Source organism: Oncorhynchus mykiss, chromosome 20 (assembly GCF_013265735.2).
Source record: "Oncorhynchus mykiss isolate Arlee chromosome 20, USDA_OmykA_1.1, whole genome shotgun sequence".
Classification (NCBI taxonomy): domain Eukaryota; kingdom Metazoa; phylum Chordata; class Actinopteri; order Salmoniformes; family Salmonidae; genus Oncorhynchus; species Oncorhynchus mykiss.
In genome coordinates this window covers 40,471,136-40,615,314 of record NC_048584.1, presented here as the reverse complement: position 1 = coordinate 40,615,314, position 144,179 = coordinate 40,471,136, and the positions used below count along the sequence as shown (strand labels likewise).

At 44.3% G+C, this 144,179-nt stretch overlaps 5 protein-coding genes across 10 annotated transcripts; 2 read left to right on the top strand and 3 right to left on the bottom strand.

Moving 5' to 3' along the window:
- Nucleotides 1-27,732: 27,732 nt before the first annotated feature.
- On the bottom strand, nucleotides 27,733-89,322 carry LOC110499549. Of its 5 annotated transcripts, none has more exons than XM_036956356.1 (24): nucleotides 88,810-89,322; nucleotides 88,522-88,619; nucleotides 86,687-86,759; nucleotides 86,354-86,473; nucleotides 85,953-86,069; nucleotides 84,032-84,129; nucleotides 82,175-82,290; nucleotides 78,990-79,132; nucleotides 78,287-78,437; nucleotides 77,662-77,802; nucleotides 77,222-77,397; nucleotides 60,553-60,672; nucleotides 53,483-53,534; nucleotides 50,591-50,673; nucleotides 47,661-47,743; nucleotides 43,263-43,356; nucleotides 34,415-35,011; nucleotides 33,074-34,375; nucleotides 32,682-32,969; nucleotides 32,444-32,517; nucleotides 29,564-29,788; nucleotides 29,331-29,460; nucleotides 29,050-29,215; nucleotides 27,733-28,880 (listed from the first exon to the last, which is right to left on the bottom strand). In XM_036956356.1, the coding sequence occupies exons 1-24, from the start codon at nucleotides 88,861-88,863 to the stop codon at nucleotides 28,588-28,590; spliced, it is 4,794 nt and encodes a 1,597-aa protein (XP_036812251.1). In that variant the 5' UTR covers nucleotides 88,864-89,322; the 3' UTR covers nucleotides 27,733-28,587. The 5 variants fall into 5 exon arrangements, with proteins under 5 accessions (XP_036812251.1, XP_036812250.1, XP_036812252.1 ...); XM_036956355.1 differs by having other exon boundaries at nucleotides 33,074-33,563; nucleotides 33,597-35,011; nucleotides 88,810-89,321; XM_036956357.1 differs by having other exon boundaries at nucleotides 33,074-35,011; nucleotides 88,810-88,849; nucleotides 89,171-89,313.
- Nucleotides 89,323-90,877: 1,555 nt separating this feature from the next.
- Nucleotides 90,878-92,542, top strand: LOC118942072 (epoxide hydrolase 1-like). Its single transcript, XM_036956352.1, has 3 exons — nucleotides 90,878-91,160; nucleotides 91,441-91,554; nucleotides 92,459-92,542. Exons 1-3 carry the CDS (start codon nucleotides 91,036-91,038, stop codon nucleotides 92,508-92,510), a joined length of 291 nt encoding a protein of 96 aa, XP_036812247.1. The 5' UTR covers nucleotides 90,878-91,035; the 3' UTR covers nucleotides 92,511-92,542.
- Nucleotides 92,543-112,915: 20,373 nt separating this feature from the next.
- Nucleotides 112,916-116,358, bottom strand: LOC118942071 (cystatin-like). Its single transcript, XM_036956351.1, has 3 exons — nucleotides 115,895-116,358; nucleotides 113,335-113,439; nucleotides 112,916-113,222 (listed from the first exon to the last, which is right to left on the bottom strand). Exons 1-3 carry the CDS (start codon nucleotides 116,099-116,101, stop codon nucleotides 113,097-113,099), a joined length of 438 nt encoding a protein of 145 aa, XP_036812246.1. The 5' UTR covers nucleotides 116,102-116,358; the 3' UTR covers nucleotides 112,916-113,096.
- Nucleotides 116,359-117,433: 1,075 nt separating this feature from the next.
- Nucleotides 117,434-142,591, top strand: LOC110499548 (epoxide hydrolase 1-like). 2 transcript variants are annotated; one of them, XM_036956350.1, is made up of 9 exons: nucleotides 117,434-117,549; nucleotides 129,045-129,264; nucleotides 132,228-132,408; nucleotides 132,625-132,834; nucleotides 136,961-137,090; nucleotides 138,130-138,353; nucleotides 140,681-140,789; nucleotides 141,188-141,313; nucleotides 142,068-142,591. In XM_036956350.1, the coding sequence occupies exons 1-9, from the start codon at nucleotides 117,527-117,529 to the stop codon at nucleotides 142,267-142,269; spliced, it is 1,425 nt and encodes a 474-aa protein (XP_036812245.1). In that variant the 5' UTR covers nucleotides 117,434-117,526; the 3' UTR covers nucleotides 142,270-142,591. The 2 variants fall into 2 exon arrangements, with proteins under 2 accessions (XP_036812245.1, XP_036812244.1); XM_036956349.1 differs by lacking the exon at nucleotides 117,434-117,549 and adding an exon at nucleotides 127,854-127,986.
- Nucleotides 124,530-127,359, bottom strand: LOC110499485 (cystatin). Its single transcript, XM_021576617.2, has 3 exons — nucleotides 126,905-127,359; nucleotides 125,295-125,399; nucleotides 124,530-124,845 (listed from the first exon to the last, which is right to left on the bottom strand). Exons 1-3 carry the CDS (start codon nucleotides 127,106-127,108, stop codon nucleotides 124,765-124,767), a joined length of 390 nt encoding a protein of 129 aa, XP_021432292.2. The 5' UTR covers nucleotides 127,109-127,359; the 3' UTR covers nucleotides 124,530-124,764.
- Nucleotides 142,592-144,179: the final 1,588 nt, after the last annotated feature.

Here is a 144,179-nt window from a genome sequence, read left to right as displayed (position 1 = left end):
TCCCCCTTTTTCCCTCTCCCTTCCCTCTGCCATAAAAGCACCAGCTCCATCCCACATGGCACCCTATTCCCTACAGTGCCTATATAGTGCACTTCTTATGACCAGGGCCCATAGGGCATGGGGTTCCATTAGGATGCAGCCACAAATAAGAAGACTAATATCATAACAGATAAATATCTGTCTCCACAGAGCATAAATTCTGTTACATGTCGTTCATGAGCCTTTGTTGTTATTGATCAGTTTTTTCTTTACAACCAGATGTCTGCAGGGCAGGCACACCACAATCACGTTGGTGAGAGAAAAGAGGGAAAGAGAGAAAGAGGAGGAGGAGGAGGAAGGGGTAAAGGGATAGGATGACGGATGTTGCCATGGATTACTGCTGCCCCCTACTGTTAGGTCTGGACCATTCCAATATCTACAACACACACACACACACCTAACATAAACCACAGGCAGAACTGAAGATTTCTGTGCGATAAAAACCCAGCTACCACATAACATTCTGAGAACCACATTTTTCTTAGAGCTTGGTGAGAGCGTGGTTGTCATATGGATATTTTGCATCAACCTTCCAACAACTGTTGGGGATTGGTGCAGGACAGTTGGGGATTGGTGCAGGACAGTTGGGGAATGGTGCAGGACAGTTGGGGAATGGTGCAGGACAGTTGGGGAATGGTGCAGGACAGTTGGGGAATGGTGCAGGACAGTTGGTGAATGGTGCAGGACAGTTGGGGAATGGTGCAGGACAGTTGGGGAATGGTGCAGGACAGTTGGGGATTGGTGCAGGACAGTTGGGGAATGGTGCAGGACAGTTGGGGAATGGTGCAGGGCAGTGGGGATTGGTGCAGGACAGTGGGGATTGGTGCAGGACAGTGGGGATTGGTGCAGGATGGTTGGGAATGGTGCAGGACGGTTGGGAATGGTGCAGGACGGTTGCTCGGCTTTGGAATATTCTTGGCACATTTAAGGAACTTATCCTAAAAATTGGTTGAATTAAATTTCAATTTTAGTAATGATCTAGGAATATTCTTAAACTGTTTTAACGTTTGCGAATGTCCTCAAATTGTTCAGTGTTAAAGAACATGCGTGAAGAACGTTCTTCTGTGGGAATTTCAGTACTTCAGCGTAACGTTTCCTACAGGTGTCTTCACAGTTCTATTTACAGTTTAGAAAACGTTAACAAAAAACTTTCCATAAAAACCATAAGAAAACTTTAGTACCGTTCAGAGAATGTTCTAAGATTGCTATTTAAAAACACATACATTCCGTTCTCTATATCAACAAAACTCTGTCTATCCTCTGTGTTGTTAAATTTGTTCAGGAGTGTTGGCACGCTAATTGGCCAAACCTGATCTTAATTAGTGTCTATTTCCTTTGAAATGGGGTCGGTTCAAATATACTAAAATGAACAACTTTGTATGAGTTAAAAAAAAAAACATGGCATCCTAACCATTCTGGTGGCGCAATTGCATGGACAGAGAACAGAAGATCATAGTTTGAAATCTCACGGACGCATTGCCACAATAATGTGAAGGGGTTTACGTGACTAATCCCTAAGCAAATTAATTTCCATGTGTCCTATATGTGCTTCGAGTTCAAAATGTTAACCCAAACCAGGCTACCAGTATTATTCATTATAAACGTATTAAAACGTTGTCAGAACATTATTTGATTACCTTCAAATAACCTATATAGTTTGTGTTCTCAGAACGTTAATAAAACCTCCCAGGAAAACTTTCAGGGAACCACAGTAAGATGTTCTCAGAACCTCCCTGGAACAATAGTACAACATTCTCAGAACCATAGTAAAACATTCTCAGAACCTCTCTGGAACCATAGTAAAACATTCTCAGAACCTCCCTGGAACCATAGTAAAACATTCTCAGAACCTCCCTGGAACCATAGTAAAACATTCTCAGAACCTCTCTGGGACCATAGTAAAACATTCTCAGAACCTCCCTGGAACCAGAGTAAAACATTCTCAGAACCTCCCTGGAACCATAGTAAAACATTCTCAGAACCATAGTAAAACATTCTCAGAACCTCTCTGGAACCATAGTAAAACATTCTCAGAACCTCTCTGGAACCATAGTAAAACATTCTCAGAACCTCCCTGGAACCATAGTAAAACATTCTCAGAACCTCCCTGGAAACATAGTAAAACATTCTCAGAACGATAGTAAAACATTCTCAGAACCTCCCTGGAACCATAGTAAAACATTCTCAGAACCATAGTAAAACATTCTCAGAACCTCCCTGGAACCAGAGTAAAACATTCTCAGAACCATAGTAAAACATTCCCAGAACCTCTCTGGAACCATAGTAAAACATTCTCAGAACCTCCCTGGAACCATAGTAAAACATTCTCAGAACCTCCCTGGAACCATAGTAAAACATTCTCAGAACCATAGTAAAACATTCTCAGAACCTCCCTGGAACCATAGTAAAACATTCTCAGAACCATAGTAAAACATTCTCAGAACCTCTCTGGAACCATAGTAAAACGTTCTCAGAACCTCTCTGGAACCATAGTAAAACATTCTCAGAACCTCTCTGGAACCATAGTAAAACATTCTCAGAACCTCCCTGGAACCATAGTAAAACATTCTCAGAACCTCTCTGGAACCATAGTAAAACATTCTCAGAACCTCCCTGGAACCATAGTAAAACATTCTCAGAACCATAGTAAAACATTCTCAGAACCTCACTGGAACCATAGTAAAACATTCTCAGAACCTCCCTGGAACCATAGTAAAACATTCTCAGAACCTCTCTGGGACCATAGTAAAACATTCTCAGAACCTCCCTGGAACCAGAGTAAAACATTCTCAGAACCTCCCTGGAACCATAGTAAAACATTCTCAGAACCATAGTAAAACATTCTCAGAACCTCTCTGGAACCATAGTAAAACATTCTCAGAACCTCCCTGGAACCATAGTAAAACATTCTCAGAACCTCCCTGGAACCATAGTAAAACATTCTCAGAACCATAGTAAAACATTCTCAGAACCTCCCTGGAACCATAGTAAAACATTCTCAGAACCATAGTAAAACATTCTCAGAACCTCTCTGGAACCATAGTAAAACATTCTCAGAACCTCTCTGGAACCATAGTAAAACATTCTCAGAACCTCCCTGGAACCAGAGTAAAACATTCTCAGAACCATAGTAAAACATTCTCAGAACCTCTCTGGAACCATAGTAAAACATTCTCAGAACCTCCTTGGAACCATAGTAAAACATTCTCAGAACCATAGTAAAACATTCTCAGAACCTCCCTGGAACCATAGTAAAACATTCTCAGAACCTCCCTGGAACCATAGTAAAACATTCTCAGAACCTCTCTGGGACCATAGTAAAACATTCTCAGAACCTCCCTGGAACCAGAGTAAAACATTCTCAGAACCTCCCTGGAACCATAGTAAAACATTCTCAGAACCATAGTAAAACATTCTCAGAACCTCTCTGGAACCATAGTAAAACGTTCTCAGAACCTCCCTGGAACCATAGTAAAACATTCTCAGAACCTCCCTGGAACCATAGTAAAACATTCTCAGAACCTCCCTGGAACCATAGTAAAACATTCTCAGAACCTCCCTGGAACCATAGTAAAACATTCTCAGAACCATAGTAAAACATTCTCAGAACCTCCCTGGAACCATAGTAAAACATTCTCAGAACCATAGTAAAACATTCTCAGAACCTCTCTGGAACCATAGTAAAACATTCTCAGAACCTCTCTGGAACCATAGTAAAACATTCTCAGAACCTCCCTGGAACCAGAGTAAAACATTCTCAGAACCATAGTAAAACATTCTCAGAACCTCTCTGGAACCATAGTAAAACATTCTCAGAACCTCCCTGGAACCATAGTAAAACATTCTCAGAACCATAGTAAAACATTCTCAGAACCTCCCTGGAACCATAGTAAAACATTCTCAGAACCTCCCTGGAACCATAGTAAAACATTCTCAGAACCTCTCTGGGACCATAGTAAAACATTCTCAGAACCTCCCTGGAACCAGAGTAAAACATTCTCAGAACCTCCCTGGAACCATAGTAAAACATTCTCAGAACCATAGTAAAACATTCTCAGAACCTCTCTGGAACCATAGTAAAACATTCTCAGAACCTCTCTGGAACCATAGTAAAACATTCTCAGAACCTCCCTGGAACCAGAGTAAAACATTCTCAGAACCATAGTAAAACATTCCCAGAACCTCTCTGGAACCATAGTAAAACATTCTCAGAACCATAGTAAAACATTCTCAGAACCTCTCTGGAACCATAGTAAAACATTCTCAGAACCTCTCTGGAACCATAGTAAAACATTCTCAGAACCTCTCTGGAACCATAGTAAAACATTCTCAGAACCTCTCTGGAACCATAGTAAAACATTCTCAGAACCTCCCTGGAACCATAGTAAAACATTCTCAGAACCATAGTAAAACATTCTCAGAACCTCTCTGGAACCATAGTAAAACATTCTCAGAACCTCCCTGGAACCATAGTAAAACATTCTCAGAACCATAGTAAAACATTCTCAGAACCTCCCTGGAACCATAGTAAAACATTCTCAGAACCTCCCTGGAACCATAGTAAAACATTCTCAGAACCTCTCTGGAACCATAGTAAAACATTCTCAGAACCTCCCTGGAAACATAGTAAAACATTCTCAGAACCTCCCTGGAACCATAGTAAAACATTCTCAGAACCATAGTAAAACATTCTCAGAACCTCCCTGGAACCATAGTAAAACATTCTCAGAACCATAGTAAAACATTCTCAGAACCTCCCTGGAACCATAGTAAAACATTCTCAGAACCATAGTAAAACATTCTCAGAACCTCTCTGTAACCATAGTAAAACATTCTCAGAACCTCTCTGGAACCAGAGTAAAACATTCTCAGAACCATAGTAAAACATTCCCAGAACCTCTCTGGAACCATAGTAAAACATTCTCAGAACCTCCCTGGAACCATAGTAAAACATTCTCAGAACCTCCCTGGAACCATAGTAAAACATTCTCAGAACCATAGTAAAACATTCTCAGAACCTCCCTGGAACCATAGTAAAACATTCTTAGAACCATAGTAAAACATTCTCAGAACCTCCCTGGAACCAGAGTAAAACATTCTCAGAACCATAGTAAAACATTCTCAGAACCATAGTAAAACATTCTCAGAACCTCTCTGGAACCATAGTAAAACATTCTCAGAACCTCTCTGGAACCATAGTAAAACATTCCCAGAACTCTCTGGAACCATAGTAAAACATTCTCAGAACCTCCCTGGAACCATAGTAAAACATTCTCAGAACCTTCCTGGAACCATAGTAAAACATTCTCAGAACCATAGTAAAACATTCTCAGAACCATAGTAAAACATTCTCAGAACCTCTCTGGAACCATAGTAAAACATTCTCAGAACCTCTCTGGAACCATAGTAAAACATTCTCAGAACCTCTCTGGAACCATAGTAAAACATTCTCAGAACCTCCCTGGAACCATAGTAAAACATTCTCAGAACCATAGTAAAACATTCTCAGAACCTCTCTGGAACCATAGTAAAACATTCTCAGAACCTCCCTGGAACCATAGTAAAACATTCTCAGAACCATACTAAAACATTCTCAGTACCTCCCTGGAACCATAGTAAAACATTCTCAAAACCTCCCTGGAACCATAGTAAAACATTCTCAGAACCTCCCTGGAACCATAGTAAAACATTCTCAGAACCTCTCTGGGACCATAGTAAAACATTCTCAGAACCTCCCTGGAACCATAGTAAAACATTCTCAGAACCTCCCTGGAACCATAGTAAAACATTCTCAGAACCATAGTAAAACATTCTCAGAACCTCTCTGGAACCATAGTAAAACATTCTCAGAACCTCTCTGGAACCATAGTAAAACATTCTCAGAGCCTCCCTGGAACCATAGTAAAACATTCTCAGAACCTCCCTGGAACCATAGTAAAACATTCTCAGAACTATAGTAAAACATTCTCAGAACCTCCCTGGAACCATAGTAAAACATTCTCAGAACCATAGTAAAACATTCTCAGAACCTCCCTGGAACCATAGTAAAACATTCTCAGAACCTCTCTGGGACCATAGTAAAACATTCTCAGAACCTCCCTGGAACCAGAGTAAAACATTCTCAGAACCTCCCTGGAACCATAGTAAAACATTCTCAGAACCATAGTAAAACATTCTCAGAACCTCTCTGGAACCATAGTAAAACGTTCTCAGAACCTACCTGGAACCATAGTAAAACATTCTCAGAACCTCCCTGGAACCATAGTAAAACATTCTCAGAACCTCCCTGGAACCATAGTAAAACATTCTCAGAACCTCCCTGGAACCATAGTAAAACATTCTCAGAACCATAGTAAAACATTCTCAGAACCTCCCTGGAACCATAGTAAAACATTCTCAGAACCATAGTAAAACATTCTCAGAACCTCTCTGGAACCATAGTAAAACATTCTCAGAACCTCTCTGGAACCATAGTAAAACATTCTCAGAACCTCCCTGGAACCAGAGTAAAACATTCTCAGAACCATAGTAAAACATTCTCAGAACCTCTCTGGAACCATAGTAAAACATTCTCAGAACCTCCCTGGAACCATAGTAAAACATTCTCAGAACCATAGTAAAACATTCTCAGAACCTCCCTGGAACCATAGTAAAACATTCTCAGAACCTCCCTGGAACCATAGTAAAACATTCTCAGAACCTCTCTGGGACCATAGTAAAACATTCTCAGAACCTCCCTGGAACCAGAGTAAAACATTCTCAGAACCTCCCTGGAACCATAGTAAAACATTCTCAGAACCATAGTAAAACATTCTCAGAACCTCTCTGGAACCATAGTAAAACATTCTCAGAACCTCTCTGGAACCATAGTAAAACATTCTCAGAACCTCCCTGGAACCAGAGTAAAACATTCTCAGAACCATAGTAAAACATTCCCAGAACCTCTCTGGAACCATAGTAAAACATTCTCAGAACCATAGTAAAACATTCTCAGAACCTCTCTGGAACCATAGTAAAACATTCTCAGAACCTCTCTGGAACCATAGTAAAACATTCTCAGAACCTCTCTGGAACCATAGTAAAACATTCTCAGAACCTCTCTGGAACCATAGTAAAACATTCTCAGAACCTCCCTGGAACCATAGTAAAACATTCTCAGAACCATAGTAAAACATTCTCAGAACCTCTCTGGAACCATAGTAAAACATTCTCAGAACCTCCCTGGAACCATAGTAAAACATTCTCAGAACCATAGTAAAACATTCTCAGAACCTCCCTGGAACCATAGTAAAACATTCTCAGAACCTCCCTGGAACCATAGTAAAACATTCTCAGAACCTCTCTGGAACCATAGTAAAACATTCTCAGAACCTCCCTGGAACCATAGTAAAACATTCTCAGAACCTCCCTGGAACCATAGTAAAACATTCTCAGAACCATAGTAAAACATTCTCAGAACCTCCCTGGAACCATAGTAAAACATTCTCAGAACCATAGTAAAACATTCTCAGAACCTCCCTGGAACCATAGTAAAACATTCTCAGAACCATAGTAAAACATTCTCAGAACCTCTCTGTAACCATAGTAAAACATTCTCAGAACCTCTCTGGAACCAGAGTAAAACATTCTCAGAACCATAGTAAAACATTCCCAGAACCTCTCTGGAACCATAGTAAAACATTCTCAGAACCTCCCTGGAACCATAGTAAAACATTCTCAGAACCTCCCTGGAACCATAGTAAAACATTCTCAGAACCATAGTAAAACATTCTCAGAACCTCCCTGGAACCATAGTAAAACATTCTTAGAACCATAGTAAAACATTCTCAGAACCTCCCTGGAACCAGAGTAAAACATTCTCAGAACCATAGTAAAACATTCTCAGAACCATAGTAAAACATTCTCAGAACCTCTCTGGAACCATAGTAAAACATTCTCAGAACCTCTCTGGAACCATAGTAAAACATTCCCAGAACTCTCTGGAACCATAGTAAAACATTCTCAGAACCTCCCTGGAACCATAGTAAAACATTCTCAGAACCTTCCTGGAACCATAGTAAAACATTCTCAGAACCATAGTAAAACATTCTCAGAACCATAGTAAAACATTCTCAGAACCTCTCTGGAACCATAGTAAAACATTCTCAGAACCTCTCTGGAACCATAGTAAAACATTCTCAGAACCTCTCTGGAACCATAGTAAAACATTCTCAGAACCTCCCTGGAACCATAGTAAAACATTCTCAGAACCATAGTAAAACATTCTCAGAACCTCTCTGGAACCATAGTAAAACATTCTCAGAACCTCCCTGGAACCATAGTAAAACATTCTCAGAACCATACTAAAACATTCTCAGTACCTCCCTGGAACCATAGTAAAACATTCTCAGAACCTCCCTGGAACCATAGTAAAACATTCTCAGAACCTCCCTGGAACCATAGTAAAACATTCTCAGAACCTCTCTGGGACCATAGTAAAACATTCTCAGAACCTCCCTGGAACCATAGTAAAACATTCTCAGAACCTCCCTGGAACCATAGTAAAACATTCTCAGAACCATAGTAAAACATTCTCAGAACCTCTCTGGAACCATAGTAAAACATTCTCAGAACCTCTCTGGAACCATAGTAAAACATTCTCAGAGCCTCCCTGGAACCATAGTAAAACATTCTCAGAACCTCCCTGGAACCATAGTAAAACATTCTCAGAACTATAGTAAAACATTCTCAGAACCTCCCTGGAACCATAGTAAAACATTCTCAGAACCATAGTAAAACATTCTCAGAACCTCCCTGGAACCATAGTAAAACATTCTCAGAACCATAGTAAAACATTCTCAGAACCTCTCTGGAACCATAGTAAAACATTCTCAGAACCTCTCTGGAACCATAGTAAAACATTCTCAGAACCTCCCTGGAACCATAGTAAAACATTCTCAGAACCTCCCTGGAACCATAGTAAAACATTCTCAGAACCTCCCTGGAACCATAGTAAAACATTCTCAGAACCATAGTAAAACATTCTCAGAACCTCTCTGGAACCATAGTAAAACATTCTCAGAACCTCTCTGGGACCATAGTAAAACATTCTCAGAACCTCCCTGGAACCAGAGTAAAACATTCTCAGAACCATAGTAAAACATTCTCAGAACCTCTCTGGAACCATAGTAAAACATTCTCAGAACCTCCCTGGAACCATAGTAAAACATTCTCAGAACCTCTCTGGGACCATAGTAAAACATTCTCAGAACCTCCCTGGAACCAGAGTAAAACATTCTCAGAACCATAGTAAAACATTCTCAGAACCTCTCTGGGACCATAGTAAAACATTCTCAGAACCTCCCTGGAACAATAGTACAACATTCTCAGAACCATAGTAAAACATTCTCAGAACCTCTCTGGAACCATAGTAAAACATTCTCAGAACCTCCCTGGAACCATAGTAAAACATTCTCAGAACCTCCCTGGAACCATAGTAAAACATTCTCAGAACCTCTCTGGGACCATAGTAAAACATTCTCAGAACCTCCCTGGAACCAGAGTAAAACATTCTCAGAACCTCCCTGGAACCATAGTAAAACATTCTCAGAACCATAGTAAAACATTCTCAGAACCTCTCTGGAACCATAGTAAAACATTCTCAGAACCTCTCTGGAACCATAGTAAAACATTCTCAAAACCTCCCTGGAACCATAGTAAAACATTCTCAGAACCTCCCTGGAAACATAGTAAAACATTCTCAGAACGATAGTAAAACATTCTCAGAACCTCCCTGGAACCATAGTAAAACATTCTCAGAACCATAGTAAAACATTCTCAGAACCTCCCTGGAACCAGAGTAAAACATTCTCAGAACCATAGTAAAACATTCCCAGAACCTCTCTGGAACCATAGTAAAACATTCTCAGAACCTCCCTGGAACCATAGTAAAACATTCTCAGAACCTCCCTGGAACCATAGTAAAACATTCTCAGAACCATAGTAAAACATTCTCAGAACCTCCCTGGAACCATAGTAAAACATTCTCAGAACCATAGTAAAACATTCTCAGAACCTCTCTGGAACCATAGTAAAACGTTCTCAGAACCTCTCTGGAACCATAGTAAAACATTCTCAGAACCTCTCTGGAACCATAGTAAAACATTCTCAGAACCTCCCTGGAACCATAGTAAAACATTCTCAGAACCTCTCTGGAACCATAGTAAAACATTCTCAGAACCTCCCTGGAACCATAGTAAAACATTCTCAGAACCATAGTAAAACATTCTCAGAACCTCACTGGAACCATAGTAAAACATTCTCAGAACCTCCCTGGAACCATAGTAAAACATTCTCAGAACCTCTCTGGGACCATAGTAAAACATTCTCAGAACCTCCCTGGAACCAGAGTAAAACATTCTCAGAACCTCCCTGGAACCATAGTAAAACATTCTCAGAACCATAGTAAAACATTCTCAGAACCTCTCTGGAACCATAGTAAAACATTCTCAGAACCTCCCTGGAACCATAGTAAAACATTCTCAGAACCTCCCTGGAACCATAGTAAAACATTCTCAGAACCATAGTAAAACATTCTCAGAACCTCCCTGGAACCATAGTAAAACATTCTCAGAACCATAGTAAAACATTCTCAGAACCTCTCTGGAACCATAGTAAAACATTCTCAGAACCTCTCTGGAACCATAGTAAAACATTCTCAGAACCTCCCTGGAACCAGAGTAAAACATTCTCAGAACCATAGTAAAACATTCTCAGAACCTCTCTGGAACCATAGTAAAACATTCTCAGAACCTCCTTGGAACCATAGTAAAACATTCTCAGAACCATAGTAAAACATTCTCAGAACCTCCCTGGAACCATAGTAAAACATTCTCAGAACCTCCCTGGAACCATAGTAAAACATTCTCAGAACCTCTCTGGGACCATAGTAAAACATTCTCAGAACCTCCCTGGAACCAGAGTAAAACATTCTCAGAACCTCCCTGGAACCATAGTAAAACATTCTCAGAACCATAGTAAAACATTCTCAGAACCTCTCTGGAACCATAGTAAAACGTTCTCAGAACCTCCCTGGAACCATAGTAAAACATTCTCAGAACCTCCCTGGAACCATAGTAAAACATTCTCAGAACCTCCCTGGAACCATAGTAAAACATTCTCAGAACCTCCCTGGAACCATAGTAAAACATTCTCAGAACCATAGTAAAACATTCTCAGAACCTCCCTGGAACCATAGTAAAACATTCTCAGAACCATAGTAAAACATTCTCAGAAGCTCTCTGGAACCATAGTAAAACATTCTCAGAACCTCTCTGGAACCATAGTAAAACATTCTCAGAACCTCCCTGGAACCAGAGTAAAACATTCTCAGAACCATAGTAAAACATTCTCAGAACCTCTCTGGAACCATAGTAAAACATTCTCAGAACCTCCCTGGAACCATAGTAAAACATTCTCAGAACCATAGTAAAACATTCTCAGAACCTCCCTGGAACCATAGTAAAACATTCTCAGAACCTCCCTGGAACCATAGTAAAACATTCTCAGAACCTCTCTGGGACCATAGTAAAACATTCTCAGAACCTCCCTGGAACCAGAGTAAAACATTCTCAGAACCTCCCTGGAACCATAGTAAAACATTCTCAGAACCATAGTAAAACATTCTCAGAACCTCTCTGGAACCATAGTAAAACATTCTCAGAACCTCTCTGGAACCATAGTAAAACATTCTCAGAACCTCCCTGGAACCAGAGTAAAACATTCTCAGAACCATAGTAAAACATTCCCAGAACCTCTCTGGAACCATAGTAAAACATTCTCAGAACCATAGTAAAACATTCTCAGAACCTCTCTGGAACCATAGTAAAACATTCTCAGAACCTCTCTGGAACCATAGTAAAACATTCTCAGAACCTCTCTGGAACCATAGTAAAACATTCTCAGAACCTCTCTGGAACCATAGTAAAACATTCTCAGAACCTCCCTGGAACCATAGTAAAACATTCTCAGAACCATAGTAAAACATTCTCAGAACCTCTCTGGAACCATAGTAAAACATTCTCAGAACCTCCCTGGAACCATAGTAAAACATTCTCAGAACCATAGTAAAACATTCTCAGAACCTCCCTGGAACCATAGTAAAACATTCTCAGAACCTCCCTGGAACCATAGTAAAACATTCTCAGAACCTCTCTGGAACCATAGTAAAACATTCTCAGAACCTCCCTGGAACCATAGTAAAACATTCTCAGAACCTCCCTGGAACCATAGTAAAACATTCTCAGAACCATAGTAAAACATTCTCAGAACCTCCCTGGAACCATAGTAAAACATTCTCAGAACCATAGTAAAACATTCTCAGAACCTCCCTGGAACCATAGTAAAACATTCTCAGAACCATAGTAAAACATTCTCAGAACCTCTCTGTAACCATAGTAAAACATTCTCAGAACCTCTCTGGAACCAGAGTAAAACATTCTCAGAACCATAGTAAAACATTCCCAGAACCTCTCTGGAACCATAGTAAAACATTCTCAGAACCTCCCTGGAACCATAGTAAAACATTCTCAGAACCTCCCTGGAACCATAGTAAAACATTCTCAGAACCATAGTAAAACATTCTCAGAACCTCCCTGGAACCATAGTAAAACATTCTTAGAACCATAGTAAAACATTCTCAGAACCTCCCTGGAACCAGAGTAAAACATTCTCAGAACCATAGTAAAACATTCTCAGAACCATAGTAAAACATTCTCAGAACCTCTCTGGAACCATAGTAAAACATTCTCAGAACCTCTCTGGAACCATAGTAAAACATTCCCAGAACTCTCTGGAACCATAGTAAAACATTCTCAGAACCTCCCTGGAACCATAGTAAAACATTCTCAGAACCTTCCTGGAACCATAGTAAAACATTCTCAGAACCATAGTAAAACATTCTCAGAACCATAGTAAAACATTCTCAGAACCTCTCTGGAACCATAGTAAAACATTCTCAGAACCTCTCTGGAACCATAGTAAAACATTCTCAGAACCTCTCTGGAACCATAGTAAAACATTCTCAGAACCTCCCTGGAACCATAGTAAAACATTCTCAGAACCATAGTAAAACATTCTCAGAACCTCTCTGGAACCATAGTAAAACATTCTCAGAACCTCCCTGGAACCATAGTAAAACATTCTCAGAACCATACTAAAACATTCTCAGTACCTCCCTGGAACCATAGTAAAACATTCTCAGAACCTCCCTGGAACCATAGTAAAACATTCTCAGAACCTCCCTGGAACCATAGTAAAACATTCTCAGAACCTCTCTGGGACCATAGTAAAACATTCTCAGAACCTCCCTGGAACCATAGTAAAACATTCTCAGAACCTCCCTGGAACCATAGTAAAACATTCTCAGAACCATAGTAAAACATTCTCAGAACCTCTCTGGAACCATAGTAAAACATTCTCAGAACCTCTCTGGAACCATAGTAAAACATTCTCAGAGCCTCCCTGGAACCATAGTAAAACATTCTCAGAACCTCCCTGGAACCATAGTAAAACATTCTCAGAACTATAGTAAAACATTCTCAGAACCTCCCTGGAACCATAGTAAAACATTCTCAGAACCATAGTAAAACATTCTCAGAACCTCCCTGGAACCATAGTAAAACATTCTCAGAACCATAGTAAAACATTCTCAGAACCTCTCTGGAACCATAGTAAAACATTCTCAGAACCTCTCTGGAACCATAGTAAAACATTCTCAGAACCTCCCTGGAACCATAGTAAAACATTCTCAGAACCTCCCTGGAACCATAGTAAAACATTCTCAGAACCTCCCTGGAACCATAGTAAAACATTCTCAGAACCATAGTAAAACATTCTCAGAACCTCTCTGGAACCATAGTAAAACATTCTCAGAACCTCTCTGGGACCATAGTAAAACATTCTCAGAACCTCCCTGGAACCAGAGTAAAACATTCTCAGAACCATAGTAAAACATTCTCAGAACCTCTCTGGAACCATAGTAAAACATTCTCAGAACCTCCCTGGAACCATAGTAAAACATTCTCAGAACCTCTCTGGGACCATAGTAAAACATTCTCAGAACCTCCCTGGAACCAGAGTAAAACATTCTCAGAACCATAGTAAAACATTCTCAGAACCTCTCTGGGACCATAGTAAAACATTCTCAGAACCTCCCTGGAACCAGAGTAAAACATTCTCAGAACCATAGTAAAACATTCTCAGAACCTCTCTGGAACCATAGTAAAACATTCTCAGAACCTCCCAGCAACCTAAAAATGTACGTTCCAAGAACAGGCGAAATGTTCACTTCGGCTCTCATATTTTACCAGTCAGGAAAAGTATGGCTTAGTTGCCAAAAAACGGACGTTCCCACAACTTCCAAGAAACCGAATGTGCTAGCTGGGGAGTGAGCGTCTCCTAATGAAGCACAACCTTGTGTGTGGAGGCCTACACTAACTAGTGAAAGGGAAGGAGAATACAGAGAGGAGACTAACTAACATCATTACTGGATGTGCTACTTCTGTGTGGATTCTCCATATGTATTCAGGCCAGGCCTATACTCCCATCTGTCTGTTAGCCAGTGCATGTTCCCTGGGGCTGGTTGTGTCGGGATAACCAGAGGGACTGTAACAGTCTGTCCCCAGGGGAGCTGAGAAATAGCCGGTAAACCAGCACCGAGAGACAAAAATCATATCACCCATGAATTTACATAAAGTCTTCAAATGGCAGCCTCGTCCCTTTGTAGTGCACTACCTTTGACAGGGGTCCATAGTGAGCTATATAGGGAATAGGGTGCCATTTTCTACTTGGGGACCAGCGCTGTGGAGGATTAGAGTTGGGTTCTGCCAGATCATTTAGCAGTTAAACACACTCCCAGGAGAGGCTCTTCATGTTGGACAAATTGCCCCAGCGCCTTGTCGGCGGGTAGATATCGGTGGGGCGGAGGGTAAGTACCAGGGGAGCTCTTTCTGAGGAGAGGAGCTGTTAACAGGCCCGCAGAGAGAGAGAGAGAGAGAGAGACAGAGAGAGCGAGAGAGACAGCGAGAGAGACAGCGAGAGAGAGAGCGAGAGAGAGAGAGAGCGAGAGAGACAGCGAGAGAGAGAGCGACAGCGAGAGAGAGAGCAACAGCGAGAGAGAGAGCAACAGCGAGAGAGAGAGCAACAGCGAGAGAGAGAGACAGCGAGAGAGCGAGACAGCGAGAGAGAGGCAGAGGGATAGACACTGCTTCCTGTCTGCTCCCTCCACTCAGAGAAGAGGGACTAAAGGCCTAATCAAACATCCAAAATGGCACCCAGAGCGCTATCAGTACCATTGACATGGAAATAGAGCAGAGCTGGAGCTAGGCCCTAGACAATGGGGATAATGACAGAGGTAAATGGAGCTAGGCCCTAGACACTGGGGATAATGACAGAGGTAAATGGAGCTAGGCCCTAGGCACTGGGGATAATGACAGAGGTAAATGGGGCTAGGCCCTAGACACTGGGGATAATGACATGGGTAAATGGAGCTAGGCCCTAGACACTGGGGATAATGACAGAGGTAAATGGAGCTAGGCCCTAGACACTGGGGATAATGACTGAGGTAAATGGGGCTAGGCCCTAGACACTGGGGATAATGACAAGGGTAAATGGGGCTAGGCCCTAGACACTGGGGATAATGACAGAGGTAAATGGGGCTAGACCCTAGACACTGGGGATAATGACAGAGGTAAATGGGGCTAGACCCTAGACACTGGGGATAATGACAGAGGTAAATGGGGCTAGACCCTAGACACTGGGGATAATGACAGAGGTAAATGGGGCTAGACCCTAGACACTGGGGATAATGACAGAGGTAAATGGGGCTAGACCCTAGACACTGGGGATAATGACAGAGGTAAATGGAGCTAGACCCTAGACACTGGGGATAATGACAGAGGTAAATGGGGCTAGACCCTAGACACTGGGGATAATGACAGAGGTAAATGGGGCTAGACCCTAGACACTGGGGATAATGACACAGAGACACACACACGCACACACGCACACACAGAGAGACACACACAGAGAGACATACACACACATTACATGGATGGCAAGAAGATACCATATACCATATGACAGGCTCAGACACAGGTCTGAGAACAGTTTTATACCATATGGCTGGGCAGGGACAAATAAAGCTTTCCACTATCATGCAGCGTAGCCCCTTCACACACACAGAACTGGTCTGAGAACAGTTTTATACAGCTAACTCTATTTCATCTGTAATGTATATGGTCTGGTTCACATGATATAGGTGCAGGACAACCGACTGTTGTTGGAAATCCCAGAGCTGGGGGAACTTGGTGGGAGGAAACCTGTCTCTTCTAGAGAGACTAACAACTTACAAAGAATCAATTTACTGAAACAAGAGCAACACACTGAGCTCAGGTGTTAGGAACAGCAGGCTCACACTGAAGGCTCTGATAGGTGTATACTTCTAGCCACCTTGCTTCACTGAGTCTCATTGGGGGTTGAGTCTTATTAGTTATATTATATTTCCATCAGTCTCATCAATTGTCATTTGGGTTTCAAAATGTTCTTCATGAGTAGGTGATCCAACACTTCCTCTTGGCCCAAAAGCCGTTATTATCCATCATCCTCATAGGAAAGCAATCAGCACAAACCCCATCTGGATACAGTCAGTAGCAGCAACTGTACAATTAGCTTTTGTCATGAGCAAACTAGCAATTATTCATCTTCCTGTGCAATTCACAACAGTGTTACCACGATGACGCAACTACCTACACAGTAACACAACTTCTGCTGCTTGATAAATGGAGCTCTCTCTGTGTGTGTGTGTGTGTGTGTGTGTGTGTGTGTGTGTGTTTTGTTTCACAGAAGGGCCGTCTTAAATAGGAGAGGCTTTTGCTGTACCCATAGGGTGTGTGTGTGCTTGTGTACGTATGTGTGTGTTGCTAAGGAGAGAGCAACACAGTGACTCTTCATCCCAATATCCAACAGGTCACACTGAGTGACAGAGTGACTCTTCATCAGGTCACACTGAGTGACAGGTATGTACAACACAGTGCCGCCCCAAACACAAACGGGCAGACAATTAACCCTGTGCTTACATCTTCAGAAAACAGATTTTATCTGAGAGAAATGTCATAGATAAAGGTTGTAAACTGGCACGAGGACAATTCAGACTTCTCTCTGGCCGGGCCCAGGTTGAATTTGGCATCTCCTCTCCTCTCTATGGATGTATCATTATGCTAATGCACCAGCCTCAGTCCCTCCCTCCCTCCGTCCCTCCGTCCGTCCGTCCATCCGTCCGTCCCTCCCTTCGTCCGTCCCTCCCTTCGTCCGTCCCTCCCTCCGTCCCTCCCTCCGTCCCTCTCTCCGTCCCTCTCTCCGTCCCTCCGTCCGTCCCTCCGTCCCTCTATCCGTCCATCCATTATTGTTTACAAAAACAATAACCTCAAGGAAACTATGAATAAATGTTTCTATTTTCAGTCTGCTGATACCTAGAGCAGCGCTTACTGCTTCTAATCCCCAGACATCACAGAGCCACTGGGGCTTCAAAGTGATGGCAGACATGGTAGCAGTCATATAAACACTCTCTCACACACACACACACACACGCACACACTCTCTCAAGTCTCTACTGGGTAGCTCCAGCCAGTCTGTGAGATTCAACAGATGGTCTAACTGAAGGCTGCTCTGCTCCGTCACTGGGGAGGCCTGGGGGTTCAGTGGTCCAATGGAGCCAGTGAAATCTGTCACAAACCACAGTGGCAAATGTCTCGCAGTTCCGACAAATGCTAATTCAACTCATGTGAGGTCAACAACAAACTAAAAAAAACGAGGGGTGGAGGGAGGGTGGTCGGCGGGGTTGGAGGGGACTCTGAATGTATTCCAATTTAGAAATGGCACTGTGTGACAAAACCATCCTTCTAAAAAGGGCATTGAAATTTCTCTGGCCCGAGGACAGACAGACACAAATGAGCAGGACTCTGAGCAGGATGTGGTGGTGGTGTGACATTCTGGGTGCCGTTGTGACGTTTTCTTCAGAAACGAACCCCCCCGACACATTCCATCAGAAGGCCTGAATAAAACCCTGCTCTGTTGCCTCACACTGGGTCCATAGCTCAAAGAGACAACAATAACAATATTCCATTGCGATTACATTCACAACTGCAATTAGCTAACTTAGCTTAACATTTCAGATAAAACAAGATACAAAAACAACAACATTGAAAATGGAGTGATAAATCGTAATTCTGGACTCTACACTCTACACAGTAACTTTCTGACTGCAATTGGCCAGTAAATTACGGTAATTTATTTTACAGTACAGCTACCGTAATCCATTTTACAGGTAGTAAAAATGTTGACTGAAATCGAATTTATAGTACCAAGTCAAGCAGGCACTCTTGTCCTTAGCAACGTACAACCAATGTTTGTTTAAAAAATAAAAAATAAACACACCTTTCTGTATCCGTTACTGTGCTTGTTGTTGTTGTTGTTGTTGTTGTTGTTGGAGGATACACTCGTCTTCAAAATAAGTGTAATAACAAGATGTATCTCTGACTATTCTCTTTTACTGTAGTTACAAAAGTATTGGAGAAAGCAGGTTGGCTGCCAGGAATTTTTATTTTACTGTGTATTAATGAATACCCTGGGTTTTATATCACTTGCACATTTAGAGGCAAAGCTCTTCCAAACTGGCCGTAAACTACAGAACAGAACAGAAGGTTACATATTAAACCGTTAAAAGGTTTGAAACTGCCACTCTCATCTGTTCTCTTCATACATTTAATTAATTTGGGAACTTCATCCAAATATCACTTAAATTGGTATCGCACTCCCACTAACGGGTGCAACAAATATAGCCACTTACAAGGCACGCTTTACAATACGTTAATGAGCCAGTGATTCATTCCCCTCCCACAATACTTTCCCACAATGCATTTTCAGTATGCTGCATTAAATATACAGCAAAACACGACTTTACTGTTGAATTGTATTGAAAAACTATTCAGTAACTGCAAATAGTGAAAATGTCATTATAAATTACAGAGTATCAACTGATATTAGGGGTGGCAGGGTAGCCTAGTGGTTAGAGACAGGTAGTCTAGTGGTTAGAGACAGGTAGCCTAGTGGTTAGAGACAGGTAGCCTAGTGGTTAGAGACAGGTAGCCTAGTGGTTAGAGACAGGTAGCCTAGAGGTTAGAGGCAGGTAGCCTAGTGGTTAGAGGCAGGTAGCCTAGTGGTTAGAGGCAGGTAGCCTAGTGGTTAGAGACAGGTAGCCTAGTGGTTAGAGACAGGTAGCCTAGTGGTTAGAGACAGGTAGCCTAGTGGTTAGAGACAGGTAGCCTAGTGGTAGCTAGTGGTTGTCACAAATCAAATGTTGGCGAATGTGTCCACTCGGGTCTTGATACGTTCCCTCTAGCCAACAGCTCACAGATACAGTGTGGAAAGCCTACAGCCTCACAGATACAGTGTGGAAAGCCAGCAGCTCACAGATACAGTGTGGAAAGCCTACAGCCTCACAGATACAGTGTGGAAAGCCTACAGCCTCACAGATACAGTGTGGAAAGCCTACAGCCTCACAGATACAGTGTGGAAAGCCTACAGCCTCACAGATACAGTGTGGAAAGCCTACAGCCTCACAGATACAGTGTGGAAAGCATACAGCCTCACAGATGCAGTGTGGAAAGCCTACAGCCTCACAGATGCAGTGTGGAAAGCCTACAGCCTCACAGATACAGTGTGGAAAGCCTACAGCCTCACAGATACAGTGTGGAAAGCCTACAGCCTCACAGATACAGTGTGGAAAGCATACAGCCTCACAGATGCAGTGTGGAAAGCCTACAGCCTCACAGATGCAGTGTGGAAAGCCTACAGCCTCACAGATGCAGTGTGGAAAGCCTACAGCCTCACACAATGAGTTTATTATGGACAAAATAGCTAGATTATTTTAATTTGTAAAACGGCAGGCATCGATCGTCACGTCACCAGAATAACACCCTCAATTGTTTTATGGAAAGGAGCATCAAGCTCCTCACCGTGAACTTTCACCTCCCCTGTGAAAGTTCATCGTAGCGTATTTAATCTGTAGCCTGATAAACTGCATGCTTTCCCGAGTCGTAGCAGGAGGACAACACACCATGTCATCACGTACAATTCATTGGCTGATCCCTCCCGATGACCTGTACAGAATTATGTGATCATTCCTTTTAACCCTTAGGTAGTCCTGCCCAGTTCATTACTTCAAAATTGTGACATTCCTCAAATGCTAAAACAGGCTTTGGGGCAGTAGAGTTGGTGAGATTTCAATGGCACTGTCCATGCTAAAACAGGCTTTGGGGCAGTAGAGTTGGTGAGATTTCTCAATGGCACTGTCCATGCTAAAACAGGCTTTAGGGCAGTAGAGTTGGTGAGATTTCTCAATGGCACTGCCCATGCTAAAACAGGCTTTGGGGCAGTAGAGTTGGTGAGATTTCTCAATGGCACTGCCCATGCTAAAACAGGCTTTTGGGGGCGGTAGAGGTGTCTAAGTCTATGGCATTACATTACAATGAGACGACATTATTAAACAGGCTAAACAGATGGAAAACTGACAACTTTGTTTATAACTAAATTAGGGAATAAACAAAGTGTGTTTAGATTCAGGACACAGATAAGGATGAATGAGACCAGACAGAAAAACCAGACCACAGAGTAGGAATTAGAATTGAGAGCATCGCCAATGAATATCTCCATGACTAAGGCCCAGTGGTGGAAAAAGTACCCAATTCGTCATACTTGAGTAAAAGTAAAGATACCTTAATAGAAAATGACTCAAGTAAGAGTGAAAGTCACCCAGTAAAATACTAATTGAGTAAAAGTCTAAAATTATTTGGTTTTAAAAATACTAAAACATACTTAAGTATCAAAAGCAAAAGTATAAACAATTTCAAATGACTTATAGGGTAGCCTAGTGGTTAGAGCGTTGGACTAGTAACCGGAAGGTTGTGAGTTCAAACCCCCGAGCTGACAAGGTACAAATCTGTCATTCTGCCCCTGAACAGGCAGTTAACCCACTGTTCCCAGGCCGTCATTGAAAATAAGAATTTGTTCTTAACTGACTTGCCTGGTTAAATAAAGGTAAAATAAATAAAAAATTAAACAAAGCAGACGGCCATGTTCTAGTTTTTAAAGACGTATTTACAGACAGCTCGGGTCACACTCTAACACAATTTACAAACGAAGCATGTGATTGTTGAGTCCGCCAGATCAGAGGCAGTAGGGGTGACCAGGGATGTTCTCTGTTTAGTGAGTCCTCCAGATCAGAGGCAGTAGGGATGACCAGGGATGTTCTCTGTTTAGTGAGTCCTCCAGATCAGAGGCAGTAGGGATGACCAGGGATGTTCTCTGTTTAGTGAGTCTGCCAGATCAGAGGCAGTAGGGATGACCAGGGATGTTCTCTGTTTAGTGAGTCCTCCAGATAAGAGGCAGTAGGGGTGACCAGGGATGTTCTCTGTTTAGTGAGTCCTCCAGATCAGAGGCAGTAGGGATGACCAGGGATGTTCTCTGTTTAGTGAGTCCTCCAGATTAGAGGCAGTAGGGATGACCAGGGATGTTCTCTGTTTAGTGAGTCCTCCAGATCAGAGGCAGTAGGGATGACCAGGGATGTTCTCTGTTTAGTGAGTCCTCCAGATCAGAGACAGTAGGGATGACCAGGGATGTTCTCTGTTTAGTGAGTCCTCCAGATAAGAGGCAGTAGGGATGACCAGGGATGTTCTCTGTTTAGTGAGTCCTCCAGATCAGAGGCAGTAGGGACGACCAGGTATGTTCTCTGTTTAGTGAGTCCTCCAGATCAGAGGCAGTAGGGATGACCAGGTATGTTCTCTGTTTAGTGAGTCCTCCAGATCAGAGGCAGTAGGGATGACCAGGGATGTTCTCTGTTTAGTGAGTCTGCCAGATCAGAGGCAGTAGGGATGACCAGGGATGTTCTCTGTTTAGGGAGTCCTCCAGATAAGAGGCAGTAGGGATGACCAGGGATGTTCTCTGTTTAGTGAGTCCTCCAGATCAGAGGCAGTAGGGACGACCAGGTATGTTCTCTGTTTAGTGAGTCCTCCAGATCAGAGGCAGTAGGGATGACCAGGTATGTTCTCTGTTTAGTGAGTCCTCCAGATCAGAGGCAGTAGGGGTGACCAGGGATGTTCTCTGTTTAGTGAGTCCTCCAGATCAGAGGCAGTAGGGATGACCAGGGATGTTCTCTGTTTAGTGAGTCCTCCAGATCAGAGGCAGTAGGGATGACCAGGGATGTTCTCTGTTTAGTGAGTCCTCCAGATCAGAGGCAGTAGGGATGACCAGGGATGTTCTCTGTTTAGTGAGTCCTCCAGATCAGAGGCAGTAGGGACGACCAGGTATGTTCTCTGTTTAGTGAGTCCTCCAGATCAGAGGCAGAACGGGTGACCAGGGATGTTCTCTGTTTAGTGAGTCCTCCAGATCAGAGGCAGTATGGATGACCAGGGATGTTCTCTGTTTAGTGAGTCCTCCAGATCAGAGGCAGTAGGGATGGACCAGGGATGTTCTCTGTTTAGTGAGTCCTCCAGATCAGAGGCAGTAGGGATGACCAGGGATGTTCTCTGTTTAGTGAGTCCTCCAGATCAGAGGCAGGTTAAAAGTACATTATTTTCTTTAGGAATGTTGAGAAATAAATGTAAAAGTAGTAAAATATAAACAGTAAAGTAAAGTACAGATACCCCCCCCAAAAAACAACTTAAGTATTTTAGCATTTTTTATTTAAGTACTTTACATCACTGCTATGCTAAGAGTGAGCGTATGCTAAGTCATGTCGTCCTGGAGAGATTTACATAGTAAATCAAAATGCCAGGGTAAGACTACACTAAAACACAGCCCTTATTTTAAGTGTTTCTAAAATCCTCTATTGGAAAGATGAATTGTGGAAAAACAATTGGAAACATTTCCCTGTTTGACAGCTAGGTTTCATGGGTATTATGACTCATACTGTGGTACTCTACTTGCACACTATCCGTTTACAGATTCGTGTTTAACAATAAGACGTAATTGTTTTCTATTCCAATCATTTTGTTGCATTTTTAAGAATGCTTATGGTGTTGTAGCGATTTTTCCACACGTTGAAAATGCTTATTTTGTTGCTATGGTCCACGGCAGTTGTCGCATAGACTGTGGTTTGTCGCCCTCCTGTGATGGCAGGTTAGCTGCTTTGACTACAGGGACCATTCTTGTACTCCGGAAGGGTACAAGGGTACTCAGCGTTATTCCACTGGCTGTCTGAAAAGTGCTCAAGGTGAGGAAAAGTGTCATTCAGAACAGAAGCACCTTTCTCTGTGTTTTCAATGACAGACTCCACTTTTGCCTTATCTACCAGAGGACAGACTCTCCCCTCTCATCTATATGAACCCCTTTTAGGACCTGTAGAAGTATTTGTAATACATTACCCCCCTCCAAAATGGCTTTAGAACTCATGAACGAGCCGGTGGCGAAGAAATAAACCATAATTGTAATCTTTCCCAAGCACATTGTGGGAGCTTGGAGCAACCATCAACATTTGGTTATGATTTATTTTTCCTTCTCATCCTTTTGTGTTTGATACATAGAGCACTATACAGTTTAAGAAATGGGGTGCCTTGTTCTACCCTTCAGACTAGGAGCGAAGAGGAGAACGGAGTAAAGAGGAGAACGGAGGAAAGAGGAGAACGGAGGAAAGAGGAGAACGGAGGAAAGAGGAGAACGGAGGAAAGAGGAGAACGGAGGAGAGAGGAGAACGGAGGAGAGAGAGGAGAACGGAGGAGAGAGAGGAGAACGGAGGAGAGAGAGGAGAACGGAGGAGAGAGAGGAGAACGGAGGAAAGAGGAGAGAGAGCAGAAGGGGAGGAGAAGAGCAGGAGGAAGTAGAAAGAGGAGAAAGGAGAAAAGGAGGAGGATAAGAGCAGAAGGGGAGGAGGAAGTAGAAAGGATAAAGGGAGAATGAGGAAGGGAGGAGAAGAGCAGAAGGGGAGGTGGAAGGAGAAAGGAGAAAGGGAGGAGAAGAGCAGAAGGGGAGGTGGAAGGAGAAAGAGGAGAAAGGGAGGAGGAAGGGAGGAGAAGAGCAGAAGGGGAGAAGGAAAGAGAAGAGCAGAAGGGGAGAAGGAAGGAGAAAGAGGAGAAAGGGAGAAGGAGGAAGGGAGGAGAACGGATGAGAAAGAGAAAAGGGAGAAGGAAGAGTAGAACCGAGGAGAGAGCGGAGAGGACGAATGAGAAAGGAGGAGGAAGAGAAGAAAGGAGGACTGATTGCACTCTGCTGCTGGGCATGACATTTAGCAGACATGAGGGGACCAGTCAGTCCTGACCTCAGACTGTGAGTTTGGAGTGTGAGCATGTGTACTTAATCAGTCTGTCTGTCAGCTTTTCCGCTTCTCATCGACTTTGACCTCAAAATCCTCTCAGCGATGGAACATGATGATCAACTGTTAAACCAGCATCTTCATCAGTTTGAGTAAAAAACTCCTATCCATCAGTGCAGTGTTAACTGGGAAGACCAGGGAAACTCACTGGGTATAGGATGGCTTCAACACGATGGCTTCAACACGAGTTATAGGATCAAATCAAAGTTTATTTGCCACGTGCGCCAAATACAAACAGGTGTAGACCTTACAGTGAAGTGTTTACTTACAGGCCAACAAAAATAAGGTATTAGGTGAACAATAGGTAGGTAAAGAAATAAAACGGTAAAAAGACAGGCTATAAAAGTAGCGAGTATACATACAGACACCGGCTAGTCAGGCTGATTGAGGTAGTATGTGCATGAATGTATAGTTATAGTGACTATGCATATATGATAAACAGAGATTAGCACCAGCGTAAAAGAGGGGTTGGGATTGGGGGGGGGGGGGGGTGGGGGGGGGTGGGGGGCTTACACAATGCAAATAGTCTGGGTAGCCATTTGATTACCTGTTCAGGAGTTATATGGCTTGGGGGTAAAAACTGTTGAGAGGCCTTCTTGTCCTAGACTTGGTACTGCTTGCCATGCGGTAGTAGAGAGAACAGTCTATGACTGGGGTGGCTGGGGTCTTCGACAATTTTTTAAGGCCTTCCTCTGACACCGCCTGGTATAGAGGTCCTGGATGGCAGGCAGTTTAGCCCCAGTGATGTACTGGGCCGTACGCACTACCCTCTGTCGTGCCTTGCGGTCAAAGGCCGAGCAATCGCCGCACCAGGCAGTGATGCAACCAGTCAGGATGCTCTGGATGTTGCAGCTGTAGAACCTTTTGAGGATCTCAGGACCCATGCCAAATCTTTCACCACCTGGGAGCAGCCCGTCGGGAAGTCCAGGATCCAGTTGTAGAGGGAGGTGTTTAGTCCCAGGATCCTTAGCTTAGTGATGAGCTTTGAGGGTACTTTGGTGTCAAAAACTGAGTTGTAGTCAATGAATAGCATTCTCACAAGTGTTCCTTTTGTCCAGGTGGGAAAGGGCAGTGTGGAGTGCAATAGAGATTGCATCATCATCATGGTGGTCTGCTTGAAACATGTTGATATTACAGACTCAGTCCCTGACTGAACATGTTGGAAATGTCAGTGAAGACACATTGCCAGTTGGTCAGCACATGCCCGGAGCACACATCCTGGTAATCGGTCTGGCCCGCAGCCTTGTGTATGTTGACCTGTTTAAAGGTCTTACTCACGTCAGCTATGGAGAGCGTGATCAGTCATCCGGAACAGCTGATGGTCTCATGCATGCCTCAGTGTTGCTTGCCTCGATGCAGGTATAGAAGTGATTTAGCTCGTTTGGTAGGCTTGTGTCACTAGGCAACTCGCAGCTGTGCTTCCCTTTGTAGTCTAATAGTTTGCGAGCACTGCCACATAAGACGAGCGTCGGAGCCGGTGTAGTTTGATTCAATCTTAGCCCTGTATTGATGCTTTGCCTGTTTGATGGTTTGTCAGAGAGCAAAGCAGGATTTCCTATAAGCTTCCGGGTTAGCGTCCCGCACCTTGAAAGCTCTACCCTTTAGCTCAGTGCGACTGTTTCCTGTAATCCATGGCTTCTGGTTGGGGTATGTACAGTCACTGTGGGGACAATGTCCTTGATGCACTTACTGATAAAGTCAGTGACTGATGTGGTGTACTCCTCAATGCCATTGGAAGAATCCTGGAACATATTCCAGTCTCTGCTAACAAAGCAGTCCTGTAGTTTAGCATCTGCTTTGTCTGACCACTTATTGAGTGAGTTACCGGTGCTTCCGGTTTAAATTTTTATTTGTAAGCAGGAATCAGGATGGAATTATGGTCGGATTTACCAAATGGAGGGCGAGGGAGAGCTTTGTACCAGTCTCTGTGTGTGGAGTAAAGGTGATCGAGAATTTATTTCCCTCTGGTTGCACATTTAACATTTGGTAGAACTGATTTAAGTTTCACTGCATTAAAGTCTCCGGCCACTAGGAGCGCCGCCTCTGGGTGAGCGGTTTCCTGTTTGCTAATTTCCTGGGATGGGATCAATAGGAGGTAAAGGATGGGTTCAATATGAGTTCGATGTTCAACTGGACCTTGTGTCTTCCGCATTTAACCCAACCCCTCTGAATCAGGGGGTGTGGTGTTGAGCCGAGAGGGGGAAGGGGGTGTGGTGTTGAGCCGAGAGGGGGAAGGGGGTGTGGTGTTGAGCCGAGAGGGGGAAGGGGGTGTGGTGTTGAGCCGAGAGGGGGAAGGGGGTGTGGTGTTGAGCCGAGAGGGGGAAGGGGGTGTGGTGTTGAGCCGAGAGGGGGAAGGGGGTGTGGTGTTGAGCCGAGAGGGGGAAGGGGGTGTGGTGTTGAGCCGAGAGGGGGAAGGGGGTGTGGTGTTGAGCCGAGAGGGGGAAGGGGGTGTGGTGTTGAGCCGAGAGGGGGAAGGGGGTGTGGTGTTGAGCCGAGAGGGGGAAGGGGGTGTGGTGTTGAGCCGAGAGGGGGAAGGGGGTGTGGTGTTGAGCCGAGAGGGGGAAGGGGGTGTGGTGTTGAGCCGAGAGGGGGAAGGGGGTGTGGTGTTGAGCCGAGAGGGGGAAGGGGGTGTGGTGTTGAGCCGAGAGGGGGAAGGGGGTGTGGTGTTGAGCCGAGAGGGGGAAGGGGGTGTGGTGTTGAGCCGAGAGGGGGAAGGGGGTGTGGTGTTGAGCCGAGAGGGGGAAGGGGGTGTGGTGTTGAGCCGAGAGGGGGAAGGGGGTGTGGTGTTGAGCCGAGAGGGGGAAGGGGGTGTGGTGTTGAGCCGAGAGGGGGAAGGGGGTGTGGTGTTGAGCCGAGAGGGGGAAGGGGGTGTGGTGTTGAGCCGAGAGGGGGAAGGGGGTGTGGTGTTGAGCCGAGAGGGGGAAGGGGGTGTGGTGTTGAGCCGAGAGGGGGAAGGGGGTGTGGTGTTGAGCCGAGAGGGGGAAGGGGGTGTGGTGTTGAGCCGAGAGGGGGAAGGGGGTGTGGTGTTGAGCTGAGAGTATAATACAGATTTAACCTAGTTCCTTCCGACTGGAGAGGCTGGGTCGTAAGGGACAAGGAGGCTACTGACAGAGTTACCACATAGGCTGCCCAATTCTGATCTTTAACCAGAGAGACAGATACAGAGAGTGAGCGGGAGAAAGAGAAACAGAAGAATCAGAAAGAATGAGCAGATGAAGCTACATTCTTTAGCTTCAACCCTTCACAGAAGATAGTCTCCTATAAACGATTGACTGACAAACTAAAAAGAGAAGTTGTATAACTTTTAATGCTTGACAAACCTAAACGAAAACACATCTTTTCCACCTGCAGCATTGTAAACATGACCATTTTAAACACCTGTATTTTTAACACACGAGTGTCTGAAACTACCAAGTAATTCAAATATTCCACAAATATAATTAATTAGATTGCACAATATTATTTGGCATAAAGTAATAAAAAAAAAAAATAATTGTTTATTGTCCATAAAACACAAACGTTTTAAATATTTGAGGTATAACAACGTGTCTTTTGTGTGGTCAAAAGTGCATATATGCTTAAAAAAAGACATCCTGCAATTCTCTGTCCCCTTCGCACATCTATCCTTAATAAGATATGGCCTATATTTCTCTCTAATGAAGTGTCCTGGGGTCCCTCTACAATGTGAACTAAAACAGGAACAGTGAATGGAAAAATAAACCCACCACAACATGGAAAACGACAGAAAATAAACTTCAGAAAGACGTGGAAAACGGGATATGAACACTTCATAGAAATCGGTGCATGGAAACGTTGAACAACAAAACACATTCATATATATATATTCATGTACTCTCTGGGCCTGTTTCCTGGACATAGATTAACCCAAGAGTCCTGGGTGAAAGTTGAAGTTCAAGGAGACTGTCTTTTAAGCTTTTATACATCCATGGACTCATCATGGTCTGTGTTTGGGGGAAGTGCCCTTTACTAGTGTCAGTAGAAACATTCACCATCTTGTTGTTTTCAGATGCACTGTACTGCCACCTCGACTGCCACTCAGTGAGAAAACATACACCTCGACTTCCTCTCAATGAGAGTTAGGTACCAGTTCTTCTGTCCAATCCGGTCCCGTCTAAGCTATAGTTCCATTACGGTCTGTCCAGTCCTTGATCAGTGACCATTGAGACGTTTGACAAGTGATTAATCAGACAGGCGGCCTCCGACGAGCAGCTGAAATTTAATTTCCACACTTCAGCCTGCTGATGCGGCGAAGGACATGAATTCGAGTCAGCATACAGGATAGCAGCTTCAGCCACCCTTCCTACCGCCCTCACAGCAGCAGCACTTCTTCCGGGCTGTTCCGTAGGCCTGTCCCACCTCTCTCCCCTGGTCCTCCGGTTCCGAGACAGGATGATGTCCAGTCTAATTGCCCCACCTGCGACTACAATCGAAATACATTAAACTTTGTGTTCAAAATAAAAAAAGAATGCACACTATTTATGCTCCAAATATTTTAAAATCGGTAAAACACATTTCTAGTTTTTTCCTCAAGTTTAAATGGACTGCATCAACATGTGGCTGATTTTTTAAATGTATTGACCAAAAAATACCTTCATCACCGGCTCCATCTCCCCCCACAGCAGGGGAGCTCCCGGCCCAATCTCCGACCATCAAACAGCGGATGTCAGAGCGGCACCGAAGGGACACCCCCTGGAACTGTGCTTGTCGGGACAGCAGGGGAAGGTGGCGCGGAGCAGGGTGGAACACTGCATTCTCCTGCATGAAGGAAGAAAGGGATGAATGAATCTGACAAAATGTCAAATTGAGAGTGAGTGCATGGCATCTTCCTGCATAAATGAATAAATACATATTAAAACATAGTTAAATGTACCTGCACCAGTCCCAGGTGTGTCTCCGTGAGGAAGAGCTGGGCCCAGGGGTCAGGTCTGGGGTCAGGGGTCGTTGTCACACCAACAGTAGTGTAGAGCAGCAGTCTGACCTCTCCCAGACTAGGCTTCTCTCTGAAAAGATGTAAAATGAAACTCAATCGTTTTTGTCTGTCTTCAGTTCTTTTGTGCTATGAGCTATCCTTTTCAAGACCAACAAATACTACAATCCTGCTACCTGTCCATGTTGCCGTGCAGAATATACACCAGGTCAGCTAGGGTCTTGTGGAAGTGACCAGACAGCCTGAGCCCAGCATCCAACAGCAGGTCAGGTACCTGGGCCTTCCAGTCCAGAGACAGCTCCATCAGATCCTCCTTCAGGAAGGGGTGGTGAGCCACTCGCTGGTCCCCAGGGGACAACACACCTAGCAGGGTCTGGGTGAGGGCCTGGGTGAGGGTCTGGCTGTGGAGGCACAGCAGAGGGTGTAATTGAAGATTTGATCAAATGTATTTCTATTATTCAAGCAACATGCTTTAGTGGCAGGCTGCCGTTTGTCGTCATGAATCTTGTCCTGGAGGCAGAACTGAGCGATTTCTGCTCGATAAGCCAGCTGCAAAGTACTTATATATATATATATATATTTTTTTTTCATCAGCCAACAATTCATGAGAACAAAAATGTTGCTCTTTAGTCTTAATTTAAATCAAATCAAAGTGGAAGGGACAGCATTTTAACAACTACGCAGATTTGAAACAAAACAGACAATCATAATATCAGTGAAAATATAAGATTCCCGGTATTGTTTCAAAACAAACTTTATAGGTTTTAAAAATAGTTTCTATTTGACAAATGAATCCCATGACGTACAGTAAGGCATTGGCTCCCAAGTGGCGCAGCAGTCTAAGGCACTTGCATCTCAGTGCTAGAGGAGTCACTACAGACCCTGGTTCGATTCCAGGCTGTATCACAAACGGCCATGATTGGGAGACCCATAGGGCGGCGCACAATTGGCCCAGTGTCGTCCAAGTTAGGGTTTGGCCTAGCATCCCAAATAAGAATTTGTTTTTGTTGCTATAGGGTGTTAAAACACCCTATAGTTACATTTTTGTTATTTGGACTCATTAAATAGATTTTGATTAGGGTCACAGAATTTAAGCAGCAAAGGCTGGACAAATATAATTTACCTCTTGTTTTAATATGTTAAAATGCTATATTCAGCATCCTATGTAGATACACTATATATCCACAAATATGTGGACACCCCTTTAAATGAGTGGATTCAGCGGGTTCAGCCACAACCGTTGCTAACAGGTGTATAAAAATCGAGCACACTGCCATGCAATCTCCATAGACAAACATTGGCAGTAGAATTGCCTTTATGAAAAGCTTAGTGACTTACAACATTGCACCGTCGTAGGATGCCACCTTTCCAACAAGTCAATTAGTCAAATGTCTGCCCTGCTAGAGCTGCCCGTCAACTGTAAGTGCTTTTATTGCGAAGTGGATACGCCCAGGAGAAGAAGAAAAAAAACAGCTAAAATCGGGAAGTGGTCGGCCACACAAGCTCACAGAATGACACCAGAGTGCTGAAGCGCGCAAAAATTAGTCTCCCCGGTTGATCACTCGCTACAGAGTTCCAAACTGCCTCTGGAAGCAACGTCAGCATAAGAATGAGGAGCAGGTATCCACATACATAAGTATGAGGACCATATTTTTCTAATAAAACAATGGCTAGAAAGGGTTGCAGGTTTTTGTAAAAACCAAATAGGATATGTCTGACCTACAAATTTGTTGTAATTTTTTTTTTTTCAATATTGAGATTCAACACCCCTGTGCTAGCGTATCTATTTATGTAGCTAGCTATTTATTTAACAAGCAAAAACAAAACAGAGCCCAACCTTAGCTAGCTAGCTGCTGGGAGGATGTCATGTCATTGGAGGAGTGAGTGACTGACCGACTGTCTGTCTGTATACCCATAGAGCAGTTCAAAGTGAATGATGGAAGGGCCGTGTGGCAAATGGCTTATTTGCATATAGGCCTAGTGTAGCTCTGATTGGCTATGGCGCAGTGGTCTACATAGACTCCGGAACTTGGACAAGACCAATGTTTTTATTACGTTTTACTTACTGCAGTGTCTATTAATTGTCTAAACGTCCATTTTATTTGATTTATTCTAGAGAATTCTCAAAACACCTTACTATACATCATCCCAAAACATTCTATGAAGTCATGAAAACGACCATATCTAAGTGCTCGAATGTTAGAAAATGTAAATAAAAAAAGTGACATTCTCCCTGAGGGTGTATATCAGTGGAGGCTGCTGAAGGGAGCACGGCTCATAATAATGTCCGGAACGGCGCAGATGGAATGGCAAACACCTGGAAACACTGCGTTTGATACCATTCCAGTGATTCTGCTCCACTCATTACCGCGAGCCAGTCCTCCTCAATTAGCCTCCTGTGGTGTATATGAACAGATTTCGATAAGATTTCGATAAGATTTCATGTTGCTAAAACGCTGTCAGTTCCACTTTAAAGTAAGGGTTAGGCATTAGGGTTAGCAGTGTGGTTAAGGCAGGGTTGAAAATCAGACCACGACTTTGTGGCTGTGGCAGATAGCTCTGCACAGCATGGTCACTGCCTCCAGGACAAGATTCAGGACAATAAATGCTAACCTGCATCTTAGTAGACCACACGAAGACATTAACCTACTTCTATTCAAGTGCTAACCTACTTTAAAAAAAATGTTTTATTAAAGTACGACTGATTGGCAATCGATCGTGACCAACTGATGGCTCCAAGCACACTTTTGTTTCCACTAGGCTAGAGGATAAGATCTGAGCACAGTGGTTCTCTCCTTTGGTTTCCACTAGGCTAGAGGATAAGATCTGAGCACAGTGGTTCTCTCCTTTGGTTTCCACTAGGCTAGAGGATAAGATCTGAGCACAGTGGTTCTCTCCTTTGGTTTCCACTAGGCTAGAGGATAAGATCTGAGCACAGTGGTTCTCTCCTTTGGTTTCCACTAGGCTAGAGGATAAGATCTGAGCACAGTGGTTCTCTCCTTTGGTTTCCACTAGGTTAGAGGAAAAGATCTGAGCACAGTGGTCCTCTCCTTTACCTGTGGGTGTAGAGGGTCAGGACACTCTCCTTAGTGGAGGCTGTGAGATGAAGACTCTGACCGCCAAAACCCACCTAGATGGATATTTAGATAGAAAAATCTAGATGATGATAATCGTGATACTACTGACGATAAAGATGGGGATAAAAATAATAAAAGAAAATAGGTAAATTATTTAATTGGTAGGACAATAAAATATTTTAATCGTTTTAAATTCTTTAAATAAAAAAATACCTACCTGAATCTCCTTGATCTGCAGCAGGGGGAGGTGGTGGAACACTGTCAGAGGCGTGGTCTGATCGGACATGTCAGGGTCAAAGGTCAGTGCGTAGAGGCAGGACTCAAATAAGAGGACGACAGAAGGGTGTGGGTGGGGCTGGCTGCAGTTGGCCACGCCCAGCCAGTAGAGAGCCACGAGTCTCTGCGAGGTGAAGACAGAAGGGACAACAGACTGGAGACAGCCCAGGAGGGTGAACACGGGAAGGGACTGGAGTTGAACCAGAGCCCCTGGGAACTCCACCAGTCTCTGAAAGAAAAATGATTTGATTTATTTTAATAAAGCAACATGGGAAGGCTGAATAATTTGGATTCACTTTGTACATTTCCTAATATGAATGACTAAAAACACACCTGGTAATATACCTGGACACCCTCAGTCCACTGCTTCGCCTGCCCAGGAACAGAGCTCTTCTCTGGACCTGCAGACCTGGCGTTGTCTCCCTGCTCTGTAGGGGACTGTGGCTTGCTGCCATCGGTGACATACTGTGGGTCCTCCTCCATCTTGATCTGGTCCTCTGGTGACCACAGCTCCTTCTTGGTTGTAATCTGTACCTCTGACGTAGATGGAGCCTCCTGTCTGCCTTCCAGAGTCCACTCCAGTTCTCGGATGGGATTCTGTTCCCCTGCTCTCCAATCCACTTCTGTACCAGTGTTCTGTCTATGTGGGAACTCAGTGGCATTCTGGGCTGGGTACAGGCTTGGTGCTGGGCTGAAGACAGTATTGTGGGTTGTAAGAGGGGGCAGGTTCATTTTTGGTGCGGTGTTAAGGTCAATAGCTCTCTGCTGTATTCCAGTTGACTCCACTTGCTGAAGATCATGAGTTAGCTCAATGGGAATGCTCCTGAAGTCATGAGTTAGCTCAATGGGAACGCTCCTGAAGTCATGAGTTAGCTCAGTGCTCATCTGTTGCACCAATGGCAGCTCACTGACTATAGAGAACACCTGACTGTCTTTAACATAGGAGAACATGTGACTCTCTCTGACCAATGAGAAGACCTGGCTGTCTTTGACCACTGACAGCACCAGACTCTCTCTCACCATTGAGACAACCCGACTGGGCCAACTGGAGCAGGCTCTTCCCACAGCTCCAGGTTTCAGACTCCCAGCCATTCCCCCATCTACAGGCTGCAGGCTCCCAGCCATTCCCCCATCTCCAGGCTGCAGGCTCCCAGCCATTCCCCCATCTCCAGGTTGCAGACTCCCAGCCATTCCCCCATCTCCAGGCTGCAGACTCCCAGCCATTCCCCCATCTCCAGGCTGCAGACTCCCAGCCATTCCCCCATCTCCAGGCTGCAGACTCCCAGCCATTCCCCCATCTCCAGGCTGCAGACTCCCAGCCATTCCCCCATCTCCAGGCTGCAGACTCCCAGCCATTCCCCCATCTCCAGGCTGCAGACTCCCAGCCATTCCCCCATCTCCAGGCTGCAGACTCCCAGCCATTCCCCCATCTCCAGGCTGCAGACTCCCAGCCATTCCCCCATCTCCAGGCTGCAGACTCCCAGCCATTCCCCCATCTCCAGGCTGCAGAATTCCTGCACTGTCCCAGAACTGCTGCAGGACTCTCGGGAGGGAGCTGTGGAGGAGACGCCACGTGTCCGGGAACCTCACTGACACCTCACTGCTGACCACAGAACCCATCCCATAGATAGAGACCTCAGTGCTGACCACAGAACCCATCCCAGAGATAGAGACCTCACTGCTGACCACAGAACCCATCCCACAGATAGAGTTCTCTTCCCCCAGAGAGTCTAGCTCATGCTTCCCCCCAAGCCCAGAGATCTGGGATACTCTGCTAACCAGAGCACCCAGCCCGGAAGCAGAGAACTGGCTCTCATCCTGCGCCTCCTCACCCCTAGACACCCTGCTAACCTGCTCAACCTCCTCCTCCCTCCTAGCCCCAGCCTGTGTCTCCTCACCCCTAGACACCCTGCTAACCTGCTCAACCTCCTCCTCCCTCCTAGCCCCAGCCTGTGTCTCCTCCTTGTAATTGTCTCCGTAGCCCTCCACCGTGGTCTTGGATGAATTCATCATGCAACGACTGAACTGGCCCTCCAATGCTGCTAGCGGTAGGCCGCGTACCGCCTGGCTGCGTCTGTGTCTGTCCCTGTCCAGCCGGGAGGCAGTGTGTTCGGTCTGGTTGTGGGTCTGTGTGTTGAGCTGGGACAGAGAGGCAGTGTGTTTGTCAAACCGAGAGGTCTGTGTGTATGTTGAGCTGCTGCTGGCCAGCGGAAAGTGTGCGTGGTGCGTTCCTTCCTCTGTTCCTCCGTCTATTCCTCCTTCGTCTCCTCTCTGCAGGTGGGATACAACAGCACCTAATGAGGTCTCTGCAGGGCCACTGTAACAGGCTACGGCCTTGTACAGTCTCCTGCTGCAGCCGTCAGAAGAGAGACCTGACAGGACACCTGGGCTTGTGTTAGGCCCCACAGTACACCCATCAGCCTGCTGGACCAGAGAGGACAGGTATCTGCTGAAGGGCCCGGTCCCCAGACAAGTCCTCCTCTCCCCATAACATCCTCCCTCTAGGCAGAAGTAGTGCTCCCTCCCATCACCTCTGACACCACCCTCCTGTTTCTGATTGATTACTGTAGTCTCCATTTCTTCCCTTCTCCCTCCCTCATGCGCGATAAAATCACTTCTGTTTCATGTTTCAACTTCAAAGTCATTCCTCATAATCAGGGAGCATGTCGTCTATTGTTAAGCCAAGAAACAAAAAAACGCATTTTAAAGTAAAAGGATAAAAAAAAGCCACGTTGTTAATTGAAAACAGGACTCAGCCATGGCATTGTTAATTGAAAACAGGACTCAGCCATGGCATTGTTAATTGAAAACAGGACTCAGCCATGGCATTGTTAATTGAAAACAGGACTCAGCCATGGCATTGTTAATTGAAAACAGGACTCAGCCATGGCATTGTTAATTGAAAACAGGACTCAGCCATGGCATTGTTAATTGAAAACAGGACTCAGCCATGGCATTGTTAATTGAAAACAGGACTCAGCCATGGCATTGTTAATTGAAAACAGGACTCAGCCATGGCATTGTTAATTGAAAACAGGACTCAGCCATGGCATTGTTAATTGAAAACAGGACTCAGCCATGGCATTGTTAATTGAAAACAGGACTCAGCCATGGCATTGTTAATTGAAAACAGGACTCAGCCATGGCATTGTTAATTGAAAACAGGACTCAGCCATGGCATTGTTAATTGAAAACAGGACTCAGCCATGGCATTGTTAATTGAAAACAGGACTCAGCCATGGCATTGTTAATTGAAAACAGGACTCAGCCATGGCATTGTTAATTGAAAACAGGACTCAGCCATGGCATTGTTAATTGAAAACAGGACTCAGCCATGGCATTGTTAATTGAAAACAGGACTCAGCCATGGCATTGTTAATTGAAAACGTCTTGAAGTGCTCCGTGTACAATGTGCCTTCACAAAACGTTAATTGTTTTCTGAGGTGGGCTCATTAAAAAGGTAATAGGTTTGAAATATTAAACTAAGAAACAAGCCATGGGAACAGGCATTTCATGCTCCATAAGTCTGTATCAAGCCGTGTGTGAGATTGCGTGCCCAAACAAAACGGACATCTGCACACTAACATACAATTTATAATGCATGCCCAATACATTCCATTATTGTAGGTGGTAGGCCAAAACGTGGAGAGAGGATTACACCCCCCCAAAAAATAATCTGAAAAAAAAAATCTGATTATTTTTAAATGGATAACATTTCCCCACGAAGATTTTTTTTTTTTTTAACTTAAATATCACATTTACTTACGTACACACCCCAGCCAGAAGCCATGGATTACAGGAAACATTCACACTGAGCAGAGCTTTCAAGGTGCGGGACGCTAACCCGGAAGCTTATAGGAAATCCTGCTTTGCTCTCCGACAAACCATCAACCAGGCAAAGCATCATTACAGGGCTAAGATTGAATCATACTACACCAGCTCCGACGCTCGTCTTATGTGGCAGGGCTCGCAAACTACAACAGACTACAAAGGGAAGCACAGCTGCGAGTTGCCCAGTGACACAAGCCTACCAGACGAGCTAAATAATTTCTATGCTTGCTTCGAGGCAAGCAACACTGAGGCATGCATGAGATCATCAGCTGTTCCGGATTACTGATCACGCTCTCCGTAGCAGACGTGAGTAAGACCTTTAAACAGGTCAACATTCACAAGGCCGCGGGGCCAGACGGATTACCAGGACGTGTGCTCCGGGCACGTGCTGACCAACTGGCAGGTGTCTTCACTGACATTTTCAACATGTCCCTGATTGAGTCTGTAATACCAACATGTTTCAAGCAGACCACCATAGTCCCTGTGCCGAAGAACACGAAGGCAACCTGCCTAAATGACTACAGACACGAAGCACTCACATCCGTATCCATGAAGTGCTTTGAAAGGTGGGTAATGGCTCACATCAACACCATTTTCCCAGAAACCCTAGATCCACTCCAATTTGCATACCGCCCAAACAGATGATGCAATCTCTATTGCACTCCACACTGCCCTTTCCCACCTGGACAAAAGGAACACCTATGTGAGAATGCTATTCATTGACTACAGCTCAGCGTTCAACACCATAGTGCCCACAAAACTCATCACTAAGCTAAGGATCCTGGGACTAAACACCTCCCTTTGCAACTGGATCCTGGACTTCATGACGGGCCGCTCCCAGGTGGTGAGGGTAGGTAGCAACACATCTGCCACGCTGATCCTCAACACTGGAGCTCCCCAGGGGTGCATGCGCAGTCCCCTCCTGTTCACCCACAAATGCATGGCCAGGCACGACTCCAACACCATCATTAAGTTTGCAGATGACACAAATGGCGGTAGGCCTGATCACAGACAATGACAAGACAGCCTATAGGGAGGAGGTCAGAGACCTGGCCGGGTGGTGCCAGAATAACAACCGATCCCTCAACGTAACCAAGAATAAGGAGATGATTGTGGACTACAGGAAAAGGAGGACCGAGCACGCCCCCATTCTCATCGACAGGGATGTAGTGGAGTAGGTTGAGAGCTTCAAGTTCCTTGGTGTCCACATCAACAAACTACAATGGTCCAAACACACCAAGACAGTCGTGAAGAGGGCACGACAAAGCCCCCTCAGGAAACTAAAAAGATTTGGCATGGGTCCTGAGATCCTCAAAAGGTTCTACAGCTGCAACATCCAGAGCACTGGTTGCATCACTGCCTGGTACGGCAATTGCTCGGCCTCCGACCGCAAGGCACTACAAAGGGTAGTGCGTACGGCCCAGTACATCACTGGGGCTAAACTGCCTGCCACCCAGGACCTCTATACCAGGCAGTGTCAGAGGAAGGCCCTAAACATTGCCAAAGACCCCAGCCACCCCAGTCATAGACTGTTCTCTCTACTACCGCATGGCAAGCGGTACCGGAGTGCCAAGTCTAGGACAAAAAGGCTTCTCAACAGTTTTTACCCCTAAGCCATAAGACTCCTGAACAGGTAATCAAATGGCTACCCGGACTATTTGCATTGTGATTTGATACCCTTCATATCAGTACTTTGTTAAAGCACCTTTGGCAGCGAATTCAGGCTTAAATCTGATTGGGTTTGACGCTAGGTAGTCTAGTGGTTAAAGCGTTGAGCCAGTAAGGTTGCTGGATCAAATCCCCAGAGGTGACAATGTAAAAATCCCCCCCCCCCCCCCCGATTCAGAGGGTTTGGGTTAAATGCGGAAAACACATTTCAGTTGGACAACTGACTAGTTATCCCCCTTTCCCCTTTTACAAGTTTGGCACACCTGTATTTATAGAGTTTCTCCCATTCTTTTCTGCAGATCCTGTCAAGCTCTGTCAGGTTGGACAGGGAGCGATGCTGCGAAGCTATTTTCAGGTCTCTCCAGAGATGTTCGATCGTGTTCAAGTCCGGACTCTGGCTGGGCCACTCAAGGACCTTCAGATACTTGTCCCAGTCGGAGGTCCTGAGCGCTCTGGAGCAGGTTTTTATCAAGGATCTCTGTATTTTGCTCCGCTCATCTTTCCCTCGATCCTGACTAGTCTCCCAGTCCCTTTCCACTGAAAAACATTCCCACAGCATGACGATGCCACCACCATGCTTCACCGTAGGAATGGTATTGGCCAGGTGATGAGCGGTGTCTGGTTTATTCCAGATGTGACACTTAACATTCAGGCCAAAGAGTTCAATCTTGGTTTCATCAGACCATATAATATTTTCTCCAGAGGAACTTTGGAGCTCTGTCAGAGTGACCTTTGGGTTCTTGGTCACTTCCCTGACCAAGGCCCTTCTCCCCCGATTGCTCAGTTTGGCCAGGCGGCCAGCTCTAGGAAAAGTCTTGGTGATTCCAAACTTCTTCCATTTAAGAATGGAGGCAACTATGTTCTTGAGGACCTTCAATGCTGCAGAAATATTTTGGTATCCTTCCCCAGCTCTGTGCCAACACAATCCAATCTTGCAGTTCTACATACAATTCCTTCGACCTCATAGCTTGGTTTTTGCTCTGACATGCACTGTCAACTACGGTACCTTACAGGTGTGTGCAATTCCAAATCATGTCCAATCAATTGAATTTAACACAGGTAGGCTCCAGTCAAGTTGTAGAAACATCAAGGATGATGTTTGTTTTGTTACTTCCGGCGCCGACAGAGATGGCCGCCTCGCTTCGCGTTCCTAGGAAACTATGCAGTTTTTTGGTTTTTTTACGTGTTATTTCTTACATTAGTACACCAGGTCATCTTAGGTTTCATTACATACAGTCGAGAAGAACTACTGAATATAAGATCAGCGTCAACTCACCATCAGTACGACCAAGAATATGTTTTTCGCGACGCGGATCCTGTGTTCTGCCTTACAAACAGGACAACGGAGTGGATCCCATGCAGCGACCCAAAAAAACGACTCCGAAAAAGAGGGAAACGAGGCGGTCTTCTGGTCAGACTCCGGAGACGGGCACACCGTGCACCATTCCCTAGCATTCTTCTTGCCAATGTCCAGTCTCTTGACAACAAGGTTGATGAAATCCGAGCAAGGGTAGCATTCCAGAGGGACATCAGAGACTAACGTTCTTTGCTTCACGGAAACGTGGCTTACTGGAGAGACGCTATCCGAGGCGGTGCAGCCAACAGGTTTCTCCACGCATCGCGCAGACAGAAACAAACATCTTTCTGGTAAGAAGAGGGGCGGGGGCGTATGCCTTATGGCTAACGTGACATGGTGTGATGAAAGAAACATACAGGAACTCAAATCCTTCTGTTCACCTGATTTAGAATTCCTCACAATCAAATCTAGACCGCATTATCTACCAAGAGAATTCTCTTTGATTATAATCACAGCCGTATATATCCCCCCCAAGCAGACACATCGATGGCTCTGAATGAACTTTATTTGACTCTTTGCAAACTGGAAACCATTTATCCGGAGGCTGCATTCATTGTAGCTGGGGATTTTAACAAGGCTAATCTGAAAACAAGACTCCCTAAATTTTATCAGCATATCGATTGCGCAACCAGGGGTGGAAAGACCTTGGATCATTGTTACTCTAACTTCCGCGACGCATATAAGGTCCTGCCCCGCCCCCCTTTCGGAAAAGCTGACCACGACTCCATTTTGTTGATCCCTGCCTACAGACAGAAACTAAAACAAGAGGCTCCCACGCTGAGGTCTGTCCAACGCTGGTCCGACCAAGCTGACTCCACACTCCAAGACTGCTTCCATCACGTGGACTGGGACATGTTTCGTATTGCGTCAGACAACAACATTGACGAATGCGCTGATTCGGTGTGCGAGTTCATTAGAACGTGCGTTGAAGATGTCGTTCCCATAGCAACGATTAAAACATTCCCTAACCAGAAACCGTGGATTGATGGCAGCATTCGCGTGAAACTGAAAGCGCGAACCACTGCTTTTAAATCAGGGCAAGGTGTCTGGTAACATGACCGAATACAAACAGTGCAGCTATTCCCTCCGCAAGGCTATCAAACAAGCTAAGCGTCAGTACAGAGACAAAGTAGAATCTCAATTCAACGGCTCAGACACAAGAGGCATGTGGCAGGGTCTACAGTCAATCACGGACTACAGGAAGAAATCCAGCCCAGTCACGGACCAGGATGTCCTGCTCCCAGGCAGACTAAATAACTTTTTTGCCCGCTTTGAGGACAATACAGTGCCACTGACACAGCCTGCAACGAAAACTTGCGGTCTCTCCTTCACTGCAGCCGAGGTGAGTAAGACATTTAAACGTGTTAACCCTTGCAAGGCTGCGCCCTCAGAGTATGCGCAGACCAGCTGGCCGGTGTGTTTATGGACATATTCAATCAATCCCTATACCAGTCTGCTGTTCCCACATGCTTCAAGAGGGCCACCATTGTTCCTGTTCCCAAGAAAGCTAAGGTAACTGAGCTAAACGACTACCGCCCCGTAGCACTCACTTCCGTCATCATGAAGTGCTTTGAGAGACAAGTCAAGGACCATATCACCTCCACCCTACCTGACACCCTAGACCCACTCCAATTTGCTTACCGCCCAAATAGGTCCACAGACGATGCAATCTCAACCACACTGCCCTAACCCATCTGGACAAGAGGAATACCTATGTGAGAATGCTGTTCATTGACTACAGCTCGGCATTCAACACCATAGTACCCTCCAAGCACGTCATCAAGCTCGAGACCCTGGGTCTCGACCCCGCCCTGTGCAACTGGGTACTGGACTTCCTGACGGGCCGCCCCCAGGTGGTGAGGGTAGGCAACAACATCTCCTCCCCGCTGATCGTCAACACTGGGGCCCCACAAGGGTGCGTTCTGAGCCCTCTCCTGTACTCCCTGTTCACCCACGACTGCGTGGCCACGCACGGCTCCAACTCAATCATCAAGTCTGCGGACGACACAACAGTGGTAGGCTTGATTACCAACAACGACGAGACGGCCTACAGGGAGGAGGTGAGGGCCCTCGGAGTGTAGTGTCAGGAAAATAACCTCACACTCAACGTCAACAAAACTAAGGAGATGATTGTGGACTTCAGGAAACAGCAGAGGGAACACCCCCCTATCCACATCGATGGAACAGTAGTGGAGAGGGTAGCAAGTTTTAAGTTCCTCGGCATACACATCACAGACAAACTGAATTGGTCCACTCACACAGACAGCATTGTGAAGAAGGCGCAGCAGCGCCTCTTCAACCTCCTGAGGCTGAAGAAATTTGGCTTGTCACCAAAAGCACTCACAAACTTCTACAGATGCACAATCGAGAGCATCCTGGCGGGCTGTATCACCGCCTGGTTCGGCAACTGCTCCGCCCTCAACCGTAAGGCTCTCCAGAGGGTAGTGAGGTCTGCACAACGCATCACCGGGGGCAAACTACCTGCCCTCCAGGACACCTACACCACCCGATGTCACAGGAAGGCCATAAAGATCATCAAAGACATCAACCACCCGAGCCACTGCCTGTTCACCCCGCTATCATCCAGAAGGCGAGGTCAGTACAGGTGCATCAAAGCTGGGACCGAGAGACTGAAAAACAGCTTCTATCTCAAGGCCATCAGACTGTTAAACAGCCACCACTAACATTGAGTGGCTGCTGCCAACACACTGACACTGACTCAACTCCAGCCACTTTAATAATGGGAATTGATGGGAAATGATGTAAATATATCACTAGCCACTTTAAACAATGCTACCTTATATAATGTTACTTACCCTATATTATTCATCTCATATGCATACGTATATACTGTACTCTATATCATCGACTGTATCCTTATGTAATACATGTATCACTAGCCACTTTAACTATGCCACTTTGTTTACATACTCATCTCACATGTATATACTGTACTCGATACCATCTACTGTATCTTGCCTATGCTGCTCTGTACCATCACTCATTCATATATCCTTATGTACATATTATTTATCCCCTCACACTGTGTACAAGACAGTAGTTTTGGAATTGTTAGTTAGATTACTTGTTGGTTATTACTGCATTGTCGGAACTAGAAGCACAAGCATTTCGCTACACTCGCATTAACATCTGCTAACCATGTGTATGTGACCATTAACATCTGCTAACCATGTGTATGTGACCATTAACATCTGCTAACCATGTGTATGTGACCATTAACATCTGCTAACCGTGTGTATGTGACAAATAAAATTTGATTTGATCAATGGAAACAAGATGCACCTGCATTCAATTTCGAGTCTCATAGCGAAGGCTCTGAATACTTATGCAAATAAACATAAAACATTTGCATAAATTGCTAAAAACCCGTTATCGCTTTGCCATTATGGGGTATTGTGTGTAGATTGATGAGGAAAAAAAATGAGGCTGTAACAAAGAATTCAGACCCCCATATTTTGTTGAGTGCACTGTACCTTAACATAGATTCATTAACATTAAACCATATTTCACCTTGATGTTTAACTTTCTTCAGGAAAACAATAGGTGAAAATGTGCCCCAATGTTACCTAGTAAAAGTTACCTGTCCACTTGCACAGTATCCATTCAGATGAGTGTAGGTGTAGAGGTGTGTGTGTGTTTACATACCATTACCGTACAGGTCTTTAGTGGAGAAGAGAGCACAGAGCTCCTCTGTTGTCTAGTGTCTCCAGTCAGTCCTGCTGCTGCTAGCATATCCATCCTGTTGGAGGAGGCAGCAGTTAAACCAGAGGATTTAAATAATACATTTGTTATTCTAAAATCAAGGACAACAAAAAATGACTTTTTAAAATCATATTTAGGGTGCCTATCCCCTTATAGCCCACTCCTTTTGATGAGAGCCCTATGGGACACACATAGCAGTTGGGTTTATGTTAAAATAATCTGCTGGCGGGTTTCTTAGTTTCTTAAAAAAAAGCTATTTTATACAGGGTAAAATACAAGACAATAAATAGGGCACAAAACTAATCTATTAAAAACACACTCCCTAATACATTTAGCCCTAGCTAAGTCTGCTGTCATAACATCTTGAGCTGAATATGTGGTTTCACTTTGTGTTCTCTCCTAACCCCCCCCCCCCATAGGGCTCTGGGCTAAAGTAGTGCACTATATAGGGTGCCATTTAGAATGCATTCTTTATCCTAAGGTGCTCGGGGGGGGGGGGGTTAGTAGAGAACACCGAGTGAAACCACACATTCAGCTCAAGATGTTGTGACAGCAGACTTAGCTAGGGCTAAATGTATTAGTGAGTGTGTTTTTAAAAGATGAGTTTTGTGCCCCATTTAGGGAATCGGTTGCCACTTGGGACACAGTCACAGTACTTTATGTTAAATCCTTCAAAATCTACACAGCCATTTTGTTTAATTTCACCGCGAGTTGAGTGTCTGCTAATCTTTATCCAGACATTGGGACTGTTCGACATTAAGTGTGTGCGAATGTGTTTTCAAATCTGATCATTAAAAACAGATGGCACGCCAACCGATGGTTGGTTTTAAATTTTGCCTCATAAGAAAAATCTTTAGCCATTCCCCATTCGTACTGCCACCCTTATAAACCACCGGTCTAAAAACAGGAAGTCAGGTGGTAAACCGTTGTAGCCACGCTAAACCATTGTGTCCAACACTACACGTGGCAAAGAATTGACGTCTTTCCTCTCCGTCTGTTCAGCTAAAATGGCCATTAAAAGGAGTGTGGAACAGGTCATATATCCATCCACCTGCTCTTACTGCCAGGATGAGACAGTCTGTGCTGCTCCAGAACCATGTAGTCAGAGACAGTCTTGGACAGGTCAAACTAATAAAAACCAGAGAGGTAAAAGCGCCGTCTACAAAGAGGTCGCCACCGATCGCCATCTCTCTGTCCATTTGTATTTATTATGGATCCCCATTAGTTCCTGCCAAAGACATGATTGTGGACTACAGGAAAAATTGATTTTCCAACCCTGGGCGCCGGCCTGTTCTGCTCTTGCTGATCAAAACCTTTAACTTTGCTGCTTTAACCAATGGCTGTGCTGTGTAGGTCTACAGTGGCAGTTCAGGAGGAGAGTCAAAGGCTTCTTCACTAAATAACGTGATTAGTCCCCCCACCCCCCTAATTTTTACACACACACACACACACACACACACGTGCACACGGACTAGCCTATTTGTTCTGTTATGTTTGGGGCCGATTCAGAATTATCTAAATGTACGTCTTTCCAACACACGTCTCAGTAGGCGGTATTAAGACTGACCTCATGCAGGGACCCAACGCTCTACGGGTGTAGCGACCTACACACAACGAATATATGTCATTCTGAAAACCCTCCCACTTGCTGGCCAACAGATTTTCTCGTGGAGTTTTCAGTACATTTACCTGAAGCCATCCCTTTAAAATACTGTGTACCTTTTAGTTAGAATTGTGTCCACAGACTAGAATATAATGGAGAGAACAGGTTCAGAATTAATAGGGATGAATTAAATAAATACATTTCTCATCTCCATTTCAGCACCAACTGGGATATTAAAAAAAATATTCTGATCTTGTATATAATTTTAGGGTTAGGAAAGTATTTATGAATCATAAAAAAACTGGTTTGGAAAGCCTTTACAAAACTAAATATACGGATGAATAAAAGTGGTTTGATTCATCCTGAAAGGTTGTCATATTTGAAAAAGGTGAGAAAAGCATACAATAGGAGGTTGACTAATAGTCAATATAAAAACAAACCTACTCCTCACTGAAGGACAACGGTCCCGACATCCTGAACACAAGGCTCCAGGTTTAAAACTGTGAGGTTGCAGTTCCAAAATAAGCTACATGACTACCTTTGTACAAATCATTTGGGACTAGTGTGATTAACTACTGCTAGCGACTCAGGAACAACTACACAGACCTGACCGAGGAAGGAGAAAGGTCAATGGAAAATGTAGGCTACAAACTGAAGGAAAACGAAGACTAAAATGACATACATATAAATGAATGTGTATTATTGAAAGGTGGCTCCTGATAGACTAATATTTAAAATGATAAGTGGTTAAAAAAAGAAAAAGAGAACTGGGTGAGAGAATGCCATGTGTGCAAAGCAGTCATCAAGGCAAAGGGTAGCTATGAAGAATGCCAAAAATAAATTATAATTTTGATTTGTTGGGGTTATATCCTGCCTGTTTGGGTCTCCCGCCCCCTCCCGTCTCAGCCTCCAGTATTTATGCTGTAGTAGTTTATGGTTATATGGGGGTCAGTCTGTTATATCTGGAGTATTTCTCCTGTCTTATCCGGTGTGACTTTAAGTATGCTCTCTCTAACTCTCTCTCTTGGAGGACCTGAGCCCTAGGACCATGCCTCAGGACTACCTGGCATGATGACTCCTTGCTGTCCCCAGTCCACCTGGTCGTGCTGCTGCTCCAGGTAATTGTTCTGCCTGCGGCTATGGAACCCTGACCTGTTCACCGGACGTGCCACTTTGTCCCGGACCTGCTGTTTTCGACTCTACCGCACCTGCTGTCTCTAGCTGAATGATCGGCTTAGAAAAGCCAAGACATTTACTCCTGAGGTGCTGACCTGTTGGACCCTCTACAACCACTGTGATGATGGTTAATATTTTACCTTTACAATGACGACCTAGGAACAGTGGGTTAACTGGTCTAGGAACAGTGGGGTTAACTGGTCTAGGAACAGTGGGGTTAACTGGTCTAGGAACAGTGGGGTTAACTGGTCTAGGAACAGTGGGGTTAACTGGTCTATGAACAGTGGGTTAACTGGCCTAGGAACAGTGGGTTAACTGGTCTAGGAACAGTGGGTTAACTGGTCTAGGAACAGTGGGTTAACTGGTCTAGGAACAGTGGGTTAACTGGTCTAGGAACAGTGGGTTAACTGGTCTAGGAACAGTGGGTTAACTGGTCTAGGAACAGTGGGTTAACTGGTCTAGGAACAGTGGGTTAACTGTCTTGTTCAGGGGAACAGTGGGTTAACAGCCTTGTTCAGGGGAACAGTGAGTTAACTGTCTTGTTCAGGGGAACAGTGGGTTAACTGTCTTGTTCAGGGGAACAGTGGGTTAACTGCCTTGTTCAGGGGAACAGTGGGTTAACTGCCTTGTTCAGGGGAACAGTGGGTTAACTGCCTTGTTCAGGGGAACAGTGGGTTAACTGCCTTGTTCAGGGGAACAGTGGGTTAACTGCCTTGTTCAGGGGAACAGTGGGTTAACTGCCTTGTTCAGGGGAACAGTGGGTTAACTGCCTTGTTCAGGGGAACAGTGGGTTAACTGCCTTGTTCAGGGGAACAGTGGGTTAACTGTCTTGTTCAGGGGAACAGTGGGTTAACTGCCTTGTTCAGGGGAACAGTGGGTTAACTGCCTTGTTCAGGTGCAGAACAACTGATTTTTACCTGGTCAGCTCAGGGATTCGATCTAGCAACTTTTCGGTTACTGGCCAATGCTCTAACCACTAGGCTACCTGCCGACCATCTATGAACATTTGAACATCTTGGCCATGTTGTGTTATAATCTCCAGCCGGCACAGCCAGAAGAGGACTGGCCACCCCTCAGTCTGGTTCCTCTCTAGGTTTATAATCTCCACCCGGCACAGCCAGAAGAGGACTGGCCACCCCACATAGTCTGGTTCCTCTCTAGGTTTCGGCCATTCTATGGAGTTTTTCCTAGCCACCGTGCTTCTACACCTGCATTACTTGCCGTTTGGTGGTTTTAGGCTGGGTTTCTGTACAGCACTTTGAGACATCAGCTGATATAAGAAGGGCTTTATAAATACATTTGATTGATTTGTTTAACAATTGTTTGGGTTACTACATGATTCCATATGTGTTATTTCATAGTTGTGATGTCTTCACTATTATTCTACAGTATAGAAAACAGTAAAAATAAATAAAAACCCTGGAATGAGAAGGTGTGTCCAAACTTTTGACTGCTACTTTTCTTACATTTAGAAAAGACTGTCTGGAGAATGGTTTCATTTTTTCCACACTTGAAACTGACATGTGCGCAAACGTATTCATGGTTTCCTCGTAAAAACTGACCCGGAATGGAAAAGCATGTCCTTGGACAGGTTCTCTGTAGGCTCGGAGAGGTGCGCCATGGACAGACTGGAGAGAAGTGCACTCTGGGGGGAAAAAACAAAACAAACATAAGATACACCTTTTGCGAACAGAAAACTGGGCATTGTGAACATCAGTGATCCCACCAATGGTCTTTATACACATATTGGTACCTAGGATCCACATGGATGAGGTCGAACTGTTCCTGATCAAATACGCTTGTAGTCTTTCCAAAGTGGGCAATTGTAAGTGACTGAACATGTCACTCTACCTTCACGTGTGTGCTCTTAAAATGTCTCGAATGTCCATTGATACGACGAGTATTCTGTTGAGGAAAATCTGGAGGGAAAGCATTTGCCTATACCGTTTACACTGGCTGTATTTTGTGCACGTGACAAACTTTAACTTGATTTATTTAAACATTTAAAAAGTCCAAAATAAAGATGGTCAAGTCACATAAAAAAAAAAAATCTAAATTCAAAATTACAATTACATTTTTTTTAAATGTACACAATACAAATGAAAATATGTGAGTGCTAAAATTGTTGCTAGAAACTCCTGTAGCCAAATTACTGATCTATATTTTTTTTTAAAGCTGAATTAGTAGCAGTAGTTTGGGTACCTTTTCTGGTTAGACTTTGGGCATGAAAAATGTTCCATCTCCAACCTTCTTCTCAATATTCAAAACAGAAACGTGGTTCTGCTTTTTGGTGCTTGGTCGATGTGTCATTCTGGTCATGCGCACCACGACCGACGTAGCTAGTTGGTTAGCCAAGCTAGCCAGTAACTGCTCCAGTATGTGTTTACCAGTTATACCGTTTTAAAAACGTTATTTTTTTTTTCTGTTCCTGCCCAAAGTCCACCTTTAACATCAGCCATTCTTCCAAAATGGCACACTATTCTCTTTATAGCGCACTACATTAGACCAGGTACCATTTGGAATGTAATTCACATACACATTAAATATACCATTAAATAAAAAAGGACTTAACAGCCTTGATCTGTTCCATTAGCTGTTGAATCTGCCTCTAAAACATATGGGTTGCATCCCAATAAATGGTACCCTATGCCCATTTATAGTGCCCTATGAGCCCTGTTTCAAAAGAAGTGCACTGTGAAGAGGAAACAGGGTGTCAACTTGGGACACGGACCTACGCGATTGAAAAGAATAGATTGCTACTATTACAGAACGCGGTGTTATTGAGACTATTACCCGAGGAAACAGTTGGGTAACACTTCACTGGAACCCTGCAGGTTATAACAGAACATTGGTCATAAGCATACCTTTATGATGTCATAATGATCCTGTCTAAATACCAGCCGGGTTCCAACCAGGACTCATTAACAGACAGAAATAAATAGCTGTTGATAACGAGCTATGAAGAAAGACTGTGTGTGTGTGTGTGTGTGTACACACACAGGTCATGTAGAAGGAGATATGCTCGGAGGAAGTGGAAGACGGAACATGCATTTCTTTGAAGAGAGCCATCTGTGTGTTGTTTCTGGTTTGGCAGGAAGAGTTTAACCGACGGCACAGTAATAATTATGACTCCGAGATAAGAATTTGCAAATTGACTTTAAAATTTTACACAAACTAAGCTGTACAGAGTTAGATAAAGTAAACTTGAGCAGCAAAAATGTGCAGCAAAAAAGCAAAGTGCTCTATAGGAGGAAAAGTAGGGAAATGTAGGTTACGTTCTGGAGTATTCTCTTGTCCAGGAGTAAGAGTTGGTTGTGTCGAAAGGGCTGGTTTCCCAGAAACACTTTATTAAAAAAACTAGTCCTAGACTAAAGATTGTTAAATGTTATTTTAACAGCTTAGTGTGTGTCCAGGAAACTGACCCTAAGAGAATAAACAGTGGTTGATCTGTGGTCTGGGGGTTAGCGAGAGAGAGTGGTGTTGATCTGTGGTCTGGGGGTTAGCGAGAGAGAGTGGTGTTGATCTGTGGTCTGGGGGTTAGCGAGAGAGAGTGGTGTTGATCTGTGGTCTGGGGGTTAGCGAGAGAGAGTGGTGTTGATCTGTGGTCTGGGGGTTAGCGAGAGAGAGTGGTGTTGATCTGTGGTCTGGGGGTTAGCGAGAGAGAGTGGTGTTGATCTGTGGTCTGGGGGTTAGCGAGAGAGAGTGGTGTTGATCTGTGGTCTGGGGGTTAGCGAGAGAGAGTGGTGTTGATCTGTGGTCTGGGGGTTAGCGAGAGAGAGTGGTGTTGAGCTGTGGTCTGGGGGTTAGCGAGAGAGAGTGGTGTTGAGCTGTGGTCTGGGGGTTAGCGAGAGAGAGTGGTGTTGAGCTGTGGTCTGGGGGTTAGCGAGAGAGAGTGGTGTTGAGCTGTGGTCTGGGGGTTAGCGAGAGAGAGTGGTGTTGAGCTGTGGTCTGGGGGTTAGCGAGAGAGAGTGGTGTTGAGCTGTGGTCTGGGGGTTAGCGAGAGAGAGTGGTGTTGAGCTGTGGTCTGGGGGTTAGCGAGAGAGAGGTGTTGAGCTGTGGTCTGGGGGTTAGCGAGAGAGAGTGGTTGAGCTGTGGTCTGGGGGTTAGCGAGAGAGAGTGGTTGAGCTGTGGTCTGGGGGTTAGCGAGAGAGAGTGGTTGAGCTGTGGTCTGGGGGTTAGCGAGAGAGAGTGGTTGAGCTGTGGTCTGGGGGTTAGCGAGAGAGAGTGGTTGAGCTGTGGTCTGGGGGTTAGCGAGAGAGAGTGGTTGAGCTGTGGTCTGGGGGTTAGCGAGAGAGAGTGGTTGAGCTGTGGTCTGGGGGTTAGCGAGAGAGAGTGGTTGAGCTGTGGTCTGGGGGTTAGCGAGAGAGAGTGGTTGAGCTGTGGTCTGGGGGTTAGCGAGAGAGAGTGGTTGAGCTGTGGTCTGGGGGTTAGCGAGAGAGAGTGGTTGAGCTGTGGTCTGGGGGTTAGTGAGAGTGGTTATGCTGTGGCTCACCTTGCGTTGCTCTCTGAGCTGGGCAGTCTCTTTAGGATGGTTGAAACGGAACATAGTTCCTCTCCCTAGCTGGATGACAGCACCTGAAACCAGAGACAAACATGTTATGGAAACTGGCTCAATCTGAACAGCCCGTTTTACAGTAAAAAAAAACAAAGTAAAACATTGAGTGTCAGTTTCCTGGACACTGACCAAACCTAGTCCAGGACTAAAGAGAATCTCCAAAGAAATAGCTTTATAGTCCACGACTTCACCTGTCTGGGAAACCAGCCCTGAAAGTTCAGTGCTGTGGCAGTGGATGGATGTTAATTGGAGCAGTCTATTAAAAGCATTCGTTGTTGATAAGTGTGTTCAGTTCTAGTGGCAGGAACAAAACATCTCTCCCAAATGTTGTTAAGATTTAATTGCTGCCTCTTCACCTCTTCTGTGCTGGCTACCTCAAGAGTAATTCAGGGTTACCATTAGCACTCTTGAACGGCTGTGAACCACTCACCTCTCCTCCCAACCCCGCTCATCCCCTCCACAGGCCAGATGCCATTTCTCTTACTAAACATTTTGGAGGGCTACAGGCCCTGGACAAAGCTCCAGACAAAGCTCCAGGCCTCTCCTTTTAATTGGCAGATGGTGGTGATAGTAGAGCAGGGTCTGAAGTGGAGACCAGGATTAGCCTTTAGCCATTGGGAATAGAACCAGCCAGGCAGGCAGAGAGCTGAAGAGAGCCAACTTTAGCCCCCCGTAGAAGACCCCATTATTCAGTTAGTTCTGCCAGGCCTGGGCTGCCTGGGAGCTTTTCCCGTTATAGCCTGGCTTACTCCAACCCGACCTGGCTCTGAGATAAATAAAAAATAAAAAAAAACACACTAGAGAAAGAATCACATCAAAGATACCTGCCACTACTCCTTTACAGCCATTGAACCAACACCCCCCCCCCCCCCCCCTCCAGAAGAGGCTGCGTCTGAACCAACACCCCCCTCCTGAAGAGGCTGAACCTGAACCAACATCCCCCCTCCTGAAGAGGCTGCGTCTGAACCAACACCCCCCTCCTGAAGAGGCTGAGTCTGAACCAACATCCCCCCTCCTGAAGAGGCTGCGTCTGAACCAACACCCCCCTCCTGAAGAGGCTGAACCAACATCCCCCCCCCCCCACTCCTGAAGAGGCTGAGTCTGAACCAACATCCCCCCTCCTGAAGAGGCTGCATCTCAGGCTATTTTCTCCAGGACATTTGATAGTAATTCCTGTTCCTGTTGCAGCTCAGATCTATCACTCACCATCCTCTCAGGTGCTTTGTCACTCATCAAAAGCCATTAACAGAAGCAAGATTAGTATTTGCTGCAGAGAAATAAGGAGAGAGAGGTAGAAGAGAGAGAACGAGATAGGAGATCTGGGAGAAGAAGAAAAAAAATCTCTTGATGTGGTTTATCTGAGTTTGAGGCCGATAGCTATATAAGCCCTGATATCAGCCTGTATGCCATAGCTTTACAAAAGCATTGCAGAGTTGTTGTAGCCTGTTACCTCCAGTTAAAATCAGCCAGCCGGAGTCTGGACAAAAGCCAAATCATGTCAGAGAGATTGAGTACTTCACGGCAATGCATTCACTTAACCTCGGCAAAGGAGTGAGAATTGAGTAAAACTTTTCAGTTTTATTTTGTCAAGTTGCCTGAAAGTTCAGAGCAGAGCCAGGTTGTGTAATCTAGTCTTAAAGGAAGAAGAGGGGTGGATGAGCTCTCCATGGGTAGAGCAGCTACTAGAGGTTTAGCATGTCTTCCAAGTCCACACAGACTCATTAACACACTCACACAGATCATTACCCACACATGGATCATTACCCGGTGTGAGCTGGCAGGGCCGGGTCGTCTCCAGTCCGTTAACAGAGCACAGCGCCCCCGTCTGGGGGATATCAGCTTCACAACGCCATCACAGTTCTCAAACAGTGTTCTTCCTGCAGACCAGCACCATGATTCACTTAATTTTTTAAATAATGTTCTTATTTAACCAGGAAGGGCTCATTGAGATTTAAAATGCTATTTTTCAAGGGTGTCCTGGCCAAGATAGGCAGCACAAAGTCATTACAAAAATTACAAACATGAAAAACTACAAGTAATCTAGTAAAACCATAGAATTCACAAGAGTATAACAAGATCCTTCATCAGTGATTTAAAAACACCAATTGGGACAAGTTCTTCCAGTTTAAAAGTATTTTGTAAGGTTTTCCAAGACAATGGCGCCGAGTACATAAAAGCCCTTTTACCAAATTCAGATCAGACATTTGGAACAGTTAGCAGGATAAAGTCCTGTGAACGAAGAGACGACCCGCCACATTTCTGAACAATAAAAATGACCAAATAAAAAAAAGGTGGTAAACACAAAATTGCTTTGTAAATAAAAGTATACCAGCAGATCAGCACCATGGAGCACTGCATGATGGGAGACAGGGTTTGTCTAGAAGAGATACCGCTTTTGTAAAAAATTTACTAAATCGTAGCAGGTTAGAGCGTAAGCACCAGGTTAGGAGAATTAACGTAGCAGGTTAGGAGAATTAACGTAGCAAGTTAGGAGAATTAACGTAGCAGGTTAGGAGAATGCAATTTGACAAAAAGCTCTATCCCATCTAGAAATGCCCGGGAGTCAGGGTTAGAGGTCAGAGTTCCAAGACAGTGTTCCTCCTGCAGACCCGCACCATGGAGAACGGGAGGGAAGCGAGCAGATGTTGAGACAGAAACGGTGAGTTTAAGGGGGTCAGTTTGAAGAAAGGTGAGGCAGAACGACTTATCTTGATCACATAATGAGTAGTCCAAGTCAAAAGGGAGGCGAATGCCTAAAAAAGTCTCCAGAATAACATACAAAATTCACATGAAGCCCACAGCAGATATCCCTTCCTCCTCCTGACTCACCGATATCCTGATTGGACGGCGCCTCGTGTCGACCCACCAGCGTCCTGCCTTCCTGCAATCAGATCCCAAGGCCAATGTTATTAAGTCTGCCAGGTAGTAAGTGATCTCCTTATGGGAGAATCCAATCTAAGGGATGCATTCCAAATGGAAACCTACTCCCTACATAGTGCACTACTTTAGACCAGAGCCCTATATAGTGCACTACTTTAGACCAGAGCCCTATATAGTGCACTACTTTAGACCAGAGGCCAATATAGTGCACTACTTTAGACCAGAGCCCTATATAGTGCACTACTTTAGACCAGAGCCCTATATAGTGCACTACTTTAGACCAGAGCCCTATATTGTGCACTAGTACCGACCAGTAATATGGATTTTTCAGATTTAGCAGTAGTTTTAGAAGGTCCAATATTGGCTCGTACCAAAAAAAAAAACACATTGAGAATGTACAGTGCATTCGGAAAGTATTCAGACCCCTTCACCTTTTCAACATGTTACATTACAGCCTAATTCTAAAATAGATTTATTTTTTTACGTTTATTTAAAGTCAATGTATACACAATACCCCATAATGACAAAGCAAAAACAGATTGACATTTCTGCAAATGTGTTTTATATATATATATATATATATATATATAATATATATATATATATATATTATATATATATTATATATATATAATATATATATTATATATATAATATAAATATATATATAATATAAATATATATATACACACACTGCCTTGCGAAAGTATTCGGCCCCCTTGAACTTTGCGACCTTTTGCCACATTTCAGGCTTCAAACATAAAGATATAAAACTGTATTTTTTTGTGAAGAATCAACAACAAGTGGGACACAATCATGAAGAGGAACGACATTTATTGGATATTTCAAACTTTTTTAACAAATCAAAAACTGAAAAATTGGCCGTGCAAAATTATTCAGCCCCCTTAAGTTAATACTTTGTAGCGCCACCTTTTGCTGCGATTACAGCTGTAAGTCGCTTGGGGTATGTCTCTGTCAGTTTTGCACATCGAGAGACTGACATTTTTTCCCATTCCTCCTTGCAAAAAAGCTTGAGCTCAGTGAGGTTGGATGGAGAGCATTTGTGAACAGCAGTTTTCAGTTCTTTCCACAGATTCTCGATTGGATTTAGGTCTGGACTTTGACTTGGCCATTCTAACACCTGGATATGTTTATTTTTGAACCATTCCATTGTAGATTTTGCTTTATGTTTTGGATCATTGTCTTGTTGGAAGACAAATCTCCGTCCCAGTCTCAGGTCTTTTGCAGACTCCATCAGGTTTTCTTCCAGAATGGTCCTGTATTTGGCTCCATCCATCTTCCCATCAATTTTAACCATCTTCCCTGTCCCTGCTGAAGAAAAGCAGGCCCAAACCATGATGCTGCCACCACCATGTTTGACAGTGGGGATGGTGTGTTCAGCTGTGTTGCTTTTACGCCAAACATAACGTATTGCATTGTTGCCAAAAAGTTCAATTTTGGTTTCATCTGACCAGAGCACCTTCTTCCACATGTTTGGTGTGTCTCCCAGGTGGCTTGTGGCAAACTTTAAACTACACTTTTTATGGATATCTTTAAGAAATGGCTTTCTTGCCACTCTTCCATAAAGGCCAGATTTGTGCAATATACGACTGATTGTTGTCCTATGGACAGAGTCTCCCACCTCAGCTGTAGATCTCTGCAGTTCATCCAGAGTGATCATGGGCCTCTTGGCTGCATCTCTGATCAGTCTTCTACTTGCATGAGCTGAAAGTTGAGGGACGGCCAGGTCTTGGTAGATTTGCAGTGGTCTGATACTCCTTCCATTTCAATATTATCGCTTGCACAGTGCTCCTTGGGATGTTTAAAGCTTGGGAAATCTTTTTGTATCCAAATCCGGCTTTAAACTTGTTCTTCATGATGCTCTCTGCGCTTTTAACGGACCTCTGAGACTATCACAGTGCAGGTGCATTTATACGGAGACTTGATTACACACAGGTGGATTGTATTTATCATCATTAGTCATTTAGGTCAACATTGGATCATTCAGAGATCCTCACTGAACTTCTGGAGAGAGTTTGCTGCACTGAAAGTAAAGGGGCTGAATATTTTTGCACGCCCAATATTTCAGTTTTTGATTTGTTAAAAAAGTTTGAAATATCCAATAAATGTCATTCCACTTCATGATTGTGTCCCACTTGTTGTTGATTCTTCACAAAACATACAGTTTTATATCTTTATGTTTGAAGCCTGAAATGTGGCAAAAGGTCGCAAAGTTCAAGGGGGCCAAATACTTTCGCAAGGCACTGTGTATATATATATAAGAAATACCTTATTTGTATAAGTATTCAGACCCTTTGCTATGAGGCTCAAAACTGAACTTTGGTGCATCCTGTTTCCATTTATCATTGTTGAGTCGTTTCTACAACTTGATTAGTCCACCTGTGGTAAACTCAATTGATAGGACATGATTTGGCCAGGGAAGTGACCAAGAACCCAATGGTCACTGACAGAGCTCCAGAATGCCAAGAGTCACGTCTGGAGGAAACCAGACACCACTCATCACCTGGTCACCACCATGCTTCACCATACGGATGATGGTGGCAAAATGATGCTGTGAGGACGTTTTTCAGCAGCTGGGACTGGGAGACTAGTCAGGATTGAGGGAAAGATGAACAGAGCAAAGTACAGAGAGATCATTGATGAAAACCTGCACCGGACCCAAGACTGGGGTGAAGGTTCACCTAACAGGACAATGACACTAAGCGCACAGCCAAGAAAATGCAGGAGTGGCTTAGGGACAAGTTTCTGAATGTCCTTGAGTGACCCAGCCAGAGCCCGGACTTGAACCCGATCTAACATCTCTGCAGAGACCTGAAAATAGCTGTGCAGCAACACTTCCCATCCAACCTGACAGAGCTTGAGAGGATCTGCAAAGAGGAATGGGAGAAACTCCCCAAATAAAGGTGTGCCAAGCTTGTAGGGTCGTAACCAAGAAGACTCGAGGCTGTAATCACTGCCAAAGGCACTTCAACAAATACTGAGTAAAGGGTCTGAAAAGTTAGGTAAAATATTTGTTTTATGAATTAAAATAAAATTAAAATGAATGTTGAAAAACCGGTTTTTGCTTCGTCATTATTGTACACAGTATTGTGTGTAGATTGATCCTCATCAATTTAATCAATTTTAGAAAAAAACTGTAATATGACAGAATGTGGAAAAAGCGAAGGGGTCTGAATACGTTACGAATGCAACGTGTGTGTATTATTAACGTCCCTTATTAACTTCCTTTTTCAGGACCATGTCTTTCAAAGATAATTAGTAAAAAAAAATAATAATAACTTCACAGAAGTTCACATTGTAAAAGGTTTAAACACCATTTCCCATGCTTGTTCAATGAATCATAAATGAATCAATGAATCATAAACAATTAGTGAACATGCACCTGTGGAATGGTCATTAAGACACTAACAGCTTACAATTAAGGTCACAGTTATGAAAACGTAGGACACTAAAGAGGCCTTTCTACTGACTCTGAAAAACACCAAAATAAAAAAGATGCCCATGGTCCATGCTCATCTGCGTAAACATGCCTGAGGCATGCTGCAAGGAGGCATGAGGACTGCAGATGTGGCCAGGGAAATAAATTGCAATGTCCTGTCATGACTGTCCTGATCAGGTCAGGTTACAGGACTTTGGAACAATGGTTTCCGTCAGCCACAGTGGTAGTCATGACGATAGATGGAATATGAAAATGTATGTCATTTTTGTTTTGTTATTCAAGGTTAACAGAGGACGTTATTACAAAAATATTGTAACGTGAAGAGTTTTCCTAGTATATAGTTCATACATTGTATGGAAAATATCCATATCCAAGAATGTTTTGGGAAAGATGAAATGAATTTAATTTAGTTGGTTTTGAGTCAAATCTAGACCTTGCCCTCATAGAATTGCCCTTAAGGCGGTTACGCCCACTTCTGACCCGAGGGTATAAAACCTGTGAGTGAAGAATTAACAGATCAGACTAAGTGACCCAAGCTGCAGCCGGGGTCTGAAAAAAAAAAAAAAAAAGTCAACGAACCCAAAACGCAACTCAAGTTTGTCTTCAAAGACATTTTTCTACCCAAGCTACGGATGAGTAGTTGTGTCTAAGCGGGTGAATTCAAGTCGAACCACCTATCCTCCAACTCCCATCGAATCGTGGTATCTACACTGTTTCATTCCAACGCTGTGAGCTCTGAGCTACTACAGAGCGGTCTGTCCTCAGGAGAGCCCTTCCAGAGCAAGGGAACATACCCCTAAGCCAAAAGGACACTGACATCGTGAGGACAACCAGAGAATTGCGGCGGAGAAGTGCGTCATTGAGCAGCCTGACCCATCCACGCGGAAAATCCACAGAGACCTTCCCCACGTAATTATATCATTATATTCTGACCCATAAGAGTGGCAGTTTGGGGCAAGGCTAGGGTTAGCATAAGCATAGCTGACAAATTCACCCAAATTTATATTTCTCATGTACTTCCTCTTTTTCTCTCTTTTAAATCCCCATTTTGGGCAACACATAGCCATAGTGTGTTGGCCCATTGTACTAAGTTCTAATCAATAGCCCAGACTGGACACGGGCTATATGACGTTCAGAACGAGATTGTAGAGGTTATTAGCGGCTGTAGTAAAATCGATATTCTGATATTCTTTGAGTTAATTTGGAAAATAGAAATTCAATAAAACTAATTTTCCCATGGTGCCCCAGGTTAATGAGTTAATAATTGCTCGATTCAGTTCATCACGCAATTAGAAACCTTTAAATCATTCGATGAGCAACAGTCGTCAGATTAACTAGTACGTCACGACAGTCCGTAGTGTGAGACGCCTAAAACAGAGCAACAGGGAGACAGGACGGACAGCTGATCGTCCTCGCAGTGACAAACCAAGTGTAACAAACACCTGCACAGGATCAGTACACCTGCGGGACAGGGACAGGATGGCAACAACAACTGCCCGAGTTACACCAGGAATGCACAATCTCTCCATCAGTGCTCAGACTGTCCGCAATAGGCTGAGAAGAGGCTGGACTGAGGGCTTCTCACCAGACATTACCGGCAAAAATGTCACCTATGGGCACAAACCCACTGTCGCTGGACTAGACATGACTGGCAAAAAGTGCTCTTCACTGATAAGTCATGGTTTTGTCTCACCAGGGGTGATGGTTGGATTTACGTTTATCGTCGAAGGAATGAGTGTTACACCGAGGCCTGTACTCTGGAGCGGGTTCGATTTGGAGGTGGAAGGTCCGTCATGGTCTGGGGCGGTGTGTCACAGCATCATCGGCCTGAGCTTGTCGTCATTGCTGGCAATCAACGCTGTGCGTTCCAGGGAAGACATCCTCCTCCATCACGTGGTACCCTTCCTGCAGGCCCATCCTGATATGACCCTCCAGCATGACAATGCCACCAACCATACTGCTCGTTCTGTGTGTGATTTCCTTCAAGACAGGAATGTCAGTGTTCTGCCATGGCCAGCGAAGAGCCCAGATCTCAATCCCATTGAGCACGTCTGGGACCTGTCGGATCGGAGGGTGAGGGGTAGGGTTATTCCCCCCAGAAATGTCCGGGAACTTGCGGGTGCCTTGATGGAAGAGTGGGGTAACATCTCACAGCAAGAACTGGCAAATCTGGTACAACCCATGAGGAGGAGATGCACTGCAGTACTTAATGCAGCTGGTGGCCACATCAGATACTGACTATTACTTTTGAAACCCCCCCCCCCCCCCTTTGTTCAGGGACACATTATTCCATTTCTGTTAGTCATGTCTGCGGAACTTGTTCAGTTTATGTCTCAGTTGTTGAATCTTACATTCATACAAATATTTACACATGTTAATTTCGCGGAAAATAAACACAGTTGACAGTGAGAGGACATTTATTTTTTGCTGAATATATATATATATATATATATATATATATATATATATATATATATATATATATATACATACATACATACATACAGTGGGGAGAACAGGTATTTGATAACCTGCAAAATTGGCAGTGTTTCCTACTTACAAAGCATGAATGATTTTAATCCATGACGGCGTAGTGTGTTACTGATGGTTTTCTTTGAGACTGTGGTCCCAGCTCTCTTCAGGTCATTGACCAGGTTCTGCCGTGTAGTTCTGGGCTGATCCCTCACCTTCCTCATGATCATTGATGCCCCACGAGGTGAGATATTGCATGGAGCCCCAGACCGAGGGTGATTGACCGTCATCTTGAACTTCTTCCATTTTCTAATAATTGCGCCAACACTTATTGCCTTCTCACCAAGCTGCTTGCCTATTGTCCTGTAGCCCATCCCAGCCTTGTGCAGGTCTACAATTTTATCCCTGATGTCCTTACACAGCTCTCTGGTCTTGGCGATTGTGGAGGTAGGTAATGAGTGGAGAACAGGAGGGCTTCTTAAAAGGTCTGTGAGAGCCGGAATTCTTACTGGTTGGTAGGTGATCAAATACTTATGTCATGCAATAATATGCAAATTAATTACTTAAAAATCATACAATGAGATTTTATGGATTTTTGTTTTAGATTCCATCTCACAGTTGAAGTATACTTATGATAAAAAATTAGACCTCTACATGCTTTGTAAGTAGGAAAACCCACAAAATAAGCAGTGTATCAAAAACTTTCACCCCACTGTGTGTATGTATATCACAGAGTATATCAAAACATTAGGAACACCTTCCATTAGGAACTGACCCTGTATATGGTATGCTTACTAAATCGTCTTCTAGTGCGGTTCTGTTCTACCTTGTTATCATTATTATGTCTTGCCCATTCACCCTCTGAATGGCACACATTCCACGCGTCAACTGTCTCATGGCCTTAAAAATGTAAATATTTAAAATCCTTCTTTAACCAGTCTCCTCCCCTTCATCTACACTAATTGTAGTGGATTTAACAGGTGACCTCAATAAGGGATCAAATCTTTCACCTGGATTCCCCTGGAAAGAGTTCCTAATGTTTCGTACACTCTGTGTGTGTGTGTGTGTGTGTGTGTGTCTTACCTACTTTTAAATGATAGAGAATAACGCCAGCGCTGAGAAGATCATCGTCGATGCTGATTAGATGAGGTGGTTCTGAGTCCAACGCTACACGGATACCCTCTTTCCTCAGAGCTACAGTCTCTTCCTACAGAACAGACACAGAACAGGGTTAGTATTACTATGACAACAACAGGTGTGAGTCCAACGCTACACGGATACCCTCTTTCCTCAGAGCTACAGTCTCTTCCTACAGAACAGACACAGAACAGGGTTAGTACTACTATGACAACAACAGGTGTGAGTCCAACGCTACACGGATACCCTCTTTCCTCAGAGCTACAGTCTCTTCCTACAGAACAGACACAGAACAGGGTTAGTACTACTATGACAACAACAGGTGTGAGTCCAACGCTACACGGATACCCTCTTTCCTCAGAGCTACAGTCTCTTCCTACAGAACAGACACAGAACAGGGTTAGTACTACTATGACGATGACAACAGGTGTGAGTCCAACGCTACACGGATACCCTCTTTCCTCAGAGCTACAGTCTCTTCCTACAGAACAGACACAGAACAGGGTTAGTACTACTATGACAACAACAGGTGTGAGTCCAACGCTACACGGATACCCTCTCTCCTCAGAGCTACAGTCTCTTCCTACAGAACAGACACAGAACAGGGTTAGTACTACTATGACAACAACAGGTGTGAGTCCAACGCTACACGGATAACCTCTTTCCTCAGAGCTACAGTCTCTTCCTACAGAACAGACACAGAACAGGGTTAGTACTACTATGACAACAACAGGTGTGAGTCCAACACTACACGGATACCCTCTCTCCTCAGAGCTACAGTCTCTTCCTACAGAACAGACACAGAACAGGGTTAGTACTACTATGACAACAACAGGTGTGAGTCCAACGCTACACGGATACCCTCTTTCCTCAGAGCTACAGTCTCTTCCTACAGAACAGACACAGAACAGGGTTAGTACTACTATGACAACAACAGGTGTGAGTCCAACGCTACACGGATACCCTCTTTCCTCAGAGCTACAGTCTCTTCCTACAGAACAGACACAGAACAGGGTTAGTACTACTATGACAACAACAGGTGTGAGTCCAACACTACACGGATACCCTCTCTCCTCAGAGCTACAGTCTCTTCCTACAGAACAGACACAGAACAGGGTTAGTACTACTATGACAACAACAGGTGTGAGTCCAACGCTACACGGATACCCTCTTTCCTCAGAGCTACAGTCTCTTCCTACAGAACAGACACAGAACAGGGTTAGTACTACTATGACAACAACAGGTGTGAGTCCAACACTACACGGATACCCTCTCTCCTCAGAGCTACAGTCTCTTCCTACAGAACAGACACAGAACAGGGTTAGTACTACTATGACAACAACAGGTGTGAGTCCAACGCTACACGGATACCCTCTTTCCTCAGAGCTACAGTCTCTTCCTACAGAACAGACACAGAACAGGGTTAGTACTACTATGACGATGACAACAGGTGTGAGTCCAACGCTACACGGATACCCTCTTTCCTCAGAGCTACAGTCTCTTCCTACAGAACAGACACAGAACAGGGTTAGTACTACTATGACAACAGGTGTGAGTCCAACGCTACACGGATACCCTCTCTCCTCAGAGCTACAGTCTCTTCCTACAGAACAGACACAGAACAGGGTTAGTACTACTATGACAACAACAGGTGTGAGTCCAACGCTACACGGATACCCTCTCTCCTCAGAGCTACAGTCTCTTCCTACAGAACAGACACAGAACAGGGTTAGTACTACTATGACAACAACAGGTGTGAGTCCAACGCTACACGGATACCCTCTTTCCTCAGAGCTACAGTCTCTTCCTACAGAACCGGCAGACAGAGTAACAGAGGAGTATAACAGAAACAGGAAAGTAACAGTCAGACAGGGAGTAACAGAGACAGAGAGACAAGGTGACAGTAATAGACAGACAGGGTAACAGAGACAGAGAGAGAGACAGGGTGACAGTAACAGACAGAGACAGAGACAGAGAGAGACAGGGAGACCGTAACAGACAGACAAAGAAAGTTCTTTACCCTCAGAGCTACACTCATCTCCTCCAACCATACACAACAGGGGACAAACAGAGCTGAAACAGAATAGTGAAGTACTACAGAACAATATCTTCATATAGTGCATCTCCTAGGCTAGCAAAGTCTGGACCACAATAACAACCAAAAAGGAACCGCTGACAGTCAGACGTTTAATAGCAAAACAGTAGAAAATTGAATTTATGAGTTCTGGTTCTTCCTCACCCCAGGGCTAGGCAGAATAACTATGTCCGTATCCCAAATGGCTCCCTGTTCAGTGCAATACTTTGGACCAGAGTCCTATGGGTCCTTGTCAAAAGTAGTGCTTTATGAAGGGAACAAGGTTCCATTTGGGACACTCCCAACCCTTGCGTCGCCGTGGTAGCGGGAGAATGGCTAACGGCTAGAGAGAGACTATAAATGATTGAGATTCCCATGGCGACGTGTTTAACTGTAGACAATGTTTCAGCAGGCGGATCCCTCCACCAACATAACGCCATACACAAAAGGAACTACACGCCATTGGGGTAAGATGGAAACTCTTCTGCCTACGGTAGGAAAACTCCATCAGACTGGGGGAATCGAGTCAACTTTACACAGACCAGAGAAAAAAAAGGAACAGAGAAACAGTGGGTTAACTGCCTTGTTCAGGGACATAACAACTGAATTTTACCTGGTCAGCTCAGGGATTCGATCCAGTAACCTTTAGGTTACTGGCACAACGCTCTAACCACTAAATGGCCCAGGGAAATCGACAGATCAAAATCAGAGATAAAAAAAACAATATAACATGAGAAATGGGTGAACCTGTCCTTTAAAACAATATATCGCCACAGAATACTGTAGGTCAGTGGTTCTCAACCTGGAGAACGACAAACCCTGGAGGTACCTGGCTTATCCACAGGGGCTACATGAGAAGACTCATAAGGACATGGTCTAGTGATCATATTTACACGATGGGGATACTTCCAGTAACTCGTTGAGAACCACTACCTGTAAGTGAATGTGTCATTTTGTTCCTCCACCTCCACACAGCAACACAAAGCCACGCTGTCCACCTCCACACATCAACACAAAGCGATGTTTCCCTGCTCAACCCTCTTCCACATTAATATAAAGTGATGTTGCTCTCCTCAACCCTCTCCTCTTCATCTTCATACAACAAGCATTTTTACAGTATTTAGTATTCGGGGGGGGGATGTGACAAATAACATTTGAAGTGATATGTTTTCTCTGCCGATCAGTGGCAAACTATCTCGCAATGCGATTCCTTTCACGAGGAAAGGTTGAAGGATCGGGTGAATATGAATCATTATGGAAACACAATTTCATGGTAGTATTCTGGATAGTTCCTCCTCTTAAAAATAAATCAAGTGTATTTATTTACACACCGGAACATCCATGTCAAACAGTGACTAATGGAATGGGTTTTAACATCCATGTTTCACATACGAGTCTGATTAATGCTGCCCTATAGTGTGTGTGTGTGTGTGTGTGTAGCTGCCCTATAGTGTGTGTGTGTGTGTAGCTGCCCTATAGTGTGTGTGTGTGAGTGTGTAGCTGCCCTATAGTGTGTGTGTGTGTGTAGCTGCCCTATAGTGTGTGTGTGTGTGTGTAGCTGCCCTATAGTGTGTGTGTGTGTGTAGCTGCCCTATAGTGTGTGTGTGTGTGTGTGTGTAGCTGCCCTATAGTGTGTGTGTGTGTGTGTGTGTGTGTGTAGCTGCCCTATAGTGTGTGTGTGTGTGTGTGTGTGTGTAGCTGCCCTATAGTGTGTGTGTGTGTGTAGCTGCCCTATAGTGTGTGTGTGTGTAGCTGCCCTATAGTGTGTGTGTGTGTGTGTGTGTAGCTGCCCTATAGTGTGTGTGTGTGTGTGTGTGTAGCTGCCCTATAGTGTGTGTGTGTGTGTAGCTGCCCTATAGTGTGTGTGTGTGTGTGTGTAGCTGCTATAGTGCTGATATTCACGTTACATACATACATTGGTCGGATAATCGACTCAAAAGTCAGCCTCAAAATCAATGAACGTCCAGGTCGACAAATCGGTCGACAAAGCCGCTGGTCCAGAACTCCCTGCTAAATATGTATTTAATGGCATTTCAGGTTTCTGTCCCTCAGAAGAGGACGGCGGATTTGATCTGTGGAAGACACTTTAAAAAGTAGCGAGCGACAGCATGACCATACACTGGGCCGGCCAGTTCCATACACTGGGCCGGCCAGTTCCATACACTGGGCTGTCCTCACTGCCCAACAGTACGTGAGGAAACTGTACTGAGAGGGGGAATTATTATATATTTATTTTATATAAATAGCACAGCCACCTGTGTGTAGGAGATATGACTATGGACTTCAAAAAGGAAATGAAGTCACCAGACGGATGCAGAGCACCCACCGAGGGAAGGCCAATAGACTTTTCATTCAGTCAGTGGCTCCTGTTGAATAACAAACTCACTCGGCTTGTGTGTGGCTGGCTGTCAGGATTTGCATTTTCTATGGATTATCATAAGTACCTTCAGGAGGCGGACCAGAAAACAGAACCCCTTGGAGAGAAGTCAAAACCATGTGCATGAACTAGTTTAAACTGTTTATGTATAGCTACGGCTGTGCAGAGTGACAGGAGAGACAGACAGCAGAGGGGGAAGCGTCGCTTAATGACGAGGGAGAGGCGGAGACTGACCGACTGTGTGTGTGGGCGTTTCATCTCCCTGTCCCGTCTCAGTGAAGTGACACAGTGCATTAATCTGTCAGGCTCCCCTCTTCACCTATAATGAAGTCTGAAGGATCCCTTTAATTAACCATAGGCCCGGGCAGAATCACACACACACTTCCCTGAGACAGACTGGGTAAATGAGACTATTGCTTTCCTTGTCAGACCAATCAGAGTCCAGGGCATGCAGCATAATGCCACACACACACAGCGTGTGTATTTTGCTCTGTATCCCTTCATTGAGGCAGGTGCAGGACAGACACGTCTATTGGTCAGGCTTGGGCAGTTCATAAAATCCCCCCCCCCCCCCCCCCAACTGCAGATGGCTTGAACTCATTTATTAGTACTTCAACTCAGAGTTCGTTGTTTCCCTACATAAAATAACTGTTCTGCAAAGTCAGCCAGCCCACCACCTGTCCATGAGCGGGCTCTGATGAGTCTATCCAACTGGGGGAGGGGGGGGCCCTCTGATGAGTCTATCCACCTGGGGGAGCAGGTGAAGTAGAGGACAGGAGGCCAGACTACAACACATCAATATAAACTCCTGGAGTAGAGGACAGGAGGCCAGACTACAACACATCAATATAAACTCCTGGAGGACAGGACAGGAGGCCAGACTACAACACATCAATATAAACTCCTGGAGGACAGGACAGGAGGCCAGACTACAACACATCAATATAAACTCCTGGAGTAGAGGACAGGAGGCCAGACTACAACACATCAATATAAACTCCTGGAGGACAGGACAGGAGGCCAGACTACAACACATCAATATAAACTCCTGGAGGACAGGACAGGAGGCCAGACTACAACACATCAATATAAACTCCTGGAGTAGAGGACAGGAGGCCAGACTACAACACATCAATATAAACTCCTGGAGGACAGGACAGGAGGCCATCTCAAAGTGAGGGGGGGGGGAAATATCTCTTCAAAGATGTTGACATTGGCCTCCCGGGTGGCGCAGCGCCAGCTGTGCCATCAGAATCCCTGGGTTCGCGCCCAGGCTCTGACGTAACCGGCCGCGACTGTGTGCGTCCGTGGGGCGACGCACAATTGGCCTAGCGTCGTCCGGGTTAGGGAGGGATTGGTCGGTAGGGATCTCCTTGTCTCACCAGCGACTCCTGTGGCGGGCCGGGCGCAGTGCGCGCTAGCCAAGGTTGCCAGGTGCACGGTGTAGCCTCCGACACATCTGGCTTCCGGGTTGGATGTTGGGTTGTGTAACGGAGGACGCATGACATTCAGCCTTCGTCTCTCCCGAGCCAGTACGGGAGTTGTAGCAATGAGACAAGATAGTAGCTACTACAACAATTGGATACCACAAAATTGGGGAGAAAAAAAAAGGGGTAAAATTCAAAAAATAAAAAATAAGATGTTGACATATAGTTCACCTTTCACAGAGCTATACATTGGGATTTATAAATTGTGAGTTAAAACAAAATGCTTGAAGGTTTGAGAGCAGACATTTGACTGCTTATTGATTTATGACGAGTCATAGAAGTGAATCAAGTCGTCTTAAAAATAACTGCATCACTCAGTCCAAGAAGCCTGGTCCCAGATGTGGTTTGTAATCACTCAGTTCCTCAGTCCAAGAAACCTGGTCCTTGATCTGCCATCATGTCAACTCCTTGCTCGTTTGCATGACAAGAAGTGGCATGATGGCACAAACAGACTGGTACCCAGGCTTTCGCAGTCCCAGTAACAAGAGATACAACGGTTTTATCTGGAGGTTCTCCAGAACATCAAAATGTCATATTGGGTAGCCTACACGCTCCCAATTAAAAAACTGTCACTCACCTTCCTCCGCATATCAAACTTCAACACCACTGTAGGAATACCAATCAGCTGTCCAGCTCACCAGCTCTTCGACCATCTGTCCACCTCACCCACACTGAAGAAAACAAATCAAAACCCTCCCAGCAACAATACAACACCGAACAGGTGGGTTTTTTTGGGGGGGGGGGGGGGGGGGGGGGGGTCCAAAGACATTGAAATAAAGCTCATAGAACAATATATTACTGGGATTTACTGTGGACTTGAAGATGAGGGCCCAAACTCATTAGCAACTTGATTGCTTATTGATTTCCATGGAGACAAAAAAAAAAGTGCCTGGAGTCAATAGTGAAGCAACTTGAAACGGAGCTCCAGCTCTCATATAAAAGGTTCTCTCAAATGAAGTATTAAGGTATAAGTGCTGACAGGGTGAATACTAAGGTCATGAAACCATTCATAAGGAAATAGGTGGAGATGACTGAAGACACTGTGGGGGAGGGGGCGAGGTCCCAAATTACACCCTATGGACCCTGGTCAAAAAGCACACGAGAGAAAAGAAAGTGAGACGAGGATTCATCCAACTAAAAGAAACAGTCCCTTTTCTGCACGGCCTTTCTGCACTGGGTCTAACCAAAATATAAAAACACTTAGTTTATTATTTCAACATATCTAGAGGGCAAAGTGCATTCCTCTTATGTCCACGAGAATCCCAAATGGCACCCTATTCCCTATATAGCGCACAACAATGGTGCATTCCCTAGAATACCAAACGGATCCCGGAAGGAACTGACTGAATTCACTCAATAGAAACTCAAATTTTCGTTGCAAAACGTTTTGCCATTTGGATTAAAATGGTTTTAGTTGCAAAAAACAATGCTTTGGACTAATGATGACACCCCAGGTTTGCATTCATCTCTTTCCATAATGAAAACAAATGGGTGGGTACATCCTGTAATCTTCGTGTGTGTGTGTGGAGGAAATGATACGGCAGGCAGCATCCCCGGGCCCCTGCAGGAGAGAACATTCTGGTATCTTTCCCTCTTTACCTTCCTCCATCGCTCTTCACTCCCTCCTCTTTAAGAGGCTGCTCTTCAACCCATCTCAAATTAATTACCTTTCCATACGTGCCCTGGAACCAAATCTCGGTAACATCCCAAATGGCACCCTATTCCTTATTTAATACTTTTGTCCAGGACCAATAGGGCTATGGTCACAAGTCGTGCCTTATTCTCTAGTTGTGCACTAACATGAGGAATTGGGTGCCATTAGCATTGTAAATCTCCCTTCCTGGATATTAACATTCTGTTTCCACTGCTCTTTCTCTAAGGACAACGAGGCAGTGGGGCCCTTACCTTTCAGGGAGAAGAGAAGCAGCTCTGATGAACAGAAGAAAGCCCTATATATTTCACACACCAAGAATAGGGAACAACTAGCATGGAAAAGAGAGCGACAGAGGCCTGCCCAGCGAGACGTTGTTAAGACTGTAGGCAATTAAGGTCACAATTATGAAAACGTAGGACACTAAAAAGGCTTTTCTACTGACTCTGAAAAACACCAAAATAAAGATGCCCAGGCTCCCTGCGTGAACATGCCATAGGCAGGCTGCGAGGCATGAGGACTGCAGATGTGGCCAGGGCAATACATTGCAATTATCTGTACTTTGAGACGCCTAAGACAGCGCTACGATAAACACAGAAGACTGCGTTTATAGTCGAAGGAGCGTTACACCAGGATCGATTTAGAGGTGGAGGGTTGGTCATGGTCTGGGGCGGTGTGTCACAGCATCATCGGCCTGGGCTTGTCATCATTGCAGGCAATATCAACGCTGTGCGTTACAGGGAAGACATCTTCCTCCCTCATGTGGTACCCTTCCTGTAGGCCCATCCTGATATGACCCTCCAGCATGACAATGCCACCAGCCATACGGCTCGTTCTGTGTGTGATTTCCTGCAAGACAGGAATGTCAGTGTTCTGCCATGGCCACCGAAGAGCCCGCATCTCAATCCCATTGAGCACGTCTGGGACCTGTTGGATCGGAGGATGAGGGCTAGGGCCATTCCCCCCAGAAACGTCTGGGAACCTGCAGGTGCCTTGGTGGAAGAGTGGGTTAACATCTCACAGCAAGAACTGGCAAATCTGGTGTAGTCCATGAGGAGGAAATGAACTGCAGTACTTAATGCAGCTGGTGGCCACATCAGATACGGATGTCGAATCCTGTTATGTTCATACAAATATTTACACATGTTAAGTTGGCTGAAAGTAAATGCAGTTGACAGTGAGGACATTTTTTTTTTTGCCGAGTTTAGAATCGTGACAATCGCAATATCGTATCAGTATCTAAGTATTACGATAATATCGTATGGTGAGGTACCTGGCAATTCCCTGCACTACCATTCAGGATGGACATTACTCTGGCATCACCTTACTAGAATGCCACAGGATCACATGTCAAAAAAGGTCACAGCTAAGAGTATCAGTTGTGGTTTGTCAAATAAAATCTCTCCGATCTGACTGGCTAGCTGCTGGTTCTTTTCCATCCAATCACACTAAATGATTCCAGAGATGGAATGGTAGTGCTGGATCTAAGAAGGGCTATATAAATGCATTTGATGGAGAAAGGTGAACGGCATTTGTTGATAAGGCCGTCTGAAATGTGAAACAGTGGAGGACGCTGAATGGATGTGCCTTTCTCCATTCTAAATAGACAGATGCAGTCTAGTACGCTCACACACACACCTCTAATATGTCCCCTGCATTCATCAAAGTATCCCTAGCTCCATGCCTGGCTCTACCATTCATCATCTTGTACAGAATGCAAATGTAGCAGAAGACAAAAATGTCAAATCCATAAAGCCGTTCATCATACACTTAAGAGAGTTACTCCATCAGTGTGCCAGCCGTTTGCCAGAACAGTAGCCTTTTAGCCCGAGTGTCACAGGGCATCCCGAATCCCAACTGAACGAGAAACATGGCCAGGCTTCGTTGTGTTGTCTATTCCCCTCAGGTCCCCCAACTGATCTGTAGACACACACACCATGTATTCCTCTGACTCCCTTAATAGTGTACTACATTTGACCAAGGGCCCAGTTACGATTTCAGAAGCACAGACTCACCCTTCAAAACATAGGGCTGGGAATTGCCAGGAACTTCACGATAAGATATTATCATGATACTTTAAAAAGTGTCGATACAATATGTATTGAGATTCTCACGATTCAATATTCATTGCTATTCAATAGTGTGAGTTTATTGCGATAAAAAATCACACTATTGCTCACCATATGTCTGCTGAATAAGGACAAGCCATGAGATAACGAGTTTCTACAGAAATAAAAACAGCCAGAAAAACAGAATTGGCTCCCTATTTAAAAAAAGATGGGAGAATAAGCTATGAGTTGTGGGAGGTACAGCCAATTAGTGCAGAAAATATTGCGATATTTAAAGGTATAGATTGTCCCCCGCATCACGACTTCAACATTGAGATTTACTACATGGCTGTCTTAATGAACACGAGGGACAGACGGTAGCATAATAAAACACAGATCCATATGTAGCTAATCAAGACCTACAATATTCCAGAATAGGGTTCTAGCAGGTGGGTGGGTCCAGTTCAGGTGCAAACGTTTTCAAAGACTTTGAAACGTAATTAAACATTTCAAAGTGAGTCAAGTGACCACTGCGCAGCATTGTGGTAACATTAAGATTCCAAACTAACCCTGTTTGACAGTTGCCAATACCAACCAGCTAAAAATGTTGTGTCACTCATCTTGTCTTCCTCCGGCTGTCCTCCCTCTCTCTAAACTCTGGGCTGGCAGACTAAAAGTGTGAAGGAGGAAATTCTCTCACTCTCTCTTCTACACACTGAGGAGCCATATGGGATGGAGAAAGAGACAGAGAGAGAGAGAGAGAGAGAGAGAGGAAGTGATTAGGAATGTCTGATGTTTCCCCCTGCTCTCTCTCCATCTCTCCCCCAGTGTCAGATGTTGACTTCAGGACCACTCTAATGCCAGTAGGATGCCATTCTAATCTAAATAGCTGGAAAATTAAATAGTAACGCCAGGTTGACTCCTCCTTTATTATCCCTCCCTGCTTTTCTACAGTCGCTGAGGCTGAGCCCGAGGTTCAGCGGAGCAACACTGACACCCACTGGTAGGATATGGGAACTACAAGCACCTGTTACATGGGACGGAAAGAGGGAAGAGTTAGGGAAGGCAAACTACGTGCAAATGTTTGCTGAAAACACCAAATGTAATTTCCGCATGGTTCTTTTCCATCCAATCACACTAATATCAGAAGTGTTGGTTACTGTTTCGGTAACTAGAACGTAGGAAAACCTGCATCTAACTCCACATTAGACTGCTATATAACCATTTATAAGTATTGCAGTGTGTGTGTGTGTCTTCCAATACTGTAGGAAGTTACAATGCAACCAACCTCTAACTTAACACTCACCACAGCTAAACAACCTGCTTGGTCCTCGTCGTGAGTAAGTTAACAGACCCAATCGCAGCGCTGATAGGTAGATTGCAAAAGGGGACATGGACGAGCAACCATTAACTAGGCAAGTCAGTTAAGTACAAATTCTTATCGACAATGATGGCTATCCGAAGAACAGTAGGTTAACTGCCTTGTTCAGGGGCAGATCGACAGATTTTTCTCATCTTGTCAGCTCAGGGATTCGATCCAGCAACCTTCTGGCCCAAAGCTCTGAACTACTAGGCCGCCCCGGCAGCTATTGTCATACAGTCCTGAAAACTCCTCTAAACAAAGTTTACCTTTTGGCAAAATTATATATATATATATATATCTCAACTTTAAATTTCCAAACAATTAGGTTCTTCTTTCCAAGCAACATTATTCAATTCATAAATCACCACAAATCAGTCCACAGCAGAACAAAGACGAAAAAAATAAATAAAATCACTGAAAAACTAGAAACTATTCCAAAGTCTATGTCAGGTTTTTATCCTCCATTAAAAACTGAGTCAACAAAAATGTAAAAACAAAACAAGTAACAATTTCAAAGATTTTGCTGAGTTAGTCAATTGGTTACTTTCCGCACGGCCATCACTCATCCATATATTTATATGTACATACTCTTATTCCATCCCTTTAGATGTGTGTATTAGGTAGTTGTTGGGGAATTGTTAGATATTACTGCACTGTCGGAACTAGAAGCACAAGCATTTCGCTACACTCGCATTAACATCTGCTAACCACGTGTATATGTGACCAATAAAATTTGAAATAAATTATGCCCTAATCTACAGATTTCATGTGACTGGGCAGGAGCTCACCCACTTGGGAGCCAGGCCGACCCACTGGGGAGCCAGGCCCAGCCAATCAAAGTGTGTTTTTCCCCTAACAAAAGGGTTTAGAAGCCAGATATGGAGGTCCTGGGTTGGCGTGGTTACACATGGGCTACGGTTGTGAGGCTGATTGGACATAAGTCCAAATTCTCTAAAATGTTGGTTTATGGTGGAGAATTTAACATCCAATTCTCTGGCAACAGCTCTCATGTCCAGATCTGCAGTCAAGCTTGCCAATTACAAGCTCCCTGAAAACTTGACACATCTGTGGCATTGTGTTGTATTACAAAACTGCACATTTTAGAGTTAAAAAAAATAATTAAAAAAAATGTGTCCCCAGCACAAGGCGCACCTGTGTAATGATCATTCTGTTTAATCAGATTCTTGATATGCAACACCTGTCAGGTGGATGGATTATATTGACAAAAGAGAAATGTTCACTAACAGAAAAGTACACTCCTTAAGCCATTTTGAGAAATAAGCTATTTTGTGCGTATGGAAAATCTCTGGGATTTTTTAAAATGTAATTTCATGAAACATGGGACCGTCACTTTACATGTTGCATTTCTATTTCTGTTCAGTGTACATGAACCAGACAGCACTATAAAGCACACTGACCCTCTGTTACAACGTCTCAAATGACACCCTATTCCCTGTGGTCCCTGGTCAAAAGTAGTGCCCTATAAAATGACACCCTATTCCCTGTGGTCCCTGGTCAAAAGTAGTGCCCTATAAAATGACACCCTATTCCCTGTGGTTCCTGTTCAAAAGTAGTGCCCTATAAAATGACACCCTATTCCCTATGGGCCCTGGTCAAAAGTAGTGCCCTATAAAGGGAATAAAAGGGACACTTATTACAGAGCTACTGAGTCGACAGAACCAAAAGCAAATTGGTTCCCGGATAATTTTTTTTGTCATCTTATTTTCGGCTGCCACATAAACAGGAGTTTACGCTAGTAGCAACAGAATGGTGTGAGCAGCAGTAAAGACCAGCCCCTTTGGGCCCCGGTAGTGGACTATAAAAAGGGAATGAAGTAGTGCACTATAAAGGGAATAGGGTTTATCTGGGAAGATAAACACTACTAATACATGTCAACCTCCTGAGGCTTTCTGATGGATCTGTTGAACCGGATAGAGGGACAGATGGAGCCCAAAGCTCAGACCTCAGACTTGACACTGAAACAGCCATCTGTTGGGTCGATCTACTGGGAGAGGTGTGTGTGTCTGAGAAAGTGAGAGAGAAACCCTGCCTGAACTTTCTCATCTATGACTTCATACACTTCAAAGTTATTGACATTCCAGTTACCCAGGACCCAAACACACCCCCAGTTACTAGAAACCAACTGTCTAGCGGAGAGCCTTTGTTACTGATTAGCGATGTGGATGAGTGAGTTATAGCCAGTGTTGTACGTAGGTTTTATATCCATACCAGTAAGAGAGAAATATGACTGAGATAATACCCCCACTTGTTGGTTCACTCCTTGGTCAACTCCAACACCTGTTGGAGAGGACAAAGGGGGGGGGGGGGGGGTAGCTCGAACACCTGTTGGATAGGACAAGGGGGGGGGGGGGGGTCAGCTCTGACACCTGTTGCAGAGGACGAAGCAATGATTTAGCCAGCTAACTTTGATAAATTAGCAATAACTGTTGATGTTCTGGTTTATTAAGAAAGATAACAGAAAAAGTATCTAGGTTTGTTACAATTACACCAGGTCAGTCCAACCCTCTTCCTGGAGATCTACTGTAGGTTCAGTCCAACCCTCTTCCTGGAGATCTACTGGAGGTTCAGTCCAACCCGAATTTAGCCGTTCTGATTCAGCTAGATAAGGTCTTGTTGAGCAGCTAATTAGTAGAATCAGGTGTGTTAAATTAGGGTTGAACTGAAAACCCTCAGGACAGTAGATCTCCAGGAAGAGGGTTGGACTGAACCCACAGGACTGTAGTTCTCCAGGAAGAGGGTTGGGCTGAACGCATAGGACCGTAGCTCTCCAGAAAGAGGGTTGGACTGAAAACCCACAGGACCGTAGCTCTCCAGAAAGAGGGTTGGATTGAAAACCCACAGGACCGTAGCTCTCCAGAAAGAGGGTTGGACTGAAAACCCACAGGACCGTAGCTCTCCAGAAAGAGGGTTGGATTGAAAACCCACAGGACCGTAGCTCTCCAGAAAGAGGGTTGGACTGAAAACCCACAGGACCGTAGCTCTCCAGAAAGAGGGTTGGATTGAAAACCCACAGGACCAAAGCTCTCCAGAAAGAGGGTTGGGCTGAACGCATAGGACCGTAGCTCTCCAGAAAGAGGGTTGGACTGAAAACCCACAGGACCATAGCTCTCCAGAAAGAGGGTTGGACTGAAAACCCACAGGACTGTAGCTCTCCAGAAAGAGGGTTGGATTGAAAACCCACAGGACCGTAGCTCTCCAGAAAGAGGGTTGGGCTGAAAACCCACAGGACCGTAGATCTCCAGAAAGAGGGTTGAGCAACCCTGAATTAGACCATTCCCAATATTATATTTTTTTTTAAATAAAAAAAAAATAAAAAAAGTTATTTCAGGATGTTTAGGCGAGTTAGCTGGCTAACTTCTTGACGTTGCATTGTAGCACAGTCCTCTGATCTGACCAGTCCCAAAACATTCACCAACACAACCGTTACTAAGAGCAAAGAAACACATGCAGGTAACTGACAAAATACAGGAAACTCCTGAGTAAATGAGGGATGAAAAGTATTGAAATCAGGTGCTTCAACACAGGTATGGTCCCAGAGTTAATTAATCAATCAATTGACATCCCATCATGCTTAGGGTCATGTATAAAAATTCTGGGCAGACCGTTGTTTTGGCTACCGTAGCTTTGCCCCCCCCCCCCCCCCCCTCATAGGATGACAACATGTCTTGATCTAAATGCAGCTGTATTGATCCTCTGGGAAGAATAAACTTGGGTTGAGCTTTCATAATGTCCGTGGAGTTAACTCTGAGAAATTAGAACCCAACACCATGGTCGTCTCAGACACCAGATCTCAACCCCAAACGGGAGATTCTGGAGACAGCGTTTTACACCACTGTCCACAAAACACCAAAATGATGGAACGTATTATTTATTTCACCTTTATTTAACCAGGTAGGCCAGTTGAGAACACCTTTTATTTAACCAGGTAGGCCAGTTGAGAACACCTTTATTTAACCAGGTAGGCTAGTTGAGGACACCTTTATTTAACCAGGTAGGCCAGTTGAGAACACCTTTTATTTAACCAGGTAGGCCAGTTGAGAACACCTTTATTTATCCAGGTAGGCCAGTTGAGAACAAGTTCTCATTTACATCTGCTACCTGGCCAAGATGAAGCGAAGCAGTTGTCATGGAAGACCAGTGTCACATCCCTCCAATAGAGAGTTCCAGACACTTGTAGAATCTATGCCAAGGTGCATTGCTGTTCTGGCTGGTGGTGACCCAACGCCCTATGAAGACACTTTATGTTGCCATTTCCTTTGTGGCAGATATCTGTATATTCCACGAACCAGACACGTTTACCAAAAGCCACTTACAATGGTACGACAGTGAACGCATGCATCTTTAGTGTGTGGAGTCACACTCTGGGCAACCTACACAGGTTAAGCCATAAACCTACAAGAGTCCTAAAGAGTGCACTCACTTGGGCCTCACTCTTGTGGAGTTTCTCCTCCACCTTCAGAGTGTTGGGGGAGCCCGAGGGAGGGGAAAAAGGGGGGAGCCCGAGGGAGGGGAAAAAAAAAAGGGGGGAGCCCGAGGGAGGGGAAAAAAAAAAGGGGGGAGCCCGAGGGAGGGGAAAAAAAAAAGGGGGGAGCCCCAGGGAGGGGAAAAAAAAAAGGGGGGAGCCCCAGGGAGGGGGAAAAAAAAAGGGGGTGCCCCAGGGAGGGGAAAAAAAAAAGGGGGGAGCCCCAGGGAGGGGGAAAAAAAAAAGGGGGGAGCCCCAGGGAGGGGAAAAAAAAAAAGGGGGGAGCCCCAGGGAGGGGAAAAAAAAAAAGGGGGGAGCCCCAGGGAGGGGAAAAAAAAAAAGGGGGGAGCCCCAGGGAGGGGAAAAAAAAAAAAGGGGGGAGCCCCAGGGAGGGGAAAAAAAAAAAAGGGGGGAGCCCCAGGGAGGGGAAAAAAAAAAAGGGGGGAGCCCCAGGGAGGGGAAAAAAAAAAAGGGGGGAGCCCCAGGGAGGGGAAAAAAAAAAAGGGGGGAGCCCCAGGGAGGGGAAAAAAAAAAAGGGGGGAGCCCCAGGGAGGGGGAAAAAAAAAAGGGGGGAGCCCCAGGGAGGGGGGAAAAAAGGGGGGAGCCCCAGGGAGGGGGGAAAAAAGGGGGGAGCCCCAGGGAGGGGGGAAAAAAGGGGGGAGCCCCAGGGAGGGGGGAAAAAAGGGGGGAGCCCCAGGGAGGGGGGAAAAAAGGGGGGAGCCCCAGGGAGGGGGGAAAAAAGGGGGGAGCCCCAGGGAGGGGGGAAAAAAGGGGGGAGCCCCAGGGAGGGGGGAAAAAAGGGGGGAGCCCCAGGGAGGGGGGAAAAAAGGGGGGAGCCCCAGGGAGGGGGGAAAAAAGGGGGGAGCCCCAGGGAGGGGGTAAAAAAGGGGGGAGCCCCAGGGAGGGGGGGGAAAAGGGGCCATATTACACACTTGTAGGTGTTAAAGAAAAAAGGCAAATGTTTGACATTTTTTGTTGTTTATCCCAACACCCCCTCGGTGAGGCTGTTCCCCCGCCTGCCATCATCAACGGCAACCCTGGAGCAATTAAGTGCCTTTCTCAAGAGCACAGAGATTATTTCACTTTGTCAGCTCTGGGAATCAAACTAACAACCTTTCGGATGTTAGAACACTGACCTGGTTGTTATTCTCCATCAGTCCTCTCAGTCTACCGATCTCCTCCTGCAGTTCTCTGATGACTTTAACGCCGCTGTCCTCGTCAACAAGCCCACAGTCAACGATGTTCTTAGCTCGGTTAGCGTAGCGCAATGTGCTCAGTGTCTCACCGTAGTGCACGTCAGCAGGAGAAATGGCTGGACAGAGAGATGGACACAAACAGGAGGTGGATCTCTCACTAAAAGATCGACCAATCAAATCAGCAGTTGAGCTAAACAGCAATACCAAAGGGAATAAACAACACGAATGCACCAACTGTAAATCACTTTGAATAAGTGTCTGATAAATGACTCAAATATTAAATTAATACTATGAACATTCACCACCAAAATAGGTTACACTACTTGTCCTTTTTCTGTTAACAACCCCGACTGAATACCACTGACTAAGATCAACCGTACTTGCTATCATGATTGTCTTGGCGTTTCCCCCCAGGCTATTTTTCAGGAGCCAGGTCAGAAGAGAGTCTCTGTAGGGGATAAACAGCTGCTTCTTCATCTTCCCTGTGTGGGAGCTCCCTCCTCCAGTCACACATGTATCAGCTAGGAGAGAACACAGACTTTATAGGGGGTGAAGAGCAGCTTTTAAATGTTTTTGTAACTCCTCCACACACACACAAAGCTAGGAGGCAAAGACAGACAAAGTAGTAAACACCCCCCCCCCCCCCAGAGAGACCGACATGAAACACTAATTGACTGAGACGGACTGGAAAAATTCCACAATAACATCTTCCAAAACAACAACAAAAGTGTGAAAGGACTTATGTTTCATGCCACAAAGCTAGCCAGATAGGAACACGATCATGAATAGTTAGTAGTGTGGTTGCCAGTAGTGTAGCTAGCGCTTGATAGACCGATTCAAAATCCTGGTGCAGAGTTTAATTGGTATTACTAATAGCCTGAGTTGTCATGTCATGGTTGGCATTAGACATGTGGTGTGTGTGTGTGGGCGCATCTGTGCTTGCGTTTCCGTCTGTTCATGTGCTCGTCCATACGCGCGTGCGTGTGTGTACTAAGCATAATTTACCCAGAGCAGAGATGAGGCTACCCAGAGTGACCAGGGACTTGTTGATGTTGGCTCCTTCCTTCAGTCTGGCACCAGTCCTCTCACTGCCTGCCAAGTCTACCAGGTGGATCTTACTCTCGGTCTCACACGGCAGCTCTGCATCCAAACGAACCTGGAGACCAAGAGGGGGGGGGGGACAGACAGACACAGAGCTGTTATCAGTAGGGACGGATGGCGAGTAAAGGAGGGAGATAGACAGGGACAAAATCAGCACTCAACACTGTGCAACTTAACATGTATAGCTGGATGTGGCTCAAAGCAAAACAATCCTACATAATAATATTGGACAAAAAGCTTGAGGGCTGGTCTTTGGTTGCACCCTAAGGCAAGAAAATACTTGTCTTCAACCAAGTCAAGAAGGGTCAACCACACACACAAACACCCCCCACCACACACACACACCCACCCTCCTACACACACACCCCCACACACACACACCCCACACACACAGTAAAAACTGACATGAAGACTTGATGTGGTCCTGAGTGAGTCATTTGATCAGATCATAAGTAGAGTTGTGGGCTCATAGTGAAACACACAAAATAAATAACAAAATGTACTGTAAGTCCCTATGGATAAAAATAGTCTTATTGGTATATTATAGTACAACAAAAAAAGTGACATTGTGAAGACTTGGTCACCAGCAGTTTGTGTGTGTGTTTACCTGTGTGATGATGACGGTGAAGATGGAGTGAGAGCGGCTGCTAACGTCATTCATGCCCGTGTTCGCCGTGATGCATTTGGCATTCCCAGCATGCATTAGCTCCTCAATATCAGTGTAGTTCTGAACCAGGCGCGTCGACAGGTCTGACCAGACAGACAGGAAGAGAAAAATCACACCGGACACATCACATCTACCGACATGCTCATATCCGGTCAGCCACTATGACCTGTGTTGGGTTAGCAACATGTCAACCACAGAGACCAGTGTTGGGTTAGAGTTAGCAACATGTCTACCACAGTGACCAGTGTTGGGTTAGAGTTAGCAACATGTCTACCACAGTGACCAGTGTTGGGTTAGAGTTAGCAACATGTCTACCACAGTGGCCAGTGTTGGGTTAGAGTTAGCAACATGTCAACCACAGAGACCAGTGTTGGGTTAGAGTTGCAACATGTCTACCACAGTGACCAGTGTTGGGTTAGAGTTAGCAACATGTCAACCACAGTGACCAGTGTTGGGTTAGCAACATGTCTACCACAGAGACCAGTGTTGGGTTAGAGTTAGCAACATGTCTACCAGTGTCATAACGTGGCCCTTTCAAGGTGTAGATAGTAGCTCTCCTACACCCATGTTCTGTTAACTCAGGTCGAAAACTCCTGGCAGAGTCTCTCTCCCCCTTTTCAAGCAGAGATAGAGACCACAGAGTGAACAAAGGATTTAACGTAGCCAAACTCCTAAATCCTCAAAATGGGAAAATGAAACAGTGTAAGTCAGAAGTTTACATACACCTTAGCCAAATACATTTAAACTCAGTTTCACAATTCCTGACATTTAATCCTAAGGAAAAAAATCCCTGTCTTAGGTCAGTTAGGATCACCACAGACAGTGCTCCTTCTGCAGACAAAGATGTTCTATTATATTGACAAGATAGTCAAGTGACTGCTCTGACAATGGAAGTTGTCGTCCCAAAGGCGGTAAAGCATGCGGTCTGATTATCGTGGACACTGCAGACCAGCACCATGGAGCACTGCATGGCGGGAGACAGGGTTTGTCTAGAAGAGATACAGTTGAAGTCGGAAGTTCACATACACCTTAGCTAAACACAGTTCCACAATTCCTTACATTTAATCCTAGTAAGAATTCCCTGTCTTAAGTCAGCTAGGATTCCCACTTGATTTGAAGAATGTGAAATGTCAGAATAGAGACTTTATTTCAGCTTTTATCACATCCCAGTGGGTCAGAAGTTTACATATACTCAATTAGTATTTGGTAGCATTGCCTTTAAATTGTTTATCCTTGGGTCAAACGTTTTGGGTAGCCTTCCACAAGTTTCCCACAATTAGCTGGGTGAATATTGGCCCATTCCTCCTGACAGGGCTGGTGTAACAGAGTCAGGTTTGTAGGCCTCCTTGCTCGCACACGCTTTTTCAGTTCTGCCTACAAATGTTCTATAGGATTGAGGTCAGGGCTTTGTGATGGCCACTCCAATACCTTGACTCTGTTGTCCTTAAGCCATTTAGCCACCACTTTGGAAGTATGCTTGGGGTCATTGTCTATTTGGAAGGCCCATTTGCAACCAAGCTTTAACTTCCTGACTGATGTCTTGAGATGTTGCTTCAAAACATCCATGTACATTTTCCTGTCTCCTGATTCCATCTATTTTGTGAGGTGCACCAGTCCCTCCTGCAGCAAAGCACCCCCACAATTCATGGTTGGGATGGTGTTCATCAGCTTGCCAGCCTCCCATCTTTTTCCTCCAAACATAACAATGGTTATATTGGCCAAACAGTTCTATTTTTGTTTCATCAGACCAGAGGACATTTCACCAAAAAGTACGATCTTTGTCCCCATGTGCAGTTGCAAACCGTAGTCTGGCTTTTTTATGGCGGTTTTGGAGCAGTGGATTCTTCCTTTCTGAACGGCCTTTCAGGTTATGTTGATATGGGACTCGTTTTACTGTGGATATAGATACTTTTGTACTGGTTTCCTCCAGCATCTTCACAAGGTCCTTTGCTGTTGTTCTGGGATTGATTTGCACTTTTCACACCAAAGTACATTCATCTCTAGGAGACAGAACGTGTCTCCTTCCTGAGCGGTATGACTGCTGCGTGGTACCATGGTGTTTATACTTGTACAGATGAACGTGGTATCTTCAGACGTTTGGAAATTGCGCCCAAGGATGAACCAGACTTGTGGCGGTCTACAGTTTCTCTGAGGTCTTGGCTGATTTCTTTTGATTTTCCCAAGATGTCAAGCAGAGGCACTGAGTTTGAATGTAGGCTTTGACATATATCCACAGGTACATCTCCAATTGACTCAAATGATGTCAATTAACCTATCAGAAACTTCTAAAGTCATGACATAATTTTCTGGAATGTTCCAAGCTGTTTAAAGGCACCGTCAACTTAGTGCATGTAAACTTCTGACCCACTGGACTTGTGATACAGTGAATTATAAGTGAAATAATCTGTCTGTAAACAATTGTTGGAAAGATTACTCATGTCATGCACAAAGTAGATGTCCTAACAGACTTAACAAAACTATAGTTTGTTAACAAGAAATTTGTGGAGTGGTTGTAAAACGCGTTTTAATGACTCCAACCTAAGAGTACGTAAGCTTCCGACTTCACCCGTATATGTCCACTTGTGAGAATGTGGGAAGGGTCCGTGGACACTTAAGGGACAGTTATGTTGAGTGTGTTTCATTTGGTGACCACAAAGGACAGGAAACACACAGAACTATATCTCTGAACGTGAACATTTCTCAATTATGGTGTTTGCATCTAATTATTGTATAAAATGGATGAGTGAAGATGAAACTATTTGTGAAATGATGTAATGTGATGTTGAACCTTTACATTTTGGGAGAATTGTATTCCCTGTAAAGTTTAACTAGTCACCGGCCGCGCCCCCGTGAACACAGATATGATCATGGAAGCGCCTTTCCCATTGTTACGAATAAAACTCACTCCTTAGGAAATGCTCTTCAGACTAACCAAACCCACAGCGTGAGCTGTGGTTGCGAATAGCTCAGACCACGCATAACTCGGTGTAAACTGTGGTTGCGAATAGCTCAGACCACGCGCATACCTCGGTGTAAGCTGATGTGGCACAAGTTTGAGTACCAAGACTGAGCAAGAAAAGGTTGTAGACCCCTGATCAATGCGATAGTGAGTGATAAAGTCTTACTCTCCACATAGGGCCCATCCTTGGGGTGTTCTCTGAGGTGGAGTCCTGACCCGCTCCCTGGGTCCGTCTTAGTCGTGAGGAGGTCCTGGACACGCTCATTATAAATCTCCAGGTAGCTAACAAACAAAGACATGGAACATTTCACATCATAAACATCACCACCATCAGGCTGCAGAACAATTGACCGCAAGCTTCCTTCAGTATCTACAGGCTGTAGAAAGGTGTTTGCTATTTGTTGGGAAGGGGGGGATAAGTAGCTTTAGTCACATCACATGATACTCTGTGAAGACATTAAGATAGCTACTCCATTTCCTGTTCAGTCACTGACTAGCTGCTTTCATTCAACCATCACTTGATCCAAATCATCCACTGACAAATTCTATTTTCAAGATCATTTTCACTCACTTAGTGAATTACCTAATTCAAGCCTGTCAGAAAAACACAAAAGCCAAGATTTTCCTAATCTATTGTTGACAGAGATCAAAGTGCCATCTACAGCAAAGCAAGTCATCTTTTCACAGCCTGAACAAAGAGATATTCTGTTGGGCTTGTGAGGAAAGAGAGATATTCTGTTGGGCTTGTGAGGAAAGAGATATTCTGTTGGGCTTGTGAGGAAAGAGAGATATTCTGTTGGGCTTGTGAGGAAAGAGAGATATTCTGTTGGGGTTGTGAGGAAAGAGAGATATTCTGTTGGGGTTGTGAGGAAAGAGAGATATTCTGTTGGGGTTGTGAGGAAAGAGATATTCTGTTGGGGTTGTGAGGAAAGAGATATTCTGTTGGGGTTGTGAGGAAAGAGAGAGATTCTGTTGGGCTTGTGAGGAAAGAGAGATATTCTGTTGGGGTTGTGAGTGGGAGGAAGTAGAGACAGGGAACGTTATTGCTTAGTTGTCTGGAAACAACTTTAACACTCACAGCGATCCCTCCCTGAGCACACAAAAATAAAAGCAGACACCATTTCCACCTGATTAAGTTTTAATACCCTGAATGTTTATTTAATTAAAATAGTTCTATAAAAAAATATATTCTGACAGCGGCTGGGGAAAGTATTTTATTTAGTCATAAAATCTATAGGAATTACTGCAGCGGAGCTGGTATAAGACAGTTTGTCTTTATGTTCATTGGCATACATATGTACTGTAATCACGCTGTACTCTTACATCATCCAACTAGCAGTCAGGTTAACTAGCCTAGCGCTCCTCTATGGGGTTTGGCAGTAAGCTCAGCTATCCAAGTGCTCCTCTATGGGGTTTGGCAATTAGGTAAACTAGCCTAGCGCTACTGTATGCGGTTTGGCAGTTAGCTCAGCTATCCTAGCGCTACTGTATGGGGTTTGGCAGTTAGCTCAGCTATCCTAGCGCTACTGTATGGGGTTTGGCAGTTAGCTCAGCTATCCTAGCGCTACTGTATGGGGTTTGGCAGTTAGCTCAGCTATCCTAGCGCTACTGTATGGGGTTTGGCAGTTAAGTCTGAGGGACTCTAGCTGACCTATCATAAAGAAAGTGAAGAGGCCAATGTTTACCTTCCTTTACCACATCTTCCCCCAGTTGTTCTAATCTGCTCTACTGGCTAACAGTCGGGACAGGTAAACGTTGCGAATACCAATAGAGATGACCGTACATGGTCGACCCTCAGCTAATTAGTCACATTTTAGATAGGTGCCAAATGAACAAGCCATCCAGCCAACACCATTGGACCACACTGTCTGCCACACTTATTTAAACTGCTAGTGGTCTCCCTCTACACCCCCCCCCCCCCCCCCCCCCCCCCCCCAGGACATCAGTAGCTTTAGCAATCAACTGTTCTGTGACAGCACCCTACAGTAGTAGTTGTTAGTTGCTCACCAGTCCTGACTCTTACCTGACCTCTATGCGGCAGGAGGCCCCATCCACCTGGTCCATCTCTGATATGTGACAGAACAGTCCATCACAGATCCGTGGAATCAGACCTAGATCTCCCTGGAACACAAGAAAGTATAATAGGAGAGGTCATGTACATTCAACATCCGTACAGTGTATCCTGTACTCCCTCTCCTCTGCTGTCCTATATACATATACACATATACACATACATACACATACACACCACACACACCCAGTCAAGCAATAACTTCTAAAAACACCAACGAAATCCACCAGGGCATCTGATGTGAAGTTAGAGTCTACGCCACCTTACACAAACCGCAGCGGAATATGGGAACGTCGTTTCACGTCACAAAAATAAAGGCGGGACCTTGGACGTAGTCCTGCCTATGCTGCTTGCATGGTTCTGCTACGGAGTCACCTGCCGAACAAATATCGTTACGGAGCGCACAAGTCGTTGAGCGGCATCGGAGCGGTGTTGAGCAGTATGAAACTCTAATTTTTACCACCGAACTCGTTTTTGTTGAAAATGGAACCAGGAAAATAGAGGTTGTTTCTGAAAGAGAAACAGTGGTTTCACAAAATAATTAAACCTACAGCCGAAAGGTTGATGTGTCCTGGAGGAAGACACTTAACCCTAATTGCTTCTGTAAGACAGTCTGAAAAATGGCTAAAAAGTAATTGTCACCAATAAACTTCAAGATTCTGCAGTCTTAGTTACGCTGTGCATTAAAATAGCCTAAGCAGTCTACTTTGCATTGATAACCAACTATAATCTCAGCGACTGTTAAAAAAACAATGCATGAACAAAAATACACTTTTTGGTCATAATTTAAAAGGTTAGGCATTAGGGTTAGCAGTGTGGTTAAGGTAAGGGTTTAAAATAACATTTTATGACTTTTGGCTGTGCCAGCAACCCTCTATGGCAAGATTCATGACAAATTCCAACCTGCACCTAAAAACAGCCCCAAACCATGTGTTTTTTTCACTGTGATGGCATTCTATTTGTAGCAATTATGGTTGAGAATACATTGAAGCAGTATAAGAATATTTGCCAGGTCATATTATTTCATTAGAAATCTGATTAGGAACCTAAAAGGCCATCTTGAGGTTTTTAGCCAGCTAGCTAGCAAGCTGCTAGAGTCGCCGCCTACAGCCCAACTGTCACAAAATGAGGTAATGTAAACCAACCTAAACTTTAATTACATGTAGATATTACTCAAATATGCAGTGGTTCCATATGTGTTATTTAAATAGTTTTGATGTTTTCACTATTATTCTACAATGTAGACAATAGTACAAAGAAGAACCTTGGAATGAGTAGGTGTGTCCAAACTTGACTGTTACGATACAATTTCATTACAAATATTTCTGCTGAGACGGGCTTGGATACCATTTTTATGTATCTGCCAGCAGTTTGAATGAAGTTGAAAGCAGTTTTGCGAGCCATTGCTAACTTGAATTAGCATACAATCATTGTGCCATCTGTTCCAATAGACATCCAGTCATTGTGTTAACGCTAGTTAGCAATTGAGCTAACGCTAGTTAGCAACTGCAAAACGCACAGACAAAAAAAAAAAAAAATGGGATCCACGAGTTCAACCACTCTGGTTAAGCTGAGAAAGGGCTTTATTGATAACATTTCACACTAACCCTTAAAGATCAGTGACAAGTTACAACATATATTTGTAGTAAACAGAGTAAGGAGTGGCGCGAATCGTCGCACAGCCACCGCTAGCTCTTCATCTGCCTACAGTGCAGTGACGCACACCAGTTACATTTCAGATGGTGTCAACGTCATTTAATTCATGAATTTTACTGTAAAAATGTCCCTTTAATTTTTTTTTTTTTTTTTTTTAAGTCACCATTTCAAAGTTGTAATACAAAAAAAACAGAAAAAAAACTCCTGGGTGACTTACTGGGTTTCCTATCATGGTATAAGACTTCCCTGACCCGGTTTGTCCATAGGCGAACACACAGGCGTTGTAACCTTCAAATGCTGCCTTCAGGACATCACAGCCCAAGTCTTTAAACACCTGCAATGAACAGAGATGGCAGGGAGGGGGTGGCAGGGAGGGGGTGGGAGGTAAGAGGTGAATTAGGGGTTATGCCTGATGCATGTGTGAAACCAGGACGAGTTCAGTTGGTATGTGGGAGTTCTGCTCTGGAGGAGAAAGAGCTATAAGAACTTAAAAATAACAGAGATGTACAGCCTCTCCTCCACGTAGAGAACAGACCACAGGGTGTCCCACTGAGGGTATAGCTGATGAACAGTGAGTCACTTCAGGTTCAGAGGTGTGTGTGTGTGTTTGTGCTATACCTTCTCCTGAGGCACAAAGTTGGGGCTTCTGACATCAGTAGAGTCGTAGGAGAAATCATAGGAGAATGAATGTCTTCCTCGGTCCGTCAGGCCAATTCCAAGAATACCTTTGTGTATGTCCTACAAACAAACAAAAAAATGTTTTGATTCATTTATAAACAGGAGAGCCATTGTCATTGTGCCATCTTCATTCTAGAACCTTCGGTTGTTCCCGATATTTGTACAAACATTTCCCATATCATCATCATCATCATTATTATTAAGTTCCTTCCCCCAAAATCTGTCACTCAAAACAAAAGCTGAAGGTTTCTGATGATTGCATGCTGCATTGACCTTGTTGTTTCCGTCTACAGAAGTGGTCTTCCCCTTCATGTGGATAATCACCTTCGCTGACATTTCCTTTTCTCTGTGAAACGGGTGGAGATTTTAGAGCAGTTTACAGGAAGTCAGGCTGCTTTATGTAGAAAACAGCAAACAATGTCCAATGTAGGCCTACAGCCGATATATTGTTAGTTTGTGGGTGAGTAAGTGCCATGACGATAAATTACAGTCAGTCGTGATGATAATTTACTTGAACAAGAAAACACCTTATCGGGTAACAAGAATTTGAACTGTGCAGTTTATCTTTGAAAAAAAATCATTGGACTTCAAGTGTTGAGTAAATTATTACTATATTTATATTCTATATATAATGTTGAGGGATATATTTCATTACTCTTCTAATTATACATAGCCTTCATTCCAGTGGAGGCTCCTCAGAGGAGGAAAGGGAGGACCATCATCCTCAGTGAATATTTTTTTTTTTAAAGTGAAACATTTAAAGGTATAATTTTTCAGGTAAAACTATACTAAATATATTTGTCCTCAAATAATTGACTAAAACAGTAATAGGAAATGAAGCTCTACAGTAGCCCTCAACAGAACTCTGTAGGGTAGCACCATGGTGTACCACAGGTAGTTTTCGTCCTCCTCTGCTTACGTCAACTAAAAATACAAAACCTAGGAGGCTCACGGTTTTCACCCCATTCCATAGACTTACACAGTAATTATGACAACATCCAGAGGACATCCTCCAACCTATCAGAGCTCTTTCAGCATTAACTGACATTTGTCAACCTAATCAAAGGATCAGAGAATGAATCTAGAACTGAAAGCATATGTTATAGCTAGTTAGCCTACTCAAACAACCAGCTCAAAACAGAGAGGGATGCCATGTTAGCTAGCTGGCTATCCAACAGAGAGGGATGATATGTTAGCTAGCTGGCTATCCAACAGAGAGGGATGCTATGTTAGGTAGCTGGCTATCCAACAGAGAGGGATGCTATGTTAGGTAGCTGGCTATCCAACAGAGAGGGATGCCATGTTAGGTAGCTGGCTATCCAACAGAGAGGGATGCTATGTTAGGTAGCTGGCTATGGCTATCCAACACTGGAACTCTTCCAAACCAATTAACGTTTCTGGTGTTCTTACTTTGTCTCTCCGGGGCAGTAACTAATAAACCGCTTAGTGACTAGACTAGAGTTCCCCAACTGGTGACCTGCAGGTGTTTCTCTTTTCATTGTTGGACATTAGACTGTAAAAACACCAGGAAATCAGTTCCAAGTTATTTTAATTTAAGAAATGTTCCCAAGTATTCCCACACATGAGACAATTGATCATATAGAAATGTAAACAAGGTTTGAAATTATTGTTTTAGTCAAACATATGTTTGGGCTTCTTGTGGTCAATTTGTCAATCTACAACTGATTTGTAAATTACGTTCCAGCCCCTGACCAGCCACTCAAGAATATAAAAAAAAAACACCTGTCACCTTGATTAAAAACCTCTAGACCAGTGCACCTATGTCGTAAACTTTCATGGGGAAATTCGAGTATCATGTAGTAAGTATCCTGAACCTATCGATTGAGTTGGGTGAATGGAAAAATTAATGACGGCCTTCCAATATGTTGTAATAATAATAAATACAAAAATAAGGCAATTCCCATTAGGAAATGATCGTCCTGCGTCTTCTTAAATGGCACAGACCCCACTGATTCATTCATATCATCATACATCAAGTTTTATCAATCCCGATATGGCAACATGAAAAAAAACATTGTTATGGATTGTCCATTCCGATTGAAGGCGGGTTTACGTAATAAAATGACAGCATAACTCAGAAAACAGACCTTTTGTTCAAGGGTCGAACACGGACAGCCACACACACTGACGCCATGGCACGGCGCACCTTCGTCCAAATCGCCTGAGAACTGCACCTGACAGCGAACTGATCAAATACAGCCGGTCAGCCACATAACTAAAATCAGTTAACGTAGTAATTAAGTTTCATGGCTGCGGGTAATTTACTCGTTTGACAGGCCTCTTCCGATAGTTTCCTTCTCAGAACAGACTGATATCAAGTTGAATGTAACAGTGTGCTGCCGCCACCGTGCTTGTCCCGGTCTGAACAGACTCACCGCTTGGTGGCTCCAACTGACCTGGGCTCCAGTCTTCCTACTGACGTTTCCCATGATGCGACGTACAGAGGGGTTTTCAACACAACGATCGCGGAACAAATAAAACGGGAAAGTGCTTGCAGTGAGTTTAGAAACATCTAATACATTCACAAATTATCACAACCTCCGTTCAAAAATATGCTTCCAAACTTCGCAAAAAAAAAAAAGGGATCAACGTAACGATACACATTGAAATCCGATACAGAATGTCACTACCCGAGCTGGACAAAACGACTTCTCAGAAGAACCACCGGCTACAGAAACCTCTGGGCGACGATCCCAAAAAAACACAAGACAACAACAATAAAATATATAAACACACTAAACAGCTCCAATGCAAATTATATATATTCAGGTCAGATAAAATCCAACGATACCGTAGTCGGCACGAAAGATGAGGAAACTAGATTCACGCCAGTGTCTGTGATTTTGGTGGATCTATTCTAACTGTTCATATTCCATTGGGCATGATGTTCACGTGCTTGTATTTGTAGCTGGTTAAATGTATCGCTAATACGTCAACCAGGTCATATGACACGTATGATACGTCAGGTGATCAACTATTTGACGCATATAAGTTATTAGTTGTATTGCAAAAAATAACATTATTAAACTAGCACACCCTGACCACAACCTAAATCCTAAAACGTTTGAGAAGACATGTTATTTGAAAGTGATCTGCTCTGAGTTTGAGGTGGACCTATCACAAAGGTGGGGGGGGGGGGGCACTTCAATCAGCCCCAGATATATATATTTTTTAAATGTACCACTTTTTTCTGAACAATTTCATTGTATCCAAATGATAGTTACAGTCTTGTCCCATCGCTGCAACTCCCGTAGGTACTCGAGAGAGGCGAAGGTCGGGAACCGTGCCGTCCTCCGGAAACACGACCCAACCATGCAGCACTGCTTCTTGACACAATGCCCGCTTAACCCGGAAGCCAGCCGCACCAATGTGTCAGAGGAAACACTGTGCACCTGGCGACCTTGTCAGCGTGCACTGTGCCCGACCGCCACAGGAGTTGCTAGTGTGCGACAGGATAAGGACATTACGACCAGCCAAACCCTCTCCTATCCTGGATGACGCTGGGCCAAACACTCTCCTATCCTGGATGACGCTGGGCCAAACCCTCTCCTATCCTGGATGACGCTGGGCCAAACACTCTCCTATCCTGGATGACGCTGGGCCAAACACTCTCCTATCCTGGATGACGCTGGGCCAAACACTCTCCTATCCTGGATGACGCTGGGCCAAACACTCTCCTATCCTGGATGACGCTGGGCCAAACACTCTCCTATCCTGGATGACGCTGGGCCAAACCCTCTCCTATCCTGGATGACGCTGGGCCAAACACTCTCCTATCCTGGATGACGCTGGGCCAAACACTCTCCTATCCTGGATGACGCTGGGCCAAACCCTCTCCTATCCTGGATGACGCTGGGCCAAACACTCTCCTATCCTGGATGACGCTGGGCCAAACACTCTCCTATACTGGCCAATTGTGCGCAGCTTCATGCGTCTCCTGGTCGCTGCCAGCTCCGGGATCAAACCCGGGTCTGTAGTAACACCCGGGTCTGTAGTAACAGTATAGCTTCCGTCCCTCTCCTCGCCCCAGGGACCCTCTGCACACAGACAACAGTCACCCTCGAAGCATCGTTACCCATCGCTCCACAAAAGCCACGGCCCTTGCAGAGCAAGGGGAACCACTACTTCAAGGTCTCAGAGCAAGTGACGGTCACTGATTGAAACGCTATTAGCGCGCACCACCGCTAACTAGCTAGCCATTTCACATTGGTTACACTATCACTGCTATGCAGTGCCTTAGACCACTGCGCCACTAGGGAGGCCCACGCAAATTGATTTAAACAAACAATTAATCCCCTAAAAAATGCAGCCCTCCGTTGAATTACAAAATCGTGATGTGGCCCTTGAGCCAAATATTCTTCCCACCCCTACTCAAGGGCAATTCAGAAAGCTGAGTGATGACTTTATTACCGATGAATGTCTTTGTTTTTTATTATTGTTTTTCTTTCTTTTGGGGTTTGTATTTTGTGTGTATTGTATGTATTTCAGGGCTGTAAAAGAGACCATGGTTTCAGTATGACTCCCTGGTAAAATAAATAAATGCAAGGACACACAGACCTCTGATCGTTTAGCTGTAGTAGTCGTACTAATCATATTGTGAAATGTCTCCCCCTGCAGGTTGTGGAGTGAATGACTCTCCAGTAGGCCTGGCTGCTTACATACTGGAGAAGTTCTCCACCTGGACTGACTTCAACAACAGGGACTTGGAAGATGGGGGGCTGGAGAGGTAGAAGCTACAGTTCAGCCTGTTTACTTTGGGTTGTGAATTGACAAATATACACTACCGTTCAAAAGTTTGGGGTCACTTAGAAATGTCTTTGTTTTTTAAAGAAAAGCACATTTTTTGTCCATTAAAATAACATCAAATTGATCAGAAATACAGTGTAGACGTTGTTAATGTTGTAAATGACTATTCACATGACACATGAAAAGTGTTTCTTATTGGAGAATGAATAAAACACAGGGCTGTTGATTGGTTCATTGAGAAAGCCTGGTTCCTGTCTAAGGAAGTTCACCCTGACCAGCATCATGATCTACTGGACCACCACTGGCTCCATCGTGTCCTCCATGAGGTTCTACAAGGAGAACTTAAAGACCAACATTGACAGACTGGATAATAAGTGAGTTTGTATGTGTGGTGGCATAGTTCTCCAGTATGGCACGGGCTGTTCCTACAGGGCCTGTCCATTTAATATGACACTGGCTGTTCCTACAGGGTCTGTCCATTTAATATGACACTGGCTGTTCCTACAGGGTCTGTCCATTTAATATGACACGGGCTGTTCCTACAGGGTCTGTCCAGTTTAATATGACACGGGCTGTTCCTGCAGGGCCTGTCCAGTTTAATATGACACGGGCTGTTCCTACAGGGTCTGTCCAGTTTAATATGACACGAGCTGTTCCTACAGGGTCTGTCCATTTAATATGACACGGGCTGTTCCTACAGGGTCTGTCCATTTAATATGACACGGGCTGTTCCTACAGGGTCTGTCCATTTAATATGACACGGGCTGTTCCTACAGGGCCTGTCCATTTTAATATGACACGGGCTGTTCCTACAGGGTCTGTCCATTTAATATGACATGGGCTGTTCCTACAGGGTCTGTCCATTTAATATGACACGGGCTGTTCCTACAGGGCCTGTCCATTTAATATGACATGGGCTGTTCCTACAGGGTCTGTCCATTTAATATGACATGGGCTGTTCCTACAGGGTCTGTCCATTTAATATGACACGGGCTGTTCCTACAGGGCAGTTTAATATGACACGGGCTGTTCCTACAGGGTCTGTCCATTTAATATGACATGGGCTGTTCCTATAGGGTCTGTCCATTTAATATGACAAGGGCTGTTCCTACAGGGTCTGTCCATTTAATATGACACGGGCTGTTCCTACAGGGTCTGTCCATTTAATATGACACGGGCTGTTCCTACAGGGTCTGTCCATTTAATATGACACGGGCTGTTCCTACAGGGAATGTAAACATGTGTCTGTGTTTGTTAACCTGTCTCTCGTGTCCTCAGTACGGGGGTGTATGTGTTCCTACAGGCCTGGCTGCGTTCCCCAACGAGCTAATGCACGTGCCCCAGTTGTGTGCTAGAGCCAAGTTCAGGAACATCTACACCTACTCTTACATGCCCCGAGGAGGCCACTTCGCTGCCTTCGAGGAGCCACAGCTCCTGGCTGAAGACCTGCTGCAGTTTGTGAAGAAGGTGGAGAAGTTGTAGAGTTGATGGATACAAGACGTCGACTCTCCACTCCTGCCAAGTGCCTGGAAGAAAAACCAGCAGGACGGCAGAACATAATAACACTACAGCTTGGAATTGTAGCTTTGTACTAAAAACATTTAAATGTTAATCTAAGATATAAAATCAGAAGCACTGTCTGATTATCAGGTAAATACTTGGTCTATCAGTGATGTTAACACTGCAATATGATCATGCTCAGTTATTGTGTTGGTGTAATATTAAGGCTATACAGTCAACATAATGGACCTATACTGTAATAATGAAATGATCAGCACTTCAATACTGATGTCTTCCAGATTGCAAAAAAAAGGTGCTGTCCTGGACATGTGCTGTTGTTTGTTTGTGCTGTAGTGTCTTCCTATGCTTTATTAATTAATCAAGTAGCGACAACACCTGTAGACACTCGGCCGTCCGTGGAACGAGTTTGACACTTCCTGTGATGGCTTCCTGTTTAGTGTCTGATATTTGTGGGGCTGGTTCCCAGGAGTGACCTGGACACATCTTAAGTTTAATCCTGGACTAAAAATATATTTCAATGGTAGTGTTCCATTGAGCATGGTTTTTAGTCTAGGTCTAGATTAAGCCTAATCTATGTCCCAGGAAACCATGATGAATTTTCTGTGGACCCCAGGAAGACCAGCAGTCACTAAAGGGGTCAGCTTATGAGGATCCAAATAAACAAATTAAATTAACATCCACAAGTCAATAACTCACAAGATGTTGAACACAAAATGTAAACCTTTGTATGCTGCAAAATGTGTATAATTCAAATGAACCATGTCATTTAGTGATCCAGTTTAGACTGACATACAGTACTGTATATTTCAGAAAGATGGTGTCAGAAACACATTTTAAGCAATAGAAAACCAAGACGAGACATTATACAGCTTCAACCAGATGACAAGTAGGTATTCAGGTCACAAAGTAACTTAGGAGGCTATATACAGTCACAACACCAACACTGCTTTCATTACAGCACATACCCAAGCTACACCAGACAACATATCCATTTCAGTCATAATGTAGAGGTGATGCCAGTCATTCATATGAACCTCTATAGAAACATAGTCCCTGGACTGGGCTCAGGGTTACAGAGAGAGAGTCGTCCCTGACAGAGAGAGGGGTAGACATGTCAACACCTCTGTAGTCACAAATTGTCTTGAGTGCTGATCTCGGACCAGGTACCCTCTGTCCATGTCATGTTAGTCTTTGTGACATAAAAGGTCAAACTGACTTTAGATCAGCACTCCAGTTTGGCCTTTTAGATCAGTATGAGCAGGTTTATATAGACAGGGGGACCTGATCCTAGATCAGCGCTGGGCCATATGAACAAAAATCCAGGATAAAATTGAATACATTGATAAAATGAACGTACACCACAGTTTAAAATGATCATTTAAACTACTAGTTTGATGGTTTTAGTCATTAACAATCCCCCATATTAGGAAACTGAATTCAAACTTCACATCTCTCTAGTATAGGCTACTTATCCTAAAGAACGATAAGCAAAACGCCTCCGATAAGTGATTCAGATTCAGACAACTTTAATGTCCTCAGAGACAATTCATGTGGCAGCAGTCATAAAACAGATCACATTTTAAAATAAATAGCAATGGATATTTAATAGCAAATAGGCAGGATTTGATCAGTATGGTGGCTGTCAATGACTTTCAGTTCATCATCACAGCTTTCTCCGAGATCAGCACTCCTACTCTGAGAAACGTTATGATCATGGCCTCCTGTCATCTCATACTATGGCTGTGGTTGGGAATCCTTTCATTGTCACTTGTCAAGGCTCAGAAACAGGTCAGTCCCTTTTTGTAAGTCTTTATATCAGTTGAACGAAGACAACATGTTGGTCGTTCGTTGTGTAGCGTAGTTTCCTCGGTTGAAATATCTTAATATAGACCAGTGAATTTATTAACGCACTCCGAATGCGGCAGAATGGTCAATGTTTTAGTTAATGTACGACACCTGTCTAATAGGACCAGTGTCAGTAAATGTCCCAAAAACCCCAGTTTGTTAACAGCAACAGTCATCAACTCTCTACACATGAGGGCAGCCTGACCAACTCTGTTAGGCAGTGGGGTCAACATTTAAAATACTAAAGTCACTTTTGGGTGTCAGGGGAAAATGGAGTAGAAGTCAAATAGTAATGTTCCCATATGAAGAGATCATCCCTACTACTCTGCTCTGGCATACTCATTAATAAACACTAATGCTTAGTTCATTAATATTGTTGGCGTGTGCCTCTGCCTATCCATTAATGACAAACGCAATAATAGTTATCTCTGGTTTGCTTAATGTTAGGAACGTAACATTATTTTTATACCTTAACTTAAGTAGTATTTTACTGGGTAACTGAGGAGTCATTTTCTTCACTCTAACTCAAGTGTGATAATTTGGCTACTTGTTCCACTGCTGCTAGGGAGTGTAAAATGGTCAGGAGGTGGACACTAATTTGTCTCTGGAAGTAGCTAGCAAGTTTACCAACTACAGTTCAATCGCAACGAATTGTTTGAATGTTAAATGACGAGACCGAGGCATTGACGCGAGTGACCAGTCTTGTTCAGTACATTGCAATACCTCCGGGTATCTCAAGCACCCCGGTAAAAACACTCGAGTTGCAGTAATTAACATTTACCAACAGATGGCGGCACTGTCTTACACTCTTAACAAACTAATTGCATTTTGTTAGTCATTTCCAATGTGTGGCGCATATTTGTATTTATTGAGCGTATGTGTTGATGGCTCTAGAAATGGTAGAAAGGTAACGTAACTTTTGTGTGTGATCGCGGCGTTTACCTGGGTGCTTGACTGCTATTGTAAGGTCTGAATGCTTGGATCAACTCTGTTCACAGCAACACCCTCTGTCCATGTCATTTAATCTGACCACACTGCATTTATGACTTAATTTAGGAATACACAATGGCTTTGTTGAATAGGCCTTTGCTTGGCTTGTAGGGTATTTCTACCGTGTGCATTAAGTGCTAATGCCTGGGAATCCGGTGTTTGGAGGATATATTGGCACCGGGGGCCGGCAACTATGCCAATATCCTCAACACTGGCTTCGAGGGCATTGCCACTTTCTATACGGGTTACCAACAGTCAATTATTGATTGACATATTTTTGGTAAGTGTTCATACTATTTCATACTTCAACGAGATGTAGTAACGTCACAAACATCAGGTTGCTACCTAAGCCGGCTGGTTGTGCTACTGGTTCGGTTGCAAGATATGCGACTCAGTCGTTGAGCTTTGTTCTTCTGTGTTCATAAATGAATCACTGCAACGGGTCCCTCATACAAGTAAGATGGGTGATTTCTATGTCCGTGGTCTGACGTGCTGACCATCCTCTGCTTACAGGTGGTAGCTGGGATGATGTACATCTTCACAGTGCAGATGGCCAGGACCCTGTGCAGGAAGGGAGGTGTGGAGAAGCACTGCGCTGTGCATCCGGGCCCAGCTGTGGTAAGGACCACTAGGCTAGCCTGGTCCCAGATCTGTTTGTGTTAACACGGGCACTTCAGCTCAGTGCTTCCTACACGTACAGCTTAATGGTTAATTTGTAGTTTATAACCTGTTACAAACAGTGAACACATTGGTAACAACTTATAAACCGTTAGGAAATCCTACTTCTGTGTTACCCATTTCAGTATTGAGTTATTTGCAAAGGGAAGTTTCAGTTGACATTTCTAGACTCTCTGTTGGCAGTATTTGAGGGCATCATAACCATGATTCATTGTGGGTACATTTTGCCTGACTACTCTACAAATAATACATTGTTTATGATGCAAGGTGATTTGTAGCTCAGGATGTCAGATGCAATGTCCAACAAACGTTCTGTCAGGTGTTATGCTTGCTGAAGGTGTGTGATCATACCAACTCCGGTTGCTTCCTGTTTCCTCAGACCTACCAGTTTTGTGTTGGTGAGCCGCCCCTGGCTGGGAGAGATCCAGTTGCTCGAGCAAGCCTGCGAGGAGTGACTTCAATTGTCTAGTCTACCCAATTAGTATTTATTACCAGTGGTGTTGGTCTTACCTAGGCAGATCTACCTCATCTATGATCGATTCAGAGAATCCAACTCATTGTCCTATGTATTGCATTCCCACACCAATATAGCACTTAAAATAAGAACTGCTGTGTTGATGGTTTTTAAACACTATGCAACAGTTGAACTAAATAAAACCTGTTTGGTTACATTTACATGTTTCATTTTGATGCTAGATGAACAAATCTTAGATGGACCCAGTGTAACGGTTTTCTTCGTGAGAAGGAGAGTCGGACCAAAATGCAGCGTGTAGATTGCGATCCATGTTTTAATGAACAAACGTAAAACACGAATCAATGCAAACACTACAAAATAAAGACCGTGATGAACGGAACGAAAACCTAAAACAGCCTATCTGGTGAAAAACACATAGACAGGAACAATCACCCACAAACACACAGTGAAACCCAGGCTACCTAAATATGGTTCCCAATCAGAGACAATGACGAACACCTGCCTCTGATTGAGAACCATATCAGGCCGAACATAGAACTAGACAAACTAGACATGAAACATAGAATGCCCACTCAGATCACACCCTGACCAATCAAAACATAGAAAATACAAAGTAAACTATGGTCAGGGCGTGACAGTACCCCCCCCCCCCCCCCCCCCCAAGGTGCGGACTCCGGCCGCAAAACCTGAACCTATAGGGGAGGGTCTGGGTGGGCATCTGTCCGCGGTGGCGGCTATGGCGCTGGACGTGGACCCCACTCCATGACAGTTTTAATCCCCCTCCTAAACGTCCCAAAATAGGTTACCCACCACAATGATAACATGGGACAGAGGGACAGCTCGGGACAGAGGTAACTCGGGACAGATGGGTAGCTCAGCACTGAGAGGAAGCTCAGCACTGAGAAGAAGCTCAGCACTGAGAGGAAGCCCAGGCAGGTAGTAGAAACTACCAGAACCTGGCTGGCTGGCGGTTTCATCAGATCCTGGTCGACTAGCAGATCTGGAAGAATCTGGTCGACTGGCAGATCTGGGAGAATCTGGTCGACTGGCAGATCTGGGAGAATCTGGACAACTGGCAGATCTGAGAGAGTCTGGTCGACTGGCAGATCTGGAAGAGTCTGGTCGACTGGCAGATCTGGAAGAGTCTGGTCGACTGGCAGATCTGGAAGAGTCTGGTCGACTGGCAGATCTGGAAGAGTCTGGTCGACTCGCAGATCTGGAAGAGTCTGGTCGACTGGCAGATCTGGAAGAGTCTGGTCGACTGGCAGATCTGGAAGAGTCTGGTCGACTGGCAGATCTGGAAGAGTCTGGACGACTGGCAGATCTGGAAGAGTCTGGACGACTGGCAGATCTGGAAGAGTCTGGACGACTGGCAGATCTGGAAGAGTCTGGACGACTGGCAGATCTGGAAGAGTCTGGACGACTGGCAGATCTGGAAGAGTCTGGACGACTGGCAGATCTGGAAGAGTCTGGACGACTGGCAGATCTGGAAGAGTCTGGACGACTGGCAGATCTGGAAGAGTCTGGACGACTGGCAGATCTGGAAGAGTCTGGACGACTGGCAGATCTGGAAGAGTCTGGACGACTGGCAGATCTGGAAGAGTCTGGACGACTGGCAGATCTGGAAGAGTCTGGACGACTGGCAGATCTGGAAGAGTCTGGACGACTGGCAGATCTGGAAGAGTCTGGACGACTGGCAGATCTGGAAGAGTCTGGACGACTGGCAGATCTGGAAGAGTCTGGACGACTGGCAGATCTGGAAGAGTCTGGTCAACTGGTAGATCTGGAAGAGTCTGGTCGACTGGCAGATCTGGGAGAGTCTGGTCGACTGGCAGCTCTGGCTGCTCCATGCTGACTGGCTGCTCCATGCTGACTGGCAGCTCTGGCTGCTCCATGCTGACTGGCTGCTCCATGCTGACTGGCAGCTCCATGCTGACTGGCAGCTCTGGCTGCTCCATGCTGACTGGCAGCTCTGGCTGCTCCATGCTGACTGGCGGCCCTGGCTGCTCCATGCTGACTGGCGGCCCTGGCTGCTCCATGCTGACTGGCGGCCCTGGCTGCTCCATGCTGACTGGCGGCCCTGGCTGCTCCATGCTGACTGGCTGCTCCATGCTGACTGGCAGCTCTGGCTGCTCCATGCTGACTGGCTGCTCTGGCTGCTCCATGCTGACTGGCTGCTCCATGCTGACTGGCGGCCCTGGCTGCTCCATGCTGACTGGCGGCCCTGGCTGCTCCATACTGACTGGCGGCCCTGGCTGCTCCATGCTAACTGGCAGCTCTGGCGGCTCCTTGCAGACTGGCAGCTCTGGCGGCTCCTTGCAGACTGGCAGCTCCTTGCAGACTGGCAGCTTTGGCGGCATCCTGCAGACAGGCAGCTCTGGCGGCTCCTTGCAGACTGGCAGCTCCTTGCAGACTGGCAGCTCCTTGCAGACTGGCAGCTCCTTGCAGACTGGCAGCTCCTTGCAGACTGGCAGCTCCTTGCAGACTGGCAGCTCCTTGCAGACTGGCAGCTCTATGCAAACTGGCAGCTCTATGCAAACTGGCAGCTCTATGCAAACTGGCAGCTCTTTGCAAACTGGCAGCTCTTTGCAAACTGGCAGCTCTTTGCAAACTGGCAGCTCTTTGCAAACTGGCAGCTCTTTGCAAACTGGCAGTTCTGAACAGGCGGGAGACTCCGGCAGCGCTGTAGAGAAGGCAGGCTCTAACAGCGCTAAACAGGCGGGAGACTCCGACAGCGCTGGAGAGGAGGAGGGCTCCGACAGCGCTGGACAGGCGAGGCGCACTGTAGGCCTGATGCGTGGTGCTGGCATTGGTGGTACTGGGCCGAGGACACGCACAGGAAGCCTGGTGCGGGGAGCTGCTACCGGAGGGCTGGGGTGTGGAGGTGGTACTGGAAAAACCGGACCGTGCAGGTGCACTGGAGCTCTTGAGCACCGAGCCTGCCCAACCTTACCTGGTTGAATGCTCACGGTCGCCCTGCCAGTGCGCAAGGCTGGTGCCATGTAAGCCGGCCCAAGGAGACGCACTGGGGACCAGCTGCGTAGAGCCGGCTTCATGGCATTAGGCTCGACGCTCAATCTAGCCCGGCAGACACGCGGAGCTGGAATATACCGCACCGGGCTATGCGCCCGCACTGGAGACACCGTGCGCACCACTGCATAACACGGTGTCTGTCCGGTCTCTCTAGCCCCCCGGTAAGCACAGGGAGTCTGCCCAGGTCTCCTACCTGGCGTAGCCATACTCCCTGTTAGCCCCCCCCCCCCCCCCCCCCCCCAATAAATTTTTGGGGCTGCCTCTCGGGCTTCCTTGCCAGCCGTGTTCCCTCATATCGCCGGCTCCTCTCTCCGGCTGCCTCTGCTCTCCTAAGTGCCTCCACCTGTTCCCATGGGAGGCGATCTCTTCCAGCCAGTATCTCCTCCCAAGTGTAACAGCCCTTGCCATCTAAAACGTCCTCCCATGTCCATTCCTCTTTACGCTGCTGTTGCTGCCTGTTTACACGCTGCTTGGTCCGTTGGTGGTGGGTGATTCGGTAACGGTTTTCTTCGTGAGAAGGAGAGTCGGACCAAAATGCAGCGTGTAGATTGCGATCCATGTTTTAATGAACAAACGTAAAACACGAATCAATGCAAACACTACAAAATAAAGACCGTGATGAACGTAACGAAAACCTAAAACAGCCTATCTGGTGAAAAACACATAGACAGGAACAATCACCCACAAACACACAGTGAAACCCAGGCTACCTAAATATGGTTCCCAATCAGAGACAATGACGAACACCTGCCTCTGATTGAGAACCATATCAGGCCGAACATAGAACTAGACAAACTAGACATGAAACATAGAATGCCCACTCAGATCACACCCTGACCAATCAAAACATAGAAAATACAAAGTAAACTATGGTCAGGGCGTGACACCCAGTTTGTGAAAAATAGTTAAATGTTGAGAAATATAACGTTCAGTCACCCGCCCAATGATTAACAGGACAGACCAATGTTAAAAAGGCTCATGCAATCAGAGGTTGTCTATCACAACCTCTAAATATGTCAGAAGGGACTACTAAAAAGGTGTTGGCTATTCATGCAGTATTATAAACTGGGTGGTTGGTGCCCTGAATGTGATTGGTTGACTGCCCTGGTGTGTTCGGCTGTAACTTATTTTACTGGTCTAATTACATTGGTAGCTAGTTACTAATAGCAATAAGGCACCTTCGCTTTGTTATATAGCCAATATACCACAACCCCCTTGGCCGTTATCGCTTAGTATTACTATTAGGTAGTGTTTGTATGCAGGCTATAGCTGTGACTTGACAACTGTGCCAAAAACAACAGTTGAAATGTTTACAAGCCCCTAACCAATAACGCAGTTGAAAAACATTTAAAGAGCAACAGTAAAATAGACGAGTACTGGTTAGTGGTGGTAATTGGCTTGTGATATATCAGTCTACTGCAGAGATGCCTTCTGCTTGGCAAATAACTGAAATCCATCTTAAATTTGTGATTAACCACAATGTTAGTGTCTTGGCTTCATACAAGGCTACAGAAATTTGACTCATACCATTAGAATTAGGCCTTTACTGTTAAGGCGCACAGCCTGGCATTCAAGAAAAGTAGGACAGAACAAAACTTTAAAATGTAAATAAGCTTCTGAAAAGTTACAACCACTGGTAGTCCTACAGCGAATACCCCCACTGGTAGTCCTACAGCGAATACCCCCACTGGTAGTCCTACAGCGAATACCCCCACTGGTAGTCCTACAGCGAATACCCCCACAGCGAATACCCCCACTGGTAGTCCTACAGCGAATACCCCCACTGGTAGTCCTACAGCGAATACCCCCACTGGTAGTCCTACAGCGAATACCCCCACTGGTAGTCCTACAGCGAATACCCCCACTGGTAGTCCTACAGCGAATACCCCCACTGGTAGTCCTACAGCGAATACCCCCACTGGTAGTCCTACGGCGAATACCCCCGCTGGTAGTCCTACGGCGAATACCCCCGCTGGTAGTCCTACGGCGAATACCCCCGCTGGTAGGCCTACGGCTAATACCCCCGCTGGTAGGCCTACGGCTAATACCCCCGCTGGTAGGCCTACGGCTAATACCCCCGCTGGTAGGCCTACGGCTAATACCCCCGCTGGTAGGCCTACAGGCTAATACCCCGCTGGTAGGCCTACAGGCTAATACCCCTGTCACATACACATGGTTAGCAGATGTTAATGCGAGTGTAGCGAAATGCTTGTGCTTATAGTTCCGACAATGCAGTAATAACCAACGAGTAATCTAACCTAACAATTCCAAAACTACTAGCTTATACAAAGGGATGAAGAATATGTACATAAAGATATATGAATGAGTGATGGTACAGAATGGCATAGGCAGATGTAGTAGATGGTATCGAGTACCGTATATACATATGAGATGAGTAATGTAGGGTATGTAAACATTATATTAAGTACCATTGTTTAAAGGGGCTAGTGATATATTTTACATCAATTCCCATTATTAAAGTGGCTGGAGTTGAGTCAGTATGTTGGCAGCAGCCACTCAATGTTATTGGTGGCTGTTTAACAGTCTGATGGCCTTTAGATAGAAGCTGTTTTTCAGTCTCTCGGTCCCTGCTTTGATACACCTGTACTGACCTCATCTTCTGGCTTTTTCGATCACAGAAGTCAACGAATGAGGGTGCCTGGGGACATGCAGGGCCTGGGTTTACCTCCACATCACCCGCGGAACAGAGGAGTAGTATGAGGGTGTGGCTAAAGGCTATCAAAACTGATCGCCTAGAGCGTTGGGGACAAAGAATAAAAGGAGCAGATTTCTGGGCGTGGTAGAATATATTCAGGGCATAATGCGCAGACGGGTATGGTGGGGTGCGGGTACAGCGGAGGTAAACCCAGGCACTGGGTGATGATACGAGAGGTTGTATCTCTGGACATGCTGGTTGTAATGGGTGAGGTCACCGCATGTATGGGAGGTGGGACAAAGGAGGTATCAGAGGTATGAAGAGTGGAACTAGGGGCTCCATTGTAAACTAAAGCAATGATAACTAACCTGAACAACGGTATACAAGGCATATTGACATTTGAGAGAGACATACAGCGAGGCATACAGTAATCACAGGTGTTGAATTGGGAGAGCTAGCTAAAACAGTAGGTGAGACAACAACAGCTAATCAGCTAGACACAACAACAGCAGGTAAAATGGCGTAGACTAGGCAGGGAGGGTCGGATTAACTACACACAGAGCCTGAGTGTGGCGGGGTCCGACAGATAAAACATATTGACATTTGAGAGAGACATACATTCAATTATAATTTATGGGGTAAGTGTATTGAGACTTAAAATGTCCTTTAAATACATGTTGATTTTATTTGATAATACACAGATTATATTTTTGGGATTAGATTAGTAGTAAAATATAATTTAAATATAATTAGTAAAAATCACAACAGATACAAATGCTAGATAAGATATTAAGTATTATTGAGTATTATATATATATATTTTTTTTTTGAGTATCTTGTATTTGAGTAACAAATGAGGACAGATTTCATGCTTTGTTTTCTAAAGAAGGCATCTAGCAGACTGTCACATATTTGTATATTTTCTCCAATTTGATCTGTAGTGTCTAAGGGTTCTTTTTAGTCTGTCGAGGTTTATGGCTACATTTTCCAGATAAGCAGAGTTTTTTTTTTATTTATTTTTTTTACCTTTATTAAACTAGGCAAGTCAGTTAAGAACAAATTCTTATTTTCAATGACGGTAGGAACAGTGGGTTAACTGCCTGTTCAGGGGCAGAACGACAGATTTGCACCTTGTCAGCTCGGGGGTTTGAACTCGCAACCTTCCGGTTACTAGTCCAACGCTCTAACCACTAGGCTACCCTGCCGCCCCGAGTTAAGACTGACCCAATTATTTTTTTAAATTGTGGATCGATGGCCAGATTTTAATGTCTACAAACCATAATTTGAGCAGGCAACGACATGAAACTAGAACAAGACAAATGTATATTAAAATGCATGCTATGGTCCAGGTCGATAGTCCGCGTTCCTTTACACTCTTAGAACAGATGTGTATACTTTTTCTAAGAGTGGACTAACATACTGGAGGAACACTCACCGACAGCCTGGACTAGCACTACCCCTAAACTCAGTCTTGCCCTGCTGCCGTACAGTGGGATAGTGAGCTCCCAATTATTTTCAATTTATTTAACTTATTGCTTTATCCAGGAAGTCCCATTGAGGTAAGAAAAATACCTATTTTACAAGTAATGTAAGACTTGGCCGTATGCATCAAGGTTGTGCCTGATAATCAGATTATTATGAACCGGTAGAACCTGATCCTAGATCAGCACTCCTGTTCCAAGGGGCTTTATACATACAGACCCTGGTGTCTGGTGGTCTCTAGACCGCTAGGATCTGGGGTGATAGATACAGACCCTGGTGTCTGGTGGTCTCTAGACCGCTGGGATCTGGGGGGATAGATACAGACCCTGGTGTCTGGTGGTCTCTAGACAGCTGGGATCTGGGGTGATAGATACAGACCCTGGTGTCTGGTGGTCTCTAGACCGCTGGGATCTGGGGGGATAGATACAGACCCTGGTGTCTGGTGGTCTCTAGACCGCTGGGATCTGGGGGGATAAATACAGACCCTGGTGTCTGGTGGTCTCTAGACCGCTGGGATCTGGGGGGATAGATACAGACCCTGGTGTCTGGTGGTCTCTAGACCGCTGGGATCTGGGGGGATAGATACAGACCCTGGTGTCTGGTGGTCTCTAGACAGCTGGGATCTGGGGTGATAGATACAGACCCTGGTGTCTGGTGGTCTCTAGACCGCTGGGATCTGGGGGGATAGATACAGACCCTGGTGTCTGGTGGTCTCTAGACCGCTGGGATCTGGGGGGATAAATACAGACCCTGGTGTCTGGTGGTCTCTAGACCGCTGGGATCTGGGGGGATAGATACAGACCCTGGTGTCTGGTGGTCTCTAGACCGCTGGGATCTGGGGGGATAGATACAGACCCTGGTGTCTGGTGGTCTCTAGACAGCTAGGATCTGGGGTGATAGATACAGACCCTGGTGTCTGGTGGTCTCTAGACCGCTGGGATCTGGGGGGATAAATACAGACCCTGGTGTCTGGTGGTCTCTAGACCGCTGGGATCTGGGGGGATAGATACAGACCCTGGTGTCTGGTGGTCTCTAGACAGCTGGGATCTGGGGTGCTTTCATCAGTCCCACATCATAGCACGTTTTGCAAGGAACAGTTTACTCTAAACACTGAAACATGACGTGAAAGCTGTAGTCTGCCAACAGTACAACCCTTTCCTATTCCAGGCACCAGTCATGAGGATATGGTGATGGATTCTGAGAGAAAGGTGCCAGGGAATGAAAGTGGCTGTGTGTCACATGATGACACTCCAGGATTCATCCCACCTTCCAGGTGCAATGGGCTAAGCCACAAACACAGGGTGCTACATTTTCTATTCTTGGTTTCTACATTTTGTAGTGGAGTTATTTTTCTTCAGTTTATAAGCACATTTCCTGCAATTCTACACATTTTGCCATGTTCATATGATATCTGAGTAAGTGACTAACTAAATCAATGGGAGCCCCCCGGAGGTCAGGACACCTGGGCACGTGCCCTGCATGCATTGGTAATTCACCCATAATTATTACAAGGTTTAGCCAGCTGGTTAGACTAAGGGCGATTCCACAGTGAAATTGAATCAAAGACATCCTCTCTGGATGAATCTGACAGTGATCAAGTCAACAAAACCTGGAAAGTCGGGAACACGGAGCACAGTGTCTAGATGAACATGATCCAGAACTACCCGTCCTGCTGTGTGCTGGATCCAGACAGCCAGCAGCCCATAGCCAGGGTTCAATCATTCTCTCTACTATTATTCTGACATTTCACATTCTTAAAATAAAGTGGTGATCCTAACTGACTGATTTTTACATAGTTTAAATATCAGGAATTGTAAAAACTGAGTTTAAATTTACTTGGCTCAGGTGTATGTAAACTTCTGACTTCAACTGTAGATGGTGTTGCCATAGTCTATAACTTTTTTTTTAACCTTTTATTTAACTAGGCAAGTTTGTTAAGAACAAATTCTTATTTACAATGACAGCCTACCCTGGCCAAACCAGATGACGCTGTGCCAATTGTGCACCGCCCTATGAGACTACGAAACACGGTGGTTGTGATACGGCCTGGAATCAAGCCAGAGTCTGTATTGACGCCTCTAGCACTGAGATGCAGTGCCTTAGACCACTGCATCACTCGAGAGCCACTCGGGAGGACAGGAAGGAACGTCGTCTGAATGATCTCCATTCTAGCATTTAGTGAGAGGCGTGACCTGTTTTTACAGAAGAAGCCCATTTTTATTCTCATCCATATGCTTTTCCAAAGACAGCTTATCTTCTATCCAAATGTCCAAATGTTTGTAAGCATGGACACGACCAATGTGGGCACCATCCAAAGTACATATGCTTAATACATCAAATCAGTTTTGTGGGCTCTAGATAACAACATATACTTTGTTTTACCTGCATTCAATACTAATTTCAGGTCAAAAAATATTTTATGTAAAACAATGAAAGCAGACTGTAGTTTAGATAGAGCCTGGTCAACAGTGGGGGCAATAGAATACACAACATTATCGTCCACATACAGCTGCAGGTAAAACATTTTTTACAGACAAACCAATATTGTTCATGTACAAATAACTGGACCCAGAATCGACCCCTGCGGGACACCTTTCATAGTATCCAGGAAATCTGATTTAACACCATCATACATTGAGTTCTATCTGTCAAGTCATGTTTAAACCAGGTACATGCAGCCTGGTCAAGGCCAATTGAGGAAAGCCTCTGAATTAGCAGTGAGTGATCATCAGTATCGAAGGCCTTTGACAGGTCAATGAAGAGGGCAGCACAATGTTGCCTTTTTTTCCACACAGTTAACCACATTCATAACTAGTCATGCAGCAGAGAGTGCTATGACCTGATCTAAAAACCTGACTTATGTACATTTAGAATACAATTCATAGATAAAAAATATCTTAGCTGAGAATTAACAAGCATTAACAAAACAATTAACAAACAAGACAGGGCGATAGTTATCTCGGTCACATGGAGGACAAGGGCTGCCTTCCAAACCTTGCGGCTAGATATAATTGTCATGTTAAATCCATGCCCAATCTAAATACATAATACATTCCTGTTAGTCAGACACAGGACTATTATGTACAATGTTGAGAAATGGGTTAGTCTGCAATGTAATCGTTTAGATTTTGTCATATCAAGTTTGTCATATCACTTCAATAAAGAGCCCTTTATGAACAGTGCAGTTATTCACACGCCCAATGAGTCAAACTGACCACAGAACCCACAGAGGCGTTCGCAAACAGTGTATGAATGCACTAACTGTAAGTCGCTCCTAATAAAAGCTAAATGCTACATGACTAAAATGGACAAATGGAAATGTAAGCACAAAATATTACAGCACACAACCATTTTTTTTTGTTAGATTCTGAGACTTGAACTTGAGGTCAATTTAAACTGCTGACCATCTCAAACCTCTGTCTCAGTGGATTCTCCATCTTTGAACCAGGCTACCAGAGGAGAAAAGGTCATAATGTTGTAGCCTACATGTACATTTCTGGTATTAGCGTACCAACACCTGCTGCACCCATCCTTGTAAATGCAAAGGTTGTCTTTCTATGACCAGGTCTATGCCACCTTTCCTATCACAGACCGTGGAATATGTTTATGCAGTCAACACATAACCTGTGCAGTTTGCTGTCAGATGGACTAAGTGCTATCTGTTGTTGTCTGCACAGAAAATAAGTGGGAAACTGGCTTAAAATGGATTTACTTCGCCAGGTGTTCTGAGTGAAGGGAGTTTGCCTTTAGATTCAATGGAATGTTCCGGTGATGCAGGCGAGCTAAAACAAACGCACATCCAATGTAACGCATCCAATCAAAGGTCAGATATTTACTCACAATTTAACATTAACCACTGTGAAGAAGCTTGCCATTTGGGGCCAGTCCATAGCACAACAAATTGAGTGATTTGGTTACTTTGTATCTTTCCATCTTGCAATAGGCCTAATCCTGCTGTGTCTCAATTCAGCCTGTGTGCGCGGGTGCTAATTATGTTCACAGTTGTTTAGCTCACAAATGAAGATTCTGAACTCGGATGAACATGCTGACCAGACCAGTCACGTCGCGTGCGTGTGCGTCGCAAAATACATTTAGAAATCCATGTTATTCAATTATTGCTCCCACAATGCTCGAGCGCGCCAACGAGCGTCTGCGATGCCAAGGGCTTAAATAGAAGTCAGTTCTATTTCTGACGCAGAAGTCCTGCCTCTCCCATCTCCTCATTGGTTTATAGAAGCAGGTACCCACGTGCCATCTCCTCATTGGTTATACCCACGTGGGTGATTGAAAGACAAACTCTTTTGGCGGTTGTCGTGGTAATACAATGAATAAATTCAAATATGAAAAAGCCTGGAAAGAGGAGAGATGACTAGAAACGATTCGGTTGGCCGTTTTATGTGTGGAATAATTGGCGGAGTAGAGGACCTTGTGTAGTAGTTCAGATAAAATAACAACTCAATGTTCATATCCCAGGACAAATTAGCTATCAACAGCAAGCTAACAAAATAGGACAAATTAGCTAGCAAGTGCAAGCTAACTAGCTAAATTGCCATACATGTTTAATGCTTTTCAACCTGTCCCCAAATTAATGTCATTGGTTCAGAGTTTGTTTTGATATTTTAACCTGCGTGTCGTGATCGCGTTTGGTGTAGGGGAAAAATAATACATTTATGCACGATGGCGCACGATGGTGCACGCGCGCAGCCGGTTTGGGTTCCGTGTAAGCGTCTATGAGGGGTAGAAGTGGGCTAACTTTCCAGTGCCTAACTATACAACCTTATGAATCATACTTTGTTTACACTGTGCTGTAGGTATCTGGATTCCTGCATAGTGTCAACGGAAGTAAACCAAGCACGTTGGAAATAGTTGTCGACAGCTGGTCTGATTTTAAGGTTATTTTTTTGCAGACCAGATACAAAGGTAAGCTTCATGGTGTCACATAAGGTCCACAAGTTTGGCATATGTCACATTTTGTAATCGTTTAGATTTTGTCATATCAAGTTTGTCATATCACTTCAATAAAGAGCCCTTTATGAATAAATTGAGTCTTCATTAATAGAACAAACGGGACAGAATTCATGAAGAAATATATATCTTTCTTCTGTATGGATGAAGAGATCTTGAAAATAATGGTGACTGAAGAAAATGCAATTGACTGGAGCACATCATTCCCTCATCGGGGGAAAAGAGTAACTAAATTGTCAATGCATTTCATTTAGGCAGTGCAGTCATTTAATTGGCAGCGTCTGAAATGGCATCCTATTTCCTGCACAGTGCACTACGTTTTACCAGAGCTCCATGGGCCCTGGTCAAAGTACTGTACCACATAGTGATTAGGGTGCATTTCAGACCTAGTTTGTGCTGGGTAAGAAGAAACTAAAGCTTATCCTACAGGGTTTGATATGAGCCCATATTAAAGGAAGTGTCCTTGTCTAGAGAGGTCAATATGACAAGTTTTTCCTTGCTGCTAGTGGTTAGAGCATTGGGCCAGTAAACAGAAGGTTGCTGGATCGAATCCCCGAGCTGACAAGGTAAAAAAAAATCTGTCGTTCAACATACCTAGAATGTTACTTGGTAATATGGTGCTGCTCGTGATAGACAACACGAGGTCAAATCTGCAGTAAAACTGGTTTCAATGATTCTGCAGTGATTTGTCGTCTGCCATCGGGGGCAGTTTAGGTTTCTATTGTTTTTCAGTACTTTCCAGATAGTTGTTGCTGGAGAACTGTTGCTCCAGCCATTCTCCTGCAGTTCTCCTCACATCCATTGATGTAGGATGTGATACTGTCTGTGTAGTCGTGTATGTTGGCATTGTTGTCCTTTAATAGGTTTCAATCCGTGATGTCTAGGCAGTCCTTTAACACCCCAATGGCCTTGTCGGTCCATATCCACACCGTGTGTTTGACCGGCTTGGCGGTTTTTAGTTTCTGTCTGAATGCAGGGATGAAGTGTAGCATTACATGGTCATTGTTGTATGCCCCTTTAATAGTGCTGTAAACATGGTCTGAGTTCCCAAGGGGACAACGTGGTATGCCCCTTTAATAGTGCTGTAAACATAGTCTGAGTTCCCAAGGGGACAACGTGGTATGCCCCTTTAATAGTGCTGTAAACATGGTCTGAGTTCCCAAGGGGACAACGTGGTATGCCCCTTTAATAGTGCTGTAAACATGGTCTGAGTTCCCAAGGGGACAACGTGGTATGCCCCTTTAATAGTGCTGTAAACATGGTCTGAGTTCCCAAGGGGACAACGTGGTATGCCCCTTTAATAGTGCTGTAAACATGGTCTGAGTTCCCAAGGGGACAACGTGGTATGCCCCTTTAATAGTGCTGTAAACATGGTCTGAGTTCCCAAGGGGACAACGTGGTATGCCCCTTTAATAGTGCTGTAAACATGGTCTGAGTTCCCAAGGGGACAACGTGGTATGCCCCTTTAATAGTGCTGTAAACATGGTCTGAGTTCCCAAGGGGACAACGTGGTATGCCCCTTTAATAGTGCTGTAAACATGGTCTGAGTTCCCAAGGGGACAACGTGGTATGCCCCTTTAATAGTGCTGTAAACATGGTCTGAGTTCCCAAGGGGACAGCGTGGTATGCCCCTTGTTCAACATTTTAACCAGTTGTTGGTATCTTGGAAGTTCCTGTTGTCGGTCGATGTGGTTTCAGGCCCTTTTACACCCTCTACCAAATGGTAGCTATAAATACAGAGGATGCGCACTATGCAACAATATGATGAAGTGTGAACATTTCTGCCACAAACAGGAAAACGCTTCCAAATAAATGACATTATTACGTGTTCCAACACCCATGTTATCTACATGATTAACTGTCCATGCGGGCTCTGCTTTGTAGGTAAAACCTCTTGTTTTCTCAAACAGAGAATTAGTGAACGCAAAAGTTAAATCAGGAGAAACAACAGGGATTATCTAGTCGCACAACATTTTAATGATCTAAAGCATGACATTTCTACCTTGAGATTTTGTGGCATAGAGAAAGTCTAGATATCAGACAGGGGAGGTGATATCAATAACACTCTGAGTAAAAGAGAATGTTTTGGGATTTTCACCCTCCAGACATTATTTCCTAAAGGACTTAATGATGAAATGCCTATGTATGTTATGTTGTGAATTTGAACATGAATTATGCCCCTATTTCAGATTACTCTGTTTTTCGTAAGGATGTACCCAATGACTAATGAAAACTTGCTCGTTGTGGTTTTACTGACGTGTTTAGGGGTAGCCTAGTGGTTAGAGCGTTGGACTAGTAACCGGAAGGTTGCAAGTTCATACCCCCGAGCTGACAAGGTACAAATCTGTCCTTCTGCCCCTTAACAGGCAGTTAACCCATCATTGTCAGCCGTCATTGAAAATAAGAATTTGTTCTTAACTGACTTGCCTAGTTAAATAAAGGTAAAAAATGTATAAACCTTTGTAATATTCATGAAATGCATGTTGATATATTTGGTAGCACTTATTCATTTTTCCTTCTCTTCCATGTGTGGAACGGATGTGGGCGGGGCTAGGTCTACATAAGTGTGCTAATTTTAAAAAATTCACAAAAGCTCTGAAGAAGGCCATGAGGCCTTATTAAATATCAGTGATACTATCAAGAGCAGTCAGTGTGCGGTTTCCTTTTTCCTTCAGGTTGATGTGGTTAAAATACCCCATGATGGTCAAAATAGAATCTGGGTATTTCCTTTCCACTTCTGTGATCTGATCAGCCAATAGCTGTTGCTCTGTGTGCGCACAGCTGTGATCTGATCAGCCAATAGCCGTTAAGCTGTGTGTGCACAAGCGCTCGGCCAGATGTAAACTCCAAACATAATTACCTGAGGCAAATACCTTACCTTGCCGGGGATAACAGCACTAATCCTTATTCTAAAATGTTTTGAGATTTGAGAACATTGGGAGGAATCTTAGACCATTCCTCCATACAGAATATGGTGCAATTACAAGTGGAGGGGCAGAAGGTGTACAGAGGGGGAAAAAAAAAACGCAGAGGCGGCTCATCATGTGTGTGTGGATCTGTTGAGCACCTTATAAGGAGTGTCACTGGGAGGGGGAGGTCTGTTAGAGACTTTGGGGTAAGAGGGTTACTCACACCTTCGTGGTTGATTGTTAGGCATGTGTTTTTGTATGTTGACGTGCTTTAAAGCGTCCTTTGTGTTTTTGTTTATCTGCACTACATACGGAATAGGTTGCAATTTGGGATTCAGCCTCTGATTGAATTATAATGGAGGTCAATGGAGAGAACTGTAGTTCTATTATATCCATTGGGTTGACATCAGTAGTGACATCCCCCCTGTCCTCTGGGACTAGAATAGGGCAATTCTCACAGGGGAGAAGGCAGCCGTTGTTGTTTCACTTTTGGAAACACACACACACTAACCAGAATAGAGTGGGAGGCCCCGGCGCACAACTGAGCAAGAGGACAAGTACGTTAGGTTCTAGTTTGAGAAAGACATCTCACAAGTCCTCAACTGGCAGCTTCATTAAGTAGTACCAGCAAAACACCCGTCTCAACGTCAACAGTGAAGAGGCGACTCTGGGATGTTGGCCTTCTAGGCAGAGTTGTAAAGAAAGCCATATCTCAGACTGGCCAATAAAATATTAAGATGGGCAAAAGAACAAACTATACGTAGAAGGCCAGCATCCCAGAGTCAAATTGACAGAGCTTGAGGGGGATCTGCAGAGAATGGGAGAAAAGCCACGTTAATACTGGGTTGCCACACTCGAGTCATACGCGACTCAAGGCTGTAGTGGCTGCCAAAAGGCGCTTCAAAGTACTGAGTAAAGGGTCTGAAAACTGAATAGCTATGCAAGTGTGATATCAGTTTCAATTTTTAACACACATGCAACAGTGTCTAAAACCATTTCTGCTTTGTCATTATGCCTTGTGTTGAATGCATGAGCCTTTATAAAATGTGCATTGTCCTTCATGTCCTGTGAATCATTGGGTGTGACTGACAGTTATATTTCTGAACCTTGTGCTATTGTCACAAAAGGTGTCCATCTAAGATTTGGTCATCTGGCAAGAAGATGAAGCAAATAACCACATGTCGATGTAACAAACCATTTCTTTATTTTGTTCAACATTTGCACAGAGTCTACGAACTATTTTAATACTAAATTTAAGACAAAAGTTATTTTATTGGTGTGGGAATGAATAAAGTAATAGAATTATTAATTATATTCTTGTTTATATAGTCAGAGGTTGACCAGCATTAGTAATACATTGCACTAGTTATGGAGAAGACGAGACGAAGTCGTCTCTCCTTTGGGTCTTAACGGCTGGCAGTCATTCTTGATCAACTGGATCGCTCCCAGCCAGGGGCGGCTCCACACCTCAAAGGTGCACTGGTTGGTCTGAGGAAACAGGAAGCAACACGAGTTGGTATGATCACACACCTTCAGCAAGCATAACAACTGACAAAACATACAAACAGATCTGGGACCAGGCTAGCCTAGTGGTCCTTACCACAGCTTGGTCCTGATGCACAGTGAGGTACTTCTCCACACCTCCCTTCCTGCACAGGGTCCTGGCCATCTGCACTGTGAAGATGTACTTCATCCCAGCTACCACCTGTAAGCAGAGGATGGTCAGCACGTCAGACCACGGACATAGAAATCACCCATCTTGAATGAGGAACCTGTTCTAGTGATTCTATTTCTATGGCTAGAACTGAACTACTAAAAACAGTGCAGATGACCGCATGGTTTAAAAAAATGAGTCCACTGCATAATGGTCAAGTGAGCATTGTTCACTGAGCCAGAGGATACATAAGGCAATATTAATCTTATAGTCAGTCACATTAGTCCCGACAATAGGCTCCCATTGTCTCCACTCATCACCAACTACGTAAGGGATCAACGAGGGGGCTATGCGTTCTATATTTTACAATATCTCTACGGTAGTTAAGGTTTGAGGCCATTTATGTTATACATTTCACTTTTTTTTTTAACTACCTCAAAACATCAAGTAATAGCTAACGTTGTGTATAAAACATAATTAAACTAGATAGTTACTCGGGACAGTAGCCAGATAACTAGCTACGTTTTTTTTCTAACGACGTGGAAGGCTTGTTCCACGACACTAAAGCGGAGTGGAACTGACCTTACACGGAGTTAAATTATTTTCCAGAGAATGGATAGAACTCTGAGTTGATTATTCCTTTTACGTCAAAACTATAATTTACCACAAGTGTGTTCACCATCCAGCGAAGTAGCTAGCAAGTTGACTAGATGGCTACAGAAGTTTCCGTTGTAACCCAACAAACAGACTTGCTTGTTTAGCTAACCATCAGTCCTAGCAAAATGTGACTTTTGCTTTCAAAAGTAGCTCAAACGTTATTTTTCCCCCCAACTATAGCATTTAATTATATGGTTCAAACATACCCTGCGTTATAGGTAATTATACAAACGGGTGGGTCTAATACTGGATGCTGATAGGTTTAAACCGCATTTCAGACATTGTTTATTCCACAAATTAGCACCAGCTAAAGGTAGGATGTTGACGTGACCATTTAATCTGTTCCATTTGACTGTGCAAATCCACTTTCTCCAATCCACTTTCTAGTCAACCCTGCCAGGCTGTTTATAAACTTCATCCACTTTTTAAAAACATCTAGACATTGATCTCCCATTTCTTTTAGACTGGCATTTGATTTTCAACAGCGGATATTTGTATAAACATTACTGTCTGTCTTTTGCATTGGGAAGAGAGTTTCTCGGCCAGTAAAAACCACGGTGCCTTAGTCGTCACCCCTACCAGGGTTCGAACCAGGGACCGTGTGCACACAACAACTGCCTCCCCACAAAGCACCGTTACCTATCGCCCCACAAAAGCCGCGGCCCTTGCAGAGCAAGGGAAACTACGTCAAGGTCTCAGAGCAATTGACGACACCGGTTGAGTCACTATTAGGGCGCACCTCGCTAACCATTTCACACCGGCATAGTTTAATGGATATATAAAGAAATACAGGTCAAATTAAATGCAGCTAGTTTTCTGCCCTTTCAGCTTCAATTTGAAGTGATTGTGTTAGCTAGTTCCTCTGAACAACAACATTACCTATGCCAGGTGAAATAGCACAGCTCTATAGCTCATTGTTAAGTGTATATCTAAATACAATGTCGCTAGAAAACGTAAACGCAAATACTTTTCTGTTATTCTGTCTTCATTGTTTTGACGTAACTAATTTAGCCATAGTTGGCAAGCAAGGGATAAGACTGTTGCCAAATAGTATTTCAATGGAACATTTTGAACGACTGACTGACTGGTCGAGTCTCCGGTAACCGAAACCATAGAACGAACGACCGACCGCTTGGGCAGCAACCGTAGACTTTTCGGGACTACATCTCGTGAAATAATGAAATAGTATGAATAATCAAAATAAAAGTTAAGATACTATGTCAATCAATATTTGAATATGTTGGTAACCCGTTGTATAAAAGTGATAAACGCCCTCGAAGCCGGTGTTAAGGACATATTGGCACGATTTACCGGTCCTCGACCTCCTCCCAGGCCTAACACCTGTGCCAATATATCTTCCAAACACTGGTTTCTCGGGCAAAATGCAAAGACCCTGTCGGATGTGATCGAGGCGTAAAGTTAGTGAGCTTGCTGCTTCCAGACAAATGAGAGAACATCTGACCATTCCACTTGCACCAGCTCAGCTGGTTAGGCTGTTATCTGGAGCGTCGGTGACCAACTGTGCACCCTTGGTCATGCGCAGTGTTGTTCTGTTATTCTGGTACTAACTCGTTTGAGTAAATGTGAAGCTCCAATTCAATTGCTTGTATTCAGAGTCTTTCTTATTACATAAATAAGTACTAAGTGTTAAGACACTACACACATCATTAGTTATTCTGCCTCTGGCACACAGACGACATTGTCCTGAAATCAGAGTAGATAGCCAGAGTGAATTTAAGTATTGAACAGCGGGATGATTTAAAAAATTTTTTTTTAACTACGCACACAACGAACAGCCAACACTGACGTCATTCAACTAAATGAAATAATCTTTAAAAAAGGGACTGACCTGTTTCTGAGCCTTGACAACCTTGGCCACCTGCCAACATACCCTGTATGTTTCCTTGTTGTATTCGGCCACGGCGAACTGCAGCGCGTCTCTGGTAGCTTGGTCCTTCATATCTGCGTCCACGACGCCCCCCGGTATCCCATCGGCGCTCACCACGATGAATGCCACCGCGAGCAAAGGAACGACGATCTTCCAGTCCATGAGCATTTTTCACGTCTGATATCGGTCTTTACTGCAACTCTGATCGTATCAAGTAACGTTACACCACAACAAATCCTCGCCTCCGACGACTTTTATATGAACGTGGGGTCACTTCTGATTGTTGAGAGGTGGGGCTGATTCTGACTCCACTAATAAAATCAACACAAAAGCGACCGCTTCCATCACACCGACAGTGAGCTGTGGGCAACAGTTAAATAGTTCACCTTCTGCTACTATTTCTGTCAAGCCATTTAACACATACAGTTTGGTGCAAAATCCAACGTGTGCACCACAGAACGAATTGCCTCTGCAACCCAATGCTGCAAGGCAATCACAGCTCTCCTTTGGAAATTAATGTACTGTAATGAAACAGCAGGGAGCAGGTCTCGAACCTTCGACCTCGAGGTCCGGTGCGCTATTGACTGTGCCTCCAAAGCATGCTCAAGCGACATTGTCGATTTCCGCGCGTATAAACCCAGGGTCGTCACAGTAATAACTGTTGGTGTCGTCGATGCCTAAAAGAGGAGACCCCAAGAGATATCACGAAGCTAACCAGAGTTGCCCGTTTTGCAGAGCGGCTTACCCCGGTTATTTGCATGGCTGTAGGCTAAGCTAAATAATTCAGCAATGGATGTAAAAAAATCTAAATCTCTGTACATCACACTGAACTAAATAAACCTAGGCTTTATGGATGATTGGCTATTTATACGTTCCAGCATTAGGCCTACTGTTAGACGTTCTCGGTGTATTAAACAATGGTTTCTTACTTGACAGGGGGTCAAACTCATTCCACTGAGGGCCGAGTGTCTGCCGCTTTAAAATGTATTCTTTCGATTAAGACCTAGACAAACAGGTGAGGGTAGGTAGTTCCTTACAAATTAGTGACCTTAATTCATCAATCAAGAAAACAGGTAGAGCGAAAACCCACAGACACTCTGCCCTCCTTGGAATGAGTTTTACATGGGGCTAGGCTTTATTCGTGATTTGACTTTTGTGCTTGTTATTTAGCCTATGTCTAAGTTATTGATGATACAAACCTGAGAAATTAAATTAGAATTAAGAATTGTATTTTCTTATCATCGTGGTCATAATGTCAATAGTCTAGTGAAATGGTGCTTTAACGACAACTGGCAACTCGGGGGGGGGGGGGAACGAGGTCAAATCATGACGTCAGTGATCGGATTTTCAAGTCGGAAAGTCTGAACTTTGGAAAGGTGCGCAGTGTCCCGACTTCGAATTCCAAGTTGGATCACCGTTCAAAAAGATTTTCCCAGCCGGAGCTCATTATTCCCGAGGTCCCAGTTGACTTGAAAGCACTGAAGTCGGACATTTCCGAGTTCAGCTGATTTTTGAACGCGACAAACGTCCAGACTTCGGTCAATGACGCACAGACAGGAGCGCATTTTGAAACTGCAGGACTCTTGAGTAACCATGCAGAAAATTGAAGTTCTGAGGTGAGTACTTCTTTATGTGTTTAAATAGGGCGTATTTAATCAAAACATTGCGTAAGAGTATATTCATCGTCTATAGATGTGATTAAGACTAAAGAGGTCAAGGGAACGCAGACAGTCGGGATAGAAGGACTGCGTGTTGGGGGCGCACGGTCAACAAACAAAGTGGATATTCGTCAAATCGTGATCGATGTATTGTAACAGGCCCACAATTTGGTAACCATTGTTCGATTTGGATATATTTGGCTGTTTTCGCTGCATAACATTTAGAAATCGTCCCTTTCAGGTTTAGAAGGAGTGACCGCAAAATGCTAACTCCCATTTGTATAAACTGGTATCATAGTTAGGATAGAGAAATCTGGGTTTGGAGGCATGTCGTTTTTAAAGGTGCTCATGCAGAAATCGCTCCATTTTCTGGTTGAAAAAATTCTAATAGTTCGCCTAATGTCCGTTTTATTTGACTAAAAGCAAGTATGTTAAAAGATGATATTCTTCACTATTTAAACTGTTGTGAAATATATGTTCCATTACCACATAGTAATATCAGCTGCTTGAACCTCGGGTACAAAACACAAAGTAAAAAAAATAATTTCAAATGTTGAACATAGAACATATCTACCGTTTCTTAGACTGGCTTTCAATGACAATGACGGATGTTGGGTTGCCCATAAAGTTATGTTTTGCAGCTTTAACCACATATATTTCCTTGGGGGCAATGAGTAGGTTTGGGAGGTTGAACGAAATAGTTAAATTCCCATGTGCCAAAATAAAAACAAGTTAATTAAATGGGTTTCCATCGCATTTCAACTACTGCTAGTTTGGTAAGAATAAATGTTTTGCTATGAAGCGAATCTCTGGTTTTGGCAACAGCTCATAGATACGGTGTGGGTAGGCTGCCTACATGATGAGAGCAAGTTTGTTTATATGTAAAACGGAAGCCAAGATAAAAACGAATTTGCCTACATGGTGAGATTATTATGGACAAAAGAGCGAAATGTTTATTTGTCAAACGACAGACAAGCATTGATGATCATTGCACCAGAATGAGACCCTCGTTATATTTTGGAACGACGCATCAAGTTCATCACCTTGCACTTTCATCATAATTGATTGAATCTCTAGCCTAATAAACTGCATGCTTTCCCAACGAGTAGTAGTGGACGGACCAAACGACATGGTATTACTTGATTACAAATTCACTTTGATTCTGTTGGATATTATATCAATATTTGCGCATAAAAGCATTTCCACTGACATTTCTCGCTTAATTAATTTTACAGACAAAAACATCGCACCTTGTCTAGCGTTTTTTGTCGACATTTAGAAAGTTTACCAACAAATGTTATGTTTTCATCAGGCCTGTCGTTATGTTGTTTTAATATGTACTTTACGCGCATAGAATGGAAACTGGTTTGTGAAAACTTTTACATTTCCGGGTGGTTTGTGTGTTGGTATTCCAGACAGGCCCTCTCCAGCCTGGATCCTACCCAGCAGCAGCAGCTCTTGGTGGCCGGGTCTGCGGTGGCCGTGGGCGGGCTGCTGACCTGTTATTACTGGGTGTATCAAGGGACGAAGACCAAGCGCATCCCAATAGGGGATGGGTGGTGGGGGGCAGGAGAGAAGCCTCAGTCAGAGGATGAGAAGGTTTTCCCCTTTCAGGTCCAGACTTCCGATGAAGAGATACAGGTAGGGTAATAAGGGGGTGAAACTTTATATCAAGTTCATAGTTGCTGCAAGTCTTACTGTCAGTTTCTGGGCACTAACTGGTTCAATCCACTTTGTTTTAACTTAATTTGCCAACATATTGTGACATGGAATCTATATGTACAATACATTTAGATTGGAAAGAAGTAAAATGTTGTTTGAGGGTGAAATTTCAACCACAGGATTATGTCATCTTGATAACCAAATTAACAGGCAATTGTATAAAATATGTTTAATGTGTATATTTAAAACAATGTCAGATCATCATTTCTATCCACTGTCGGAAATAAAAACTGTAGGGAAAAAACAATAGGCTGGACAGCACCTCCTGTTGGAGAATTGATGTATCTACAGCTACCCTTTGGTATCCCATCCAGGGTATTATCCAAGCCCAGCCATTATATTTATCACACACTATTACAAATGTGTTATCGCGAGAAGGATTGTTGTGAGATCTCCAGTTAAAAATGAAATAGATTCACTGTCGCTATTAAAGTCATTCCAAAGGGAAGGTGTAACAGAGCAAATGAAGGGGCGCCGTAGTTTCTCTCATCAATGAGACTATTTAGCTCTGTATAGCATTAGTAAAATCATCAACAGCTATTGTTTCAATTCAACCCAGAATTTAATTAAACATAGACAATAAAATTGGCCAAGTGTGCCAAGCTCTGGTTGATGTAAAATTTAGTGATATTGAATTGTTTGGTTGTCAACGCAATGTATCTTCTGCTTGTATAGTTTGATCTGTGCCAATGACAGGAGGAAAAGTGACCAGTAGCAGGATCAATAGATACTAATTTATACATGTAAACAGGAGGAATAGTGATCAGTAGCAGGATCAATAGATGATAGTGGCAATCAATTATCAACAGCTATTTAACAGACTAATGCATCTAATCAATGATGATTTTAGCAGCAGCCTAAATTGTCTTGAGTGTGTAGAGTCCGTGTGGATAGTCTGTGGGGGAGGGAGGGAGAACAGTATTTGTTAGCGTCATGGCCAGCATATAGAAGTTGTTTTGGAGTCTATTTGGCTGGACCTTGATGCAACATTGAGATCCCCTGCTGGACGGGGAGCATGGAGAACAGTGATCCTCAACTGCTATCTTGGTCATTTGGTTCTCATCTGAGATTAAGCACTGTGATAATACACTGCTCAAAAAAAATAAAGGGAACACTTAAACACAATGTAACTTCAAGTCAATCACACTTTTGTGAAATCAAACTGCCCACTTAGGAAGCGAAAATAATTGACAATACATGTCACATGCTGTTGTGCAAATGGAATAGACAACAGGTGGAAATTATAGACATTTAGCAAGACACCCCGAATAAAGGAGTGGTTCTGCAGGTGGGGACCACAGACCACTTCTCAGTTCCTATGCTTCCTGGCTGATGTTTTGGTCACTTTTGAATGCTGGCGGTGCTTTCACTCTAGTGGTGGCATGAGACGGAGTCTACAACCCACACAAGTGGCTCAGGTAGTGCAGCTCATCCAGGATGGCACATCAATGCGAGATGTGGCAAGAAGGTTTGCTGTGTCTGTCAGCGTAGTGTCCAGAGCATGGAGGCGCTACCAGGAGACAGGCCAGTACATCAGGAGATGTGGAGGAGGCCGTAGGAGGGCAACAACCCAGCAGCAGGACCGCTACCTCCGCCTTTGTGCAAGGAGGAGCACTGCCAGAGCTCTGCTAAATGACCTCCAGCAGGCCACAAATGTGCATGTGTCTGCTCAAACGGTCAGAAACAGACTCCATGAGGGTCCGACGTCCACAGGTGGGGGTTGTGCTTACAGCCCAACACCGTGCAGGAAGTTTGACATTTGCCAGAGAACACCAAGATTGTCAAATTCGCCACTGGCGCCCTGTGCTCTTCACAGATGAAAGCAGGTTCACACTGAGCACATGTGACAGACGTGATAGTCTGGAGACGCCATGGAGAACGTTCTGCTGCCTGCAACCTCCAGTATGACCGGTTTGGCGGTGGGTCAGTCATGGTGTGGGGTGGCATTTCTTTGGGGGGCCGCACAGCCCTCCATGTGCTCGCCAGAGGTAGCCTGACTGCCATTAGGTACCGAGATGAGATCCTCAGACCCCTTGTGAGACCATATGCTGGTGTGGTTGGCCCTGGGTTCCTCCTAATGCAAGACAATGCTAGACCTCATGTGGCTGGAGTGTGTCAGCAATTCCTGCAAGAGGAAGGCATTGATGCTATGGACTGGCCCACCCGTTTCCCAGACCTGAATCCAATTGAGCACATCTGGGACATCATGTCTCGCTCCATCCACCAATGCCACGTTGCACCACAGACTGTCCAGGAGTTGGCGGATGCTTTAGTCCAGGTCTGGGAGGAGATCCCTCAGGAGACCATCCGCCACCTCATCAGGAGCATGCCCAGGCGTTGTAGGGAGGTCATACAGGCACGTGGAGGCCACACACACTACTGAGCCTCATTTTGACTTGTTTTAAGGACATTACATCAGTTGGATCAGCCTGTAGTGTGGTTTTCCACTTTAATTTTGATTGTCACTCCAAATCCAGACCTCCATGGGTTGATAAATTGGATTTCCATTGATACATGTTGTGATTTTGTTGTCAGCACATTCAACTATGTAAAGAAAAAAGTATTTAATAAGAATATTTCATTCAGATCTAGGATGTTATTTTAGTGTTCCCTTTATTTTTTTGAGCAGTGTACATTAATCTGTTGTATGAATAAACAAAATCTGACATTGTCTTCCCCATTTGCAGTAATATACATTTCGCTAACAATTAAACCCAAAATCAGACATTTGTTTTTCCATTGGGATTTGGTTGTACTTTTATATGGTTGAAAGTGTAGTGAAAACACATTGGAAATTCAATTAACTTTTATCTTTTTGAGTGGGGGAGTATAGGTTGTAAACTCATTGATCGTCTCAACTAAATATTATCCATGTTGAAATGACGTGGTGTGCCCAGTGAGTTATGGTTGAGTATCTTTTCATTTCATGTGAAAATCAAGGGAACATTAACTTTGTTTAACCACAAACAGGCCAGACACAGGTCTTCTTCCTCCATCATCATCCTCTACAGGACTTTTATTAAAGTGGCTGGAGTTGAGTCAGTATGTTGGCAGCAGTCACTCAATGTTATTGGTGGCTGTTTAACAGTCTGATGGCCTAGAGATAGCTGTTTTTCAGTCTCTCGGTCCCTGCTTTGATGCACCTGTACTGACCTCACCTTCTGGATGATAGTACTTATGGCTGATGTGAATAAAACATTTAAACATGTTAACCCTCGCAAGGCTGCAGGCCCAGACGTCATCCCAAGCGTTTCCTCAGAGAATGCGCAGACCAGCTGGCTGGTGTGTTTACAGACATATTCAATCGCTCCCTATCCCAGTCTGCTGTCCCCACATGCTTCAAGGTAGCCACCATTGATCCTGTACCCAAAAAGGCAAAGAAACTAAATGACTACCGCCCCGTAGCGCTCAACTTCTGTCATGAAGTGCTTTGAGAGACTTCAGTGGACTTCAGGAAACAGCAGAGGGAGCAGCCCCCTATCCGCATCCAAGGGACAGCAGTGGAGAAAGTGGAAAGTTCCTGGGCGTACACATCAACGACAAACAAATGGTCCACCAACACAGTGTGGTGAAGGCGCAACAGAACCTCTTCAACCTCAGGAGGCTGAAGAAATGTCTCATCACCCAAAACCAGGACTAACTTTTACAGATCCACAATCAAGAGAATCCTGTCGGGCTGTATCACCGCCTGGTACGGCACCTGCACTGCGTTCTACCGCAAGGCTGAGGGTGGTGCGGTCTGCACAACATATCACCGGGGGCAAACTACCTGCCCTCCATGACACCTATAGCACTGTCACAGGAAGATAAGGGCAACCACCCGAGCCATTGCCTGTTCACACAGCTTCCATCCAGAAGGCGAGGTCAGTACAGGTGAATCAAAGCTGGGACCGAGAGACGGAACAGCTTCTCAAAGCCATCAGACCGCTAAACAGCCATTGCCAACGCAGAGGCTGCTGCCTACATGGAGACCCAATGACTGGCCACTATCATATTGATCAGTCACTAATGTTTGCACAGCTTACATTACTCATGTTTATACTGTATATTGCCTAAGCCGCTCGGCCATCGATTTATTTTACATATTCTCATTCACCCCTTTAGGTGTGTGTGTGTAGTTGGTTTACTTGTTAGATATTACTGCACTGTCGGGAACCAGAAGCACAAGCATTTCACTCATTAACAGCTGCTAACCATGTGTTTGTGACATTTTTATTTGTAGGAGTGGGGGTTTTAGCTGTAGGCCATCTCGTGGTTGTAACTTTCAGAAGCTTATTTACATTTTAAAGTTGTTCGGTCCTACTTTCCTTGAATGCCAGGCTGTGCGCCATGTTCTCACCAACAAAAACAGCCTAATTTGAATGTTATGAGTCACATTTCGGTAGCCTTGTATGAAGCCAAGACACCAACACCACTAGTGTATAATCAAATTTAGGAGCGATTTCAGTTATTTGCCAAGCAGAAGGCATCACTGACAGTTACTCAACACTGCAGTAGACTGATATCACAAGCCATTTACCTCCACTGACTGTAAATATAGCCTCGCTATTGTTATTTTACTGTTGCTCTTGAAATGTTTTTAAACTGCATTGCTGGTTCGAGGCTTGTAAACATTTCACTAAGGTTAACACTTGGTTTTGGCGCATTAGACAAATGTGATGTCAAGTCACAGCTATAGCCTGCATACAAACACTTCCTAATAGTAATACTAAATGATAATGCCCAAGGGGGTTGTGGTATATTGGCCATATACCACAAATATGAGGTGCCTTAATGCTATTACTCAATAGCTACCAATGTAATTCGACCAGTAGTAATAAGTTATAGCTTGATACACCATGGCTGTCAACCAATCAGCATTCAGGGCACCAACCACCCAGTTTATAATACTGTACAAATAGCCAACACCTTTTTAGTACCTTGTTCCTGGCCTGCCCTGCCTCTTCCACTAATCCAATTGTTTCTTATGGACAGAAAAGAGCAGAGGCTCTGAGCTGTCCAATCAGGTCCATTGTTTACTTGTCGAAGTAGTCCCTTCTGACCCATTTAGAGGTTGTGATACACAACCTCTGATTGCATGAGCCTTTTTAACATTGGTCTGTCCTGTGAATCATTGGGCGAGTGACTGAACGTTACATTTCTCAACATTTAACTATTTTTCACAAACTGGGTCCAGCTAAGATTTGTTCATCTAGCATCAAAATGAAACATGTAAATGTAACCAAACAGGTTTTATTTAGTTCAACTGTTGCATAGTGTTTAAAAACCATCAACACAGCAGTTCTTATTTTAAGTGCTATATTGGTGTGGGAATGCAATACGTAGGACAATGAGTTGGATTCTCTGACTAGATCATAGATGAGGTAGATCTGCCTAGGTAAGACCAACACCACTGGTAATAAATACTAATTGGGTAGACTAGACAATTGAAGTCTCCTCTCCTGTGGGTCTTCACTCCTCGCAGGCTTGCTCGATCAACTGCAACCCTCCCAGCCAGGGGTGGCTCACCACCACAAAGGTGCACTGGTAGGTCTGAGGAAACAGGAAGCAACCGGAGTTGGTATGATCACACACCTTCAGCAAGCATAACACCTGACAGAACGTTTGTTGGACATTGCATTTGACAGCCTGAGCTACAAATCACCTTGCATCATAAACAATTTATTATTTGTAGAGTAGTCAGGCAAAATGTACCCACAATGAATCATGGTTTTGATGCTCTCAAACACTGCCAACAGACACTCCTCAATAGAAATGTCACCTGAAATGTCCTTCTGCAACAAACTCAACTGAGCCAATAGTGAAATGGGTAACACATTAGAAGTAGGATTTCCTAACGGTTTATAAGTAGTTACCAATGTGTTCACTGTTTAACAGGTTATAAACTAAAAATTAACCATTCTTAAACTGTAAAGCACTGAGCCGAAGTGCCAGTGTTAACACAAACAGATCTGGGACCAGGCTAGCCTAGTGGTCCTTACCACAGCTGGGCCCGGATGCACAGCGCAGTGCTTCTCCACACCTCCCTTCCTGCACAGGGTCCTGGCCATCTGCACTGTGAAGATGTACTTCATCCCAGCTACCACCTGTAAGCAGAGGATGGTCAGCACGTCAGACCACGGACATAGAAATCACCCATCTTACTTGTATGAGGGACCCGTTGCAGTGATTCATTTATGAACACAGAAGAACAAAGCTCAACGACTGAGTCGCATATCTTGCAACCGAACCAGTAGCACAAACGACCAGCCGGCTTAGGTAGCAACCTGATGTTTGTGACGTTACTACATCTCGTGGAAGTATGAAATAGTATGAACACTACCAAAATATGTCAATCAATAATTGACTGTCGGTAACCTGTATAGAAAGTGGCAATGCCCTCGAAGCCGGTGTTGCCAGCCCCCGGTGCCAATATATCCTCCAAACACCGGCTTCCCAAGCATTAGCACTTAATGCACGCGGTAGAAATACCCTTCAAGCCAAGCAACGACCTAATCAACAACGCCATGTATAAAGTAGCTATGGTGTATTCCTAAATTAACGCAACGTACAGAGCGCCGTCTGGGCGCTCATAAATGCAGTGTGGTCAGATTAAATTTCATGGACAGAGGGTGTTGCTGTGAACAGAGTTGATCCAAGCATTCAGACCGTCCAACAGCAGTAAAGCACCCAGGTTAACGCCTCGATCACTCCGACAGCATCTAGATGTGAGCGCAACAAAAGTTACATTACCTTTCTACCATGTAGAGTCATAAACGCATACGTTCAATAAATACAAATATGAACCACACATTGGAAATGACCACCAAAATACAATTAGATTGTCGGTGCGATTGAACTGTAGTTGGTAAACTTGCTAGCTACTTCCAGAGACAGATTAGTTCACACCTCAGACCATTTTACTCGCCCAAGCAGTGGAACAAGTACCCATATTATCACACTTGAGTTACAGTGAAGAAAATGACTCGTTAGTTACCCAGTAAAATAATACTTTAGTTAAGGTATAAAAAGAATGTTACGTTCCTAACATTAAGCAAACCAGAGATCACGATTATTGCGTTTGTCATTAATGGATAGGCAGAGGCACACGCCAACAATTAATGAACTAAGCATTAGTGTTTATTAATGAGTATGCCAGAGCAGAGTAGTAGGGATGATCTCTTCATATGGGAACATTCGACCATTTCTGTCCAGCTAAGCATTTGAAATGTAACAAGTACCTTTGGGTGTCAGGGAAAATGGAGTAAAAGTAGTCAAATAGTAAAGTAAAACAACCAAAAATGACATACGTAGTATTTTAAATGTTGACCCCACTGTCTAACAGAGTTGGTCAGGTTGCCCTCATGTGTAGAGCGTTGATGACTGTTGCTGTTAACAAACTGGGGGTTTTGGGACATTTACTGACACTGGTCCTATTAGACAGGTGTCGTACATTAACTAAAACATTGACCATTCTGCCGCATTCGGAGTGCGTTAATAAATTCACTGGTCTATATTACGATATTTCAACCGTGGAAACTACGCTACACAATGAACGACCAACATTTTGTAGTCGTTCAACTGATAAAAATATTTACAAGGAGGGACTGACCTGTTTCTGAGCCTTGACAACCTTGGCCACCTGCCAAAGATACTGGTCGTTTGTTGCCTTGTTGTATTCGGCCACGGCGAACTGCAGCGCGTCTCTGGTAGCTTGGTCCGTCATATCTGCGTCCATGACGCCACCCGGTGTCCCAGCGGCGCTCGTCACGATGAATGCCACCGCGAGCAAAGGAACGACTATCTTCCAATTCATTTCCCGTCTGATATCGGTCCTTATTGCAACCTCGTTCGTATCAAGTAATGTTACACCACAACAAATCGTCGCCTAAAACGACTTATATAAACGTGTTGAGGTCACTTCTGATTGTTGAGGGGTGGGGCTTGATTTTGATTCCACTAATCACTTCAATTAAAAACCTAACGCCTCCATCACACCGATAGTGAACTTTTGCCTGGCCAGGCGTGTCAAACTCATTCCACTGAGGGCCGAGAGTCAGCGGGTTTGGGGGTTTTCTTCCAATTAAGACCTTGGCAACCAGGTGAGGGGAGTTCCTTACTAATTAGTGACCATAATTCATCAATCAAGAACAAGGGTGGAGCGAAAAACTCCGCAGAAACTCTGCCCTCCTTAGAATGAATTTTACATGGGGCAAGGCTATATTCGTGAATTGACTTCTGAACTTGTTTATATAGCCTATGTCAATGGCCTCAAGTTATTGATGACACAAACCTGAGAAATTAAAATGAATAATTGTATTTTCTTATCACTGCGGACATATGTCAATAGTTTAGTGAAATTGTGCTTTCATGACAACTGAGAAGTAGGAATAAAACGAGATCAAAACATGATGTCAGTGATCTTCAAGTCGGAACTTCTGAGCTCTAGAAAGATGCGTGAGGTCCCGAATTCGAATTCCGAGTTGGATCACCGTTCAAAAATATTTTTCCCAGTCGGAGCTCGTTTGTCCCGAGATCCCTGTTGTCGAGAAAGCACTGAAGTCGGAGAGTTCCGAGTTCACAGTTGATGTGAACGCGACAAACGTCCAGACTTCAATCAATGACCTTCAGTCAGGAGCGCACTTTGGAACTGCAGGACTCTTGAGTAACCATGCAGACAATTGAAGTTCTGAAGTGAGTACTTTTTTTATGTGGATAAATAGGGCGTATTTAATCAAACCATTGCGTAAGAGTATATTCATCGCCTATAGATGTGATTAAGACTAAAGAAGTCAAGGAAACGCAGACAGTCCGGATAGAAGGACTGCGGATTGGGGGCGTACGGTCAACAAACAAAGTGGATATTGGTCAAATCGTGATCGATGTATTGTAACAGGCCCACAATTTGGTTACCAATGTTCAGTTTGGATATATTTGGCTGTTTTCACTGCATAACATTTAGAAATCGTCCCTTTCAGGTTTAGAAGGAGTGACCGCAAAATGCTAACTCCCATTTGTATAAACTGGTATCATAGTTAGGATAGAGAAATCTGGGTTTGGAGGCATGTCGTTTTTAAAGGCGCACATGCAGAAATCGCTCCGGCATTTTCTTGGTACAAAAATTCTAATAGTTCGCCTAATGTCAGTTTTATTTGACTACAAGCAAGTATGTTAAGATGATAATCTACACTATTTAAACAGTTGTGAAATATATTTTCCATTACCACATATGTAAAAAACGGTAGCCAATATAAAAACTAATTTGCTTACATGGTGAGATTATTATGGACAAAAGAGCGAAATGCATTGATGATAATTTCACCAGAATGAGACCCTAGTTAATATATTGCAACGACGCATCAAGTTCATCACCTTGCACGTTCATCATAATTGATTGAATCTCTAGCCTAATAAACTGCATGCTTTCCCAACGAGTAGTAGTGGACGGACCAAACGTCATGGTATTACTTGATTACAAATTTACTTTGATTATGATGGTTATTATATCAATATTTGCGCATAAAAGCATTTCCACTGACATTTCTCCCTTAATTAATTTTACAGACAAAAATATCGCACCTTGTCTAGCGTGTTTTGTCGACATTTAGAAAGTTTACCTACAAATGTTATGTTTTCATCAGGCCTGTCGTTATGTTGTTTTAATATGTACTTTACGCGCATAGAATGGTTGAAACCTGGTTTGTGATACTAACTATTTTTTTTTTCCGGGTTGTTTGTGTGTTGTATTCCAGACAGTCCCTCTCCAGCCTGGATCCTACCCAGCAGCAGCAGCTCTTGGTGGCCGGGTCTTCGGTGGCGGTGCTGCTGACCTGTTATTACTGGGTGTATCAAGGGACGAAGACCAAGCGCATCCCAATAGGGGATGGGTGGTGGGGGGCAGGAGAGAAGCCTCAGTCAGAGGATGAGAAGGTTTTCCCCTTTCAGGTCCAGACTTCCGATGAAGAGATACAGGTAGGGTAATAAGGGGGTCAAACTTTATATCAAGTTCATAATTGCTACAAGTCTTACTGTCAGTTTCTGGGCACTAACTGGTTCAATCCACTTTGTTTTAACTTGATTTGCCAACATATTGTGACATGGAATCTATATGTAAAATACATTTAGATTTGAAAGAAGTAAAATGTTGTTTGAGCGTGAAATTTCAACCACAGGATTATGTCATCTTGATAACCAAATAAACAGGCAATTGTATAAAATAGGTTTAATGTGTATATTTAAAACAATGTCAGATCATCATTTCTATCCACTGTCGGAAATAAAAACTGTAGGGAAAAAAACAATAGGCTGGACAGCACCTCCTGTTGGAGAATTGATGTATCTACAGCTACCTTTCGGTATCCCATCCAGGGTATTATCCAAGCCCAGCCATTATATTTATCACACACTATTACACATGTGCTATCGCGAGAAGGATTGTTGTGAGATCTCCAGTTAAAAATGAAATAGATTCACTGTCGCTATTAGTCATTCCAAAGGGAAGGTGTAACAGAGCAAATGAAATGGGATTGTACTTTATCTCTCATACAACATCAATGAGACAATAATAGTGAGTAAAAGTGATAAGTAGCAGGATCAATAGATACTAATATATACATGTAAACGGGATCAATAGATACTAATATATACATGTAAACAGGATCAATAGATACTAATATATACATAGGAATATATACAGTGCCTTGCGAAAGTATTCGGCCCCCTTGAACTTTGCGACCTTTTGCCACATTTCAGGCTTCAAACAAAGATATAAAACTGTATTTTTTTGTGAAGAATAAACAACAAGTGGGACACAATCATGAAGTGGAACGACATTTATTGGATATTTCAAACTTTTTTAACAAATCAAAAACTGAAAAATTGGGCGTGCAAAATTATTCAGCCCCCTTAAGTTAGTACTTTGTAGCGCCACCTTTTGCTGCGATTACAGCTGTAAGTCGCTTGGGGTATGTCTCTATCAGTTTTGCACATCGAGAGACTGAAATTTTTTCCCATTCCTCCTTGCAAAACAGCTCGAGCTCAGTGAGGTTGGATGGAGAGCATTTGTGAACAGCAGTTTTCAGTTCTTTCCACAGATTCTCGATTGGATTCAGGTCTGGACTTTGACTTGGCCATTCTAACACCTGGATATGTTTTATTTTTGAACCATTCCATTGTAGATTTTGCTTTATGTTTTGGATCATTGTCTTGTTGGAAGACAAATCTCCATCCCAGTCTCAGGTCTTTTACAGACTCCATCAGGTTTTCTTCCAGAATGGTCCTGTATTTGGCTCCATCCATCTTCCCATCAATTTTAACCATCTTCCCTGTCCCTGCTGAAGAAAAGCAGGCCCAAACCATGATGCTGCCACCACCATGTTTGACAGTGGGGATGGTGTGTTCAGCTGTGTTGCTTTTACGCCAAACATAACGTTTTCCATTGTTGCCAAGAAGTTCAATTTTGGTTTCATCTGACCAGAGCACCTTCTTCCACATGTTTGGTGTGTCTCCCAGGTGGCTTATGGCAAACTTTAACCGACACTTTTTATGGATATCTTTAAGAAATGGCTTTCTTCTTGCCACTCTTCCATAAAGGCCAGATTTGTGCAATATACGACTGATTGTTGTCCTATGGACAGAGTCTCCCACCTCAGCTGTAGATCTCTGCAGTTCATCCAGAGTGATAATGGGCCTCTTGGCTGCATCTCTGATCAGTCTTCTCCTTGTATGAGCTGAAAGTTTAGAGGGACGGCCAGGTCTTGGTAGATTTGCAGTGGTCTGATACTCCTTCCATTTCAATATTATCGCTTGCACAGTGCTCCTTGGGATGTTTAAAGCTTGGGAAATCTTTTTGTATCCAAATCCGGCTTTAAACTTCTTCACAACAGTATCTCGGACCTGCCTGGTGTGTTCCTTGTTCTTCATGATGCTCTCTGCGCTTTTAACGGACCTCTGAGACTATCACAGTGCAGGTGCATTTATACGGAGACTTGATTACACACAGGTGGATTGTATTTATCATCATTAGTCATTTAGGTCAACATTGGATCATTCAGAGATCCTCACTGAACTTCTGGAGAGAGTTTGCTGCACTGAAAGTAAAGGGGCTGAATATTTTTGCACGCCCAATATTTCAGTTTTTGATTTGTTAAAAAAGTTTGAAATATCCAATAAATGTCGTTCCACTTCATGATTGTGTCCCACTTGTTGTTGATTCTTCACAAAAAAATACAGTTTTATACCTTTATGTTTGAAGCCTGAAATGTGGCAAAAGGTTGCAAAGTTCAAGGGGGCCGAATACTTTCGCAAGGCACTGTACATGTAAACAGGAGGAATAGTGATCAGTAGCAGGATCAATAGAGACGTGTGTATAGTCTGTGGGGGAGGGAGAACAGTATTTGATAGTGTCATGGCCAGCAGATAGAAGTTGTTTTGGAGTCTGGTTGGCTGGGCCTTGATGCAACAGTACCCCCTGCTGGACGGGGAGCATGTAGAACAGTGACCCTCAACTGCAATCACTTGGTTCTGCTGTCAGATGAAGCACAGTGATAATACATTAATCTGTTGTCTGAATAAACAAAATATCTGACATTGTCTTCCCCATTTGCAGTAATATACATTTCACTAACAATTAAACCCAAAATCAGACATTTGTTTTTCCATTGGAATTTGGTTGTACTTTTATATGGTTGAAAGTGTAGTGAAAACACATTGGAAATTCAATTAACTTTTATCTTTTTGAGTGGGGGAGTATAGGTTGTAATCTCATTGATCGTCTCAACTAAATATTATCCATGTTGCAATGACGTGGTGTGCCCAGTGAGTTATGGTTGAGTATCTTTTAATTTCATGGGAAAATCAAGGGAACATGTAACTTTGTGACCACAACAGGCCTAACACAGGTCTTCCTCCTCGTCCATCATCATCGTCCTCTACAGGACTTGTATGACCGTATTGACAGGACCCGGTACACTGAACCACTGGAGGACACAGGCTTCCAGTATGGCTTCAACTCTACCTACCTGAAGAAGGTGGTCTCCCACTGGAGACATCAATTTAACTGGAAGAAGCAGATTGCAATACTCAACAAGTATCCTCAATTCAAAACCAATATCGAGGGTTAGTAGGCCTTGATCATCACATCATGATCTTTATAGTGGCAGTTTCTGTCTCTCACTCTGTGTGGCATTTGTCAGACATAATCATTAAAGTCAGTTTAAATGTTGATATAAAGAATAAGGCATTTATAAAAGGCTCATACATGCTTATAACAAGTTACCCCAATGTTTTACCCACTGCTCCCCGTCCTCTAACCCCTGACTCCTCTTCCTTCAGGATTGGATGTACACTTTATCCATGTGCGTCCACCTCACCGTGAGGGCCAGAGGGTGTTGCCTCTAATGCTGGTGCATGGCTGGCCTGGCTCTGTCTATGAGTTCTATAGGATCCTGCCCTTACTCACTAACTCGCTGGACAGTCTGGCTTTCGAAGTCATCTGCCCCTCCATCCCAGGATATGGCTTCTCCGAGGCCCCTCATAAGCAAGGTGAGGACTCGCTTATGGGGCATAAGCATTCTTTAAAGCAGGGGTGTCTAACTCATTCTGCCGCAGGGGCCGCATTCGGTCTTCGACGAGGTCCAAACGGCTGCACTGAAAATGTGTTGTATATTTATATATATATATATATATGCTCGCCGTCAATAACTGACAGCCTAGCTTTCATTTAGGTGAATATTAGCGCGCTGGACACAGTCAAGAAACTGTACAAATGTACACTGAACAAAAATCTGAATGCAACATGCAAAGGGTTGGTCTTGTCGCGATACGAAACTTTCAGCCCCGCCCCTTGGCCGGCAGCGGGGTGCTAGAGGTGGTTAGCGTTCCCTGGATTGGACAGGGCACTATAGGTACTTCAGGTTATCTCGGTATAACCAGGACCACTCGCGTAGCCCTGCCTCTCTTTCTATATCGAAGCGTTGTCCGCGTAGAGGTCTTTTGTCTTTTGATTCCCTGCCCCACTGGAATATCGAGTCTGTGCCACACAACTAGGGCGAGGTACTGAGCTCAATCGAGAGGTTAAGTTTCAAAGACCTTTCTCTGGATATAATTTGCATCAGTATACAAGCACCAAGGCCGCGGGCGACAGGGTCAATTCAGATAACCATAGGTATTAACAAGGGATCAACTAAAGGACTAGAGTGACCCTCAGTCCCGCTAAACTACCCGAGAGTTTCCTCTGGATATAATTTGCATCAGTATACGCGCACCTGGTCAATATGCGACAAAACAGCTGTTCAACAGTTAAACGGTATATCGGAGAGTCGCTTCTCAGATCCAACAAGTTAGAATCTTTTAAGTAATTTGAGTCAGGTGGCAATTTACCCGAAGTCAAATGGTTGTCTAAATGAATTCAGAATTCAAGAAGTCAGCGCCAAAGTAATGGCAAATGTCTCTTTATATACCTTTTGATTCTCTGCACCCGATCCGCTGCTCCTCCCATTGCCTCAGAGCAGAGAGGGTGATGACACATCTTACAACAGGAAATACTTTTCTTACAGTGCATATATGGGCCTCTGGTTATGACAGAGCCTATTACTCTATCAGCAATGAGTCTATCAGCTGTTCCCATTCAGAGGTGTCACTTAAGGCAGAGGGCGATTCCGCCTGACACCAGTTGGTTGGCTTGAGTCGTCCTCTGGTGGCTTTGCCCAATCCGGTATTTCAGTAGGCGAGGTCATCTCTGTCTCTACCCTTGGTGGGTAAGACAGGGGAAGAGGGCCAGGAGGTAGATCCCTTTGGCGTTTCACTACAGTCCCATGTTTCATGAGCTGAACTTAAATTACCCAGACATTTTCCATACGCACAAAAAGCTTATGTCTGAATGTTGTCCACAAATTAGTTTAAATCCTTGTTCCTGAGCATTTGCCAAGATAATCCATCCACCTGGCATGTGGCATATCAACTTACTGATTAAACAGCATGATCATTACACAGGTGCACCTTGTTCTGAGGACAGTAGAAGGCCACTCTAAAATGTACAGTATTGTCACACAACACAATCACACAGATGTCTCAAGTTGTGAGGGCGTGTGTAATTGGCATGTTGACTGCAGGATTGTCAACCAGGAATGGCCACCAGAGCTGTTGCCAGATAATTGAATGTTAATTTCTCTACCATAAGCTGTCTCCAACATTGTTTTAGAGAATCTGGCAGTACATCCAACCTGCCTCACAACCACAGACCACCTGTAACCGTGCCAGCCCAGGACCTCCACAACCGGCTTTGTCACCTGCGGGATGGTCTGAGACCAGCTACCCGGACAGCTGAATAAACTGTGGGTTTACACAACCGAAGAATTTCTGCACAAACGGTCAGAACCATCTCAGGAAGCTCATCTACGTGCCCGTCATCCTCCCCAGGGTCTTGACCTGACTGCAGTTCGGCTTCGTAACTGACTTCAGAGAGCAAATGCTCATCTTCGATGGCCACTGGCACGCTGGAGAAGTGTGCTCTAAATGGGATGAATCCAGGTTTCAACTGTTCCGGGCAGATGGCAGACAGCGTGCGTGGTGTCGTGTTGGCGAGCGGTCTGCTAATGTCAACGTTGTGAACAGAATACCCCGTGGTGGGGGTCAGTCATGAGCTGCGGACAACATTGCATTTTTGTTCAATGCAGTTTGAATACACCGAGATACCAGAGATGAGTGTAATGTTTACTGTTCATTTTTGTTTATTTCACTTTGGTATATTATCTACTTCACTTGCTTTGACAATGTTAACATAAGTTTCCCATGCCAATAAAGCATCCTTGAATTTAATTGATAGCGTGATGAGATCCTGAAGCCCATTGTCGTGCCATTCCTCCTCCACCATCACCACATGTTTCAGTATGATAATGCACGGCCCCATGTCTCAAGGATCTATACGCAATTTCTGGAAGCTGAAAATGTCCCAGTTCTTCCATGGCCTGCATACTCACCAGACCTATCACCCATTGAGCATGTTTGGGATGCTCTGTGTTGACGTGTACAACAGCATGTTCCAGTTGCCACCTATATCCAGTACTTTGTACAGTCATTGAAGAGGAGTTATTTCACCTTTTATTCAACCAGGTTACCAAGTTGAGAACTAGTTCTCATTTACAATTGCGACCTGGCCAAGATAGCTTGCCTGGAGGGTTGTTAACAGTGTCCAAGGAGGGGCTAGAAGTATACAGAATGGTGTCGTCTGCGTAGAGGTGGATCAGAGACTCAGCAGCAGCAAGAGCGACATCATTGATGTATACAGAGAAGAGAGTCGGTCCAAGAATTGAACCCTGTGGCACCCCCATAGAGACTGCCAGAGGCCCGGACAACAGGCCCTCCGATTTGACACACTGAACTCTATCAGAGAAGTAGTTTATGAACCAGGCGAGGCAATCATTTGAGAAACCAAGGCTGTCGTGTCTGCCGATGAGGATGTGGTGATTGACAGAGTCGAAAACCTTGGCCAGTTCAATGAACACGGCTGCACAGTAATGTTTCTTATCAATCGCGGTTAAGATATCGTTTAGGACCTTGAGCATGGATGAGGTGCACCCATGACCAGCTCTGAAACCAGATTGCATAGCAGAGAGGGTATGGTGAGATTCGAAATGGTCGGTAATCTGTTTGTTGACTTGGCTTTCGAAGACCTATAGATATCGGTCTGTAGCAGTTTGGTCAAGAGTGTCCCCCCCCCCCCCCCCTTTGAAGGAGATGTGTCCCTACATTTTATTTTTGTACTTTTTTAAAGTTATTTGTGACCAATAAAAAGCATGAGTTGGCACCAAGTGAAATACTTAGTTTAGAGGTGCTGAACGACAGTGAATGAACTAACTTTTGGTTCAACCATAATGCATAATTTATGAGGGAGAGACTTATATATATTTTTAAAGGTATACGCGACCAACATATGCATATCTGTGTTCCCAGCCGTGTGAATTCCATATAGTAGGGCTTAGTGACTTTATTTAAACTAACTGATTTCCCTTTCATGAACTGTAACTCAGTAAAATCTTAAATTCTTGAATTTTGTGTTTTCATGTTTTTGTTCAGTGTGGGTCCATGATCATTTCTACACAGTTGTGATTTGGTTTTAGTCATTTTAAAGTATATTGAGTTTGTCCCCCCCCACTTCGTTGGACTGATTGGACGGGGGCTGTATGTTTGACACCCCAATTCTAAAGAACTGTGATGGCATAGACCCGTTTTTTGCAAACGGCAAAACAAGTTCTGTCACATTGTTTGTTGCAAGAATTTGAGCTGGACATTTCCATATATTCTGCTAAGTGACTTATTATGTATCTCTATCTGGTTCTATCAACTCCACGCCACAGTAATACAGGGTTAGGTTACAGTAACCCCATCATGACAGGCTGGAGGAGTTGTAGAACCTAGAATAGCAATAAATATCCCACTAATACTGTTTTTCTTAATTTTTTTATTTTAATAATCAAACAAGGAGATTCATGGTTTTGTTATTTTCTGATTGTGGTAATTCATCTTTTTGGCTTTTTAACCCAGCCCTATTTAGTAAAGTTACTATTAGTTCACTATACTAGGAATAGATAGATGAGTTACTAGGGGCTATAGTCTTCTGTGGTGTCATACTAATGTATCTGCTCTTCTTCTGTGGTGTCCCTCCCTGCAGGGTTTGACACTCTGGCTGCAGCGAGGGTCTTCCACAAGCTGATGGAGCGTCTGGGTTTCTCAGACTATTATCTGCAGGGAGGAGACTGGGGTGCAATCATCACTACTAACATGGCCCAGATGAAGCCAGAGTAAGAACAATTCTCCTCTTTTCTAGATATGTGCACTTGCACATTCCCCTTCATGGATTTTAAAGCATATAATTGATGTAGCCATTGGCTGGAGTGAGTTGCCAGCAGTGTCTAATCCACGAGGGGGACAAACGTGTTGATATTTGTTGATCTGTTTTGTGGGAACAATATGGTGGAAGCACCTCCACTATACTGATTCTACCTATCCAGACCCTTCAGATACACAGCTCCTCCTCTATACTGATTCTACCTATCCAGACCCTTCAGATACACAGCTCCACCACTATACTGATTCTACCTATCTAGGCCCTTCAGATACACAGCACCTACACTATACTGATTCTACCTATCCAGACCCTTCAGATACACAGCTCCACCACTATACTGATTCTACCTATCCAGACCCTTCAGATACACAGCACCTCCACTATACTGATTCTACCTATCCAGAACCTTCAGATACACAGCACCTCCACTATACTGATTCTACCTATCCAGACCCTTCAGATACACAGCTCCACCACTATACTGATTCTACCTATCCAGACCCTTCGGATTCACAGCTCCACCACTATACTGATTCTACCTATCTAGGCCCTTCAGATACACAGCTCCACCACTATACTGATTCTACCTATCCAGACCATTCAGATACACAGCTCCACCACTATACTTATTCTACCTATCCAGACCCTTCACATTTGCAAATATCGAAGGGTTAGGGTGGCATATCCCAATCTCGCTCTTGGGGACTCCAAGGTGTGCATATTTGGGTGTTTGCTGTACAGCACTACACAGCTGATTTAACTTATCGAGATTGAGTATTTGAATTCACTGTGTAGTGCTAGAGCAAAGAAGAACACAACGTGTACCCCTTGTGGTCCCCAGGACTGAGTTTGGGAAACGCTAGGTCACGGGGACATTTTAGTGTACACAGAATAAAATGTCTTCAGAACATCAACACTGTAACCATCAAGCAGAAAGATTTCTCTGTTGGATGACCACATGTTATATCTTCTCTTCCTGTGCTACTGTGTAGGTGTGTAAAGGGTCTCCACCTCAACATGTTAACTAACAACATGAGGGGGTTCGGTGTCCTGTTTTCAATCCTGATTGGCCGCTACCTGCCATGGCTGGTTGGGTTCACCCGGGAGGATGTCAGGAGGTTGTTTGGTTCAGTAGGTTTCATGGAAAAGAACATCTATGAGATCATCAGAGAGACGGGCTACCTGCACATCCAGGGCACCAAGCCAGACTCCGCAGGTGAGAATGTCATCACACAACTTTTTTTACCTGATATTTCACCTGGCGTTTTGATGATTCACAACTCCCAGGCTTGTTGTTTGAGCATGAGACTGAATGGACTGCTTTGTTGGTCAGTTTTTACCATCGGTCTGTAGTACTCGTCACACCACCACACACACCTGGTGATATGCTTGATCCAGACTTGCTGCAGCTCTCTGTCCCCCTGATTGCTGAATCATTAACCCATATTTTTAACTTGATGATTTATATCTGGTACTGGCACTAAGGTTTGGAAGACGGCCCATGTACTCCAACCTTCGAAGGTGGTGACCATTGTGCCCTAAATAATTATTGGCCTATTTCTAAACTTTCTTGCCTAGCTAAAGTATTGGAATCCTTGATTAAATCTCAGCTAAGATCTTTTGTCTTTGAAATGTAATCTACATTTAAATAAGTTGGTTTAGACCAGGTCATAGCACTCTGCTGCATGCCTAGTTATAAATGTGGTTAACTTTATGGATGAAAGGCAACATTGTGCTGCTCTCTTCATTGACATGTCAAAGGCTTTTGATACTGTTGATCACTCACTGCTAATTCAGAGGCTTTCCTCAATTGTCCTAGACTAGGCTGCATGTAACGGGTTAAAAAATGACTTGACAGCCCTCAATGTTCTACTACACCGCTATGTGGAAGGGCTTGCAAACTATTATGGACTGGAAAGAGAAGCGCAGCCGCGAGTTGCCCCGTGACACGAGCCTCCCAGGCAAACATAATGACTTCTATGCACGCGTCGAGGCAAGCAACGCTGAAGCATGCATGAGAGCACTAGCTGTTCCGGGTGACTGTGATCACGCTATCAGTAGCCGATGTGGGTAAGCCCTTTAAACAGGTCAACATATCAGGACGTGTACTCCGAGTATGCGCTGACATTTATAACCTGTCCCTGACCGAGTCTATAATACCAACATGTTTCAAGCAGACCACCATAGTCCCTGTGTCCAAAAACACCAAGGTAACCTGCCTAAATGACTAACGATCCGTAGCACTCAAGTCTGTAGCCATGAAGTGCTTTGAAAGGCTGGTCATGGCTCACATCAACACCATTATCCCAGAAATCCTAGACACAGATCCACAGATGACGGCGTCTTAATTGCACTCCACACTGCACTTTCCTATCTGGACAAAAGGATCACCTATGTGAGAATGCTATTCATTGACTACAGCTCAGCACCATAGTGCCCTCAAAGCATATCACTAAGCTAAGGTCCCTGGGACTAAACGGCTCCCTCTGCAACTGGATCCTAGACTTCCTGATGGGCCGCCCCCAGGTGGTAAGGATAAGCAACAATACATCTCCCACGCTGATCCTGAAGACGGGGGCCCCTCAGGGGTGCATGTCAGTCCCCTCCTGTACTCCCTGTTCACCCATGACTGGCCAACACCATCATCAAGTTTGCTAATGACACAACAGCGGCAGGCCTGATCACTGACAACGATGACAGTCTATAGGGAGGTCAGATAACAACCTCTCCGTCAATGTGATCAAGGCGACGGAGATAATCGTGGCTACAGGAAAAGGAGGGCCGAGCACTCCCCCATTCTCATCGACGGGGCTGTAGTGGAGCAGGTTGAGAGCTTCAAACTACCATGGTCCAAGACAGTCGTGAAGAGGACACGACAACACCCATTCCCCTCAGGAGACTGAAAAGATTGATGGTGCTGATGTGAGCCATGAACAGCCTTTCAAAGCACTTCATGGCTACAGACGATTAGTAATTTATGCAGGTTACCTTGGCCGTTCTTGGGCACAGGGACTATGGTAATCTGCTTGAAACGTGTAGGTATTACAGACTCTGTCAGGGAGAGGTTGAAAATGTCAGGTTAGACACTTGGTCAGCGCATGCTCGGAGTACACGTCCTGGTAATCCGTATGGCCCTGTGGCCTTGTGAATGTTGACCTGTTTTTAATGGTCTACTCACATCGGCTACGGAGAGCGTGATCACACAGTCATCTGGAACAGCTGGTGCTCTCATGCAGCCTTTGTTCCACAAATAAGGTCCATTTTCAAAATGTTCTTACATTTTATGTTTAGGTGCCTCAAGGGCGATTCAGAAAGCTGATTGATGACCTTATTACCGATGAATGTCTTTGTTTTTTATTATTGTTTTTCTTTCTTTTGGGGGTTTGTATTTTGTGTGTATTGTATGTATTTCAGGGCTGTAAAAGAGACCATGGTTTCAGTATGACTCCCTGGTAAAATAAATAAATGCAAGGACACACAGACCTCTGATCGTTTAGCTGTGGTAGTCGTACTAATCATATTGTGAAATGTCTCCCCCTGCAGGATGTGGAGTGAATGACTCTCCAGTAGGCCTGGCTGCTTACATACTGGAGAAGTTCTCCACCTGGACTGACTTCAACAACAGGGACTTGGAAGATGGGGGACTGGAGAGGTAGAAGCTACAGTTCAGCCTGTTTACTTTGGGTTGTGAGCGGATAAATATATACTTTAGGGGGTAAATGTATTGCTGTCCCATCAATTACTCTAAATCAAATAATGGTCAGATCTGCCAAAACTGTAGGGGAAACATTCAATACAACTTGTTTTGTCCCAGCAAAACAATGAACCTATTCTATTTGCATGCACATGTTGCCTTGATAGCATCCATTCACAGTCCTATTCACATGACAGCAAACGGGAAAAACTGAAACAGGGACTTCCTGGGTTGTATTTATTAGTGCAAACAATAGCAAAATATTTTGCAACTGGAAAAGTGTTTCTTATTGGAGAATGAATCAAACCCAGGGCTGTTGATTGGTTCATTGAGAGAGCCTGGTTCCTGTCTTTTAGGAAGTTCACCCTGGACGACCTGCTGACCAACATCATGATCTACTGGACCACCGGCTCCATCGTGTCCTCCATGAGGTTCTACAAGGAGAACTTAAAGACCAACATTGACAACAGACTGGATAATCAGTGAGTTTGTATGTGTGGTGGCAGGGTTCTCCAGTATGGCACGGGCTGTTCCTACAGGGTCTGTCCATTTGATGACACAGGCTGTTCCTACAGGGTCTGTCCATTTAATATGACCTGGGCTGTTCCTACAGGGCCTGTCCATTTAATGACATGGGCTGTTCCTACAGGGTCTGTCCATTTAATATGACACTGGCTGTTCCTACAGGGCCTGTCCAGTTTAATATGACACTGGCTGTTCCTACAGGGCCTGTCCAGTTTAATATGACACGGGCTGTTCCTACAGGGCCTGTCCATTTAATATGACACGGGCTGTTCCTACAGGGCAGTTTAATATGACACGGGCTGTTCCTACAGGGCAGTTTAATATGACACGGGCTGTTCCTACAGGGTCTGTCCATTTAATATGACATGGGCTGTTCCTACAGGGTCTGTCCATTTAATATGACACGGGCTGTTCCTACAGGGTCTGTCCATTTAATATGACATGGGCTGTTCCTAAAAAAACAATAAGACACTATTAAATAATACATGCCAAGGGACGTATAGTACATGTTGTAGTTTTCTGTGATCCTTGCAGGACTTGAACACATGATCATGTTTGTTTTGTGTTATGATAACAGGCTCCCAATAATGAGATGTTCTAGGTGGTTGTTTTCAAAGTACTTTAGTTAAATGCAATGATTGTGAGACAACTGTCTTATGACTAAAAATGTAAATGTGGCTGTGTTTGTTAACCTGTCTCTCGTGTCCTCAGTACGGGGGTGTATGTTCCTACAGGCCTGGCTGCGTTCCCCAACGAGGTAAGGCACGTGCCCCAGTCGTGGGCCAGGGACAGGTTCAGGAACATCTACTCCTACTCTTACATGCCCCGAGGAGGCCACTTCGCTGCCTTCGAGGAGCCACAGCTCCTGGCTGACGACCTGCTGCAGTTTGTGAAGAAGGTGGAGAAGTTGTAGAGTTGATGGATACAAGAGGTCGACTCTCCACTCCTGCCAAGTGCCTGGAAGAAAAACCAGCAGGACTGCAGAACGTGATAACACTACAGCTTGGAATTGTAGCTTTGTACTAAAAACATTTAAATGTTAATCTAAGATATAAAATCAGAAGCACTGTCTGATTATCAGGTAAATACTTGGGTCTATCAGTGATGTTAACACTGCAATATGATCATGCTCAGTGATTGTGTTGGTGTAATATTAAGGCTATACAGTCAACATAATGGACCTATACTGTAATAATGAAATGATCAGCACTTCAATACAGATGTCTTGAAATTCAGATAACAAATGTCTTCCAGATTGAACAACAACAGTGTGAAAGCAGCCTAAAATCACAGATGTCTGTTCTTTTCTTGTTGCAGTAATGAAATACTTCTATAGTCTACTATACTACTGCTGTACTGCTACAGCATACTATACTACTGCTGTACTGCTAGTCTACTATGCTACTGCTGTATTATACTATACTACTGCTATAGTCTACTATACTACTGCTATAGTATACTATACTACTGCTGTACTGCTACAGCATACTATACTACTGCTGTACTGCTAGTCTACTATGCTACTGCTGTATTATACTATACTACTGCTATAGTCTACTATACTACTGCTATAGTATACTATACTACTGCTATAGTCTACTATACTACTGCTGTACTGCTAGTCTACTATACTACTGCTATAGTCTACTATACTACTGCTGTACTGCTAGTCTACTGTACTACTGCTATAGTCTACTATACTACTGCTGTACTGCTAGTCTACTATACTACTGCTATAGTCTACTATACTACTGCTATAGTATACTATACTACTGCTATAGTCTACTATACTACTGCTGTACTGCTATGGCATACTATACTACTGCGATAGCATACTATACTACTGCTGTAATCTTGTCTATTGTGATGATCCTGTAATGCAGGGATTTCAAACTCATTCCACAGAGGGCCAAGTGTCTGTGTTTTTCCTTTCAATTAAGACCTAGAAAACCAGGTGAGAGGAGTTCTTTACTAATTAGTGACCTTCATTAATCAAGGGAGGAGTGGAAGGAGTTTGACAGGTGCTGTAATGTCTTCCTATGTAGTGTCTAATATATTTCAATGGTAGTGTTCCATTGAGCATGGTTTTTAGTCTAGGTCTAGATTAAGCCTAATCTATGTCCCAGGAAACCATGATTAATTTTCTGTGGACCCCAGGAAGACCAGCAGTCACTAAAGGGGTCAGCTTATGAGGATCCAAATAAACAAATTAAATTAACATCAAGTCAATAACTCACAATGTTGAACACAAAATGTAAACCTTTGTATGCTGCAAAATGTGTATAATTCAAATGAACCATGTCATTTAGTGATCCAGTTTAGACTGACATACAGTACTGTATATTTCAGAAAGATGGTGTCAGAAACACATTTTAAGCAATAGAAAACCAAGACGAGACATTATACAGTTTCAACCAGATGACAAGTAGGTATTTAGGTCACAAAGTAACTTAGGAGGCTATATACAGTCACAACACCAACACTGCTTTCATTACAGCACATACCCAAGCTACACCAGACAACATATTCATTTCAGTCATAATGTAGAGGTGATGCCAGTCATTCATATGAACCTCTATAGAAACATAGTCCCTGGACTGGGCTCAGGGTTACAGAGAGAGAGTCGTCCCTGACAGAGAGAGGGGTAGACATGTCAATCTGTTCAGTCAACACCGCTGTCTGTAGTCACAAATTGTCTGAGTGCTGATCTAAGACCAGGTACCCTCTGTCCATGTCTTTGAGACATAAAAGGTCAAACTGACTTTAGATCAGCACTCCAGTTTGGCCTTTTAGATCAGTATGAGCAGGTTTATATAGACAGGG

Excerpts from the sequence above, each read along its gene's own strand:
- LOC118942071 (XM_036956351.1), bottom strand. The coding sequence starts at position 116,101 with ATGCTCATGGACTGGAAGATCGTCGTTCCTTTGCTCGCGGTGGCATTC. Across the intron at positions 113,440-115,894 it reads TTGTCAAGGCTCAGAAACAG|GTGGTAGCTGGGATGAAGTA; the intron begins GTCAGTCCCTTT and ends CTCTGCTTACAG. Across the intron at positions 113,223-113,334 it reads TGCATCAGGACCAAGCTGTG|ACCAACCAGTGCACCTTTGA; the intron begins GTAAGGACCACT and ends CTGTTTCCTCAG.
- LOC118942072 (XM_036956352.1), top strand. The coding sequence starts at position 91,036 with ATGTCTCCCCCTGCAGGTTGTGGAGTGAATGACTCTCCAGTAGGCCTG. Across the intron at positions 91,161-91,440 it reads GAAGATGGGGGGCTGGAGAG|GAAGTTCACCCTGACCAGCA; the intron begins GTAGAAGCTACA and ends TTCCTGTCTAAG. Across the intron at positions 91,555-92,458 it reads ATTGACAGACTGGATAATAA|TACGGGGGTGTATGTGTTCC; the intron begins GTGAGTTTGTAT and ends TCGTGTCCTCAG.
- LOC110499485 (XM_021576617.2), bottom strand. The coding sequence starts at position 127,108 with ATGAATTGGAAGATAGTCGTTCCTTTGCTCGCGGTGGCATTCATCGTG. Across the intron at positions 125,400-126,904 it reads TTGTCAAGGCTCAGAAACAG|GTGGTAGCTGGGATGAAGTA; the intron begins GTCAGTCCCTCC and ends CTCTGCTTACAG. Across the intron at positions 124,846-125,294 it reads TGCATCCGGGCCCAGCTGTG|ACCTACCAGTGCACCTTTGT; the intron begins GTAAGGACCACT and ends CTGTTTCCTCAG.
- LOC110499548 (XM_036956350.1), top strand. The coding sequence starts at position 117,527 with ATGCAGAAAATTGAAGTTCTGAG. Across the intron at positions 132,835-136,960 it reads CGAGGCCCCTCATAAGCAAG|GGTTTGACACTCTGGCTGCA; the intron begins GTGAGGACTCGC and ends CCCTCCCTGCAG. Across the intron at positions 141,314-142,067 it reads GACAACAGACTGGATAATCA|TACGGGGGTGTATGTTCCTA; the intron begins GTGAGTTTGTAT and ends TCGTGTCCTCAG.
- LOC110499549 (XM_036956353.1), bottom strand. The coding sequence starts at position 88,863 with ATGGGAAACGTCAGTAGGAAGACTGGAGCCCAGGTCAGTTGGAGCCAC. Across the intron at positions 88,620-88,809 it reads TCAGTTGGAGCCACCAAGCG|TTCGCTGTCAGGTGCAGTTC; the intron begins GTGAGTCTGTTC and ends GTATTTGATCAG. Across the intron at positions 50,674-53,482 it reads GCCGTCCAATCAGGATATCG|GTGCTGTCATCCAGCTAGGG; the intron begins GTGAGTCAGGAG and ends CTCTGGTTTCAG.